Here is a 111,978-nt window from a genome sequence, read left to right as displayed (position 1 = left end):
TACCTATGTTTCTGTTGTTCTTAGTCATGAATACCTTTCCACCTCTGAAAGTGGTTTCTATTGCATTGTCTATGCTTAACTTTAGGGTTGCCAATATGTTATTTGGAATTTCGGGCACAAATAGTACCCCCTCTATTTTTCCTATACCTTTTATATGCGTGTCTCCTATTCCTCTCACTAGGACTCTATTTTGGTTTGCTACTTTAATATAATATTTCTTTTCAGTGAAGTTACTTAATATTTCTCTATTATGAGTTGTATGGCATGTGGCTCCTGAATCTATGAGCCAGGTGTTGAGTGAATCAGATATCAAAGTGTTATTATTTCTTATTCCATATAGTGATCCTTTCTTATTTTTTCTAGGGTTATTTCTGTATGTTTGTCTTTCTCTAGAGTGTGGTGATTCTCTTCTCTTATACCTGTAATCTGGGGAGGTTCTGTCTAAAAAGTGTATTCTTCTATCCTTGTGTTTATATGAGTCACTGTATCCTATATTCTTGGGACAGTCTCTACTCTGATGTCTTTCAGATCCACATGTGAGACATTCATGTGGGTATCTGTCTCTGGCCCTGAAATCAGTCCTTCTTTGATTTCTACCTTCTCTTTGTTGTGTATATCGCTCTCTTCTAAGTCTATCTTCAGTAATAAGCTTATTGGTAAGGTTTTCTAAAGTAATTTGCTCTATACTTAGGTTATCTATTAGTGTAATGTAGTTATCCCAGCTGTGATCTAGTGAGTTAATTATAATGCTTTTCATGGTGTTGTCAGAAATGGTTTCTCCCCTTTGAATAAGGTCTGCTCTTACAGCGTTTAAATTCAAGATATGCTCACTCATGGATGTATCATGTTTTAGTTTGGCAGAATAGAATTCCCTAGAGATTTTTGTGGTAGTGGCTACATTTTTGCTATAGAACAGTCTGAATAATTTTTGATATACTTCAAATACAGTTAAATTATGCTCTATACTGGGGAGTATACTTGGGGAAATAGAAACAATTAACATATAGTATGCTTTGTGGTGGAGGCAGTCTATTTCATAGGTCCAAGGCTTATTTGGTGGGTTATCAATAAAAAATAAAACATTTTCTTTCATATATACAATCTGTAAACACTGATCCCATTCCATTAAGTTGCTTCCATCTAATTTCAATTTTATAAAGTCTGGAGGTATTGTCCCTGAGTGTAGTGAGGTGTTATTCATGTTTAGTAGCTGTCCATGATTTAAGACCTTAGCATACTCACAATAAGGCCTGGGTATGGTAGATGTATGTCTGTATTTACTTATCTCTATGTTGCGCTGACTTGTATTTATGTTTCCTTCTTCTTTCTTTGCAGGCTCGTTCTGGGCATGCTCAGTCCTCATTTTTCTCCAGCAGTCGATGAGGGAGGTTCCTGTGTCTGCAGCTCCTGGGGTGAAGTCCCAGACGGCCTTCTGTTGCTCTGCTTTGTTTCCGGAGGGCCTCTGGTGACTGAAGAATGCCTGGGGTGCTGCTCTGCTCATCGGGGAGTCTTCTCTGAGGTCGTCAGTAAGTGGAGCTTGAGGCGGGCCGCCATTGCCAATGGAGCCGGGTTGTTCAGGGAGCTGCTCTTCAGTAGGTAAGTATGATTGCCAGCTTGTCTTTCTTCGGGTGGCTAGGCCTTTCTTTAGACAGTCTATTTCTTTTTGGCCTTTGGTAGATGGTAGTTTAGAATTTTCTATTTCATTTTCTGGTTGTTTGTTTGGTATTGTTAGTTTAGTCCCGAGTGCTGCAGTTAGCACCTGTATAGCATTGTCTATTTCTACTTCAGTAGGTTGAGCTTTGTTTTGTTTAAATAATTGTTTTTTATTTGTTTTTGGACTCGGGTAATCATCTTCTTGGTAGGTTTTGTTTTTTATTTCGTAGTTTGAGGTTTGGAATTCTTTTAGTAATTGGTCAGGCATTTTAGAGGTATTAGGTGGGTAAGATGGCTGCCATGAAAAAGGCGGGAAGCTGTCGCCATCTTTGGTGTCATTTTTGAAGTCAGGGGTTGAATTTCTTACCTTGCAGTTTTCTTGTTTGTTATTTTCGTTATCTGCTGCTGTTCCGTGGTCGTTTATTATGCTGCGGATTTTCACAAGCAGATTTGATTCAGCTGTAGTTGTTTCTATTAATTCTAGTATTTTACTTTTTACCTCATCTTCTTTGTTTGGTGTTAGCAGTTCATTTTCTTGTAATTGCGTTTGTTTCTTAATATTTTCAAGTGGTGTATATTTGTCAGGAGTTAGTTGAGCTGCCATTCTTTTCGTTATGTATCTGGTGGCAGGTCTTCTTTTGTCGTTATGTGAGTCTTGCATCTTTATGTTCGGTTGGGCCTACCAAACCATCCTCTTGCTACCAATTTGTTGCTAGTTTGGTTATCCTGGTTAGGCCCATATATAAGAGACTGTAGGCTTTCTTGTAATAGTAATATTTATTTCTTTTCTTCCTCAGGAACACAATTAGACAGGCACTAATCTGGGAGGAGCAAGAACTTATATACAGAGAAGGCGGGGCTAATGGTAAGTACTAACCAATGGTAAGTGACACAATGACATCACACAATGACATATAAACAAGCACACATATTTACAGATATCAGGTTAGGTATTTTCATCTGTAACATATACCCCTTCCCATTGTCATCTATTTTTATATCCATCCTCACATTGGTTAATTATGTAATATTAGTTGTTTAATATAAATTCAACATTTTAATATAAATCAATTAGTTATATAACTACCTTTTTTGTATATTAATCAATATGAACATGAATATTCCAATTATTTCCATGCAATCCAATTTCTTACAAATCAATTAATTATATTTACCAATAATAATAAACCAAATAATTTCCCCCATATATTCCTCCAAACCACAACTTAACCATTTCTGCTTTCAGAAATATACAATTAATAGTATCTCGATTATTACAATTCCCTAGTTAAATAGAGCTTTTTTTCTTTTGTGTTTTAAAATCCTGAACTTTCCTCTTTTTCCCTAAATTTCCCATTGTTTGCACGTACCTTTTTTGGTGAGGAAAAAGAAAAGAATTCTGCCTGCCTAATTTTCCAACCTTGCAGCAACAGCAAAGCAGTTTCACTTTCGTTTCTCAGTATAGCTAGGGGGAAAAAAATCAGCACTCTTTGCAAGGAAGCAAAACAGCGGAGACAAATCAGCGGAGAGCCGGGAGGCCAATTAGCCTATGCTGAAGCTCCGGGGGCCAATAAAATTACAAAAAAAACACCGAACCCTTTGTTAAATTGCTGGCTCCCCCGCCCCTCGCCCACCACTATTTATTGGCAATAAATAGTGGTGCGGAGGGGCGGGGCAAGCCAGCAATTTAACAAAGGGTTCGGCTGCACCACTGGCTCTAGGGCGGCCCTTTGAAGCCATCGGAGGCAGCAATAGATTGGGAGTGGGCGGGGTGGACAGCCAAGCTGTCTCAGGAATTCTGGAAGTTGAAGTCCACAGGTTGTAAAAGAGCCACAATTGCCTACCCCTGGCTACGGTAGGCTGGCGCCGCGCGGATGGGAGGCGAGGGGCAGGCGAGACAGCAATTTAACAAAGGGTTCAGCTGAACCCCCTAGAACCCCCAGAATCCCACCACTGTGTAGGCCCCTCTTGATCTTGAGGCCCTAGGCTGAAGCCTAGTTAGCCTATAGGAAAATCCGGCCCTGGTTTCACTATCTCCTCTTCCATTTTATATCGCAATAAGAATTTATAAACCTTACTAATTAACTTCTCATCTGTCCCTAGTATAATTTTATCTAATTCATGTTGTTCTCTTTGTATTTCATATGTTTTTGTATCTTCTTTATATTTAAATTGCATCTGTGTGTATGTCCACCAGTCAATATCTCTATTTAGATCTGTGACTGATTTCTAGGATCTTACCCAATAACTCCAAACACAGGATGCAGTGAACCAATGCTCTTTATTGATCAATGTTTCTATTACAGGTATTTAGCTGGAAGTGGCCCCTGGACTCCTGGACCATGTCTTAAGTACCTGGGAGGCGGAGCTAAGGTAAGGAGGAGTCAGGGGAGGATCTAGGTGGATGTAGAGTTAACCCTTATCATACCTGGGATGGAGAATGGTGGGCATTTATACATAACAAATCCCCCTCTAAATGCCCAACAGTTGGACCTGCTTGTATGTTCTGTACCCGTACCCCTAATTTAGACGTAAGGTAGGCATGTTGTTTGCTGGGTAGAGGTTTGGTCAGGATGTCTGCGGCTTGCTCGGTGGTCTCACAATGTACAGCTTTAATAAAACCAATGTTCATTAATTCTCTGACATGTTTGTGCTTAATGCCTATATGTCTGGACCTTTGGCCTACTGCTTCTGCCATGGATATGTCTATGGCTGCTTTGTTGTCCTCATGTATTACTTTCGGGTAGGCCGGTTCGGTCCATATGCTGGTAAGCAGATCGTCAAACCATGTCAGATTATTGGCTGCTTTGGAGAGGCAGATGTACTCTGCCTCAGCTGTGGAGGTGGCTACCAGGTTTTGTTTTCCGGTGTACCAGTGTACTGGGCAGCCGTTAATGAGGAATACATAGCCGGATGTGCTCTTTCTACTTTTTGTGTCGCCTGCCCAGTCAGCGTCTGCATAGGAGGTTAGTATGGGTTCTTTGGACATCTCTGGTTCTAGGTTCAGGCATGCGTCCATGCTGTGTTTTAGATATCTGAGCACACGTTTTATCCCCTCCCAGTGATACATCTTTGGATCGCTGACATGTCTGGATAGCAGGTTGACAGCCAGGAGGATGTCTGGTCTAGTCCAATTAGCTATATACAGTAGTGACCCAACAACAGACCTATAGAGGGTATTGTCCTTGAAGGTCTCGCTTTTCTCATTCATGTGTTTCAGGAAGTCAATATGTATTGGCGTGTCACATGGCTTGGCTTCCTTCATGTTGCATTTAATTAACAGATCCAGTATTTTCTCCTTTTGAGAGATCTTGAATCCCTTTGGGTCGGGAAGCCTGGTGGAGGCCGCATGGCTGGTGAATTGTTGTTTCTTCTCCTCATTCCGCGGCCTAGGGAAGTTGGTGCGGCGGGTGGCGAGTGCGAATCCTGCGGGTATTCAGTCCTGCAGGCGGCCGGGTCTTGGGTGTAGTTTTTGGGGTGCGTTGTCCCGCGTGGTGTCTGCTGGCGTGTTGCAAGGGTTCCGGTGGCTACCCTGCTGCTCTTTTGGGGGTGCTGAGCGTCGGTTTGTTTCTTCCTGGCTCCTGGGGGCTTGAGTGCTGAGCCGAGTGCTGCAGCCAGGTTTTCTATCGTTTCGTCTGCTTCGGGCTCAATGGGTGAGCCCCCGCAGGCTTCTGATCTTGCTTGGGTGCTGTTTTGGGGGTCTTCCCCAGCGAAGTTGGGGTTCTCGCTGTTTCCCGCCATTCGATTTGAATCTTGGCTTCCCATTGGCTGTTGGCCATTCCAAGATGGCCGCCGAGAGCATGGCGCGGAAATGAAATCCTCTACGTCCGGAGCTTCAGCTTGGGGATACCTCCCTCTTGCCGGGCTGAGGATTTCTTCTCTCTGTTGCTGGGTGCTCATCGCTGCTCCATTGCTTTCGAGTAGGCTTTGGAGTTTCGCGATGAGCTCCTCTTTGCTGGCAGTCGTTTCCATCATCCCCAGGATAGTGGATCGGAATTCTTCGTTGCTTGGTGGCTCTGCCCTTTCGCAGTAGTAGGTTTCTTCTCTTGGCCCTTCGTCCCTGAGTTGTGGACTCGGGTTGGAGTCTCCATCACCTTCAGTTGTGGTGGTCCTTGCTGTGGCACCTTCGAGAACCTGCAGTTCTTTCATCTGTTTGATGTAGGCTCTGGTGGCCATTCTTTTCTCTGCCTCTGTCTGGGTTCTTGATTCTGCCATCTCTGTGAGTTGTGGGTAAACCATCCTCTGCTACCAACCTGTGACTGATTTCTAGGATCTTACCCAATAACTCCAAACACAGGATGCAGTGAACCAATGCTCTTTATTGATCAATGTTTCTATTACAGGTATTTAGCTGGAAGTGGCCCCTGGACTCCTGGACCATGTCAGGGGAGGATCTAGGTGGATGTAGAGTTTACCCTTATCATACCTGGGATGGTGAATGGTGGACATTTATACATAACAAGATCCAATTCCAATTCTTGTTTTGATTTCAATTGGAAAATTGTTGTTCTATTACATCTCTGTATCTTATTATTTTATTTAATTCGGTTAAATTTGGATGTTTTACTGCTTCTATCGGTGAAAGCCAAATTGGTATTTTTTTATAATGATGTTTTTAATTTTCAACCAAATTTGCAACAAAGCATTCCTTACTATATCTCTTTTGAAATAACTGCATTTTGTATTTTCCATCCCATAGGAATGCGTGCCAACCCACTTGTAACTCGTGTCCTTCTATTGCTAATATTCTTTTGTCCCTTAGTTCTATCCATTCTTTCAGCCCGGTTATTCCAGCAGCTTGATAATATAATTCCCATTCTGGGAGTGCTACTCCCCCTCTTTCCTTTGTATCCTATAAGAGTTTATGTTTAATTCTTGGTCGCTTTCCCTGCCATATAAATTTGGATGTTAATTTATTTAGTGTTTCAAAGAACTTTTTTTCCAGTTTTATTGGTATGACCTGAAATAGGAATAACAGTTTTGGCAGAATATTCATTTTAATGGTGGCGATCCTTCCCAATAATGATATCTGTAAATTTTTCCAATTATCCAAATCTTTCTTAATCTGTGTATCATAATTACCCTCCTTGATTGAGGAGCATCTTGCCGATAGCCAAATCCCTAGATATTTTATTTTCTTGGTTACTTGAATTTGTATGTTGTTTTCCAAATCTTTTTCCTGATTCTTTTTAAGATTTTTAGTTATCAATTTTGATTTATTTTTATTTATCTTAAATCCCACTACTTCTCCAAATTCTTCTAATTTCTTAATTAATTTTGGTCCTGATTCTAGCGGTTCTTCTACTGTAAACACCAAATCGTCGGCAAAGGCCTGAATCTTATATTCTTCTTTCTTTATCCTTAGACCCTTTATTTCTTGATCTTCTCTGACATTCTTCAAAAGCATCTCCAACATTAATATATACAAAAGTGGAGAAAGTAGGCATCCCTGTCTTACCCCTTTTGTTATGCTAAATTGTTCTGTGGTGTCATCAATAATTACTCTTGCCATTTGTTTTGTATAGATTTTCCCTATCATTTTTTCAAATTTTGTCCCGAATTGCATAAATTTTAGTTGCCCCATTAAAAATTCCCAATTCAAATTATCAAATGCCTTTTGGGCATCAAGGAAAACCAATGAAACTTGTTATTCCAGGTGTGATTCGTAAAATTCTAATGTGTTTATTATTATTCTCAAATTATTTTTGATTTGTCGGCCTGGCAAGAATCCATTTTGATCTGGGTGTATATAGCTATTCAGAACTTTTTTGATTCTTTCCGTTATAATTGCTGCGAATATCTTATAATCAGTATTACTAAATACTGATTATAAGATATTCGCAGCAATTATAGTAAGCAATTATTAGTAAGGAGATTGGTCTGTAATTTTGTATTAAGTGGTGATCCATATCTTCTTTGGGGATAATAGTAATTATTGCCTCTGTCCAGGTTATCGGGATTTTTGCATTTTCCAGAGCATCATTGTATAGTTCTAACATTGTTTCTCCCAATATTTCCAGTTGATCTTATATATTTCCACTGGTAGCTCATCTGGACCAGGTGTTTTGTTGTTTTTTTGTTTTTTCAATGCCAATTCAAATTCAAGTTTAGTTATTGGGCTATTTAATATTTCTTTTTGTTCTTCTATAATTTTATTCATTTCGGATCTTTCTATATATTATTTAACTTTTCTTCCTCTTATTATATAAATTTGAAAAAAATGTTTGGATAATTTTTTTTTTTTTTTTTGGCTTCTCTTCTGTACTGCATTACCCCCTTCTCATTTTTGAGTTGGTGTATCATTCTTTTATCTTTTTCTTTTTTCAGTTTGTATGCCAGCCATCTATCTGTTTTATTCGCAAATTCAAAATAATTTTGCTTTGCCATTTTTATTTTCTGGGCTACTTTCTTTTGAGTTATCAAATTTATTTGGTTATCTTCCATTCCTCTCTTAGTTTTTTATTTTGAGGATCTTCCTGTAATTTATATTCTGCTTTTTTAAATTCTTCATATAATTTTTCTTGCTGCTGTCTCCTTTCCTTATTTTTCTTCCCTATATACGCAATTGTCAATCCGCGTATATATGCTTTTGTCGTATCCCAGATATTTTGTAAAGAGGTATCTTCTGTTTTATTTATTGTAAAAAATGATTCCAATTCCTTTTCTAGCATTTGTTTATACTCTTTATCTTTGCATATGTTTTGGTTCATTGTCCATCTCCTAAATCTTTTTTGTCCCTTCCATTTTATGATTATAGGATTGTGATTTGCCGATTCATTTACCCCTATTTCTATTGTTTCTAAACCTGCCGGATATCTGCAGTCATCCAGGCCATGTTGATTCTGGACCAAGATTGGTGTGGGTGGGAGTACAATGTGTATTGGTTCTCGTCTTCATGTATTTCCCTCCATACATCCCTCAATTTTAGTTCTGCTGTCATATTAAAGAATTCTTTTGGTAATATTTCTTTCCTTTTTTTATTTTTCTTGTTACTCTTATAGTCTTTTTTAATGTCTACTATGGCGTTATAGTCTCCAATTAGACAAATATTTTACTGTGTATTTCTATTCCTATTGATTTTTGTTGGGGGCATATATTACTATTAATAATGACTTTTTTTCTTCTATTTCTAATTCGACCATTACAATTCTCCCCTCCTCATCCGCATAGATTAGCTTTGATTTTATCCTTTCTTTTACATAGACCGCCACTCCTCTTTTTTTTTTGTATCAATGATATATATAGTTTTCCTAATTTTGGATTTTCTAGTAATTTTTGATATCCTTTTTTGATATGTACAGTACCTCTTGAAAACATATCACATCTGCTTCCAGTTTTCGTAATTTTATGAATGTTTGTGTTCTCTTCTTTGGTGCATTTAATCCATTTATGTTTACTGAGAGAAGTTTAATTGCCTCTTCCATTGCCTACTGTTGTTTTTTGTATTTCTTGTCTCCATCTGTATTCTAGCTTTTGGCCCTTCTCTTCCCTCTCGTTCCTTTTCCTGGCTCTTTCTTATTTCTCTTTCTCGCTCCATTTCTTCTATTTGCTCTTCTTCCTGGCTTTTGCTCTCTGTTTCTTCTTTGCTTTCCTGTTCCTCTTCCTGTGTGAAATGTAGATTATAAAATTCTCTTGCTTTCTTTTTTTTTTCTTAAGAAAAAAGATTTTTATTTTATGAACAAACAAATATACAATATATAATCAATCATTCATTGTATCGTCTAAGTACATCTTTTCATTTCATTTAATGTAACATTTCCCTCACATTTACTTATCTGTTGATACAATTATCTGTCTCTCCGTTTTATATCCTAATCCAACCTTCAACCCCCCCTCCCCACCCCCCACCCCCGACTTCCCAGAGCAAAAACAGGGTATAACATTTAACAAACATATGCTAAAATATTCTAACTTACTGCAAGATTCAAAACTCCCTCACACACTTTAACTTCCTTTTTACAAATTATTCATCAACCTTCCCTTTATAAATTCTGAAAATCAATTAAATTAAATTCTTTCTTCCTAAGTATAAAAGCCTTTTTCTTAGCATATAATCCAATAACTTTTAGAGTTTTAGAAACATTAACAAACACTGATAAATTTCATTCAAACCCTCAAACACCATTCTATTTCAACATTTAAAATACTAAAATCTCATATTAAACATTCTAAAAATCTCTTAATACCAATAAAGTATTCTTACTTTGTTTCTCAAAATATAAATTCACAACCTTCAGGAAACTATCCATTAAATTTTAATTAACCATTTTACTCTTCTTCCTTTCTTCCTCCTGCTTTTATTCTCAAGATTCAAGCATTTTAAAATCTTAATACATCAATAAAACATTCTTCATTCCTTTCTTTCTATATTTTTTCCAGTCCTTCTTCTTCCCCTCTGCTTTTATTTTGGAGAGTTTTTGAATTTTAATTTGACATTGATGTATCTTTAAAGTCTTTAAAACCCGTTCCCTTCTTAGATTTATTTCCTCTGGTTTGAAACCCCCACATTGACTCTTCTTGCTTGTATGGTCGATCAATCCATTCCTTTGTCTGTAGAACCAAAAATTGTCACGATAAGATTTATCAGTTAGCAATAAAGAATCTACTTGTTGCTTTTCAATTAGTTGTATGGAAACCTCTGCCAAGTCCTTTGTTTCACCGTCAACCTCCATCTTAAGGTTCTTTGTCTTAACGACTTCTTTGTCTTCCAAAATAGGCTGGATAATTTCTACCTCTTTCCCGACCAGCAAATCCCTGTTATGCTGCAAATTATATTTTTGAAAAGTTCTATCAATTGATTCCAAAAGAGCAGAAGTAAAGAAGTTTAAAAGTTCTTGAAAGCCCTTTACAGTCACAGCTTGTGAGTTTGCTGACTCACCCAGCAGTAATCTTCCAGCCCTCGTCTCCATACCCTCAGGCGCCATTTCTTCTCCTTTTAAACGGAGTTTCAAAATACTTGCATTTTTTTGTTCTCCTGAGTTTGCTCTGCCAGCATCCATAGTCAAAATTTTTGTAATCCTTAAAGTTGCATTGCTGGTGTGGTCACGAACGCCTTGGTCTGCATAAAGCAGACTCGTCCCGGATCCGGAGCAACTGATGGGCTTTCAGGGAGCTCTCACCCTGCAAACCCCAGGCTTAGAAAGAAAAACCTGGGGGTCTAGGGGAGCTCTACCCAGACCCTTCTGCTCTTCTCTCCCCCTTCTTCCCCTGCTCGGGGGTCGGGGGAGAGTTTTAAGCCGCTAGACAGCAGATTTTCGCTGTTCTAGCGGCTAACAGAGTCACGGGGCTGGAGCTCTCGAAGGAGCGTCCATCGGCGTTCGCGGAGCACAGGAAGTCCAAAATTCTCTTGCTTTCTCTAGTGTGTCTATTTTATATTTTTTATCTTGCCATGTAATTAAAATCCCATCTGGTGTCAGCCATCTAAACATTACTTTTTACCTGATCAGTTGGGTTGTTAAAAATTGGTATTGTTAAGATTAAAAACAACAGTATTTGAAAATTCCAGTCTGGGTATCAATGATTGAAGCATTTTCATATTCAGTAGTATTTAGAAGGGAATAAATTGTTAGATATAGTGAATTAATGGATGAAAAGGGTGAACTTAAATTGAAGCAAGAACTGGAAGAACAAGGCTTTAAGATGGATTGGTTTTCTTATTTGCAAATACATTCTAGATATGAAGATGGCCCAGTGCCTGGAGGCTGTACGGATCTGGATGGGGAGGAACAAGCTCAAGCTCAACTCTTCCAAGACTGAGTGGCTGTGGTTCCCGACATCCCGATATAGTCAGCTGACTCCATCGCTGACTATCGGGGGCGAGTCTTTGGCCCCTGTGGAGAGGGCACGCAATCTGGGTGTCCTCCTGGATACGCAGCTGTCCTTGGAGGAACATCTGACGGCTGTTGCCAGGGGGCCTTTTGTCAGGTTCGCCTGATTCGCCAGTTGCGCCCCTTTCTTGATTGGGATTCTGTGCGCACAGTCACTCATGCCCTCGTCACCTCTCGCCTGGACTACTGCAACGCTCTCTACATGGGGCTCCCCTTGAGGAGCACCCGGAGGCTCCAACTGGTCCAGAATGCAGCCGCGCGGGTAATTATGGGAGCTGCATGGCACTCCCGCATAACACTGCTCCTGCACAAGCTGCACTGGCTCCCAGTGGTCTTCCGGGTCCACTTCAAGGTGTTAGTTACCACCTTTAAAGCGCTCCATGGCATAGGACCTAGTTATCTTCGAGACCGCCTTCTGCCACCGACGACCTCCCATCGACCCGTGCGCTCCCACAGAGAGGGCCTCCTCGGGGTGCCATCAGCCAAGCAATGCAGGCTGGTGACCCCCAGGGGAAGGGCCTTCTCTGTGGGGGCTCCCACCCTCTGGAATCAGCTGCCCCCAGAGATAAGGAGAATCCATGACCTCCGTGCCTTCCGCCGTGCCCTTAAAACTTACCTTTTCCAACAAGCCAGGCTGGCCTAACAAATCCTTTAAATGATTTTAAATTTGTTTGTCTTTTTAAATTTTGGGCCAAATTGAGATATTTCCTTTTAATCTATTCTTAATGTATTTATTATGTGTTTTTATTTGGCTGTACACCGCCCTGAGTCCCTAGGGAGAAGGGCGGTATATAAATTTGAAGTAAAATAATAATTAAAAAAAGATCTTAAACAAGAAGGTTTTTATAATGTTTTGACCAATTTAGATAAGATTTTAATGGGTTATGATGACTATGTAATCAAAAAATTATATGGTTACTTATTAGAGGTAAAATTGGAAGAAGAACAAGTTAAAGAAACAACGATAGCATGGGGGAAAAATTTTGGTCATGGGATTTAGAGAAATGGCATAAATTGTGGTTGCAAAACTATAAAATGACAATGTCTACAGCATATAAGGAGAATTTGTATAAGATGTTTTACAGGTGGCATCTACCCCCAACGAGAATAGCCAGAATGTTTAAGAATAAATCGGAGAAATGCTGGAAATGTCATCAGACTCCAGGATCATATTACCATATGTGGTGGACATGTGCAGAAGCTAAAAGATATTGGACCAAAATTTATTTATTTATTTATTGGTTCGATTTATATGCCACCCTTTCCCAGAGACTCAGGGCAGTTTACAATGGGTTAAGCAATAGCCTTCATACTTTTGTATATACTTGCTTAGTAGGGCTTTCGGGGGGTGTTAGTAGGGCTTAAGCGGTGTTCTTTTTTATACAAAGTAAGTTTATTGCCCCCACAAACCAGGTCCTCATTTTACCTACCTCGAAAGGATTGAAGGCTGAGTCAACCTTGAGCCTGGTGAGATTTGAACTTGCAGTAATTGCAGGCAGCTGGTGTTACTTAACAGTGCTTTAGTCTGCTGCACCACCAAGGCTCTTAAAATCCACACATGATTGGAAAAAATGACAAAAAAAACACATTGACTTTAAACCAGAGATATTTTTATTAGGGATTTTACCAGAAATGTATAGTAGAGAATTGAGATATTTGATTGTGAATGTTTTGACAACGGCTAGAATTGTATTTGCTAAAAATTGGAAAGGAGAGAAGATACCTACTGATGATGAAGTTATTAAAAAAATTATGGAATGTGCTGAAATGAGTAAATTGACATTTGAAATTAGAGAACAGGAAGATAAACAATACTATTCAATATGGGATTTGTTTTACCAATGGCTAGATAAAGCATGGAGATGAAGTATGAAATATGAAATTAAGGTAATGACAAAATATATGAAATGTTTTCTTATGGGAGTTAAGCCTTTGTTAAATAATTGTTAAATGAGAATAATAATATAAAGGGATATATAAAGTTGTCAAATAAGAGAAATTAAATAATTTGTAATTTTGGTTATGGGATTATGCACAAAAGAATCTTAACCGATCGACACACACTCTGTGATTGTATTGAATGATGGTGTTTTTATGTTTAAAAATAAAATAATTTTTTTAAAAAATTGGTATTGGCGTTGGTTTCTAATCCTTCGTGGTATTTGTTTTAAAATTATTATTTCTTTGCCCTTGTAGGTCAATGTTTCTTCTCATGATTTCTTGTATACTTCATCTCTGATTGTCCGCTTTGTAAATCTGATATGTACTTCCCTCGCCAATCGGTGTCTTCTTGTATAATTTGTATGTACCTGATAAATTTCGTCTATCTGTCCTCTTATTTCTATCTTGTCTCTGTATTATTTCTGACACTATTTCCACCATTTTTTTCCCCAGATCTTCATCTTTTTCTTCTACTATGTTCTGAAAGCACAGGAAATAGGAGCTTTCTCCATTTCCAACGTTGCTATTGAATCTGATAGTTCCTTATTTAATTAGAGAGATTTCTGCTCCATGGTCTCCATTTTTGTCTCTACTTGATCTATTTTTGTTTCCATTTTTTTGATTCTTTGTTCGTTTTCTGTTATTGTTTGTTGAATGTCCCCAATTTTATCGTTCATGTTCTTGATATTCTCTTTTATTCTCCTATTTAATTTTTAATTTCTGTATGAAACATTTTCATTTCTTCGTGATTATCCGCCATTTTCCCTTGTGTTTTTAATAGGGTTTCTTGAATCATCTGGAACATATTTTGCATGGTATTTAGTGTCATTTCCGGTTTTTCTTTTTCCTTTCCTATCATATTATCTATTGTTCTCTGATGTAGTGGTGACGCCACTGTAGGTATAGGATTTGTAGTTGGCTTTTTTCCGGTTTTGGCTATTGTTGTTGTTTAAGCTTGTGTAAAGTTTTTCCACATTATAATATAATTAATGATCAAAAACAATTTTGAGTACACCCACCTTTGCTTTATATTCTGTATAAACTTCAACTTAATCTGAATTCATCTATTATACAATATAATCAATATAATCAAGTATTGCTTTGCAGTGTATTTAATCAGTACAATTAATTTAATTTGCTTATCTTCTGCTACCTCCCTTTTTCCCCCTCTATATATTTCTATAAATCACTTAATGTCTTATTCATTCATTCAATAATTCCTCTATTTCAAACTCAGTGAGATAACAATAATTAACTATAAATTAATACAATATTTTTCCTTACTTTACTGTTTATGTATATATATTTATATTTAAAAAATGTATATTTTATTCTTCTTTTGTACTTCTTTATCACTCTTTCCCTTCTCTGCTTTTACTTCTGGTTGTAATTTTCTGTTGTGCTATTGCATCAGTCTCTTTCCGTCTCTTTCAAATCTCTGTCTCCACCCTCAAGTCAATCTATATAATTCTCGTCTTTCCTTCTTTTTAGTTTTTATATCTCTGTTTTACAGTTACCAGTCACAATTTAAGTTCCTCGGATTTTCCAAAATTAAGTTTTTTAACTTCTTCTTTGCCTCAGGAAGTAGTTTTGTTTCTCCTGTGTTTTCACCCTCTCCGCTTCCATCCGTCTCAGGGGTCTTATCTCCGCCATTAGTCCTCCTCTCGTTCAGCTGTTTCATTCTCTGGGATCCTACTACTAACCTCTTTTTCCGTTTCGTGCAGCGCTCCCCTCTGAGTTCGTTGCCGCTTTGTTGGACTAGTCTTGTCCGTCCCTTTTGTGTCTTCCTCACTCCGCTTTCCCACTTCTCCGAGTTTTTTCCCGATGTCCTTCTTCTGGGTTCTTTTCATCTGCCACTAGAAACTGTTCCTCCACTCTTTGCTTCCATTCTATATGGCCGCCATCGCTCCTAGTCTGCCTTGCTGGCCAACTTCCTCTCCACCAGTTTTAAGGGTATATATCCCTTGTCCTCTCGGACAATTGCATGTTGACCGGGGACTTCGGATCTTCCCCTTTTGTTTCCTGATCTCTAAGGGATTGGAATGCCCTGTAGGGGCTCCTGATACAGAGTTTTTGGGTTTCGGATACAGCGCCCCGTTTCCTCACCCCATTCATTCTTTATAAAGTGACTGAATTACTAGACCAGTGAAATGCTGTGGATTTAGTATATTTAGACTTCAGCAAGGCATTCGACAAAACAGTCCACAACCTGCTACTTGTAGGTTGAAAAAGGTAAAAAAATGTGAGGTAGACAGCATCACCTCCAGAGGGATTTGTAACTGGCTGACAAACTGTACTCAATGAGCAGCCCCTAAGGGTACTGCATCTAGATGTAGATGTACTGGGAAGTAAGTAAGCAGTGGGGTACCACAAGATTCCATCTTAGGCCCAGTACTCTTCAATATCTGCATAAATAACTTAGATGAGGGAATAGAAGGGGAATGCATCAAATTTGCAGATGACACTAAACTGGCAGGAATAGCCAACACCCCAGAAGATAAGCTCAGGATCCAAAAAGACTTGAACACTGGGCTCTATCCAACAACATGAAATTTAATGTGGAGAACAGCAAGGTTTTACACCTGGGCAGAAAAAACCAAAGGTACAAGTACAGATTAGGCAAAACCTGTCTCAAAAACAGTAACTGTGAAAGGGACCTTGGAGTCCTAGTGGACGATCGCTTAAACATGAGCCAGCCGTGTGCGGCAGAAGCCAAAAAAGCTAATACAATCCTGGGTTGTATAAACAGAGGCATAGAATCAAAATCACCTGGAGTATTAGTACCACTTTATAAAGCCTTAGTAAGGCCTTTGGAATACTGCATCCAGTTTGCTCTGTCTTCCTGGGGAGTCAAAGAAGTTCCATTTGAAGGAATCGCTGTGGCTGGGAGTGGGGTGGAAGTGGAGGGTGCACTTGAAAACATGGTGAGGATCCTGTGATCCCATAAACCGGCCAGAGTAGGTCTTAAGCTAAGTACCTGCAGTTTCCCAGAAAATGATGAGTATCCCCCTTTCTGAAAACTAGGGATGTGTTTGCTTCACACCGAGATGGTGAGGTGTCCACCTCTTTATCGGTAATCTGGAACTCTCCTCCAGGCTCTCAATTGAAATGGGCTGTGCTAGATATGCAAAAACTCTCCCTTCCCACCCACTTTCTGTTTTTCCTTTTAAAACTTGGCTCTCTAGCCCCACTGGCTGGTCTGTACACATGTCCAAAACCAAGGTTCACCCTGAGATAGAATAAATTTATTAGCAAGAGGTAATCAGGAAACATAGATTTTTACAAAAAATGGAAATTTTCTTTTCCAAATAAGCTGCAGGTTGAAATATTTCAGGTCTTGAAAGACAATTCTCATACCAGAGGGTATTGCTTACAGCAAAAGGTTTCTGAATTCAGTTCCCATAGAGCATGCCTGCTAGTCAAAAATTCACTTGGGTTTATACACTGTACACTGTAAAAAATACATGATAATATTCACAGAATAAGCACTACATTACTATATTCCTGCTAGCAAGTGGTTAGACAGGATTACAGTATATGTAATAAAAACACCTGGCCATTTCCCCCTTTAATTGTACATCATGTTACTAAGACATGTCACTATGTCTACAACGAAGCATACAGACAGAAGCGCCAAAGTGGGAGATGCAGCAGAATTGCTCAAAGGGATAGAGGGTCTCTCCCTTTCAGGGCCTCAGGCAGGAAGTCCAAATGACCTTTAACCCCTGCCACCCCCCAGCCCTGCCACATGAGGCCCAGAGCCCCACGGGGATGTCCCGACCTCTCTTTGCACAAGCCAACCAGCTCCAGGAACTTTGGAGGGGCTCTGTGCCGCCAAAGAGGTGTCTTCCCAATATGGATGGGAGGTGTGGACCAGCTGCTCCTGCCAAGCCAACCATGGGCACCTTCTGCTGGGCCGGCTGGCCTCCCTGCCTGCCTTGGGCGGGGAAGAGAACCCAACAATCCTGGCAAAATGGATACCATCAAAGCTGCTCTGGAAAAGCCGAAGAACGTCCAGAGTAGCTCAGTTGGGGGCCGCGTTTTCTGGCCACACTACAGGAGGGGCCAGAGTACAGAAGCCAAGAAAACTGGGGCTCCAGGGCAAATGCGGCAACTCGGTGCCCCAGTCCTGAGTCCCTCCAGTCCAGTTGCTCCCAAGAGTCAACAAAGGAAAAAATAGGCTTGATCAAAACCAAGCCTGCCTGTTGACAGTGCAAGGATGGAGGGGTGTGGGGAGGAAAGGCCATGGGAGGAAGTCAAGAAACAGAGAGGAGAGGCAAGACACATCCCCGTGTCCTGGGCTGGTGGGTGCAGCTGCTCTGTTCTTAGGTGGGGAGTTTTGGCTCTATCTTCAGAGAGGCATCATAGAGACCCTCTTCATCCATCACAAACGACTGATCTAGGAGGTACTGAGTGACCTGGAAGAGAGAAAAGAGCAGGGGCAGAAGAGGAGGCTGGGGACTCCAGGGAGCATCTGCCCCAGTGCCAGTCAGTGGGGAGAGAGGACAAGGCGGGGTCAAGAGGGCCTCTCCCAGAGCATCTGTCCAAGGTGCCAGTTGGCAGCAGCTCTTCAGGACTGAGCGGCAGGAAATGGGAGCCTGAGAAAGGGGTCCCTTGGGCATGTTGGGAGAGGAGAAGTAGCCCAACTGGGGAGGCAACATGTTCACCCCACTCTTTTCAGGAAAGAGACTGAAGGAAGAAAGTTGAGACTTCGCTGGCAGCTGGCTGGGCTGGGGGCTTGTCTGCTGTATGTCACTGAAGGAACCATATGCCTAAAGCAGGACTCTGCTCCCCCACCCCCCGGTAGTTTCTCTTCCAGGACATGCTACCCCAAGAGTTCAGGGAGAGCCTGTGCCCCAGTAACACCAAGGCCTGCCTCTTCCCCGTGGCCAAGTGGTTCCCCCCCAATGGCGGTTCTTTCCCCCACCCAGACCCTCTCCTTGAGCAGAGAGCTGAGCAGCCGCAGGTTCCTACCTTGGCCTGATGCTCGATCTTATAGGCCGTCTGCTGAAACTGCCGGATCTCTCGGATGATGTGGGAGATCTACGGGGAGAGAGGAAATAGGCCCCTGTGCCCAAAGGTTGCCAAAAAGCAGGCGGTGGTCCCAGGGAGAAGGGCCAGGTCAGGAGAGCATTGGCATCATGCCAGGGGAGTTATAGCAAAGTCAGGCAGGCAGCTGGCTGAGGTGGGAGGGCGATTCAGTGCCCCTGCCAGGGAGCTCACCATCCTCATTTTGGAGAAGTTCACCAGGCCATCCTCAGTGTAATTGGGAGTGCCCTCTTCAATGAACGCCAGATCCGTGAGATACATGCCCAGGTAAGGGACGCAAGGTGGGTCACAACTGCGAGAGGCAGAAAAGAGAAATTCAGCTGGCAAGACAAAGGCAACAGGGCTGCTTCCCAAAGATAAACAGCCTCCGTCTCCTGAAAAACTGTCTCTTTGGTCCCGTTTACATACTATCACCTTCACATTTTCTCTGAGTCAGGAGAATTGGCCCCAGGAAGAGGTTTGCCCTACATTATCCTGGTACTTTTGGTCACATCTAAGCTGCAAATCAAGTCACAGGATTTGCTTGTCTGCAGAATTTTGCTTTAGTCCCTGAGACTGAAATAATTTTTAGGAGTTCTGGAATCTCCAGGCAGATGTCACTCACTGCTGCTGCTGCTGCCTTCCAGCACAGGGATGAGGTCCATGCAGCCCCTCCAGCTACCCCCACATTCCTGGGCATCCCCCCAAACTTGCTCCAAGCATTGCTGCAAAAAGCTGAAGACCTACAGGGCTCCCCCACCTTTTGAAGTGGGAAACTCTGAAACTGTCACTTAAAATCCTAACTTAGTTTTTACAAGCTTTTGCCAAACAAAGTCTCTCTCCCCAAACTCCTTCTGGGAATGAGGCAAATGAACTTTGACTCCCACCCAAAGCTATGAGAAAGCCCCCCCACCCTTCCTCTGCTGTTTGGGATGGAGCTGGACCCTCCCAGGTGGCCTGCTCTGCCTCAGCGGCCGCCACCGCAGCATTGGACCCTGCTCCCTTGGCCAAGGGGGTGGGGGCATGACGCAGGGGGAGCTCCCCTACCTGCCACCCCTCAGCCTCCTGCTGGCCCCTTGCCTGGCTCTTGCCATGGCACCATCTATGTGGGCAGGCCTGGGTACAACCTGCCCCTTTGCTTTCTTCTCCTGGAGTCTGCCTGGCCTCCCGCCCTCTGACCCACACGTGTGAGCAGCAGAGGAAACTTACTTTTTCAGCGCTTCCCTCAAGTTTTTAAATCGTCCTTCCGAAGACACCAGCCGTTGTAGCTTATCGATCACAGCTTTGGTCTGGGAAGAAAGGAAAAGGTTAGAGGAGCAAAAGGGGGAAGGGAGCCTGGGCCAAAGGGGCTTTCCAAGGAGGTCTCAGAACTGCTAGTTGGACATGCTGATGACTCATTGGGGGGCCCTTTGAGCCCATGGGGCCTGCAGAGCCTGATGATCAAACAACATCCGATGCTACCTAGCATTGATGTGCACTGATGAGGTTACCTAGTCAGGTAAGGAAACGTCTCCAAGCAACCAACCAGCTCAGACAGCACCAAGGACCCACAATCAAATAATAAGTCCAGGAAGTGGAAGAATTAAGGGGGGAAATGCAATGGCTACCAGATTCATTAGAGATCAAAGAAACAGTCCCCTCCTCTGGGGTACGGGCTTTGTGGGCAGATGCTGCTGGCATGAACAACGTGGGGCTTTTGCAACTCTCAGGGGCAGGGCAATTGAAGGCAGGCTGAGGAAGATGGATCTTGGCTGAATGGATCTTGGAGAGCTGAAGAAGGAAAGCCATCCCTGTGTACACAACTGCTTCCTGCTTGCAACCTCTCTCTTTGGGACCACAATTTTGAAGTCAGGAAGCCACCCCAGCTGGTAAACAGCACCTTTAAAAACGTGTCCAGTGGGGTAAACAGTGCTGCTCTGTCAAGAAGGACACAATAGCCCGAAGCTGCAAAGGGGCTCAGAATACAGCCAGCAAGGCTTCCTGAAGTGTGTAAACACAAGATTAGGATCTCATTTCCAGAAAAACAGGAGAACAAGTATGTATAGAAAGGCCTCTGTGGCATAAGCCCCTTCCCAACACCCCTGTCCCAATTGTGCAGCTTTGGCAGTGGGGCTCCTGAGGCACTCACCGGCTTTGACACCTTCATCCAAGTCTTCTTGAGGCGGAAGATGGCACTGCGGTTGAAGGCCGAGGTGATATCCAGAACGGCATTGTAGTTGTGCAGGCACCGGCAAATGTCAGCCACGGCCACCCACTTCTCGATCGTGCTCACCCGGGCAGCCATGTCCTCATTGCGGAGGATCTCGGAGGCGATCAGGTTGCTGATCTGCAGGGGTCATCAGGATGGGTGGGTGGACATTACAGCCCCTGGAAGAGTTTGTGTGCAGCCCCGAATGATAAGAAAAGCCCCTTGCCTCCAAAGAGAAAGGGGGAGACCGAGGCGGAGGGAAGCTCAAACACACGCTAGTGGGCAAGGCTGCCCCTCATCTTCCCTACCCACAGCAGAAGGAAGACCCTGTTCCGGGCACAACCATGCACCTGCCTGCCACCTGGCCTGCATGGAAATTGCTGAATAGATTATGCACTAGGTTAGGAAGATCAAAGGAAATGGGGCTTCCCTAGAGAAGAGCCTGTGTCTGAATGCGGAGAAGAGCAATCCATCTCTGCTGCTGCACAGACGAGATCCTTCAACGCAGATGGAAGAAGACGTCATGCTGACAAGAGAAAGTGCTTTTGACATGGCCCCATACTGGGTGAATGGCATTTAGATTTAATCCAATTTATTTATATAGATTTAATCCAATTTATGTATACTTTTTACATGCGCTATATTTCTATGATCTATTCTAAAACTTGTTTTATTTGATCAGTGTTGAATGTTGCATGTCCGTAAGTTGTAGGTGCTTCTGACATGAATAAAGAAAGATCTGTGAAAATCTTCTTTTTCATACCTATCCTGGACTAACAGGGAAGACTTTTGGGACTAGAATCTGAATGAGGAGTGAAGGCACTTTTGCCCAAGCAGCACCTCCAGTTAGAGAAGGAAGGAAGTTCTTCTGGATGGGGAGGGGGGCTGCAGAGCCAGGGCAGAGGGGAGGGGAGCAGCAGGGAAGGGCCAACAATCCACCTGGTCAAAGGCAGCTTCTGACTCACAGGGAGCAGTGGCCTTGGAGAGGAGCATATCTGTGGGGAAAGGCTGGTTTTGGCAGGGGGGGAGGCATACAAAGAGTCTATGAGTGACTTCCGGTTGGAGCCATTGTCGCTGTTAGACGGTCCTTTTAAGACCGCCAGCCCCGTTGCTCGTAAAGAGCCGCCTCTACAGCTGAGAGGTGGCTTGGAAAACTCCACGATCCAGAGGAATCGGGAGAAGAGCCGGCGCGACAAGGTAGAGCCCCTTTTGAAGTCCCCAGATCGTTTTTTTTAGCGTCTGGGGAGGAAGCAGGGTGAGGCTCCCTATACAGCGCGCCGAGGCTCTGGGCTCCGAGGACGACTCTGTAATTAGCAGAGCCAGACGATGCGACCAACGAAATGAGAGAAAGCCAAGAAAATTGTCAAAAATAAGCAGGGTGGAATCTGGACTTCAAATTTAGACTGCAAGTATTTTTCTTAGCCCTGTGAATGAATTTAGTAACTGAGAAGAAGTGAAAGTTCTTTTAAAATGGCGCCCGGCTTTAGCAATAAGGAATGCTGAAAGCGAAAGTGGAATTGTTTGAGCTTATCTGTGCTACAAAGTAACAAAAAGTAACAGTGCTGGCCAGAAGAAAGAGGAAAAGTTCTTTTAAAAGTGATTTGACTGGTTCCCTCTCCCTTGGGACTTGACTAAAGCTGGGGAAATTCTTGAAAGTTTTTTGTGGTGGAAAGGGAAAGAGGATATCCTTTTTAGAAAGAATCAGGCTGCGTGGAAGGATGGCTTCAAAGCAGACAAAGCCAGCTAAAGCTGCTGGGGGGGGGGCTCCCCCACTCACAAGCCACAAGAGCAGCCTTTAAGCTTGCAGACACAGACTCAAACACAAGAATCTGGATTTAAAGATCTGAAGGAATTTATTGCTGTGGCTTTGAAGAATCAAAATGAAGTTTTAGACCAGAAATTTGAAAAATCTCAGCAGGAATTTAAGGAGGTGATTCAAGAAAAGTATGACAAGGTGAAACGGGACATATTGACAGCTATGACTGGTTTGTCAAAGGTTGTGGTCCAGATTGATAAGAAAGTGGAACATCTTAGCTCAGAAGTAGAATCCAAAATGAAGGAAACTGATCAGAAAATTTCCAATGTTGATAATAAAATGCAGAGGCTTGAAAATGAAGTGACAATGATGCAATTATGGAGTATGCTGTAAGACTTAGAGGCATAAAAGAGAATAATAGAGAAGATCTGAGAAGGGTCTGCGCTGATGCTCTGGCTGTCATGCTAGGGGTTGATCCTGAGGAGATTTTTTGCAAAATTGATAAGGTCTATAGAATGAATTCTTGGGTGGCAAGGCAAAGGCAATTGCCTAGAGATGTGGTGATATATTTCACAGATAGAAGAATAAGAAATGATATTTTACAAAAGTCATTTGTTTCTACTATTCAAGTGGATGGAAGAGAGATTGGGATCTACAAAGAGTTGCCACCTAAGATGTTAAGAGATAGAAAAGATTTTGGGTTCTTGGTGACTGAATTAAAGAAACAACAAATTCCATTTAGATGGGACACTCCAGTTGGCATAACATTGAGGTATCAAGGAGAGAGATATCGATTAAACACTCTTCAAAAAGCGGAAGAATTTTATTTTAGTGTCTTTAAACCTGGTGCAGCATCTCCACGTACCTCTTCGGTGTTAGCCATAGTGGAAGGTGAGAAAGAGAAGGAATTTGAACAAGAGCTTGAAGAGCAGAGGAAGCAGATGGAGATGGAGGCAATGGAGACCCAAGGAGCAACAGGTTTTTTTTTTAGACAAACCCTTGTTGGATTCCCTTAGAGGCTTTAGCTGAACCACCTAAAAATACAAGAGAAGTGGCAGCAGATCTTGACCTGATGTTGCACAGTGCTAAAGACCAGCGTATAACTCGAGCAGCTTACAAGCAATTTCTAGAGAAACAACAACATCAGAGTTCTAAGCTACCACAAGATACACAGGGAGTCAAGGGTAAAGCACAAAAATCCGAAGCCATGGGAAGAGCCAAGCCGAAGACTACTAGTCTGGAACAGCAACTTCAGCAAATGCTCTTATCGCTTCAGGAGACCACAAATGACAATTAAGTTTTTATCTTGGAATGTGAACGGATTGAATTCACCACAGAAAAGGAGGAAGATATTTCATTATTTGAGACAATTTAATAATGATGTTATTTGCTTACAGGAAACTCATATTAGAATACAAGATCAAAAATATTTGATAAATTCTAGATTAGGAACACAGTTTATAGCTTCAAATTCGGAGAAAAAGAATGGTGTAGTGATTTATACAAATAAAAGACTGCCAACAAAAATTATAGAAGCAGATGATTGTGGAAGATATATAGCAATAGAACTTCTTACAGATAATGGCCCAATCTTGGTGATTGGAATTTATGCTCCTAATCAGCAACAAGAAAATTTTTATAAATTATTGCATTCTAAAATACTACAATGGGACTATAGATCTATCTTACTTATGGGAGATTGGAATGGAGTAATAGATCTTAAAATAGATAAGAAGAGCTTGGCAAAATCATGTGTCAAACTACCACAGGCTTTTTTTGATATGAAAGAAGACTTGGAATTGAAAGATATTTGGAGAGTGCATAACCCAAAAGAACTGGACTTTACTTTTTTTTTCAGATAGACACAGATCCTTCTCTAGGATTGATTTTATTTTACTTACAGTTGATTTGCTCTCAAAAACAAAGAAAACAAAGATATTTCCGAGAACTTTATCAGACCACAGCCCGGTATGGATAGAAATAGAAATGGGAAAGAATGAGAGAAGATCTTGGAGAGTAAATTAAAATTTGTTTAGATATGAAAAGAATGTGAATGAACTTAAGAAACAAATGAAAGAATTTTTTGTAATGAACTTGAATAAGGGTACCCCTATTGAAATTGTTTGGGATGCAAGTAAGGCGTATATGCGGGGGGTACTGATTTATATGAACTCTAAACATAAATCAAATCGACAAAGAAAAAGATTAGAATTGGAAGGAGAGATAAAGAAAAAAGAGCAGTTGCTTATAAAAAATCCAACAGATGAAAAATTACAAGGAGTTATAAAACTTTTGAAAGATCAATTTCATATGCTTACAGTGGAACAAGCAGCAACTAATTTACAATTTGCAAAACATAATACATTTTGTAATGCCAATAAACTGGGCAGGTGGTTGGCTTACACATTGAGGAAACAGCAGAGTACTCGGACTATTGGGAGTATTGAGTATAGAGGAAAGGAAGTATTTCAACAAAGATTAATTAAAGAAGCCTTTTTAGATTATTATACCAAACTATATGCTAAAGATGATATACAGAATGGACTTATAAATAAATACCTAGAAGAAAAGAGAGTTATAAAAATTTCTAATGTTCAAAAGGAAAGAACGAGCATACCAATAACAGCTGAGGAGTTTATTGTTGCTATTAAACAACTGAAAACAGCTAAAGCTCCAGGAACGGATGGTTTAACTGCGGTGTATTATAAAACTTTACAAGCAGAAATGATTGAACATCTTAAAGACTTATTTTGTAGTATACAACAAGGGGGAAAAATACCCCCTTCGTGGAAAGCAGCTTTTGTTTCTTTGATACCGAAAGAGGAGGCAGGTTCTACAAAACCGGAAAATTTTAGACCAATATCTCTCCTGAATACGGATTATAAAATTTTTGCGAAAGTATTAGCCAACAGATTAATGCCAGTTATTCAAGAGGTGATTCATCATGATCAAGCAGGATTTATAGAAGGCAGATATATGAAGGATAATGTGAGGCAAATTATAGACTTATTGGAATATCTTGAGAAGAATAAACAGATCTCTGCAGTGCTGGTGTTTTTGGATGCGGAGAAGGCCTTTGATCGAGTGAATTGGAACTTTCTATTAAAGACTTTAAAAAAGATGGACTTTGGGGATCAGTTTGTACAGGCGGTTGCAGCAATTTATCAAGAACAAACAGCACAAATTATTATTAATGGAAGTTTAACTACAAATTTTAGTATAGAAAAAGGCACAAGACAAGGTTGTCCATTATCCCCGTTGTTGTTTATTCTAACTTTAGAAGTCTTGTTGAATACAATACGGGACTCGAGCACTTTGAAGGGAATAGTGATAAGGCAAGAGGATTACAGAACAAGGGCATTTGCAGATGATCTGGTTGTTATCCTAACGCAGCCGATGGAATCAATAATCCAGATGAAAGACATTATAGAAGAATATGGTATGGTATCAGGATTTAGACTGAATCAGAAAAAAACCAAGATGATAGTTAAAAATATGACAGTTGATTAAAAGAAGGAACTGGAAAGGAAGGCAGGCTTTGAAATAGTATCAAAGCTGAGATATCTAGGAGTTCAAGTTGCAGATTCAAATATAAAACTGTTTCAAAATAACTATGAGGTGTTGTGGCGAAAGGTACAAAAGGATATGGAAACCTGGAAAAAACTGCAGCTGTCTCTACTTGGTAGAATAGCAGCAGTTAAAATGAATGTTCTACCTAGATTTTTATTTTTGTTTCAAATGATTCCAGTGCTTAAAAGTGACAAATACTTGATGGAATGGCAAAAAGGAGTGAATAAGTTTGTTTGGAATGAGAAAAAGCCAAGAGTTAAATTGAAAATTATGCAAGATGTTCGTGAAAGGGGTGGTCTTAAACTTCCAAACCTGCGACTGTATTATGAAGCTGCAGTGTTTACACAAGCAAGTGACTGGTTTGGAAGGACAAAGACTGGAATATAGAAAGTCATGATCTTGAATTTGGTTGGCATGCATATTTATTTTATGAAAACAAGGTGGATAAAGTATTCAATAGCCATATACTTAGAAGCTCCTTGATGAGAGTATGGAAGAAGCACTGACTCAAATGGGATTATAAAATACCGTTGTGGTTGGATCTTGGTCACATTATATGGAATATAAAGTCACTCGGGGGGGGGGGGGTTATATAAAGAAGTACTTTTTAATGATGGGGGCAGATGGCAACTAAAGACACTGAACACACTGTTGGAAGAAGGGATTAATTTAACTTGGTTACAGTATAATCAACTTCAATTGAGATGGAGAGAAGATCAAAAAACTGGTTTAATGTTGCATGAAGAAGAATTGGTTAGACAGATAAAAGAGAAAGGCCCAATGCATATTAAGAGGGTTTATAATGTTTTGTTAGAAACAGATTCAGAAAATGAATTGGTTAAAGATTGTATGATAAAATGGGCGCAAAATTTTGGAGAACCAGTTATGATGGAAACTTGGAAAAAATATGGGTTCAGAATGTTGTTTACACAGTCGCAGAATTTAAGGGAAAATTTTTATAAAATGTTTTATAGGTGGCATTTAGATCCTAAGAAATTGTCATGCATGTATCCTAATGTTCAACCGAAATGTTGGAGATGTGATTGCTTAGATGCTACATATTATCATATATGGTGGACATGCAAGAAAGCCAAGGCTTTTTGGATAAAAATTTGGTGGGTTATGCAAAATGTTTTAAAGAAAAAAAATCAATTTTCTCCTCATTTGTTTTTACTGGGTATAGTTAAGGGTTTTTCAGTGGGAGAAACAAAATTGATATTGTATATGGTGACAGCAGCTAGGTTGTTGATTGGTGAATATTGGAAAAGGGTTGATATGCCTACAATTCAAGAATGGACTTTGAAGATGGCCAGTTTTGCAGAAATGGCGAAGATATCAGCATACTTAAAAGACTTGACTCAAGAGACTTATGTATGGGAGTGGAAGAAATGGATAGACTATGTGCAGAATAAATATCAAACTAGGAAGTATCAAATAGCTTTTAGCTAAATGTTGTGTAGAAATGTATAGTTTATAGGGGGCAAAATAGTTTATTGCTATGTAGAAATGTATAGTGCACAGGGGGGAGAATAGAGGGATGGTAAAGTATGATATAATACAATGTGGATGGATTTCACCTTGGGGAAGTCATGGGGAGGGAGGGTTTGGGGGGGCTAGGGAGGGATGGGGGGGGGAAATGGGGGAAAAATTGATGTATGTAAAACTTTTTCAATAAAAAAAAAAAAGAGTCTATGAGCAACATTTCCTGAACTTGCATTCCAGTAAGAGTTATGTAAAAACTGTGTTTGACTTGCCTTTGAAGGTGCTTTGCGTTACAAAGGGGCTTAAAAGACTTCAAATACACAAAAGTATAATTAAAATTTCAATATCAGAATTTTTCTTTTTTTTAGAAATGGCAGCTAAATATTGTTATTCTTGATGATATTGCAAATCCCAACCCAACTCAATGAATGTCATGCCCAGGAGCAGACCGCTTTCCTGGAGAAAGGAGTGTGGGGCATTGAGAAGATGCCAGTCCTGGTCCTCCAAGGGCTCCAGCAAAGAGTGGTGCGCAAAGCTTCTCCTGGGTCAGCAGCGCATTCTGATCGGTCTTTCAAGGTCCATGCCCCAGCCCTAGCCAGAACCCTAAAGAAGCCTCCTCCTCAACAACAGTCATGATCTTACAGACCAACCAACCAAACAATGGAAATAGACAAAGGTTTTGCTAATTAGTTAGCTAAAATGTGCAGGAAGCACACTACAATAGTAATCGGGGGGGGGGGGACTTTAACTAACCTGACATCAACTGGGAAACAAACTCTGCATCAAGTGGGAGATCAAACAGGTTCCTGAGAAGCCTAGTAGATGATTCTGTCACCCAAAAGGTTGAGGAGGGAATTAGAGGGACAGCTATACTGGACTTAATTCTTGCTGACAGAGATGAAATGATAGAGGGGATTGAATTTTGAGGGAGACTGACCATATTGGAATTCAATATAATGCAGGTATAACTCAAAGAGTTTAAATCACCAGGACCAGATGGATTACATCTGAAGGAGCTGGCAGACATGATCTAGGAAGCACCGAACCGTATCTTTCAAAGATCCTGCAGCACAGGAGAACAGCAAGAGGGGACAGAATAGATGGTGCCTGGCTCAAGAGCAGCAACAATGAGAGGGAACTAGAAGTCGGGGGGGGGGGCTCCATCACTGGAGGTTTTCAAGAAGAGACTGGACACCTATTTGTCCAGGATGGTAGGGCCTCCTGCTTAAGCAGGGGATTGGATTACAAGACCTCCTAGCTCCTTTCAATTATTCTGTCTTCTGAAACTTCTGAACTCTCTTCAGAGGCCTCTAGCAAAGAGAGTTTTGTGGTTTTCTAACCTGGGTCAGGAAAGTGTGGTCACTTGGGAAGCATGGGCCAGAGTGACCAACTAGCTTAAGCTGGTAATAGAGTAAATGCCTTAAAATGAAGCACAGACAAGGTGTTTCTTCAGTCAATGTCAACTGTCCAAACTGTCACCCAGCATATTCACAAAAGAGCTCTTGAACTGCAATGTTTCTAAATTCATTGGGGCCTTTTGAGGATCACCGCAAAAGGAAAGGTTGCTTTTTGTAGCACTGTCCTCTCCAAAGGAAGCAAGAATTCTCTGGCCAGGAAAGGACCAGCCCTTTCATGCCTCTTCTACATCCTCAGAAATGAGGGAGATTTTTGGGGTGACATCACGGTGGTGCGGTACAGGAGAACGGGGCTCCGTTCTTTCTGTCTGAATTTTTGCGTCTGGAGGCCTGTAGAGGCGAAGTTAGCCTCTGGAGGGGTTGGTGTTATTGAGGGGATAGTCCAGAGGCGACAGGGAGAAGAGCGATCCCCCGTTTCAGCAGGAGGAACCCCTTGAATCCAGCGCGAAAGAGACCGGCTGTAATGGTTGGGTCCGGAGGGGTGACAGCCTGATTGAATGGTGGAGGAAGCAAAGAGTGGGAAGCAATGAGAAGTATTGGCGGAGAGTGATAAGACAGAGTGAGATACCAGGTCGCTTTTCTAAGTTGTTGAAATCTACAAGCTGATAGACAAGTGAGTCTCCAAGGTGGGAAAAGCAGCACTTTAGTGGTGGGAGCAAAATTTTGAGAAGATAGAATCAGTAAGCATGGCAGAAGGAGAGGAGGGTGCGATCTGACAATTCGAATGGGTGCTGTGCCGGAAAATTGTACAATTAGACTGACCATCGAGACTGAATTTGTGGCTATCTATTTTGAGAGACTAGCTATTGCAGTGAGCAGTTCAGGAAAGGAATATGCACAAAAAGTTTTTTGATAGAGATGGAGACGTTAAGGTTCTGGGAGTGAAGAGAAGTGACAGTGCAAATTAGAGGGAAGCTGACATCTTGGATTCGGAAAACGGAGAAGTTGCAGATGAAATAGTGAGACTTAGGAGCAAAGAACTCTGGTGAAGTTTGGGAAGGACTTTGGATTGGATGCACCCGCAATCAGCTGTGTATATATACTATATTTAATATTCAATTTATTAATTATATTGATTGTATAACTGAATATACATATATACATGTATACATATTAGATATATTTTTGTATAGAAACCTGTTTTATATAAACATTTTATATATACTTAATATATATAGTTCTGCATATTTAAAACATGATACAATTTCCAATTACTATAATTTATGTATTTAGATTAGAATTGATACTGTTATTGGTAAACAGAACTGTTGGATTATGATATTAACTATTAACTAATTAATTAACTATTAATTTTAGAATATAATTGTATTATACTAAAGAGTAATTTATGAGGTGATTATTGCTATAGGTTTAAGAGAGGATAATATAGTGTATTACATTTACCTTTTTTTAAATTATAATGGACATACAACGAGTGTGTAGAGTAGGAGGAATTTTTACTAGAGAAGAGGATTCCGGAGAAAATAAAGAATAGGCAATTTATGTTACTGTGGAAGAAGTTCTTTAAGAGTTTAAGTATGACAAGCACGATGACGATCATGAAAACTGCAAAGAAAACTGCACAAATGATAGCTTCCCCATCGGGACAGAGATCAATAGGAGACATGCTGGGTGTTGAGAAATCAGGACCCTCACTAAGTTTACAGAGCATGTAGTCAACATTGAATATGATCCAAGAAGTGATGCCAAAAATGTAAGAGTCAATAGGTAAGAACCATGAGGAAATGAAGAGTGATATGGGTGAAGTGAAAGAAGATATATGGAAATTAGATGACAGAATGGGGAAAATACAGGAGACAATTGCCAAAAATGAACAGAGAATAAAGACACTGGTGGCAAGAACAGAGCAAACGGAGAAGAAATTGGAAGCAATGGAAGAAAGACTGATGGCAGTGAATCAGAACCTGGAGGAGGCAATAATACATCTTGAATTGGAAAAATCTGCCTTCTATCTGAGATTTCAAAATATAACAGAAAATAAAGAAGATATTGTGAACCTCATTACAGAAATGCTGGCAGACACTTTGCAGATGAATAAACTTGAAATGCAGAATGGCATTGATGAAATATACAGAGTCCATACTAATTATGCACAACACCATAAACTACCATGGGAAGTGCATGCGCGGTTCGCAAAAAAACAAAAACAAAAAACAATCAGGAATGAAATCTATAGAAGGACATGAGATGTCTTATAAGGGGAAAGAAGTTTTAACTCTTAAGCAGGTACCCAGAAGAATTAGAGAACAAAGGCTATAACTTTCTCTCTTCACAATTTGTTAAGTATAAGATAATATTTCAGTGGCTTATCCCTGAGGGTATGTTGGTATCTTGGTAGGATAAAAAATCAGAATCGATACCCTGGACAAAGCCCAAGAGTTTTACGAACATTATATAGCAATAGATGAGGAACAGGATAGTATAGAAGAGATAGAGGGTAAAAGCCAGGAAGAACAACAAGTAGAAGAAAAGGAGTTGGACAAAGAAGTAAGAGAGAAGACTGAAAGAGAACAACAGGAAAGGGAGGGGACGAAGATGAGGACGCAATGGGAGATAAGACCAAGGAGAGGAACGAGGACTACCAATAAACAATAATATGGAAGAAGAAATTAAGTTAATATCAATTAATATAAATGGACTGAATTCTCCGGTTAATAGAAAGCAAGAATTCTCTAAACTCCAAAAGCAAAATATGGATATTACATGTTTACAAGAAGTCCATATCAAAAAACAGCAAAGTGGCATCCTAGAATCTTCTAAAATAGGGAAACTCCATTTGGCTCTGGCACAAAAAAAAAAAAGAGAGAGAGAGAGAGAGAGAGAGGCAGTATACATAAAAGAATGGTTAAAACTGAGACAGATATACGCAGATGATGAAGGAAGAACACTATTAATTGAAGTAACAATAAGGCAAAAACTAACACTATTGGCAGTTATTTACGCACCAAACACTAATCAGAGGGAATATTATCAGAAACTACATAGGAAAATAGTAGAATTAGACCTGGAGAATATATGTTTATTAGGAGATTACAATGCTGTAGTGGATCCCAAAATAGTGGTAAAAAAATAAGAAGAAGAGGAAAACATTGCCGAACACCTTCTTTGAAATGATGCAAGAGCTGAATTTAAAGGACATATGGAGATAACTAAATCCACAGTAAAGACAGTACATCTTTTTTTCCAACTTGCATAATTCACGGTCTAGGATAGATATGGTGTGGATGGATTTGGAATTAGCGGAGGTAGAGATAATATCAAATACATTGGTGGACCATAATCCTTTAATAATGAAATGGAAGGGAAGAACAAAAAAGAGAGGGAGATGGACAAAAATCAGAGAGTGCTAAAAGAAAAAAAATCTGTCCAATGGATAGAAAAAGAGCTGGATTTCTTTTTGAAGGAAAACTTAAATGAACACACAACACTACAAAATCTATGGGACACAACTAAAGCTTACATTAGGGTTTAACAATAGCCTATGTGGTGTTAAGGAATAAAGAAAAAAAGGAACAACAAACAGAACTACAGGAGAAACTTGAAGAATTGGAATTTAGGATGCAAGAATCCCCATATGAGAAAATTAGTGGAGAAAAAGAAATGATTAAGCACAAAATAAATTTAATTTCACAAGAAGAAATGGTCCAAAAAGTTAGATTGACGAGACAGAATTTTTTTGAACATGTTAACAATCCAGGGAGATGGCTGGCCTATAAATTGAAGAAGGAAAAAGAAAAAAAATAATACACCAATTACAGGATGAAGAGGGGAATACATATTACCAGATGGAAGAGAAAATGAGTATTGCCCAAAAATTCTTTAAAACTCTGTATAGTCAGGAGAAGATAGAGAAAGAAGATATCAAACTGTATCTAAACGAGAGGAGCCTCCCTATATTACCATATGTAACAAATGAAATGTTAAATGAACGATAAAACTCCGGGACCAGAGTTCTATAAAGAAATACAAAAGCCATTGGAGATATTACTATTGGATGTATACAACAAAACTTTAGAACAGGCAAAACTACCAAAGTCTTGGACAGAGGCATTAATAACGCTCATTCCAAAAGATAACACAGACAAACAGCAAATTAAAAATTATAGGCCAACCTTGCTGCTAAATGCTGACTACAAAATATTTGTTACAATAATGGCTGACAGAGTCAAAAAAATATTAAATGAAATTATTCATTCTGACCAAAATGGGTTTCTACCCAACAGGCATTTAAGAAATAACACATGGATTATAATGATTATATTGGAATATTATGAGGCTCACTTGGAAAAGCAAGTGGCACTGATATTCGTAGATGCTCAAAAAGCCTTTGATAATTTAAATTGGAATTTTCTTATTAATCAATTAAAAATTATGAATTTTGGGGAAAAAATCACGGGAATGATAAGGGCAATTTACTCCAACCAATCGGCAAAAATAATATTAAATGGGGAAACAATAGAGGATTTTTGTATAACCAAAGGGGTTATACTAAAGATGTCCCCTATCCCCCCTTTTATTTATTCTATCGTTGGAAACATTATTGATACAAATTAGGCAAAAACAGGAAATAAAAGGATTGAGAATTAAAAAGGAAGAATATAAAGTACAAGCCTTTGCAGATGATTTGGCCTTTATCATAGAAGATCCCCTAGAGACGGGAACCATATTCTTATAGGAAATAGAAGAATTTGGTAAAGTAGCAGGGCTTAAAATAAATAAAGAAAAAACTAAAATACTAACTAAGAAATTTACTAACAGGCAAAATGAGGAATTGGAAAAGAAATTGGGATCCAAACTGCCAAAAAAGTGAAATACCTGGGAATTTGGTTAACGGCGAAATGCTCTTCGATAAAAGAGGACAATTACAATAAATTAGTACAACAGATACAAAAACATTTGGATAATTGGGCAAAATTACAAATATCGTTAATTGGCAGAATTGCCACAATAAAAATGAATATATTACCTAAATTTTTATATCTCTTCCAAAAGGTACCAATAAAATTGGGGAATTTTTTTTGAACAATTAAATAAAATAATAACAGAATTTATTTAGTTGGGGAAAAAAGCCTGAAATAAAACTCAAACTTTTGCAAGAAGGGGGTTTTGGCCTCCCTGATTGGGAACTATATTATCATGCGGCAGCCATGACATGGTTTAAAGATTGGATTCAATTGAACAATAAAAGGATATTAACATTAAAGGGCCACAACCTCCAACTTGGCTGGCACACATTCCTTTGGGAAGGGAAAAACAAAACCCACGCCTATTTTCAGAGACATTTAGTGAGAGATGCCTTGATAAGTATCTGGAAAAAAATTAAGAAAAATCATTTCCTGAAAATTCCAATTTGGCTATCAACAATGGAAGTGATGATTTACCCAAATGTATTAGATTTAAATAAGGTGGTGAGATATTCAGAACTATTAGATGAACAAGGAGAATTAAAATCTGATCAGGAATTAAAGAATCAAGGAATAGTTTAGTTTTAGTTTTATTAAATTTGTATACCGCCCTACTCCCGAAGAACTCAGGGCGGTGAACAGGCACAAGATAAAATACAGAAATACAAAAGTTAAAACAATTTAAAATCAAATTAAATAATATTGGCCCACGACAATTAAAATCCCAATAAATTTAAAACTGTCACATGTAAATGCCTTATTTTCTAATGTGTAAATAGTATATGAACGGGGTATCAGGGGTTAACTTATTCTTCACTTCTTAATGTATTCATAATTCACCACTCCCACACCTAGCTCCACCCATTGTATATATAAGGAGCTGTATGCATCCATTTCCTCGCTTCTATCTGTGAATATTCAGTGAATATAGAATGCCTTGTGTAAATAAAGAGAGATATATTTGAACTCTTAACTCTTACTAGATTTATTGAGTCTGATCCTGAAAATATTGCAACAAGCTGGTAGCAGAGGATGGTTAATTGACTCAATAAAAAATTTAAAAAGAATGTCTAAGAGAGATAGGCCCAACACCAGGGCATACAGCAAAGAAATGGAAACGGATCAAGAAATAATCGACGAATCAACAAACGCGATTTCGAGAGAATCCGAAGAATACACCACTGAAGACGAAGAAATAATAGATGAAAATGATGATCAGGAGGAAATCAAAATAGAAAACAACGAACTCAGGTCAGAGATATTAAAACTATTAAAGAGCCAGAAAAATGATGAAAGTCTCATCGCGAACCTCCAAGATATGCTGAAAAACAGCGGAGCAGCGAGAGAGAAGCACATCACTACTGGAAAAACAAAAGACCCAAAAATAGTGAGTGATATGATTGCAGAAAAAATTACTATGAAGAAGAAAAACGGTGATCCCGCGCAAAATTTTGAATGGCAGCCATCTTGGTTTCAACAGACCTCCAGGGTGAGCGAAGCAGAGCCAATCAGAAAACTCGATTCAAAATTTCTGGCGCGAAAAACATTACCAGACAACGAAAACGAAAAAGAAAATTCAAACACCTCAGAAGAATCAGAATCGGAAAGTGAAGGTGATTCAACAAATAATCAGATAAAATCAGCAATGAAAACGCTTTTTGCTGCATTTGGACCAAAACTAAAAATTACCAAAAAGCTAACTAAGAAACAAGCGAGCAAGCCAATGCCTCAAAATCTACCCGCTCCCATCCTGACTACGAGAGCGCCGACGCCAGAACCCAGAGAGCCCTGCCGATACCGCCCCACGCCACAGACCGATGCAAGCACCAACGCTCTCAAAAGAAGAAAAAGAACAGCCAACATCGTCAGGACTCCCAAGATCGAGCCAGATACCGATTCGTCTGAGGAGGAGCAGAACGAGCGAGCTGCAACGACGAGAACCTCTCACGACAACTTCAGGGACGAAATGGACAACGCGCATGCGCAAGACTACGCAGACGGCCCAGGAAGACATGAATTGCTGAGAAGACCGTGCAGGCTCGTTGCGAGCATCCCCACGCCGTTTTGTAACTTTCTGCATTTACGAGACCACGGACTACCTCAGGTTGTAAGTAATGGACCTAATAATGTCGGAAATTTGCCTAGTGACTTCCCAAAGCTGAGGATAGATGGCATTAATTTACAAGAATGGTATCAGCAGCTCCAGGTTGTCTTTATGAAAGAAAACTTACTGTTTTTTATCACTAGTCCCCCAAAAAGACCTTGGACTCTAAAATTAGACTGTTTACACCATAGAGCATTTTTCTTATTAATTTCTAGTGTATCTCCTGCTATGTATCACAGCATTAAGCAAAATCTGACTGTTTCAGAAATTATTCAATGCATGTTCAATCTATTTCACAGTGACAGTGTAGCTACTACCACAAGGATGTCTAAAGATTTCTTTTCATCTAGGATAAAACCAGGGGTTTCCATAAGTGAGCACTTGATATCTTTAAACAAAATAAGAGCTGAACTGCATTTAAGGGGGGAGGTGATTTCAGATCAAACAATGAAAAGTGTTATCATCAACTCACTTGACCCATCATGGGATAATTATATGTCACATTTAGACACAATCAATCTAGGATACTTATCCATAGAAAGTCTATCCAATAAGTTAATAGCTGAAGACAATTCAAGGAGGAGTCGCTCTAACAATCACATAGAACACAAACCATATAGAAAAGTAGCTTTTCAAGAAAAATATAATGAAGCATTTAGATGCCACAACTGTGGATCTAGGGAACACAATAGAAGAGATTGCCCCAAAATTTCAAAGGAAAGACATAGGTCAGAATACAGAAACAAATACAACTATAGACAGTCTTCCATTGATAGACATAGATATAGAAGCCCGCCAAATTACAAAGAGAATAGAGGGGGCAGAGATAATTCAAAGGATAAAAAATCTGGTTCACTGAATGGATTAAATAAACAAGACAACACTAACATACAGCAAACAGAGAACAATAATTGGCTTATTGATTCTGGAGCAACTAATCACACCACCAATAACAAAAATATACTATCTTCATTTGTAGAAGATAAATTTGTAATAAAGGTAGCTAACCAAGAAAAGGTTCAAGTATTAGGTAGAGGGAATGTAACCTTACCTGGCCTAGGAAAAATAGAGGGGGTATTACTAATACCCGAAATACCTCATAACATACTAAGTGCCATAAAACTAAGCAGGGATTCCGATATTAACATTGTCTTTTCAAAAGGAAAAGCGACCTTGGAGAAAAATAAAATAGATATAGGTACAGTGATGATTAAAGGGGGCCTACCTTATTTAATAACAAAAGAAAAATGTTTGCATAACATTGATTCAAATATGGAAGATTGTATTGAAGTAGATGATGAAAACATTAGCAATAGTGACAATGATGAATGTAAAATAGCTCATGATCACAAAGATGCACATAATGAAAAAAAACCAAAAATAGGTAAGCCAATTCATGATGAGTGTGCTCATATTTTACATAGGAAGTTAGGACATGCCAGTTTTCCTGTAGTACAAAAAATGACTGAACACGCAGAAGGTGTTAAAATAAAAAATTGTGAAAACTATTTGGAATGCTCAGTATGTAAATCTACAAAACTAAAAACTAGCCCCAGGCCAAGGAAATCAACTAGGTCAACCAACAAAATTTTTGATTTAGTACACATGGACTTAGTTGGTCCACTAACTCCATCAATCACTTATAGAAAACGTTACTTCTTGACCATAGTGGACGATTACAGTCGCTATGGATTTGTTTATACATTAAAACACAAAGATGAAACTTTTCAGAAATTTAAAGAATTTTATAAGCGCGTAGAAACACAACACAATACCAAAATAAAACAAATCATGACAGATAGGGGATGTGAATTCATGTCTAAAGAATTCTCCCAATGGCTGAAGGACAAAGGAATGTTACATTACACATCTAGCCCATTTTCTGCGTTTCAGAACGGAACAGAATTAGCACACATGCACATATTTGGAGTCACTGCAGACGTACACATACCTAAACAATTAAGAAGAAAGGGAGAAAATGTGTCCAGAAGACTCAGATTTATGGGATATGAGACAGGCACTAAAGGATACAGATTCATTGATAATAATAACAAATTTATAGTTTCCAGAACAGCTGTGTTCCATGAGCAGGCCAACTGGTCTAAAATACATCTTAATGAAATATTTCCAAGTAACAACAAAGATACAAAATCCCAAGAAAAAGGAATTATAGAAAAGCAAAATGACAACAAACATAGAAACAAAACCAAAACATGGACAAATAGCCAACACAAAATAAAGACAGATACACTAACAAAAAAGGAAGCAAGATATTTGCATGATAATAATAGTAAACCTGAAAAAACAATTAGAAACACCAGAAATCAAATGCCAAATAAATACAAGGATTACATAATGCATATGGATAGTGAATCAATGACACCTAATACATATGAAGAAGTGTTAAAACTTCCTCGTAAAGAAAAAGAAAAATGGGAATTAGCAATGAAAAAAGAGATGGAAAGTTTACAAGGATTAAACGTATTTACACCTGCAATTGCACCAAAAGACAAAACAATTATTGGTACTAGGTGGATATATAAAATTAAAAACTTAGAGGGAGGCAATACTTTATACAAAGCCAGACTAGTCGCACAAGGTTATGCACAGAAATATCCGGAGGACTATACTGACACATATTCCCCCACAGTAAGAACTGAGAGTGTCAAAACAGCTCTAGTAGTAGCATCAGCACTCAATCTCGATGTATTCCAATATGACATACAGACTGCGTATCTACACGCAAAACTAGATAAGGGCACCTGTAAGAGCACCTCACAGTCAATACACAAACAAGAATGAGACTTGGTTGTTAAACAAGAGTTTATACGGGTTAAAACAATCTGGTAAACGATGGTATGATTGTTTAGTAAAAGTACTTAAAACTATGGATTTCAATGCTACTACTGCTGATAACTGTTTCTTTGTGAAAAAAGGTGATGATTATATAGAATTTGTATTGATCTATGTGGATGACATTTTATACATAGGTAAACATAAAGAGAGAAGAGAAACATTTGTAACTAAGCTAAATGAACATTTCTCATTGAAATCTTTAGGCAAAGTAAATAAGTATCTTGGTGTTCAAATTAATAAGACTAAAAGAGGATTCAAACTTACTCAGAGAGATAAGATCATAGAACTCTTAAACAAATGTAATCTAAGTGATGCCAAGCCTTGTGACACTCCTATGCAGACTGACTTCCTAAGAAATGCTGATGAATCATCCCCTGAATTCAAAGATAACACGTTTTATAGATCAGTCATAGGTTCACTTCTTTATATTTCCAATTGGACAAGACCTGATATCGCTTTACCCCTCAATTTATTATCCAGACATGTCAGCAAACCAACAATGTACCATTGGGAAGCTGTTAAAAGGATATTAAGATATTTGAAAAATACATTAGACTTTTGTTTGATGTTAGAACCTAATAATATTAAGGAACCAAACCTCACATGTTACGCAGATGCGGATTGGGCTGGAGACACCTCATGTAGAAAAAGTACATCCGGTTATGTATTCCTCCTAAATGATTGTCCAGTTTACTGGTACACTGGCAAACAAGAATTAGTGGCCACTTCAACGACAGAAGCAGAATATGTTTGTTTATCTAAAGCTGCAAATAACCTTGTATGGTTTAATGATTTAATTTCAGATGTTTGGAAAAAACCTGCTTTACCTTTTGTTATGCATGAAGACAATAAAGCAGCTATTGAAATATCTAGATCTGACGCCATTGGACAAAGGTCCAGACATATAGATATAAAATTTAAGCATGTGAGGCAATTATCTCAGGATGGATTTATCAGAGCAGTACATTGTGAAACATCAGAACAATTAGCTGACATACTGACAAAGCCTCTACCTTCTAAGCAGCATAAGTACTTGACTTCCAAGTTATATGTCTTGTATTGTCCTGAATCTGAATGTAATTGGTGTAGCTTAACGAATCGGCATTTAGAGGGGGATTTGTCACATGTAAATGCCTTATTCTCTAATGTGTAAATAGTATATGAACGGGGTATCAGGGGTTAACTTATTCTTCACTACTTAATGTATTCATAATTCACCACTCCCACACCTAGCTCCACCCATTGTATATATAAGGAGCTGTATGCATCCATTTCTTCGCTTCTATCTGTGAATATTCAGTGAATATAGAATGCCTTGTGTAAATAAAGAGAGATATATTTGAACTCTTAACTCTTACTAGATTTATTGAGTCTGATCCTGAAAATATTGCAACAAAAACCAATTAAAATTTCAATTTAAAATTTTAAAAAGGGGAGAAAAATTAGGCCAGGCCGGCTTGCTGAAATAAGAGGGTTTTAAGAGCACGGCGGAAGGTGCACAGATCCGGGATCCTCTGTATCTCCGGGGGGAGCTCGTTCCAGATAGTGGGTGTAGTGGGTGAATAAAGATTGATTGGTGGCCCTATCTCCAAATTAGGACAAGATATAAAAAAGATTTAGAATAGTATGGCATCTATGGAAAACAATTGGAACTAGATAAAATATTAGGGACAGGGGAAAAAATGATTACCAAAACATATAATCTCTTCCTAAGATTTAAAATGGAAGAAGAAAATGTGAAGGAGACAATGATAAACTGGGCTAGAAATTTTGGATACAGTATTGAATTAGATCATTGGGATAAATTATGGGAGAAAAATTATAAATTAACGATGTCAGCAGCCTATAAGGAAAACCTCTACAAAATGTTCTACCGTTGGAATTTACCACCAGCCAGATTGGCCAAAATGTTTCCAAACCACTCACCCGAATGCTGGAGATGTAGCTATAAACAGGGAACTTTCTACCACATGTGGTGGACCTGCCCCAAAGCCAGAATTGGCATAAAATAAGGGAATGGCTGGAAGAAATTACTGAACAAAAGATCAAACTGAAGTCAGAACTATTTTTATTGGGCATTAGAGATGGGAAAATGGCTAAAAAATTTCAATATATAATATTACATATACTAACTGCAACCAGAATTGTTTTCACTCAAAATTGGAAACAGACTAATATTCCTTCAGAGGCAATGATAATAAGAAAAGTATATGAATGTGCAGAGATGGGTAGGCTCTCAATAGAATTGAAAGAGAGAAGAATCAGAGTACTACCAAGTTTGGAGTAGATGGTATATATGGCTAGAGAATAGAAGTAAAATTACTGTATAAGAACTATATAATATTGATGATAATATGATTGTATCATAGTTATGTGTAAATATAACTATAACTAGTTGAATACCTGTGCTCCGCTATGAAACGATGTGATCGGGCTTGATAAATAGACACTTAGAGTTTGAAAATTAATGAGTAGTTATGATTGGCCACTCCTCTCCCCTTCTCTCCCTCAGGCTGGCCCCGTAGATTCTCTCCTATCCCCTTCTCTCCCTCAGAGTGACCCCATAGATCCTCTCCTCTCCCCATTCTCTCCTTCAGGCTTGCCCCACAGAAGCCTGTCCTATGCTATCCTATTCTCTCCAAAGTTATTTTCATGTTGAGGGGGGAGTAGAATATCTAACTAATTAGCATCAGAGCATGTTATAATAATATAGGAAATACTAATGCTCTGATGGTTATTTCGAAAAATCCTTTCTTAGTGAGCACCTAGAAACAAGAGGAACATACGTGGCAAATTTCAAGTTTGTAGGCTTTACAGTTCTGGAGATTTTGTGATTAATGTGTGAGTGGTTTTTGCTTTTATCTACAGTATATAGATTCAAATGGCTGTATAATATAGGATAGTGACACTGGTGGGATTCAGCCATTTTGCACCACTTCGGGAGAACCAGTTGTTAACTTTTTGAGCAGTTTGGCAAACTGGTTGTTGGAAGAAATTATTCCTGAATTCTGAGCTGCTCCCTGCAAAACCCCACTGAGACTTGGACCCACAGCAGTGGCACTCACGTCATTGAAGTGTTTTGTGTTCATCAGGATATAGGGTGTTCGTTCATTCTTTTCCACCTTCATCCATCCTTGTCCAAAGAATTCTCTGAAAACAAGAGGTCTCGGGATGAGCTGGGCCCTCTCCAGAATTTCTCCCTGCCTGGCCCACCTTGTCCTGCACAGGAAGTTCTTGAGGAAATGGGGGTCTCCCAGAGGTGGGTTTCAGCAGATTCTGACCAGTTCTAAAGAACTGATAGAGGAAATTTTGAGTAGTTCAGAGAACCGGTAGTAAAAATTCTGACTGGTCCCGCCCCCATCTATTCTCTGCCTCCCAGGTCCCAGCTGATCAGGAGGAAATGGGGATTTTGCAGTAACCCTCCCCTGGAGTGGGGTGGGAATGGAGATTTGACAGTATCCTTCCCCTGCCACGCCCACCAAGCCATGCCACACCCACTAAGCCACACCCACAGAACTGGTAGTAAAAATTTTGAAACCCACCACTGGGGTCTCCTCCTAAGGTCTTTGCAAGTGGATGCGGGGAGAGGCAGACTTACTCCCACAAGCCCCATGGATATGATAGGGGTGACAGATGTCTATGACACATTCATCTTCATCTTTGTTTGGACCTGTATTTGCAAAATCACCCACAGGAACACCCTTCCCCCAGCTGAATGCAATTTTGCAACCTTCATCGTGACTGCAATCCCAAATGTGTGGCAAAGGGCTCAGTACTCACTCGTAGGGTATTGTCTTGAAGACCAGGTGATCCAATAAGGTAAGCTGCTCAGCTATTTCTAAAGCTGAGTGATTTTCAAAGGGTTCTGCCTTGACCCCCATAGCCTGAAAGGGAAAAAGAAGGGGCTGCTTGGATGGGGTCCCCAAATGAAGGTGAAGCAAAAGAAGCTGCTCAGATATGTTGAGCCAGAGTGAGCCGGATCCTGACGGACTCAGCCTCTTCCCGTTCTTGTGGAGGGAAGGGGGTCATGCCAAGGCCAGGAACCCCAAAGGGCTGGGACTTTGTGGTAGGACACTCCAGTCCACAGGCAGCAACTCCAACCACACCTCCCAGAACACCCCAGACCATATATGAAGGAAGCAGCACCAGATACTCAGTGGGGGGCAAGCATGGGGGGGAGTGGATTCAGGTGAAGTGAATGCTGTGGCCAGGAGAACTTTCCACTCCACTTCCCAGCAGCCTTGAACCTGGCAGACTAGCAGGGGTATATGGGGGCAGGAAGGAGGGGGAGGAAAGTGCCCATCTGACCTGCCCCCTGATCCCTCCCTGACAGCTGACACCCATGCCCAGTCAGGGGACCTTGGAGGGGGATCAAGAAGGCCACACCAAGGGCCTGGTGGTGAAGGAGAAGTGGAGGAGGGAATCCAGGCCCTTCCCTTGCATTTGAGCCCCAGAAGCTGCTGATTCAGAGCAAGGCCTTAGTCTGCAAACCCTCCTGCTCCATCAGGCCCAAGCAAGGCAGGACAATGGCACTTCCAGTTCCTCGTCTTCTGAAAAAGGCCAGGAAATCAACAGAACCACTGAGCTCCAGAAAAGAGACACACCTTGCTTGAGGTTCATGTTTCCTATGATGGAACCCTGGCTGTTCACATAGGACAAACCCAGGAAGTCAGAAAGGTTTAAAACCCTCCTGAGTCTGGATAGATTCTTGCTCCCATTAACTCAGCCCATCGACACAGATATTGCACAACAGTCATTCTTTGGAGGCAGAGGAGGTTAATCCAAAGAGGCAAATGCCGCTCAGCCCAGGAGAGATGCCAGGCTCTCCGGCACTCTTCCTCCAGCGCTTGGCAGACAGGATTCATAGGGTGGGCAAGAGGAGCACACGCATGGCAGAAAGTCTCTGCTTCTTATCCCGGCTCACAGGCAGGCACGAAGAACCCAGTCCTCTTCTTAAGAACATCTCCAAATAGGCTGACATGCAGAGAAGCCTTAAAGCACCCATTATGCTCCTTAATCTTCTCAACTCCACCCTTCCATAGGAATGGATCAAAATAGATGCCCCCTCAAGTTGGGTGTTATAAACAAATGGCCCCCTTGAGGCCCTGAGATGCTCCCCCAAAGAACCTCTGTCCCTCCCATGCTGGGGCCAATGCAGGTCACCAGTCTAGTCTAGTGGTTAAGGCGCCAGGCTAGAAAGCGGGAGACCATGAGTGCTGGTCCCGCCTTAGCCATGAAAGCCCACGGAGCGACCTTTGGCCAATCACCGGGAGACAATGAGTTCTAGTTCGCCTTAGGCATAAAAGCCAGCTGGGTGACCCTAGGCCAATCATTCTCTCTCAGCCCAACCCACCTCACAGGATTGTTGTTGTGCGGAAAAGAGGAAGCAAGGTATAGTGCAGGGCTGTGGGCTGGCCACGCCCATGCCCAGTTTAGCGAAGGGGAAAAAAGTCTAGATATGTCACGTGATGACGACGTGAGTTTGACACCCCTGGCATAGTGAATATGCCTTGAGTAACTTGCAAAAATAATAAAGGCAGGACATAAATAAATAAATAACTGTCTGCTGAAGTTAGAATTAGAAAGAAGAGCCAGGGTAGTGCTGCCCAGTTTAGACTGAATTGAGTTCAAATTCCCACTCAGATGTGCTTCTGCTCAAATCTCTGACCTACTTATATGGTTGCTATCATGAAGCAGCCTAAAGCTGAGGCTCAAGAGGTCGCAGATTGGTCTAAGCCTAACTCAAAGGGTACCAAGAAGGGAAGATCGGGCAGATCTCATCAGACCTCTTGGGGCCTCAATGGGGCTCAGGCAGTGGTGAAATCCACTTACCTTGGCTACCAATTCAGGAATGCATAGTGCGTGTACCTCTTCTGCGCATGCGCAGAGGGTCAAAAATGGGATGTAATGACATCCCAGCGGGTTGGTCGAGCCTCCCACCACTGGCGCTACCAGTTCGTGCGAGCCGGATAGATCCAGTCGGATTTCACCGCTGGGCTCAGGCCACGCCAAGGCCTCTCTTGCTGGTATTCTGACTTTACCTTCCCTTTTGAGGTGACTAGAAGACACCTCAACAACCTCCCCAACAATCCATAACTATTCAACTTTATGCCAATCTTCACAATTACATTGTTACACAGGTAATACTAGACTCGCTTTGTGGACTATTGAGCCCAGTGTTGGCTCCTAGTTTAGGAAACGAACCAAACTAGCACAGGCTTCTTTGTGACCTGCTTGGGGACCCCAGAAGACATTACCATTTGCAGAATCTCTTCCAGGGTGATCTGGTTGTCTCCAGGGTCATCCTGGGTCAGGGTCCTGGCAGGCAAGTAGAAATGGAGAATTGCAGCAGTGAGCTTCCAGTGACAAAAACTGGGAGGCTTCAGCTTATTTTGGGGAGGGCCTGGGTTTCTCTGGCTCTGAGCTTCTCCATCCAGAGCCTCTCCCTTGTATCAGAAAGTCAAGCCACGTGACCAGCCGCTTGCCCTGAGCTGACGGTCCAATGAAGTGCAGCATTTGGGGCAACCAGGACTCGGGGGCCAGGCAGGGTCCCACACAGTCTCCTCCCTGCCTTGCATTAGGACCCCCATCTGTGGTGAGAGTGAGAGGAAAACTCTGCCTTTGGGACCTGCATGACCTGCCTTATGATATTGCCAGCGGCTTTTCTCTCTTGAGTCAGGAGTTCTGGGTCATGCATCACTTCCTCCAGAAAGCTGATCACTTTATACTTCAGCTCCTCCTTGGTTTCAAAGTCCTGTCAAAGGGATATTTGCCATAAGCCCCAGTGAGGCCCAGCTGGTCAGGCAAGCACAGCCCACTTCAGCCCGGGGTCTCCGATCACGTACCTGGGCATGCTTGGAGACCCAGTGCCTCAGGACGTTGAGCACCCGGTTGGTCGCTGCCCTCCTGATCACAAACTCTTTGTCGCTGTTCCTTTGGTCAGAAGGGAAGCCTGCAGGGCAAGAGAGAGTCAGCCTGGAAACCCACCCAGGACTAGGGCTCTGTGGGGCCCAAGCAGGATCAGCAAGACACCTGGAGGAGACTTGGTGGCCTGTCCTGGAAGATGGCTCCAGCCATTGCCTGGTCTCCTCCCACAGGCAGCAGTCCTTCCAAGGCTCGCCGGAAGGATTGCGGGGCCTGAGAAAGAGAGGAACCACCCAGCCCAGAGGTCCCTTCCTCTTCTCCCACCTGCGCTGGCCAACGACATTCTGCGGTACTTCTCTTTGGTCGGGGTACCCTCGTTGGCTCCGGCGGTGGCAATGGCGAATGCAGAGGCAGCTGAGAGAGAGCTGCTGCGGCTGTTCTCCAAATCTCGGCAAGAAGGCATCACCACTCCATTGTTATAGGAGAACAAAGGGAACTCTGCACAGGGGGAGGCAATTGGGATCTGAATCCAGATTCCATCTGGCACATCTCTCCAATGGGCTTCCTGGGTGGATCAGAAACCCTGCCCACTTGGGAAAAGCAGCCCCCAGAGGCTGACCCTGACCCTTTGCGGCTCCACGGGGGCCAGAATCAGCCTCACCCACAGAGGCTCCCTGTTAGAAAGCCCCAGAGTGGCCGCCTGCCAAGAGTGAAGATGGCTTCTCTGGGGCCCCTCCCCCTCCCCCACAGCCAGCTTACCTGAAGAGTTCTTGCCTCTGACCAGTTTAGGGGTTGTTGGAGACTTGGTGGGCGATGCCTCTGGGTCTGCGTCCTCACTCTGGGCTGCTTCAAAGGCAGAATCTTCTCGGGGAGACTCTTCAGAGCCTGGCAGAAGAAGCAGCAACAGCTTTAGACATTTCTCCCAAATGTTCCTGATGGACAAGTTGTGGGAGGAGCAGGAGCAGGAAGGAGGAGAGGTGGAGGAGGAAGAAGAGGAAGAGGAGGAGGAAGAAGGAGGAGGAAGGAACAGGAGGAAGAAGGAGGAGGAGGAAAAGGAGGCTTTGAAGGCAAGGTGGCTGAAGGTTCCATGCTTGTCAGCCCCTCTCTGCTTTCAGCAGATTCACCCAGGTATTTGGGAGAGAAGCCATTGGGTCTGTCCGATCTCTTCATCCGAATTTTTTTTTTTTAATTTATATGCCGCCCTTCTCCGGAGACTCAGGGCGGCTTACAATGTGCTCAGCAATAGCCTTCATTCTTTTGTATATTTATACAAAGTCAGCTTATTGCCCCCACAAACTGGGTCCTCATTTCACCTACCTTAGAAAGGATGGAAGCCTGAGTCAACCTTGAGCCTGGGGAGATTTGAACTTGCAGTAATTGCAGGCAGCTGATGTTAATAACAGTGCTTTAGTCTGCTGCGCCACTAGCATTAACTCAATGCAGAAAGCAGCACCAGGAATCCAAAGCCCTGCGATGCCCAGGAGAAGGTGGTCCCAAACCTCTTCCCAGGTTGGCCTGTCTCCTGAGATTTGGGGGGGGTATGAATTCTCACTGCCACATCTACCCGCCCACCTGGCACCTTTCCACTGAGCCTGGCGTGTGAGAAAAGAGAGAGCTCCACCCCCGGAGCTGCTGTCTGGCTCCTGGACGGTCAGAGAGCAGAAGCTGAAACCGTCCCTTTTGGGCTCCTCCTGACCACCTTTTGCTCCTCCCCCCCAAAAGGCAGTCACCTGTCTTGCTCAGAAGCGCTTCCTCTGCCTTTTCAGTGCTCCCTTCTCCCTCGTCGGATATCTTATTGGAGTAGCTGCCGGAGACGTAAAGCTTGTTGATGTCCACGGTGGTTTTGCTGAAGGGCGACATGGCGGAGGAATACATGCTTGCATAACCATTGGAAGAGCAGCTCAGGGCCGCCAGCTCCAGGGCCTTCCCTCCTGTGATGATGGGAATGTTCAAGGACAGCTTCCTCCTCCGGCTTGGTGAGGATGACTTGGTGATGGACAGAGGGGGAGGGGAGGAAAACTTCCGGTTGGCACGTGGAGACTTGGGGGGCTCTCCATAGAGGAGTTTGGTGTTCTGGCTGCTGGCAAACAAAAGCTCCAGGGACCTGGCGGAAGACATCCAGGGACAAAGCTTTCACCAGGGCGTCTCTTTCCTCCTCTACGTTGCATCCCTTAATGACACAACTGCCTGAATTCCTCAAACACCGCATGACTTTACATAATCTCCCAAGAGAAGAGTGTGAGCCCCAAATCCCATTAGAAGAAAATTCAACTAGTATGAGCTAGTTCAAAAAGGTGAGGTCCAGGGCCCCCTTTCCCCAGGCCTCTTCTTTTACCGTGAGATGCAGGTGAATTAACAGAATGGATGGAGAAGATCAGGAGCTGAGGAGTGGCGGTTCATCCCCCCACCTCGAATGGTGAGACTCAATCAGGCCAAAACCCCTCCAGAGATCTGCAATTGGATGCAGCACCGATCCTTGGAGCAGTGGTGAAATCTAAAATCTGTTACTACCGGTTCTGTGAGCGTGGCTTGGTGGTGGTGGTGGGTAATGTGACTAGGTGGGCGTGGCCAACTTTTTAAAAAAAAACTTTTAAAACCATTTTTTCTACAACCTCTTCAAAGAGGTTGTAAAAAATGCTTTTAAAAGGCTCTGATGATCCCAGCTGAGTTGCCTGATCAGCAGAGGCTTTTTTTCTTTTAAAAATGTTTTTTTTAAAAAAATGTTTTTAAAAGAAACAAAGCCTCTGTCGGTCAGACAACTCAGTTGGGATACTCAGAAGCTTTTAAAAGCATTTTTTCTACAACCTCTTTGGCTGAAGAGGTTGTGGAAAAAATGCTTTTAAAAATAATTTTTAAAAAGCCTCTGATGATCGCGCGGCTCAGCTGGGCTTGGGGGGGGGCAGGGATTTTTGCTACCAGTTCTCCGAAACACCTACCGCCATCGTTACCGGATCAGGCGATCCGGTCCGAACTGGGAGCATTTCACCCCTGCCTTGGAGGATTCATAAGCCGAGTGCAGGCAGTCTATTTGTTCAGTGACCAGTCAAAGATATAGAGGCACTGAATGGACGGATTCACAACCAGTCCCCAAAGTTATGGCTGCTACAAGCACCCTCTGTGGTCACATGATCAAAATTCAGGCACTTGGCAGCCCACCCGCAATTTATGACCACAGGAGCGCTTCGGCTCCTTCCACCAGCCTCTCCCCCATCTATGCCCTTTCGGCCCCCCACACACCAGGGTCCCTGTTGGCCCAGTTGACCTTTGCCATCTTGGTGCTTCTGCTGCTGACCAAGCAGGCCGGCGGCTGGAGGAAGCTGAGGCAGCCCCTGCCTTCCTGAAGCTCAGGCTGAGGAGGACCAAGGCCAGGATGCCAAGGAGGGTCCAAGACCAGGTAGTATTCAATTAACAACACAAACCAGGAGGTCCCAGGATTGCCACCACTAGACGGTGGCCTGCTTTATGAGTGCATTGTTTGGTGATAGAAGTTCCAGTCTGGTTTTAAATGGAGAACTACTTGTAGCTTTTATGATGCAGGCAGGTTCCATGTTTCCCCAGGCCAGAGGGAGCAGGCCACTGCCAGCCACACAGTGAAAAGCTTCGCATGCTAATGGGGGCTGTAATGCTGGATGCTGCTGAAAAAGTGGGATTGATCCATGAAGAAGCCCCCAGGTCGAACTCTAACTCTCCTGCCAAACCGAGCTGGGGGCTTAGGACACTGGGCTGCCTCTCTCAGGCTTGGGAGGAATTTTTCTGCCAAAGGTTGTCTCTAGATTTCTGAATATTGTCTTACTTATTCCTTCTGTCTTTCTATTAAGCATGCATGGTGTTGTAAACACAATCAAATCAGTGAAACAAAGAAGCATCTGAAAAGGCCCGGATGGCCCCAGCTGAATTTCCACCCCCAGGAGGTTTGGGTAACGTTTTTGGAGAAGTCCTGGGCTTGGATGGAAAGAGGGCTTCCCAGGACCTTAGGTAGGAACCAAGGGTATAGTGAGGCTCCACTCTATATCTCTGCCCCATCTGAAGTGGGGAGGACTGATGAGATACTTTCAGTTGCAGCTTCATCAAGCAGCCCCAATCCTTGGGGGTGGGGGGAAATCAGCCTTGGGCGCTTCCATTTCTCTAAGCAAACCTGCACTAATCTGAGTGGCTTTTCATGACTTTTGGGATCCTGTTGGTCTATTTCATATGGGATTTGACCTGCCTTTCTTTGGGAAATTATCTTACCCGGCATTTTAGATGGCATGCCCCAGCTTGATATATTTCAAGAATCACAGTAGGCAGGAGGCTCCTTGGTAGCTCTCATCTCACTAAAGCAAGACGCCCCAGATATCCTATCAAATGTCCCTCAGACCAGAAGGAAGCTGATCTCAATCTTTCAGTCTCTCTCCTTCTCTCTCTCTCTCCTCTCTCTCTCTTTCTCTCTCTTTCTCTCTCCCCCATATTTTGAGCTTCACCCATGTGGCTGCCAAAGACTCACCTAGCAGGAATTGCACTGATTGGTTTCTTGTAGATGGTGATCAGCTTGTCCAACACAGTCATTGCCGTGGTGAAGACCCGGTATGAGTGCAGGAAGGTGTTGAGAAAGTCAATGCTGAGGAATCTCAGGTCTGTCAGTCTTTCCAGGAGACGCCCCACACTGGCATAGCGGATCTGGAGAACTTTGCAGGAGTTCATGGTCTTGCTGAATCGAATGTCCACGTCGTCACAGTACAGGCTAGTGTCTGACCTGGAGAACAGAGAGAGAGGAAGCACAGCCAATCGGCCTCGTCTGTGGTGACTGTAGCTTTCCAGGCACCAGAGATGCTCACTGGCCTGAACCTCCAAGGGCTGGAGAGGAAGCTGGCTGGGATGCTGGGGCTTGCAGTCTGGGTGCAGACCCACCATTCTGAAATGAGTTCATGCTACTTCTTATTACAGAAAATCCCAAAATGGTTTACAACATTATTAAATAATAGATAACAATCCAGCTATAGTTAATTCATTTCTTCCATTTAAATTGCATTTACTTGCTAGAGAAATTGATATAATTTCAAGTAATTTCCAGGTCTGTTATTCTGTTATTCTAAAAGACTTTTGGCTCCAGCCAAAAAAAACCAGTTTTCTCTCCATCTCTCAGGTTCAGGCCAGTAAGACACTGGTGGCATCTCTGTTGCCTGAAAAGATACACGTGCCACAGTTTTTGCCCTGTCCTCACATAGTTCTGGAGCACAGTCCACACTTTGCTATTCAAAATAGAGCAATTAACCCAGAAGAACTTCTGGTACCAACTCCCTGTGTTATTGATGGCTTTGTTGGCAGGAAGCCTTTATAAATTAGGGGTTGCATCAAAAATACCCCCAACAATTCTAGACAAAGGCAACTGCATTCCTTACTTGATCATCTGCGGAACAGAAACTTTTGAATTTTCTTCAAAGGCGTTCATCATGAGGCCATTACATCGGATGTTGTCTACACACTGAAACAGGGAAAAGAGATTTCAGGAAGCAGGAAGGAGGGGGGTTGGGAAGCGGTTGTGCTCTGCTGGTTTTCCCAATGGATCTTTGGGAGATGTGTGTGTCACTTGTAAGCATTGGCTCATTCGGCAACTACTTCCTCTTCCAAATGTCATTCTTCATCTTTGATTTAGTCCAGAGGATGCCTTGCATGTTGAAAAACAGTGAAGGATTCTCCTACAGCCCCAGGTCCTAACATCCCTAACCCTGCCTGGAAAGAAAGTGTTGGTTCTTCATGGTGTAACTGTTCTTTCCTCACCTGGCTGATGTCGCTGGTCCATGCAGCCTTTTCTTGCCTGGATGATGCCACCAGGATTATGGTATAAGGTGCGCTGTCTTTAGGTTCCACCATGATCTTGAAGTCAAGGTGCTCCGTATCTTGCCCAGATCCTTTATGTTGTTATTTTGAGGAAGGAGAGAAACAATTTAAGAAGATGATCACGGGAAGAGAAAGCATGGGGGTAAGTGAAAGGAAGGGAATAAGCTGGGCTGGGCCTTTAGCCTCCAACTTGTGTGGCAGGACATTCATTTTGGTGCAAAATTCCTTTTCCTTAAAGACTGAAAGGGCAGCTCCTTCATTGTGCACCAGCCACCCTTTCACTGCTAGTGCAAGAGTGTGACAGCAGTAACTGAGGGGATCTTAGGGTCCCAGTGGACAATCACTTAAATATGAGCCAACATTGTGCAGCTGCCGCCATCAAAAAGCCAATGCAATCTTAGCCTGTATTAACAGAGGGGTTGAATCAAGATCACATGAAGTGTTAATACCACTTTATAAAAAGTGTGGTAATCCCACACTTGGAATATTGCTTCTATTTTGGTCACCATAATATAAAAAAGATGTTGAAACTCTGGAAAGAGTGCAGAGAGGAGCAACAAAAATGATTAGGGGGCTGGAGGCTAAAATATATGAAGAAAGTTGCAGGAATTGGGTACAGCTAGGCTTGTGAAAGGTAAGATGGATATGGTGGCTCAGTGGCTAAGACACTGAGTTTTTCGATTGAAAGGTCGGCAGTTCAGTGGTTTGAATCCTTAGTGCTGCGTAATGGGGTGAGCTCCCGTTACTTGTCCCAGCTTCTGCCAACCTAGCAGTTTGAAAGCAGGTAAAAAATGCAAGTGGAAAAATAGGGACCACCTTTGGTGGGAAGGGAACAACGTTCCGTGCACCTTTGGCGTTTAGTCATGCCGGCCACATGACCACGGAGACGTCTTCAGACAGCGCTGGCCCTTCAGTTTTGAAATGGAGATGAGCACCGCCCCTTAGAGTCGGGAACGACTAGCACATATGTGCGAGGGAAACCTTTACCTTTAGGCTTTTGAAAAGAAGGACTAGGGGTGACATGATAGCAGTATTTCAGTATTTGGGGGGCTGCCACAAAGAAGAGGGGATTGACCTATTTTCCAAAGCACCAGAAGGCAAGATAAAAAACAATGGATGGAAACTAACCAAGGAGAGAAGCAACCTGGAATTAAGGAGAAATTTCCTGACAGTGAGAACAATTAACTAGTGGAACGACTTCTCTCCAGAAGTTGCAGGTGCTCCATCACTGGAGGCTTTCAAGTCAAGATTGAACAGCTACTTGTCTGAAATGGTATAGGGTCTCCTGCTTGAGCAGGGGATTGGACTAGAAGACCTCCAAGGTCCCTTCCAGCTCTGTTATTCTGAGAGGGACAGATGAGGCAGCTGGCGCTTGGAGGAAGGGAGCAGGAGAGAAATGTTCCCCTCCTCCCCACAGCAGCTCCAGGCTTGTGCTGTGCTTGTGAGATCAGCTCCCAGGGTCATGAACTGAGGCTTTCTTTGAAGTGGGAAACCCCATTAAAAACCTTCGTTTAGCAGTGGGAAACGCCAGTGAAGGCTGTGGTTCTTCTCCTAGAGCTACCTGCTGCACTCTCCCTGGCTTCCTGCCTTATAGATATGTGGGAATGGCAGCCAGACAGTCTCTCCTGAGGCAGACTCTCTCTGGACTCCCTACTCCCAGTATGCTCATGTCAAGCGTCAACGGAGGAGGAGAGGCTGTGTAAGTGCATAGGGCTTATGTGGGGACAGGAGACCCCAGTGCTGCTAAGGCTGCAGAGGACAGCAGGGAACCAGGAAAGAGCTTAAGGGTGGGGTGGGGGGGCTTGGGTCAAATGTAAGCTGGGCTGGGTGGAAGAGCGGCGGGTGGGAGGGTGGGGTTGCTCCAGGGATACATACGGTCCTCATCCGTGCTTTCCGTATCTTCCACCAGCGTGCAGTCAATGAGTGAAATCACACCGCCATTCTGGAGAAAGCACAGGGGAGGCCTTACGTGAGAGCCTCTCGTATCCCCACTGCTCCCTGACCCTCCTGCTACGTCTCCTCCACACCACGAGAAATGCTCAGTTACTGTCTGTCATATGCACTTGGCATCCTGCTGCCATGTGCAGCCTCCAGTCATGACCGGGGGTGTGTGTGTCTCCCTCACTGTACAGTAGCTTCTGTAAGGATTGTGTGGCCTTCTGTATGGGAGGCTGGAGACCAATGCACACACACCCCAAATATATTCTAGAGTAACCTGCTGCTCGACGTTCTGCCTCTCTCACCTTCGTCAAGTGCAGCTTCCCTCCAGAGCCCCGGGTGCAAATGATCAGGTGCTTGGAGAAGAGGAAGCACTGCCTTTCCCCCTCCTTCCTCAGGGACAGGGAGCCCAGCCGTCCACGCGTCACTTTCCCCTTCTCAGACATTGGCACTTGAATGAGGGACCCTGCGGGAGAAGAGGCACTGCCGTCACAGCCCTCGGCCCTGGGGACACCAGCTCCTCCCTAGTAGCACCTAAAGACAGCAGGTCAGGTGGCAGCCCATGGGGGGACCCTGTGCAGCCCAAACCTATGCCCAAGGCTTTCAGAGCAGGTCTGGGTGGACAGAGGGGGAACCTGAAAAGAACAGGACTGAAAACTTCCTGCAATGGTCTGACCGGTCAAACGTGCAAGTGTACTGATCCTCCCAGCCATTGACATTTAGCAGGACCAGCAGCAGGAAAGCTATAGAACCCCTCATGTTCTAAATTGGGGAGCCTTTCCCCAGTGGATTCATCTGTGGGCATGGTGACAGGCAGCCCATGAAAGGAATCGGTCTATTCCTTGATGGCCGTCAGGCCTTCCGATAGAAGCAGATTTTTTGCTTAAATAACTCTTGTCCTGAACTTCCCAGCCTTGAACTTCTCCGGACAAGCCCCTGGGCTGCCTGAGAAAGAGGAACTGCTGAGCCTCCTCAGGGCTCCCTCTGGGACTGCCCTTTCCTGGAGTATCTCCAGCTCTTTCTGGAGCTCTGGTGGCCAGAAGACTCATGGGCTACCTTGTCTCACAAAAGTCTGGCTGGTGTCCAGGAGGATTTCACAGCCTTCCGTAATCATCCGCTCGATCGCCAAGTTCTTCCGAATGTTTTCTGTTTCACTGACTTCATCGTGCATTATCCTGCATGGGAAGAGATCAGTCAGCCTGAAACCAGGGTTTTTCTTGCTGGACAGTGGCTTTATACATGGCAGCTGCAGCGAGATTATTTGTTCCAAGATAGAAAGACTCTGAAATGCCCCTAAGGGAAGTAGGGTGGTGAAGATGGCAGAATGGCAGAGATTGCAAAATTTACTTGTTTTGATCAGGGAAAAGACAACAATGACAACATTTGGAAATCTTTTATGGAACACTTTTTGCTGAAAGCAGAGAGAATGAACCTGTGATTTGGGGATTTCATGATCAGAAGGGGTAGAAAATGGAAAGAAGGGATTATTTTAGAGTGAGAGGACAAAATATAAATGCATTAACTGCTGTAAAGAAGATCAGAAACCTCTTTTGTATCTTTTTTCTGTTTCTTTTTTCCCCATTTACTTATCATCTTTGACTTTGCTTTTTTCTTTAAATCTGTATTATTTTTAGTTAGCAAAAATATTTAATAAAATTTATTAATGATTCATCTTTAATAAATATTTAATAAAATGTAATTGTTTGAAAAAGGAAGAGGGTCAGCTAAACAACAATAATTCCCACCATCATAGATTTGCCGGCTGTCCCTAGCTGAGAGAGCTGAGGGCTGAGAGAGTGCAGCTGGAGGACAGGAGGGAGAGAGCCAGAGATTCCCCCGGCCCAGAGTCCTTGGGGGCAAAGCTGGCAGTTCATCTGGGCATTCGCCTCAAAGGGAAACCTGGGAGCCACAGGGCCCGCTCGGGGTGGGGGGTGGGGGGACCGAAGATGAAGGGCAAGCAGGAGCTATCAGCTGTTTGAGGGAGCTGAGCTTTTTTTCTCCCTGAAAGGCATTTTGGAAGAAAAGTCTCTGCATTTCTAAAATAACATATGTTGCCTTGTCATTATCTGCTTCACACATCCTGTACTCTGTGTCTCTGCTTAAGTGCAGATGGCTGCTTATTTTTCCCAAAGTGATAATTATACAAAAATGTGAGAAATTCAGAATTCTTTAAAGGTGATGGAGATCTTTGTATTGTGGGCTTCAGAGTCGGAGGGAGGACTCAGAGCACCGACTGGAAACCCAAATGGCTCTTCATGCCGTAAAAGCCTCATGGAGAGGCTGCTTCATCAAGCAGAATCTCTTGCCGGTTTCCTTGTGAGAAAAGGGTGGCCGATGAGGAAATAGATGAGAGGACCCACCTCAGTGGTGGATGCCGAGGGGGCCCTGGGTGCAAGAGGGCCTGCTGCCCGCATTCTGCCAGCCCCTCCCCACAAGGCAGCCCTTAGCCCCTCTGACCTGGAGAGTTCCTCCAACTTGGACTTGGCGTAGTCCAGGCTGTTCCTCTCGACGTGCTCGTGGGGCGTGTGGGCCAGCAGCTCGTGCAGGGTCAGGATGTACCTGGGGATCTGGTGGAGACACAAGAGAGAAGAGAACCAGGGACTGGGTTGGTGCTTTGGCTTGCCCAGACAAGACCACCCCCCAGACTTCAGAGGACTGTGCTGAAGCATCTGTGTCCAGCCTTCAGGGTGGCATTTCCAGGACACCATACAAGGACCCCGAATGGGGCTTTATGTCAGTGCCCAAGCTGACCTGGTGCCCCACAACCTCACCTGAAACATGGGGTAGGTCAGGAAAGTCTCCAGCGTCCGCTCCTCACAGTCAGGCTTGGCCTCGTAATGCTTCAAGAGCTTATCAAAATCCCGGTTCTGCTTGCAGTGGGCCAGGATCTGCAGGCTGTACTGGTGGTTCCGAACAAACTCCTGATAGATGTTGAGCATTGGCAGGAGGATGTCAAAGAGGTCCGCTGCGGGCAAAGGCAGGCAGGCAGGCAGTGAGTGGCTGGGGGAGGGGGGAAGGCCGGCCTGGGCAGGCAGCAGAGTCTCTCTCTGCTGGGGGAAACTCCTTGGTAGGGCAAAGGGCTTGGCCATTGCATTTTGGGGGGGAGGGGCAGACTCTGAGTGAGAATGCAGGGTAATGCCACATCCCATTTGTGTCCTTTCACATCTTTTAAACGTTAAATGGGGTTGTGGCAGTGTCAATCAAAGATCTCATCCCCTCCCAGCTGCCCTCTGGGCTTGTTCTCCCTGGGATCAGAGCTCGGGTGGAGGAAGTGAAGCTCCACTCCAGACATGTCCCAATCCAGATCCCTCTTTCTCGGTGCTGGGAGAGATGGCACGGGCGGCGTCCCTGAGCCAGCCTCACGCAAGAGGCGCCTGTAGACTGGGATTGCTGGGGCAGATCATTTTCTAGAGGGGGTGTTTACAGTGTCCTGAGAACCATGAAAACCCCTTCCTATTTTGGCACTAATAATGTACTACTGAAGAATGCCCCTTTCCCAACCAGCCATGCTGAATTTGGAAGCAGCAAAGGAAGGAAAGGAAAGGAAGGGAGAGGAGTCTGAAAGAAAAGGGGCTCTCAGAACATGAATCCCATCTCTCTCTGAAGCCTTTTTTGAGCCCTGGAACAGTGGGTGGGGGTGGGGGAGAAGACCTGCAAAAGAGCCTTGAGGTGCTCCTCTGGGCTCCCCTGCCCCCACACATACCCTCCTGCTGATATAGTGTGATGGGCAGGAAAATTGTGGGGAGTGGGCAGCCACTTTGCTTATCACATGCAACATATTCAAAATCTGGATGTGCCATTTGGCAAGGACGGGCTCAGGCGCAGTCCAGGCAGCACCATGAAGCTCAGCCAGAAGAGCAGTGAACATGCCAGCATCACTTTCTCCTGTCGAGGGCGGATGGACTCAACTCAGTAGTGGCAAACAGTTGTGTGTGTGTGTAGATTCTTATAGCCCATCTACATAAAAAGGGCAGGAAGCCCCAAGTTTGGAGGGAAATCCGAGATGAAAAGAGCAACAGATCTTGGCTGCAGAAGAATCTCCCTTCCCAAATCTGGGGGTGCTCAGAATATTCAGTTTGCTTGGATTGGGAGCCTGGCCATGAGGAGGGGAGATGGAAATGGAATGGTGAAACCAGGCCCCGTGCACTTTGCTGAAGGTCCTTCGGGTTTGGTTTAATCTCGAACAGGGTAAACAGCAAGTTTCTTGACACTCACCAAGCACCAAGGTTGGCCAGCTAGAGATGCGTGCTTTTAAGCCCTGGTAGAAGATCTGGTGTAAAAACATGATGGTTTCACTAAAAGAGAAAGAAATGTGGGCCAGGAAGTTAGGAACTGAAAACTGGTGGGGGGGGGGACGTTTGGCTTATCACCTATGAAAACTCATTTTGCTGGGAAGAAAATGTTAATTGCCCCCAGGCTGCTGGATAGTGCATAATAGAGGAGGATAAGATGCGTGCTGAGTTTTTCCTCACTCAGCTCTCTGCACTGGTCTGAATCAAAGGAAAATTGTCCCCAAATCTGAAAGTCTGGGAGAGCAGCCAATCACACGGGAGCATCACCCATGTATGATTTTGGAGAGTAGCAAAGTGTTGCCAACAGACTCCGAGTGTCACAGATTAGCTGATCCTTTCCCACCCCACTTACAATCCCCCATAGGATCACAGAATTGTAGTCTTGGAAGGAGCAATCAAAGCCATTGGTCCAACTTTGTGCAGGAATCCAGATTAATGATCAATTTCAGAAGCAGCCAACGCTCCCCTTAAGTACACCCCTCTCCATCATGAATTCCTCTATCAAACTGCTTATTTGTTTAGGAAGCACAACTGGAATGTGCCTTTCCTGAACTCAAATCCATGATTTCACATCCTGTCACCTTGGAAATGAGAGAGTAGAAGCCCAGACCTTCTTAAGGGAAAACTCCTTGGAGATCCTCAAAAGAGAATTATGTGGCTATTTCCTCCCTCCCTCCCAAAGAGACTTGGAAGACACCAGTTGGATTCCATCCCTTTTCTGCTCAATCTTGATTCCTGAGAAAGACACTATCTCCCTTAGTCCCTGACGCAGCTGCACAGGAGTGGGTCATATCTGGCCAAGCCCTCCCACTCCCCAGGTTCATCTGGGCCAGGATCTGCAGGCTGTACTGGTGGTTCCGAACAAACTCCTGATAGATGTTGAGCATTGGCAGGAGGATGTCAAAAAGGTCCGGGACGTGTTGGAATGGGCCCCCCCACACACCCACAAACAACTACAGTTTCCTGGGGTTTGCTAACTTCTATCAACAATTCATCCCCTCGTTCGCAAAAATTGCACTACCTATTACTAATCTTCTGAAAACGAAAGGAGAAGAGAGGCCAAAGCCCTCTCGGCCTCTCGAGTGGACTATGGACTGTCAGGCAGCGTTTGAGAAACTAAAATGACTGTTTGCTGCCGAACCAGTCCTTAAACATCCTGACATGGAAGCCCCTTTTGTTGTACAGGCTGATGCCAGCGATGTAGCCGTTGGGGCGGTGTTACTTCAAGCAAACACAGAAGGAAAGCTGCAACCCTGTGCCTATACCTCTCGGAAATTATCAGAGACTGAGAGGAGATGGGCCATATGGGAGAAAGAAGCTTTTGCTGTTTGTTGGGCATTGTTAATGTGGAGACATTTCCTTGAAGGGGCTAAGCAACCATTTGAGGTGTGGACTGACCACAAGAACTTAGAAGCTTTGAAAATGCCACGAAAGCTGTCCCCAAAACAAGTCCGCTGGGCTCAGCACTTCAAACGATTCAATTTTTCCCTGCGCTACCTTCCTGGAGGGAAGAACTTCATGGCAGATGCCCTTTCGAGACTGCCACAATACAATAGTGTTAGAGAGGAAGTGATTCATCCAATTATCTCCTCAAAACAACTGGCGGCACCAGTAGTTACTAGAGCCCAGGCGAAAGCAGATCCAACTTTGTCGGGCGACTTGAGCAAACAGCTAAGGGACGCTTTAAAAACCGACAAGTGGTTTTTGGCCCATTCAAATGAGTGTATGCTTCGAGAAGGACTTGCCTGGGTGGGAGCTAAGCTTTATGTTCCCGCCAGTCTAAGAGTGACAGTATTACAACACGCCCATGATGCCAAAGTTGCCAGCCATTTTGGGTTCGTGAAGACATTACATTTAGTTAAATGACAGTTCTGGTGGCCTGCACTAAAGAAGGACATAGAAGCATACGTAGCAAGTTGTCCCGTATGTGCTTCTGCAAAGACACCTCCTGGGAAGCCACCTGGATTGCTTCAGAGTGTTGCCAGACCAGGAGCCCCATGGAAGGAAATTTCCATGGATTTTATTGTTGAGTTACCTGAAAGTGGGGGGGGGGGAATACAGTTATTTGGGTGGTTACTGATTTGTTCTCTAAACAAGTGCATTTTATCCCATGTCCCAAGATCCCTTCCACTAAAACGCTTGCAAACTTGTTTGTCCAACATGTATACTAATTACATGGGGCTCCAGAGCGGATAATCTCGGACAGAGGTGTTCAGTTCACCTCCCACTTTGGAAAGAGTTCATAGAATTGTTAGGCTCTGCCCAAGGGTTAAGCTCTGCCCACCACCCTCAGACCAATGGGGCTTGTGAGAGAATCAATTCCATGTTAGAACAATACCTGAGATGTTACATAAATTATCAACAAGATAACTGGACAGATTTGCTGCCATTTGCAGAGGTGGCCTATAAGAACTCCATACATAGCAGTATCGGGTTTACTCCTTTTAAGGTGGCCTCTGGCCAAGATTTTGTACCCATTCCGGAGTTGCCTCAGGAGAACCCACAGATACCCTCCTTGGTTGAGTGGATTGAACAGTTACATGACACTTGGTCAGTAACATGTAAGGCTCTGGATGAAGCACATCAAGCTCATAAAATCCAAGCCAATAAGAAAAGGATTCAGGGTTGGAATTATAAAGTTGGTGATATGGTTTTCCTTTCCACCAAGTACTTGCAAACTACCCAAAAGTCGAAAAAACTTGGACCCAAGTATGTGGGTCCTTTTCTGATAGTCCGTATCGTTAACCCAGTCACAGTGCAATTGGAATTACCCAAAAACTTGTGGAGGATTCATCCGGTGTTTCATATCAGTTTGCTAAAACCAGAGTGTTCATCCCCTTTATGTCTGGACCAAGAACTTCCCCCTGTCCCCATACTAATTGAGGGGGAACAGCATTTTGAGATCAAGGAAATATTGGACTCTAGAAAGCATTGTGGTAGTGGCCTGAAAACATTTTCCGTTATCTAAAGCTGAATGGGCTCCAAAACAACTGCAATTGTTTCACTCCAAATATCCTGATAAACCTTAATCTATTTCTTATTGTCATACTTTTAATTCTATAATTATCTGTTTTCTGTCATTTTGGTTTTCTTGTAGGAATAATGTCTCTTCTGCAGGAGGGCCAAATGTCAGCCTCCGCTTTTTCATTGCTTGCTCAGCTGCCATGAAACGGGGGGAGGGGGGAGCTATTGGAATTCTTGGGAGGGGGGAAGTGAGCTGGTGGAGAAGAAGAGAGAAACTTTGCTTCAGCGTTTCTTTGAAGCTGATAACAAGTCAAGGTCAACTACTGTGACATAGCAGGAGGATGGCACCACCAGACGTCGCACCCACATGACCTCTGGGGTATTGTGGTTTGGATGATTTATGCTGGACAGTTGGGGGAAGGCTTTGGGGATGTTTTCTATATGTAATTTTCGCGCCTTTTGCTTCAGATCTTGCTTTTCTTTGGTTGCATTCAGTTCATACTCAGTAAAAGTACCTTTCTCTATGAAAATGGAGTCGGGGTTTTTCTTTCTTGAGTTTTGAAAGGAGGCATGCCTGACATTCCTTCTGACTCACCTGTTCAGGAAGATGCTGCTGACATCATCATGGGTGATGGGGGGCTTTTTAGAACTGGCCGCCATCCTCAGTGGGCGCAGGAAGTTGTTGACAAGGATGTGCAGCTGCTGCACGTACTCGGCTTCAGCTTCCAACATGCTGAAGACCACCTGATTCCTCTTCCGCATGCTGTCAGCGTGAGGGGAGCGGATGTAATCCTGGATGATGGTCTTCCACTTCCTTCTGCACAGCCATCCCCGGAGAAAACTCTGGACCTGTTTCCAGAGAGGGGATTCCAGATTATTGCCTGTCAAATGCAATCCCAGGTCCTTCCCTGAATCAATTATGTGACAGATAGATCCTTCCACAGGAAATCTTCTTGTGTTCAGTGTCATGAAATTATGTTTGGCTTTTGAACATTGATTCTCCCAAGCCTTGCATTATTTTCATCAACTGTCTTAATGCAGTTTATGGTTCTGCGATGGTTAATGCTCCATCATCTGAACCACATTTAAGCTTATACAGGTAGTCCTCAACAGTTCATTTAGTGATTGTTCAAGATGACAAGGACACCGAAAAAAATGATTTATATCTGTTTTCACATTTACAACCATTGCAGCATCCCCATGGTCACATGATCAGAATTCAGACGTGTGGCAACTGGCTCATATTTATGACAATCATGTGATCTCCTTTTGCAATCTTTTAATAAGCAAAGTCAATGGGGAAGCCAGATTCACTTAACAACCTTGTTACTAATTTAACAACTGCAGTGACTCACTTAACTGTGGCAACAGATTGTGAAATGCGGCAAAACACATTTAACAAATGTCTCACTTAGCAACAGAAATTTTGGGCTCAATTGTGGTGGTAAGTTGAGAATTACCTGTATTCCTCTCCATAGAATTTGTTGCCTCCAATTTTTTCTGCCAATATTTCTAAGGCAATGATCAATAATAAGGGAGAGACTGGGACTCCTTACATGGCACCTTTTCTTATTGGAAAGTCTATGGAAAATATACACCAGAATTTTTGCCATTTGCCATTGAGACAGACTTTCAGTCCAGAACTGCCCAGGATTTCTTTTCTTGGATACCGCAAGTAAAAAGGGCCACTGCAGGTTATCAAAAGCTTTTTCTTTATCTAGGAAGATTTGTGCTGTCTTTTTCATTGTTGTTGTTGTTGATATTATTAGTAATATTATTAATTAATAATGTTCTGTATTAATTACAATTACTGCAATTAATTAATTACTGCTGTTGTCCTTAATATTCCTCTTACATTCCTCTCTGGAAAATAACCTGTTTGGTTGATATGATATGAAACATTTTTGCCAATCAAAATGATACCAGAGGCCAGCACTTAGTTAGGCTGCATAGCAGGCCAGTTTCTGTTTATTGGTTTCTTATCAGAAAGGCCTTAAGTAGAAAATTAAGTCAGGTGGCACAGCAAATGTGGTGCTCACCCCAGGTGAAATGCTGGAGGCCACAGCTCCCAGGGCTCCGCCAACGACAGGGATAACTGTCTGAAGCAGGCCAGCCCAATCTCCCAAAATCAAGAGTTGCACCAGAGGACTATGTCCCGAAAGGGCTGAGGAAAAGCATTCCTCCAAGATGAGATTCTAGTAGAGAAAATGGCCAAAGGTGGGCTGCCGCTGAATGGATGCAGAGCAAGGTGAATCGTTGAACCTAACAAATGCTCTTGACTGAGGTTCATTTGGGGACTGTGTGCCTGGTGGCTCAGTCCCTGGAAAATAGTGTGATTGACCAGGAGAGGCTGGGGGGGGGGGCTCATGTCTTATGCAATGAGCACTTTATCTGAAGAGAAACCAGAGTCTTCCAGCAATATGCTGGGGGTCCCCTCTGGCCCTGAGGAGAGGAAAGAGGCCATCTGAAGTGGGCAAGGAGACTTCTTCTCATGGGTCTAAACATGGGCTTTTCCTACACACACACCCCTCATCATTTTGTGCTGAAGCTGGGGGCAAAAGGGGCTCCTCACCTTCTTGATCTTCTTGATGTCAATGTCATCATCGTTTGGCATGTTGGCCTGGTTGGACTGAATGCGCTCATGGTCCTTAAGTAAGGCGGCAATCTGGTGGGACAGAGAAAAGCAGAAACAGGCTTTATATTTTAATTTATAAAATAGTTTTGAAAGAATGAGTTCCCTCCAATCAGCTATTAAAAGGGTGTTAATAACTTAGGGATGTGTGATTTAATGATACATTACATGAGGAATTGTGAGCCCAAATCCAGGAAAGGGGAAGGATAAATAGCAAGAGCACTTAGACGTATATACCACTTCACAGTGCTTTACAACCCTCTCTAAGCAGTTTACAGAGTCAGCCTATGGCCCCAACAATCTGGGTCCTCATTTTGCTGACCCCGGAAGGATTGATGGATGAGTCAACCTTGAGCTGGTCAGAACTGAACTGCTGGCAGGCAGCAGAATTAGCCTGCAATACTGCATTCCAACTACTGCATCACCATGGCTCTTTTAATAACTACTAGCTCAAATAACTAGTAACTACTATAGCAATAAAGAGTCCTGCTTACAAGATGCCAAAGGTTTTATTTCTCTGTGCAACAGATACCAAAGAGTTAGAATCCTTCAAGCAGCGAGGGAAATACTGGTTCAGGGAAAAATCAGAACTGGAGCAAAGCAGAGGAACTTGCTAGCTCAGCTGCTGCCATTCAGATCATGACTTCTGGGAGAGGAAATAAGGTTCATCAGGATGAGATTCCCAATCCCGGCCTTCACTGGGCAGTCAGTGGTCAGGCTGAAAAACCAGATGCGGAAAGGTTGCAAGAAACTGGCTTCGCCTAGGGTGCGACACAAAGTTGCACAGGTTGAGCTAAGGGACTTTCCTGAGCAGGAAGAGGCTCCTTATCGCTCTTGTAGCCTGGACTGGGCAGGGGAAGGAAACGGCATCAGTGAAGAATTTATTTACTATTAATATTTCTGCTTCTCCTGGAAGGGTCACCCAGAAAGTTAAATGTAAAAAGTAAGCCTAAACATAAAATCTGGTAATGTGAAAGCAGCACAGCACTTAAATAAACCAGAATAAAATCAGTAGCAGGAAGTAATGGGGTAGAGAAGTTGATTTAGCGCTGCCACTAAACCTCAGGGGCTGCTTGTGGCGCTGAGGCAATTCTGCTCTTTGACTTCCCTGCTTCGGAGTCCTTCTTCCACCCAGCAGCAAATGCTCAGATCTGCTCCTGAAGAAGGAGAAACCCGGTGCATGGAATAGCTTCCATAAACCTCTCCATGGCCTGGTGTTCCAGTTCGGATATGGGCTCAGTTCCTTGTTTACACAGAAAGAGAGAGAGAGCTTAAACAGGGGTCTTCTCCATCTCGCTAAAACTGCAGAGGTCGCCTCCATTTTGTCTTGGGTGCCTCTGACAGCCCACAATGCCCCCATCCCAGGGATGAGACAGACTGCCCAGGCCAACCGCGCCCAGAGCTCCCGTGCTTCCCAGCTTGGCCCCTGGAATGCCCACTTCCCTGGCCTTCTGCTCAGCCTCAGGAAAGAGCAAGAGGGGCCTTTTGGGGAGCACACAGGGCAGCCTATTTAGAGCTGTCTAAACAAATCGTCTTGGGAACAAAACAACACAACTCCTTACGCAATCAATGCAATCATCAGTATTTGCATATGCATACAAAGGGCCATTTGATCTGCTCTTCAAAGAGCACAAAGAGAAGCTCAACAAACATTTAAATGCAGAAGCTCCATAATCAATCAAAAGGTTGAGATTATGGTTTGCTTGGGCTTTTTAAATAACTGTCACACTTTCCTAGAGTCTCCTATTATGGACTTCTGGGCTTAAAGTGGCTTTACAATCAAAGCTATCAGAACAAAGGCAAAGGACATTTCCAGATATTATGGAGCCAGATTTTTCTAAAATCCTTTGATGCACAATTTTTGTCCTTCTGCCAGAATTGTTCTCTATTCTGCTCCAAATACTGCAGAGTTTTTGCTATCCACTGATACCATGTCTACCATTAGGTCTCAGGAGCTCCAGCGAGAGGGTTTTTTTAATCAAAGCCAATTGGGTCACAATGGCTTTCAACCCAGGAAGTCCCCTGCCCACGTCATGGAACCTGCATGCCCACGTCATGGAGTTTAGTGACCCACTAAATGTCTCCCGAGGTGCCTGTTCAGAATCTGCTCTCCATTTGCATCATCTGCATCAAGAACCAACTTGATGGCAGGAGTTTGGCCAAGGCCCCTGCACGTGAAGCAGGAGGGATGACGGAATGGCTCCCACAATAGCAAAATACCCAGTTCCTTAGCACTTTGAGCAGCTGGCAGCACGTTTTGAGGCTGGGCTCCATACCTCTGATTTCAAGCGCTCTGTCTCTATTTCTCCATCTTCAATTTGTTGCCTGAGTTGCTTGGCAACTGTTTTTTCGGTCTCCACAATCTGAAGTAAATGGAGGTACTTCTGCATTAAGCCTTCGTGCTCTGTGGCGAGAGTCCCATAACTGTGACAGAGACAGCAGAGATAGAGGAGCTGTTAAAAGTTGCTCTCATTCCTGCCAGCTCTGAAACCCCTTCAGAGGCCTGGCATTCATGATGCCCCCAGTCTCACTGCACAGCAACAGTGGGCTCCCGGGTCGAGTTGTTCCTGTAAAGCAAATTATTTTCAGTGTGCTAGTTCACTTCCAGCATGATGAACTGCTATCATTAAAAAGTTTTATGGAATCATATATATATATATATATATATATATATATATATATATATATATATATATATATATATATATATATATATATATATATATATATATATATATATATATATATATATATATATATATATATATATATATATATATATATATATATATATATATATATATATATATATATATATATATATATATATATATATATATATATATATATATATATATATGTTTTCTTTTCTTTTCGTAGGTCTTTACGTAAGAAGAACCTGGCTAAAGAGAAATACATATATATATTGCTCCTAGAAGCACGAAGCCGAAGACACCAGCCTGAAGATGACGAATGAGACTTCGTCGAAACGTCGCCAAGACACTTCCAATTTTACGCAGGAGAAAACCCGAATAACCAAAGACCTACATATATATATTTTTCTTACTTCTTCGTAGGATTTATGTGTGTTTTTCCTCTAGCCAGGTTTTTCCTACATAACCAAGGTTTTTCTGCAGCCCTAGTTCAGTGGAATCACATCCACTTGATTCTGGGCTTTTTTCTTTTTGGCAGCCAGCAAGCTCTTGCTGTCTCTTGAGTCTCACACCAGGCAGCAAGAGCTTGCTGGCTGCCAGAAAGAAAAAACCCCAGAATCGAGTGGATGTGATTCCACTGAGCTAGGGCTGCAGAAAAACCTTGGTTACGTAGGAAAAACCTGGCTAGAGGAAACACACACACACACACACACACACACACACACACACATGCTTTCTTCTCTTATTGTAGGTTTTTGTGTGTATTTTTCTTCAACCGGGTATTTTCCTACGTAAACCAAGTTTCATATATATATATATATATATGATCCCATAAGACTTATATATATATATCAGGAAAATTTATATTTTGCTGATAAAGAAATAAAGGGAGACTAGTATAGATCTATTTCAAGCTTTTTAGCTTTCATCAGCTAGCCATACCCTTACTCGGATTCGAACTTGGGCTTCCTGCATGTTAGGCAGTTGAATTAACCTTCTGAGCCACAAGTTTTTCTCCCTTCATCAGCTTGAGCTTAATCTTTCCCCTGGCTCAAGTTGATGAAGGGAGGAGAACTTGTGGCTCAGAAGGTTAATTCAACTGCCTAACATGCATAAGGTGACCAGATTTTAACATTGGTAAAGAGGGACATTGTGGGCGTGGCTTATTTTGTGGGCGTGGCTAGCTGGTCATGTGACTGGGTGGGCGTGGCTAGCTGGTCATGTGACCGGGTGGCCATGGCTATGTGTATAGGGTAAGGTGAACAGATTTTAACATTGGTAAGAAGGACACCATTGTGGGCGTGGCTTATTGTGTGGGCGTGGCTTGGAGGCCATGTGACTGGGTGGGCGTGGCTAGCTGGTCATGTGACCGGGTGGCCATGGCTATGTGTATAGGGACTACTCAGAGGGCTGAAAAGTCATTTCTGACAGGTCCTCACACTTTTGACTGGTCCTCACACTTATGACCATCCTCACATTTATGCCCGTGCAGCATTCTTAACAACCATGTCACTCATTTCACAACTGCTTCTCTTCACCATGGTGACAAGATAGGGCAAAAACGTAAAATTTGAGGACAGTCGTAAGTTCGAGGACTGGTCAAAAGTGCGAGGACCAGTCAAAAATAACTTTTTCAGCCCTCCGAGTAGTCCATATGCACAAAAGGACTAACCAGAGGGCTGAAAAAAGTCATTTCTGACAGGTCCTCGCACTTTTGACTGGTCCTCACACTTATGACCATCCTCATATTTATGCCTGTGCAGCATTCTTAACAACCATGTCACTCATTTCACAACAGCTTCTCTTCACCATGATGACAAGATAGGGCAAAAATGTAAAATTTGAGGACAGTCGTAAGTTCGAGGACTGGTCAAAAGTGCGAGGACCAGTCAAAAATAACTTTTTCAGCCCTCTGAGTAGTCCATATGCACAAAAGGACTAACCAGAGGGCTGAAAAAAGTCATTTCTGACAGGTCCTCGCACTTTTGACTGGTCCTCACACTTATGACCATCCTCACATTTATGCCCATGCAGCATTCTTAACAACCATGTCACTCATTTCACAACTGCTTCTCTTCACCATGATGACAAGATAGGGCAAAAATGTAAAATGTGAGGACAGTCGTAAGTTCGAGGACTGGTCAAAAGTGTGAGGACCAGTCAAAAATAACTTTTTCAGCCCTCTGAGTAGTCCATATGCATTAAAGGATACAGCAATAGAGAGGGATGAAGGAAGAGAAATTAGAGTAGGAGTGAGGGTAAGAGAGGGAGGAAGAGAGGAGGAGGAGGAGAAAGGAAGAGGAAGTAGGGAGGAGAAAAAGAGGGTGGGGGGAAGAGAAAGTAAGAAGGAAAGAAAAGAGAGAGGTGGTAGGTTTGAGGAGAAAGATTGCTGTACAATAAAAAAGATGAACGGGAAGAAAGCCAACCCCAAACAAATATAAAGATATTAAGATAAAGAATGAATTGTTAAACTTTAAAGAATAAAAGAGAACAAATATGAATAAATAGCAGTAATTAGAAACACACATACAAACATACAATGTATTTTCTTTGAACAGAATATTTGGCTGGTTCACAAATTTAAACAGCGTTTAGTTATTTCAATTAAATTTACAATTTCTATATTTCCTTTTTGCCATATTTATTCCTCATCTATTTTTAAAAAAAACCAATATTACCCTTCATCCTCATCTCTAATCTTAATCAAATTCAATTTTTCCCTTCTATTCTATATTTACCCCTTCCCATTGTCATCTATTTTTATATCCATCCTCACATTGGTTAATTATGTAATTATGTAATACAGTTGTTTAATACAAATTCAACATTTTAATATAAATCAATTAGTTATATAACTATCTTTTTTGTATATTAATCAATATGAACATGAATATTCCAATTATTTCCATGCAATCCAATTTCTTACAAATCAATTAATTATATCTATCAATAATAATAAACCAAATAATTTCCCCCATATATACCTCCAAACCACAACTTAATTGCTGGGTCGCCCGCCCCTCCTCCCATCCGCGCGGCATCAGCCTACCCTAGCCCAGGGCTGGGCAATTGTGGCTCTTTTACAACGTTTGGACTTCAACTCCCGCCGAGCCCATTCTGGGGAATTGTGGAGAATTCTGGGAGTTGAAGTCCACAAGTCTTAAAGCTGCCAAGGTGGGAGACATCAAGCATGAGGCTGGCCAAGTATCCTCCTTGAGAGACAACAGTTGAACATCAGGAGAGCTGTAAGAGGGCAGGGCTACATTTGGAAATTTTCGAATTTTTGCAGGTGGTGCATTACGATCTGGTGTCTGCAATGGAGAGCAAAATCCGGCTTCTTCTCTCCGCTGTAAGGGCGGCATCAGGATTCCACCTTGGTATATTTGCAGCACAAGGCAGCCCTCCTCTCCTGTCGCTTGGGACTCGGAGCGGTAAACAGCGTCTGGTTCGGGGAGCAGCCGGATTTTGCTCTCCATTGCTCTCTCGGCCCCCTGCAAGCTCTCGTCTCTCGAGGAACGCTCCCTGAAATGGCGCGGGAAACTTTGGTTGGGCTTCTCGAGAGATGAGAGCTTGCAGGGGACCGAGAGAGCAATGGAGAGCAAAATCCGGCTGCTCCCTGAACCAGACGCTGTTTACCGCTCCGAGTCGGCAGGAAACGAGGGCTGCCTTGCGCCGCAAATATACCAAGGTTTTTTTTTTTTAACACTGATCAGCTGTAGGTCGGCCCTTTGAAGCCCCGCGGCAAGAGTTCAAACAGTTTTTTTTCCCTCTAGCCATCAGCGGGGACTCAGGAGGCAGAATGAAAAATCGGGACTTTTTTAAAACGCCGCGGGACGCGGGACAAATTGCTCAAAAGCGGGACTGTCCCGCCAAAAGCGGGACGTCTGGTCACCTTAAACATGCAGGAAGCCCAAGTTCGAATCCGAGTAAGAGTATGCCTAGCTGATGAAAGCTAAAAAGCTTGAAATAGATCTATACTAGTCTCCCTTTATTTCTTTATCAGCAAAATATACATTTGTATAAAATGGTTTGTCGTGAATGTGACTGCTTGAGGGCTCCTGGATTGGAACTGAAAGGCGAAAGGGAGCAGAATGCCCCCTCCCACATGTTGGGGAAGACCAGGTGTCTCGATAGAAAAATACTATATATATATATATATATATGTTTTTGTTCTAGCCAGGTTTTCCCTACGTAGCCAAGGTTTTTTTGTAGCTCCAGCTCAGTAGAATCACATCTACTCGGTTCTGGGCTTTTTTCCTTTCTAACACCTAGCAAGCTCTAACTGCTAGGTGGGAGACCTAAATAGATCCATTTCTAGCTCGTTAGCTGTCATCAGTAGGCCACACCCATATCCTCCCTGTAAAGGCACAGTATCAATTTTCTTAAAGTCACTTTAAAGTCACTGGTAGGATTTTAGCTGAGGTTTTAAAGGACCTTGCAGAGTGCTCTGTAGGGAATTTTAGAAGATTTTAAGCTGGGATTTTAACTAGGATTTTAAATATTTTAACCAACTTATTTATAATGATGCGGGAAAACACCCGAGATTTTAATTTTTTGCATATATATATATATATATATATATATATATATATATATATATATATATATATATATGATATTTTTGTAATTTTTGTAATTTTTTTCCTATGTAGATAAAGTTGTTAAATGGCCATGGTGGGATGAAATCTCCAATCATCACTTTCAGGCCTGTCAGACATTTTGTGTTGTTTATTCTGAGACTTATGGGAGACTTATGTATATATATATATATACACACACACACATCTTATATATCTATATAAAGCTGTTCCTACTTGATAGCTATCTCTAAGAATCACATATTTATTATATGTATTATATATATTGTTTTTGTTTTTTTTCTGTCGAAGCACCTCGTCTACCCTAATATGGGGTAGCATACTGCTTCCCTTTTGCCTTTCAGCTCCAATCCAGGAGCCCTCAGGCAGTCGCTATCACGACAAACTATTTTGTATCAAATTTAAATTTGCTGATAAAGCAATAAAGGGACACTAGTATAGATCTATTTCAAGCTATTTAGCTCTCATCAGCTAGCCATACCCTTACTCGGATTCGATATACATAATTTTATTACATTTGATTGCTGCCCATTTCACCGCAAAGCTACTTTGGGCATCTTACAAGGCTAAAAGCAATACATCTGTATGGAGTCCACTACTGATCCATCAACCACCCCCAGCGTGAAAGTTCCCTGTTGGGCCCCCATTTTTCTCCTGCAAGTCTGTCTAGACAAGCCTGAATCTTGTAGACCTGTTTGGGTCAGTAATGCTGGGCTCAGAAGGGAAGGGCTGGTCTGGAATAATGACACTTCCGGTGTTTCATTTCAAAAGCCATTAGGGTAAGGGAGCCCAGCTGGTCTGGCTCATACAGGGTACACATCAGGAGGGGCTTCTGCTGTGGCCGAGAACTTGCTGCCATTCCTTTGAAATTTCTCATCCAATATGCAAGATTTAAGGGTAACCCACAACTATTTTTTCAACTTCATCACAAGGAAGGGAAAAGCCTTGTTAAAAGGATCTCAGAGATCAAGGAAAGAGAGGGAGGAGGAGAGATAGTGGTGAGCCTCAGTATAAGGCAGCTTTGTATGTTTAATTAGCATTCAAGAATTGTAGTGATTATTGAAGCTCCGCAGGGATCTGAAGGTGCAGATGGCTCTTTGTGCTCTACTGCATTTCTCCTGCAAATGCCACTTTCATACACCTAGAGGTTGAGCACATGCTGTGGTCCAGCTATGTTCCAGTTGTCCAAGACAATCTGCCTGTGGGCTGCTTAAGATGCTTGTACAGTCAGAAAGCCCTGGTGGGGAGAGCAACAGGAGGAGGAAGAGAGGAACAACCAGAAAAGCTGAATATTTTGAGCTGTTGCTCAGCTAGATGAGGTGAACAAGTCATTCCAAAGTAGCTGCTGTTTGCAAAGTGTGTCTTAAGAGCAGAATGGCTCAGTAAATAAGCAGATGCCGTACAAACCATGATAAGGCAACAAGCAGAAACAGAGGAAAACTGAGAAACCAGTGCAATTAATTGGTAGATTTCCAGGATAGACCCCTGACCCACCACTTTAAAGTGACAATATATTCTTGCCTAATCTAGGCATATTCTGGCATATTTTGAAGCATGTACAAAATTGTAGTAGTATCGACAGTGTGTACAATAACTTATCATTCTAGTCAGTCTGACAAAAATTGTTGTACCATTGTACACGCTGTTGCACTGTTGGCCAGAAGTTCTGCTCCTTTGAGGCATCTGATTTGTGAGCCTTGCTGATGGCAGCAGTTGAAGAAAAGTGGGATATTGGAGCAACGGGCGACCATCCTTAAGGTCAGACCAGAAGATTTATCAGACTGAAACAATGGAGGAAATAAGCTTTGAACTGCTAAGCAAGAGAGCGAAGAATGGATCCCTGAAGGACAGAAGGGAGGCAGCTTTGCGCTGCCAGGAGACAAGAGCCTGATGCTTGCTGAACCATTGCTACAATTTGGAATAGAGACAAACAGATGCACACCAAATCTGCATATCAGGACTTTCCAGAAATTGCCAAGGAATAGAAAATGCAGACAGTCCAAAACTGAAGGATTTGTGAAAGCTCAGAATGAAGTGATGGGAAAAGGTCTTTTTAAGATATAATCAGAATAAAGAACTATATGATAGCAAAATGATAGCAGGTAAGGGAAAAAGGAGAAATACTTAACTCCTATCCAAGGTGTGATAGCTCAGTGATTAACGAGGCTGAGCTTTCAACTAACAGCCAGGGTTCAAAACCCGAGCACCATGAGATGGGGTGAGTTCCCGTTCTTTGCCCCAGCTCCTGCCCACCTAGCAGTTCAAAAGCATGCAAATGCAAGTAGATAAATAGGTATCCACTTCCGTGGGAAGGTAACAGCATTCCGTGGGCCTCAGCCACATGACCACAGAAGGGTCTTCAGATAATGCTGGCTCCCTCGGCTAAGAAACAGAAATGAGCACCGCCCCATAGAGTCTGAAATGGGGAAACGTTATCGTTACTTTTACTGAACTCCTATTTCGGTTTAATCTTCCCCAACAGAAAAGGATTTGTCTGTAAACTGCCACTGTAAAAAGCAAGAGGAAGCATGAGACTGATAACAAGCTGGTGGAAATACTACTTCTTTTGAATTTAATATAATTTTTTAGGAGGAGATTAATTTCTTCCTAAGAAGTTCCTGGAAATTAGTGTTTGACTGAACCTTTGAGAAATTCTGGGAAATGGTTGAGGTGCCAGACAACCGGAGGTGGATGCCAGCCATAACTTCAAAAAGGAGACCTGGAGAACTAGATCCGACATCTGAGTACAGAAAGTCAAAGGATTAATTAGTAGACTATCAAATTCTATTATGTCTACTGCAAGTCCACAATATTTTGATCAGCGAATTATTAAATGGGTCTGGATAAAATTAGAATTTATGGAAAAGTGATTAACATTTCTTCATTAAACAGAAGAGAAGTATCAAGTTCTGCGTCAGCATTTTTATTAATCACCAGGATGAAGCCATTGAAGGTAACAGAAAATTGAGTGCAAGTATTTTGGAAAACAAATAAAGTTCAAACTGACCTTGAACAGTTGGAGAAATTGGATGGAAACAGAAAAATGAAATGTAACAGAGATAAGTTCAAAATTCTTCAGTTTTCTTCTCAGTTTTGCTGAGAAGCAAAACTCAAATGAAGAGGGATAAGAAGCAGGCCATGGCTTAGTAGTAGCTCTTGTGAAAAACACCTTTGAATAGTAGTGGTTAGAAAAGAGAAGGAAGCAGCAATGGGATGAGACCACTAAAAAGGCAAACACAATATACATTGCCAGAGGAAGTCCAGTTTATTTGCTTTGGACAAACCCCAATTAGGGCTCTACACTTTGAGAAGGACTCACTGAAATTTCTTCCATGTAAGGCAATGAGATAATCAGGGGTCTAAAAATGAAATCTTCAGAAGAAAACCTGATACACACACACTCTCCAATACCCAAAGGATGTCCCTGATCAGAAGGTTAACTCCAGTTCTTCATTGACTCAGACCGTCCAATATAGAAAAATGGATTTATATTGCATAGAATGGGTTCCAATAGGATGTTTCCAACAATCTCTTAACTTAGTGGAATCAATGAGCCAAGAAGAGGTGGGCTCATCTTTTCCTGAAGTTATCTAAGAAGAAACTGGACCATTTTCTGCTTAATTTGGATTCCACTACTTAACAGTGGTTTAGATTCATGCTTCAAAGAATCTTTAAGCTGTAGAATTCAGCATGCCTCATCCTAACCCTCACCAGGTTATATTCACAGTCCATGCCTGACTAAAGGCAACTTCCAAGAGTTTGCAGAGATAAGATAAAGTGTGGTTTGTGTAGCCTGCACCACACACACAGACACACACACACCTCCCCCATATAGATGTACAGTCATGGACATGCAGAGGGGAAAAAACTGCTTTGTGCTACATGCAGATAGGAAAGATCCTTCCTTTCCAGGAAAATGGGTTTGTTTTCACATTCCTTTCCCGGGAAAAGTGGGAGCTGTATTTGGCTGCACAACTTCAGGGAAGAAGGAAATGCAGGGATCCCAACGACTCTGCATGGGACGAAGGGGACGAAGAGGAGAATGAGAGACGCAGTTCAGCAGAACCTGGTTGCCCCCCCCCCCAGTGATGGACAGCCCTCTGTTGGATGTATTCAAGCAGAGATTGGCCAGGGATTGCTTGGTCTCAGTGGCCCTTTGGCGCTCCTGCATTTTTGTGATTCTCTACGACCATCATTTAGGATAAAAATCCTAAAGGGGAAAACAATTTAGTAGCATGGGAAACTCTGAAAAATATGATAATAAAAGCCCAGTTCAGCACAATACCACTGAAAAATAAAAACAAGAAATCCAAGAAGAAACAAGCATGGTTCCATGCACAAAGATCTCTGATAAACTGAAAGACAGAAAGGATAAGTACAAAAAATGGAAAGAGGGGCATATAACTACGGCAGAATATCAACAGATAGCCTGAATCTGCAAACATCAAATCAGGAAAGCAAAGGCTCAGGATGAATAAAGACTTGCAACAAAAGTAAAAAATAATACCAGTAATAGAAAAGTTTATTTCAACATATAAATAACAAGAAAAAAGTCAACTGTAAATTCACTAAAGAGAGAAGATGGCAAGGTAAGTAACAGGCATAAGAGAGAAAGAAGAGCTGCTTAACTCATTCTTTGCATCAGTCTTTACGCAGAAAGAAATTATAGCCCAAGTTACCAAAAACATAACTGTAAATGACAGATTAGAAATAAAAATTAAAACCAGCAAGAGAATGGTAGGAGAAGGCCTGTCTGATCTTGATGAATATTAACAGATTAACAGAGTTGGAAGGGACCTTATAGGTCATCCAATCCAACCTCCCACTCAAGCAGGAGATCCTACACCATTTCTGACAAATGGCGGTCCAGTCTCTTCTTGAAAGCCTCCAGGGATGAAGCTCCCACAACTTCCGAAGGTAACTTCTGTTCCATGGGTTGATTGTTCTCACTGTCGGAAAGTTCCTCCTCATTTCTAGGTTGAATCTCTCCTTGGTCAGTTTCCATCCATAGTTCCTTGTCTGGCCTTCAGATGCTTTGGAAAAGAGCTTTACCCCCCTCCTCTCTGTGGCAGCCCCTCAAGTATTGGAAGACAGCCATCATGTCTCCCCTGGTCTTCTCTTCACTAGACTAGCCAGGCCCAGTTCATGTAACTGTTCTTCATATGTTTTAGTCTCCAGTCCCCTAATCATTTTGGTTGCTCTTCTCTGCACTTTTTCTAAAGTCTCAACATCTTTTTTATGATGTGGTGACCAAAACTGGATGCAGTACTCTAGGTGTGGCCTTACTAGGGCTTTATAGAGTTGTATTAGTACCTCCCTTGATCGTATCCCTCTGTTAATGCAATTTAGGATTGTGTTGGCTTTTTTAGCTGCCGCCACACTGCTGGCTCATATTTAGCTGATTGTCCACTTGGACTCCAAGATCCCTCTCACCATTACTGCTATTAAGCCTGGTTTCCCCCAGTTTATACGTGTGCTTTTGGTTTTTCTGGCCTAAGTGTAAGACTTTACTTTCCCTACATTGAATTTCATTTTGTTAGATAGGCCCCGGGGTTCAAGCCTGTCAAGATCCACCTGGATCTTGAGCCTATCTTCTAGAGTGTTGGCCATTCCTGCCAGCTTTGTATCATCTGCAGATTTGGTGAGTTCCCCTTCTATTCCCTCATCTAAGTCGTTTATGAAGATATTGAAGAGTACTGGGCCTAAGACAGAACCTTGTGGCACCCCACTGCTTACTTCTCTCCATGTAGACTTAGACCCATTAAGGACTACTTGTTGAGTACGGTTTGTCAGCCAGTTGTGAATCCATCTGGTGGTGAAGCTATCTATCCCACTTTTTTCTAGCTTACGAAGAAGTAGGTTGTGGTCTACTTTGTCTAATGCCTTGCTGAAGTCTAAGTATATTATGTCCACAGTATTTCGCTGATCTACTAATTTAGTCACTATGTTGACGAATGAAATAAGATTGGTCTGGCATGATCTGTTTTTAACAAGCCCATGCTGACTGCTAGTTATTACTTTGCTCGTTTCTAACTAACTAAGTTTCTAACTAACTAGACTAACAAAATGCTGTGGACATAGTATACTTAGGTTTCCACAAAGCATTCGACAAAGTAGACCACAACCTACTTCTTAGTAAGCTAGAAAAATGTGAGATAGAAAGCATCACCACCAGATGGATTTGTAACTGGCTGACACACCGTACTCAAAGAATCATCCTTAATGGTACTACAACTATATGGAGGGAATTCCGTAAGCAGTGGGGGTACCACAAGGTTCCGTCTTTGGCCCAGTACTCCTTAATATCTTCATAAATGACTTAGATGATGGAATAGAAGGGAAACGCATCAAATTTGTAGATGACACTAATCTAGCAGGAATAGCCAACACCCCAGAAGACAAGCTCAGGATCCAAAAAGGTCTTGACAGACTTGAACAATGGGCTCTATCCAACAACATGAAATTTAATGTGGAGAAAAGCAAAGTTTTACACATGGACAGGAAAAACCAAAGGTACAAGTACAGATTACCATATTTTTCAGACTATAAAACGCACTGGTATATAAGACGCACCAGGATTTTGAAGAGGTAAGCAAGAAAAAACGTTTTTGCCCTCCCCAGCCCACAGGAGCACTCTGCAGCCCTCCCAAAGCCTCTGCGTGCCCTGTTTTTGTGAAAAATGGGCCTGTTTTTTGCAAAAACGGGACAAGAAGCAGGACTTCAGGAGGCCATAAATGGCTGTATTTGGTGTATAAGATGCCGCAACATTTCCACTCTCTTTTAGGGGTGGGAAAAGTGCGTCTTATACTCCAAAAAGTACGGTAGGCGAAACCTGGTGCAAAAACAGTAACTGTGAAAGGGACCTTGGAGTCCTAGTGGACGATCACTTAAACCTGAGCCAGCCGTGTGCGGCAGCAGCCAAAAAAGCTAATATAATCCTGGGTTGTATAAACAGAAATATAGAATCAAAATCATGTGAAGCATTAGTACCACTTTATAAAGCCCTAGTAAGGGCACACCTGGAATACTGCATCCAATTTTGGTCACCACATTACAAAAAGGAGGTTGAGACTTTGGAAAAAGTGCAAAGAAGAGCAACTAAGACGATTAAGGGCCTGGAGACAAAAACATATGAAGAATTGTTGCAGGAATTGAGTATGGCCAGTCTAGAGAAAAGAAGGACTAGGGGTGACATGATAGCAGTATTCCAGGGTATACTGAGGGGCTGCTACAAAGAAGTGGGGAGCAATTTATTTTCCAAAGCACCAGAGGGCAGGACAAGAAACAACGGATGGAAACTAATCAAGGAGAGAAGCAACCTGGAATTAAGGAGAAACTTCCCAACAGGGAGGACAATAAACCAGTGGAACAGCTTCTCTCCAGAAGTTGTAGGTGCTTCATCACTGGAGGTTTTTAAGAAAAGACTGGACAGCCACCTATCTGAAATGGTACAGGGTCTCCTGCTTGAGCAGGGGGTTGGACTAGAGGCCCTCCAATGTCCCTTCCAGCTCTATTCTGATTGAAATAAATCATTGATCTGGCTTCAAGGTGGAGGAACTGGTTAGTTGCCTTGCAGGGGAACTTCCTGTGGTTCTCTCCCATTTTCTCTGTTCTCTGGTGGTTTTGGATGTCAAGGCTCAACCTTCTGGTGAACCAAACCAACAGGAAGTTCTGTAAAACCTCAAGAAACAAAGATTGGGAGGAGGTCCAGAAGGCAAAGGCCGAGTTCTTCTGTCATCAAGGTTGATCTACTTGATCAGACTTTTCGCTTTGGTTCCATCTGCCTGGGACCTTGGCCCTCATGCGTGCAAAGCTGCATTGTGTGATGCCTTTTTATTGTTTTCTTCAGCCTCCATGGCTAGTGTGCAGCAACATTACAGAAGGGGATGCAGGACAGATTCTGGCCTAGTTCCCCTTATTTTCAAACTGGATGTTAATTAAGCTTGTTACTGATTTAAATACTCAAAGTCACATTAATTTTATTTGGTATTTTGGCACTGAATTCCTGCCTGTGATGACACTGAGGACTCAGCAAAGCACAGGACTGTTGTGGGGTAATAGGCATCAGTGGTGGGTTGCTACTGGTTTGCCACAGATCGGGCAAACCGGTAGTGGCGGCGGCAGGAGGCTCCGCCCACCCGCCCAGATGTCTCTGCGCATGCACAGACGCATCGCCTGTGAGCGTGAGTGTGAGTGCACCCACGAGTGAACCGGTAGCAACGGGATTTGAAACCCACTTCTGATAGGTATGTGCCGCAGAGATGATTGGCTCAGCTAATCTGACAAGAATAAGGCTGGATTATGCATCACACAAAGCCAGTACAGGAACATGGTTTTACTTAGTGTGGTATGTGCATTCAGCCAGGATGTGGCTTACTCAGTTAACCATAACCAAGGAAACCACAGCATAGTGCAATCCACAAGCTCACTAGAAAGTGAAGTGATTAAAGCTGCATTACAGCAAACTAAGAAATTGAGCCTCGGGGGTTGATCTGACGACTGGTCCATCCAGGTGCTACCCCACTCTGCTCCCGCCCCCCCTGGACAGCCAGTTTCCGGTGGGAGCATGGCACTTACACACCATCTGGTGACAGAGATAATCTATGGCCAAAATAGGGACTATTAATAGCCTGGACTGCCTGAGGAGGCCAAACATTACATTATTATTTTTCTTTCATTTGGAATGTTTTTGCTTTTTATTGATCTATGCTGTTTAGATTCATAAATGGTGAGCTGGGCAGCCTTCCCGATTTGTAGCTCCCTGGTTCCTCTGATTTCCCCCTTTTGAAGCTCCTTCAGTTGCCTGGCTTCACTTCTGCTCTCCAGGATTTTTCAAAGAAAACGTGTTCAGCCAGACCGTCAGATGGCTCCTTCAGCTGCACTCTATGGAGGTATTTAACTGGCCCCCAAATTTAAAGTAAATAGTTATCCCCAGACAATATTTTTATCTGGCTTCAGTCCTGCTCCTTCATGCTGTTTTTATCATTACAATTTGCCAGGAAGAGGTGAATTTTAGGAGGAACATTCTTTTTTCTTACATTTTAGAAGAGATTGAGACAGAATATACTTTTCATGGGTGGGATCGGGTTTAATCTGAGGTCAAAGGAATTTTCAGGATATTTGTCGAAGGAGGCAAGTTGTTCGTTGTAATAGTCAAAGATTCCACAGCATCAAACTTTCTTTGTGAGACAGAAGTGGCATTATTCCCTCTTTATTTTAAGCTGGCCACCATTCAGTGGTCTGCCATTTGAGAAGTTAAAGGATTGCTCCCAGTGGTGCCTCGGTCACCCTGGTATCTGAAGAAGTAAGTGTAACTCCTGCTTCTCCTTCCCTTCCCAAGGAAAGCCTACCAGGCCCTTCTCAGGAGTCAGGCTCCAAAACCCAAGAAAGACACTCTAAGTCAGGGGTACCCAAACCTGGGCCGAGGCCTGGTACTGAGCTGCGGCCCATTCGGAAGCTCTTGGATAAAGGGAAACAGCAAGGCAGCTCTTCCCTCCATCTACTCTTCCTCCCTTGGGCTCAGCCTGCCAGGAGCCATCCTAGGGAGGCATTTCTGACAGAGATCCTTACCTGGCATGACTGATAGCTGCTACCCATTCGTCACAATCCTTGGCATCCTCAGTTCTCAGCTCCAGAGTTTTCTGGTTCTCATGATTGAAGTTAACCGTAAAATAATGCTGTAAAAATAAAGAGAAACGGTCTTATTGTTATTTATTTATTAGCAATAGCAATAGATTTATATACCGCTTCACAGTCCTTTTTACAGCCCTCTCTAAGCAGTTTACAGAGTCAGCATATTGCACCCAACAATCTGGGTCCTCATTTTACCAACCTCAGAAATATGGAAGGTTGAGTTAAGCTTGAGCCAGTGAGAATCGAACTGCCGTCATCCGTCAGTCAGCAGAGGTAGCCTGGAGTACTGCATTCTAACCACTGTGCCACTGCAGCTCTATTATTACATTTATACTGCCCCATCTTTTTCTTCATAAAAACTCAAGATGGTTTAAAATAATAAAATGTATAGAACATAACATTAAAATAAATGCACTCAAAATCAGAATATAATCAGCTTCATGGGAATATACAAGACTGGCACAATAAGCGGAGCCTTTAGTCTCAGGCCCACCAGCTCCCTCAACTGGAGCCACCAGGCATCCCAAGGTCATGTTTGGTCTGCCAAGAGAGCTGTTGGCAGTGATATCCCCATTTATTCTTATCTGAAAGATACAGCTGGATCAATAGGAAAATATGTGGTTAAAAGGATTTAAATTTAATTTTTTATAAAATAATGTATCGTAAGTACATGATGCCAAGGAAATGATCTAGAATGTATAAAGGTGCTTCAAATGTAGGTTGGAAATGCAAACATGAAGGGACATTTTATCATGCCGTGTAAAAAAGCTAAAAAGATTTGAATTCAAATACATACTTTGATACAGAGGATTCTAAAAATCAAAATTCAATTGGGACTAGATTTTTTTATTTTAGGATTAATGGATAAAGCTGGAAAAAAGCCACGAAGATTATTTCAGAAGATGGTTATTGCAATGGGGCTTCTATATGCACAGAGAAGGAAACATTCAACACTTGCCCACGATGGAGGAATGTTGGTAAAATTGGCCAATTTTGCTGAAATGGCTAAATTGACTTCTTTTATTAGAGAAAAGACAAAATCTGCATTTATTTGAGACATATTAACATCTCAAACATATTAAAATATTTGAGACCAGAAGCCTCTTATGGACTTTTAATGCATAACTGGAAAAAATGATTTTGTGGTTTATGGTTTTGAGGATCAGACAGAATAGATTATAGAAAAAAAGAGTACGAGGATGTAATTTTAGAGAGAAAGGTTAAAATATAATTGTACTTATAACTGCTGTGAAGAATATCTGGTGCCACTTTTTATATCTTTCTTCTATTTTTCTTCATTTTTTTCTTTTTTTTGCACTTTTTCCTTTTCTTTCTTTTTCTTTTTTCTTCCTCACTTTATATTAGTTTGTGTTAGTTTTTATCTTCTTGTTTAAAAGTTTTAATAAAAATTATTTTAAAAAATATTTGCTCTGCCAAGCTGGAGCTCCCTCCTGCCACTTTAGGGACCAAGCCCCCATTGTGGAGCTCCCCACCTGAGGCCACTAGAGGTCCTAATTACAGCCCTGCTTCTTTACCCCTCCTCCTCTTTGTAGCTGGGGGGGGGTCATTCTGGGCTTTTGTGGAGTGACATTGTGGTGACATTGGCAGGGCACCATCAAGATTGAGTGGAATCTTGAAAGCTACAACAATGGTTAGAAACCAACAAGATGTCAGGGTTCCAAGTAACACCCCCAACGAAAGAAGACTCCAAGGCTTGAAGTTCCTCAAAGTTCCATTTTATTAGAGATGTATTGGCACATCTGGGAAAACCCGAATCTGAAAGCTTCCAGGTTTTCCCCACCCAAAGGAAAGTCCAAGTCTCTTCCCAGCACCCACATGTCCATCACACGGTCCAATCAAAGCACTGTCCCAACTGGAGATGCCTCCCAGTTCCAGCCCTCCAGGTGCAGGGCAAGATGTCCTTGACTCTCTGAGAAAGGAATGTTGTTATGACTTTATATTACCTGTGCTCCATACAATCCCCCCTCCCAGTTTCCCATAGTAGTAAATGTGGCTGGCCTGAAGATCCAATGCAAAAGGTGGCTTCCAGGTCTGACACAAGATGAATTTTAGTTCAGATCAAATCAGATTAACAGAGTTGGAAGGAACTTTGTAGGTCATCTAGTCCAACACTCTGCCCAAGCAGGAGACCCTACACCATTTCTGACACATGGCAGTCCAGTCTCTTCTTGAAAGCTTCCAGTGATGAAGCTCCCACAACTTCTGAAGGCAACTTCTGTTCCATTGGTTGAAAACTTCTCTTTATTTCTAGGTTGAATCTCTCCTTGATTAGTTTCCATCCATTATTCCTTGTTTGGCCTTTGGGTACCTTGGAAAATAGCTTGATCCCTTCCTCTCTGTGGCAGCCCCCCAAATGTTGGAAGACTGCTATCATGTCTCCCCTGCTACCACTCTTCACTAGACTAGCCGTGCCCAGTTCTGGCTTTGGGGGTAAAGGAAGCCATGGCTCTTCTGAAATTATGATGGTTTCTACAAAATTGCTTTTCCTCTTAAGGAGGAGTCATGTTGGCCCTTTGAGGTGAGTAAACAATCACCACCTGAAGATGATGGCATCTGCATCTGGGGAAAGAGTGGGGACTCTCAGCTGGGAGCATCTGTCACTCTGTCAGGCATCCTGACCTGAAGCAGCCTCCAATACCGTCCCTTGGATCCTGAAGGCTTTGAGCCTCTGGCTCACCAGTGAGGTGCCAGGCAGCGTTTGTGATTTTCTAAGCCTTCCTAATTGCAACCCCACCCTCACCTTTAGCTCAGAGCCATCATCAGGAAATGGGGGGGAAAGGGGGGGAACCAAGGGTCTGGGTATAGGTTAGGGAAAATCACAGTAGGCAACAATATATAGAGAAAAGATCTTGTGCCTTGATGAATCTTAAACTGAATATGAGCTAACAGTTTGATGTACTTGGGAAAACCACCCAATCAACCGCCAAAAGCAGTCCTGAGCTACATCAACAAAAACAGGGCATGCCAATCAAGAGAAGTCATAATTTTTTTCTACACGCCATATTGGTCATGAAGGATTTTCGCTGGATTAAAGTAACCAAGATGACCAGGGACTTGGAAGGCGCCACCTATGAGGAATGATTGAAGGGCTCGCCTGCAGGATGGAGGGGAGAGACATATCTGAAGGGATATCATACAAAGGACCCCAGATGGAGCACAAAGCTGTTCTCAGTGAGAGGACCAGAAACTACAAGGAAAAAGATTTTTGGTGGCACATGAGCAAGAATATCCTGATGTTAAGAACTTTTGCACCACAAAAGAGGCTGCCCTGGAGTCTCTGCAGTGCAGAGCAGATTCCTGCATGGGCATCAGGGACCACAGAATGGAAGGTCTGGAAGGGAACTTAGAGGCGGCTGCTTTGGATCTCCAGGACACCTTTTAGCCTGTTCTCTTCTTCGGTGTATGACTGGGTAATGCCCAGTGCCATTAAAATGCATTAGTTGAAGAGCTGTTGACCTGTTTTGCCACTGAATATCAAATGATTACATGATTGCATCACATGCTGTGAGCCTTTAATAGTTTTGAATAAATAGGTTTGATTGGATATTAATTATTGTTTTAATTCTAGACTTCATGGATGTGTCAGCCTGTTGAATAAACCCTGGTGTTCAGTCTCAGCCCAATGGAGGGGGCAGGCCCCGGTTTGTTTCAGGCTGCCGAGTTGAGAAGCTGAGCAGACTCAGGACAGGCTATTTTTAGCTTCCTTTGGCATTTATTCTTGTTGTGTTAATTTTCATCAGGGAAGCTTCTAGCCCAGTAAAAGAGTTCTTGCAGTTCATTTGCTCTCCTTTCTACAGTCTCCTAGGAAACGGAATATTCTGCATGGCCACAGATCCAATCGATTAAGTGGGGAAACAAGTAAGGAAGCACTTAGCTCTCCCCTTCTGATTCCACTGCTCTAATCAGAGGGGACCCCAAAATGCAACCTGGGAGAAGGTCTTGACAGGCAGAGATTGACCCCTGACTCCCATGGTGGTCAGGGCTGCCAGGTGGTGAGCAGAGGGGCCTCTCTTGCCTTGTTGTGGCTGCTCTGGGCAATTGTTCACCTGGCACTGCTCACCCTACATTCCTGAGCTCCTAAATATGCAGAATAGGGGTGGTGGCATCTTTGTCAAAAACAGTCAAGGGGCTGCTTGGAAGGATGATGGCTGCATTATAACTGAGCACAGCTCACTGCTCTTGCCTTGCTGACATCACAGAGGGGTCCCAGAGCTGCATTTCCACCCAATTTACCTGGACTTTGCTCTGCCTGATTAATGGCTTGGGACCACTTTCTTTTTCCATAATGCGTCTCTGCCTTTCCCCTCTCCAGGTCTTTGTGTTCTGTGCTGAGAAAGGAGGTGCAACAGAAAAAGGGAAGAGCAGATTGTGGCTCCCTTTGCTGATCCCAGAAGGGCTTCCTAGATCAACCCAAGGGAGGCTGGGGCTTTACGTGGCCTGTTCTCACTGACCCTGCCTGCTATCAGACACAGCACTGAGCAGTTTGGGGGTAACCAAGGGGTAGAGCTATGCTAAAGGATGGCAGAGCTACCTGCAAGTGTGCCAGGTCATGCCAATGGTTCTCATGATGCTGATCAGCCAGCCTGATTCTTGGCCAGGCTTTTGCACTGGGGAGCTTCTAATCCCCCCCCCCAAAAAATCTGGCTTGCCTTCTTCAAGGGCATCCTGCTGGATATAGTTTCGGCAGCACCCTGGAAACATTGCGGATGAGGCCAAGCAGATGAGGGTTTTCTCATCTAAATATAGCTCTTCTCACTGGTATTGCTGGTTATGTGAAGGACAACAAATCACAGCATGCATCTATGCTAATGTGTGCAGGGCCTCATCCTGCAAAAGTTCTGTCGTTCTTTCTGATCTTAAATTCCAAAATGATGGAATATGGACCATTACAGAGGACTGCATGTTTCTGCTCACTTCCAAATGTCTCCATGCTTGCACAGGGGACCACTTCCCAAACAAGGATCCACAGGACTAGCACCTTAACCTACTTGGTAAAGCTTCAGGCCAGCAGTCATGCCTGTACCGGAGGATACATAAGCTTTATACCTATGCAGGATACTGCATAGATCCTTTGGAGTTGGGGGGAAGGAGGGCTGTGGGAAGCATGAGCTAGAGCCAGGGGGAGGAAATGGTGTTCCTCTTGCGTTCCCAGAGGAGGGATAGGCCATGCCCTGAGAAAACCCTTATTTCCTCAGCCCAAGAGAAAACAGAGGAAGGACACTCCCCATGGGAACTTGGAAGACTGATGTTGTGCATCTCCAACTGCTAAGCACAATTAAGGAGTCCTCTGCAGCAAATGCAGGCTCTGGTGCCTGAAGGAGAAGACAGCTGGGAGCAGTGAGTGACTTCAGAATCAAATTCCAACCCTCATCCAAAAAAAGAGGTTCTCAATCTTCAGTTGAGGAAAGAGACCCCAGAAAGGAAGTCAGGAGAGTGGACCTCTGAAGGGCAGAGGGAGTCCAGCTTCATCCTAAAAAAAGGCATCCTTGGAAGTAGCTGATTCCCTTCAATGTGGAATAAAAATGAGAGATGACAATAAACCCAACGACTCATGAAACAAGTTTGTCTCTCTGGAGCCCAGATTAGCAATGTGACAGAACAATTTCCAAGATTTATCAAGCTGTCAGTTTTCTCTTTCTGCTATTCTGTATGGGGACAGATGATACTGCAATAATAGTTATAACTGCATCATTGTGGATTCTGGAAGGAAATCAATATTCTGGAGTTTCAGGTGGTTTCTCATCCACTCATCAAGCCTGGAAAGGACAAGGGAAATTGCCAGTTAAACTGACCAGTTAGACAAATGCTATGGAGTGGGAGATGTTTGTTTTCAGGAGCCACTGTCTTGAATGATTGGCTGCGTGGCACAAGTAGTTAAAAATGTGTGGCGAAGTGTGGTGACCCTAATCAGGAGAACTTTCAATTTCAGCTTTTGAGGTACAACTCCAACTAAAAACCTTGGATAAATACTTATGGGCTGTAGAAAGAAGAGGAAGAGGAGGAGTGGAGGGCTGGGGAGAAAGGATGAGCAGAGAGGGAAGGGAACAAAGAAGCTTTTCCACCAAAGCATGTTGATAAAGAAGCTTTTACACTGAATCCTAGAACATACAATAGGGAGGGACCTTGAAGATCATCTAGTCCAAGCCCCTACTCAAGCAGGAGACCCTATACCATTCTGGACAAATGGCTGTCCAACCTCTTTTTTAAAACATCCAGTGATGGAATATCCAAAATCTTGGTTGTCCTATTAAGATTGGAGATAAAACTAGAAGAATTTGAAATAAGGATTTGTATCCTGTAGAAATAAAGGAGACAGAATAATTATATAACTATATCTTGATATTACACAATGAAAATCAAGAATATTCGCTCAGCTCATGGCATTATCCATCACAATATGGGAAATATGATCAAATGAGATCTTATTTGGAGACCTGATAGGATGGCTGTCATGACTGAGAAGGAAGAAATGAAACTTCAAAAAACGTTTTAGAAAAAGAGAGGAAGAGTTGAACTATAAAATCTACAGTACAATTCAAGGGAAAGCACTTGTTGGTGCTGTTGAGTGTACATTGTTTAAAGTATGCGGAACAGTGAATAAAAACAGTGCTTATAAATGTTATCTATTGCTGACAATTCAACTATGGAAAAAGTATGGAAGTGATTACCAAAAGCAAAGATCTTTCCATACATGGAGTGGTAATGATGGGAGACTTTAACAGCCCTGACATATGTTAGCAGGCAAATTCTGCCAAGCATGGCCCTTTGAGGAAATCCCCAACTTACTATTTTTCTGGCACTTTTATTTTTCAGAAAGTAGAAGAAAGCACAGGAACTCCAACTGCCCTTGTTTAATGAATCAATCAGAAAATCTTACTAGGCCCAATGAATGCAGCAGTAATAGTGGGGTATGGAACCAAGGAAATCAAACTCATCTTGAAAGCATATCTACAAGAAAGTGGTTTTAATGAGAAGATGAGCACAAGGTGGACAGAAATTATTTAAAAAGGAGGTGCTAAAAGTACAGACAATCCAAATGAGAACAAAGGGAAAACAGCCAAAGAAGCAGAATAGAAAAGGACACGTTCTGGAGAAAGAATCACAAGTACAGGAGAAAGGTCCAGATTTTTAGAGAGGTTGTCAGAAAATTCTGGTGTTCAGAATGAGCTAAGGGAGCAGAGGATGCTTAGAAGAAGAAAAGGGGCTTCTTCGGGGTTCGCTGACAAGGCAAGAAGAAGCAGAATCAAAATCAATGAAGCCCAGACAATGCTAACAGAGAGCAAAGAAAAGGCAGAATATTCGGCCCCTTTAGTGAGCCTATTGTGTGAGAAGAGGATGGCATTTCTAGGTTGAAGAAACAGGGTTGCAAATTCAGATTAGATTGATAGAAATCTAATCAGGAAATCTCGAAATGCTTTAAAACTCCAGGGCCTGCTGAGTTGCGCCTTAGAGCACTGAAGGAAACACCTCATCATTGGGCTGGTGGTCTATGAAAATTCTGGCAAATGTGATGATAGATATCCTAACTCTAATCTCAAACATTCAAAAAAGGAGAAAGAAATTCATCAATATCTGATAAAGCAATTGATCTATTGAATATTTAAAACCATACATGGAATTATTGAGTCTAGCTTGATAAACCTTACCTCATATTTATAAAAATACAGGTAGTCCTTGACTTACCAACACAATTGACCCCAAAATTTGTTTCTAAACAAGATAATTGCTAAATGAGCTTTGCCCCATTTTACGACCTTTCTTGCCACAATTGTTAAGTGAATCACTGCAGTGTTCAGTTAGTAACATACTAACACAGTTACTAACATAAGTGAGTCTGGCTTCCCCATTGACTTTGCTTGGTCAGAAGGATGCAAAAAGTGATCATATGATCCTGGGACACTGCAACCGCCAGTTGCCAAGCATCCAAGTTTTGATCATATGACCATGGGGATGCTGCAACAGTCATGAATGTAAAAAAATGGTCAAGTCGTTTTTTTCATTGACATTGTAATTTTAAATGGTCACTGAATGAATGATTATAAATTGTAGACTACCTTTAAAATGTCTACTGGGAAATTTGCAAATAGCTTGATGGAGGAAAACAGAGGTCAAAGGTGCAAGAACAGAATAGACAAATATTGTTCACATAAAAAAAGATATAATTGTACTGATCACAGTGACATGACTGGCAAAAATAAAATGTTAATCTGCATCAACAAAAATATAATTTCCAACCTTCACCAAATAAAAAGACCACTATAGACAGGTGAACACCCCCCACACTTGATTGTATGAATTTTAGAGGGTCCCCCTCCAAGGAGGAGAGGGGCAAATGGCCAGCAGGCAGAGAAAGGGGAGAGTAGCAAAGTAAAGTGGAGCTGGAAACTAAGTAGAGCCAGAGGGACTGTCCAGCCTAGGGGAGAAAGGCCAGAAGTACCTGAAGAGGTCACGAGGCCAAAGCCTGCCCACTCCTGTTCCAGAGTCTGGGCTTTAAGGCAAATCCCAAGGGGATGTTAGCCACAATCACCTTGAAGCCATTTGAAAGTGGAAGGGATGACCCAGCAGGCAGAATCCCTGCTCTGAGCAGCCAATGGATTGCCTGGTGGTGCTGATCCTTTGAAAGCCTGCAATTCTTGCCACCAAGAGAAAGCAAAGCTCTTTTTCTGTTGGGAGGTTTTGCTTTCAAACTGGAGTGGAAGTGAAATGATTGAATTTGTGGTGCTGCAGAAACCCCATTTGGTTGGTGGCTATTGAGAGGCAAAGTGTTTGATATCTGAATGTGTTCCTGATTTTGGAATGGGCAGTGAAAAACAAAGCTCTGACTCCAGGAATGCCTCATGAGTCCATCAGCTCTTGTAGACTGGACAAGCCATGAGGCCATTTCAAGCTTCCCAGCCTTCTTCTCAGTGCGACTAGATAGCTCACGGTGTTCAGAATTGAACCGAGCTCCCTCCCAGCTCTCCCAGCCCCTCCCTCTGGTGCTGCTGCCTAATAGATTGGCAGAGACATGCACACAAATTCATGGATGCATATATGGATAGGGTACCCACATCAGAAGAGCCAAAGTGAGGTGAGAGGGAGGCTTTCTAAAGAATAAGAGATAGGAAGAAACTGTAATGCATTTTCAGGGAATTAGAAGTCACCTAGAGTGTTTCTCTCTGCATCTGGTTTGCCTCTGCAGCAAGAAAACGGAGGGCCAGAGGTTGCTGAGTCCTTCCTGCCTATTCAGCTGGCAGCAATTCTTTGGCTTTTAACAGAACAACAGAGTTGGAAGGGACCTCAGAGGTCTTCTAGTCCAACCCCCCTCTCAAGCCAGGAGACCCTATACCATTTCAGACAAATGGTTGTCCAATCTTTTCCTAAAAACCTCCAGTATTGGAGCACCCATTCTTGGGTGGAGATCCTCTGGCTTTGGAAAGCACTTAAAAGGTAGCAATGCTTTCCTACTCATGACTTACCCTCAAGCAGAGCTGAGATGATGACCCATCATGAAGACTCAGAAATGGTCCCCAGAATATGTGCATATACATGGAGCAGAAATAAGGCTGATTGGAATAAGATCCTGTAATAGTAAATCAATTGCAGGGAGCCCTTTAACTGTAATTTAATGCCATTGTTTTGGTGTTGAACTGAGACAGGAAAAATGCTTTGAATAACCAAGATGTGGAAAACTATTGTGTCTATAGAAATCCTGAGTAACAGATAGTCCATTGTAATCATCTGCAGCAAAGGATGATCTAGGACTCACAGTTGAGTTGATTTACTCAAAGCACCCCTGAGGAAGAAGGTGCTAAGAAAGCAGTGAGCTTTCTTGAGAACCTCACTGGCCTAGACATCTCCTGCCCTGTGGTCTGACAGCTGGCCACTTGGGCCAGAATGGGCAAATACTAGAAATTGGCCCAGGCCAGGTCCTTCTCCGCCCATTTTTTTCCTCTTGGTTTCTAAAATGAGGACCCGGATTGTAGGGGCAATAAACTGACTTTGTATAAAAATATACAAAAGTATGAAGGCTATTGCTTAACGCATTGTAAGCCGCCCTGAGTCTCCGGAGTAAGGCAGACATGCAGCAGGGGATGGATGCCCTGGTGTTCCTCTCAAGGCAAGCTGTGTGAGCAGCAGATCAAGTGACCCAGTCTTCACCTGACTCTAGAAGGTGCAGATGTGGTTCTTTTCCTGACCATGTTAAGAACTAGATTTACCTGACTTTGGAAGTCTGGAATCTCAACTATCTCACTCCTTTATAGGATCAGTTCTTCAAGGAGCTTCACAAGCCTTTTCCAAATTGCAGGGCTGGGAACAGAGTCTGGGAGTGCATTTCTTGCATGGAGCTGAGATATCTCTCACTCTGCAGCGCAGCTCAGGGGACAGTTTGGAACTCCTGAGCGACTGGGATGAGCCTGACTGGCTCTGGGCCCAGGAAATCCATCAAGGCTGGGCTGCTTGCCAGCTTTTTGCCACTTCAGGCCTGTGGGCTGGCCTCCAGCCTCCCCAAGAGAGAGAGAAGTCAATGGGGAATTGGCTTGAGGGAGGGAGAGAGGATGGTGGGGCTGGGGGAGGCAGATTTGAAAGAAGGTGAGTGTGAATGGCTGCAGATGAGCACAATCTCCCCTCCAGAAAATCAAGAGAAGTCTGGTAGCACTTTTTCCAGTTAACCAATTTTATTAAAAGGCATAAGCTTTTATTGAAGCTTTTAATCTGAAAAGATATTACTAGACTCTTTCTTTCATTAATTTTTATACCACAAAGACTAACAGAGCTTTCCTCCTGCAACATCTTCCACTTGGAGCATTATATTTTAGTATGCTGACTAATTAATTGGATAGGTTAATACTTAATTTTATAAAGAAACATGCAATTTCATTTATGGTAACTAATTTTCTGGGTGGAGAGGGAAGCTCCCGTCCTTTGAGTCTGGGGTGCTGAAGTGGGGAAGACCAGCTTATCATGCTGCTTATTAGGCTGGGGGCAGGCAGGGAGGTGGGGCAAATGCACCTGGCAGCTGCTGAGAGACTCCCCAACATGATCTCCCTGATGCAGAGGAGGACCCCCAAAGAGGCTGGCCGGGTCAGAGTTCCCCAGCCTCTCTCTGCTTCTCCATCCGAGTGCTCCCTCCCCCTCCCCCCCAAGATGCTCCCATCCCACCTGCTTCTCCAGCGCATCCTTGGGCTTGGGCGAAGGTGCTCTGTCGCACAGGCACCCTTCCAACAGGTAGAGGCCAGCTGGCCGGGAACTGGAGTCGTTCTCGAAGTAGAAAAGCATGTTCTGGAGGAGGGCGAACCACTTGGGGTGCCATTTGGTGTTGTCAGAGCTCCTCTTGCTGAGGTAGCCCCGCCGGGCCCCGTCCTTCTTGGCCAGCAGCCCCAGGTAGACGGCGTGCCCGTCGTTCAGGCGCAGCGCCTTCTGCATAGTGCGGGCACAGGGGAGCTCACAGCCGCAGCAACCGCAACGTCGTTCGGCTCAGCAGGGTCCCAGCAGGCCGGAGCCCCTCGCGCCGTCGGCCCGCCTCTCGCATGCCCGCCGCCGCCTGGCTCAGCGCGGGCACCTGAGCGGCAGGTTGGACGGCCAGCACCGGGGCCAGCGCCGCCGCGCTCCGACCAGCCCTCAGCACCGCGGACAGCGGCAAACTGCGGCAGCGCCGCGGCGCTCGGAGGCTGCGCGCGCCCCGCCGGCCAGCCCGGCTGAGAAGGAGCGCCGCCGCTGCCCTCCTCGCTCCCGGCCTGCGCCGCCGCAAGAGGGGCTCGGGGGTCCCGGGCGGGGCGGTGGCAGCCGAGCAGCCCGGAGACCGGCGCTCTCCCGACCGGGGCCGGCGCACCAAGCCCGTCCTGGCAACCGCGGCGGCGCGCCTGAGCCGAGGTTTATTTTTAGCTTCCCTCTGGCGCCTCCCCACGCCAAGGAGTCGGTCGGGAGGACCCTGCCCTTCCTCGCGCCTTTGGCGGGGCGGGACTCTTCGATCAGCCGCAGCTGCCGGGAACGCCGATGCCCCCAGCAGGGGAAGTTCGCCGTCCTCGCCTGGGTCCCGCGAAGCCCGGGCCAGCTAGTCCCAGCCCAGCGGGCGCCCTCGTCCGCGGGTGGCCCCGTGCGTCAAGCCAGCGTGAAAAGGAAGGGCCCGGGGAGTAAAGCGCCGTCCACCTGCCGGGCTCCCTTATCCAAGGCTCAGGCAAGAAGACTCCAGGAACAGCCGCTGAGCTCAGTCCAGTTCAGTCTCCCAGGACGGGAAGGAGCGGCCTCTTTCCTTCCCGCCGGCATCGAGGCCACTTCTGAGGACGTTATGTTCCTAAGCCCCCATCCCCCATTGAAGTCAGCCAAACTACCAGGCTCCCTTCGGCCTCTTTTAGAAAGTTTCCATGCCCACTTAGGGTCCCCACTTTCTAGCATCACCTCGCCATTGGCAAAGCAGAAGGCAGCCAACCTTGCGACTGACCCATTGGCAGAACCTGGGAAACGCTGAATGTCCTGCCAGAGAGAGGCGTCCTCTTTCCCCAGTTGGCTCCTTTCTTCTGCCTCTGGTCATAAAGACCATAAGGGCCTTTGCTTTTGGCCCTTCTTGCAGCAGGGGATCTGAGTCGGATGGGATGCCCAGTTGGGCAAGAGGACATGGGAGTGGGTGAATTTTCCACCCAGAACACTAGCCAGATTCCGCCAAGAGGATCTGCTTCACTAGATCTCTTAAAGACCACATGGCTACGTTTGGACAACATGTTCAACTTGGTTTGTGTGATGCTGGCAAAATTGGGTGCTAATGAGAAAAGGGAGTTATGGGAGTTGGAGAAATGCAGCCTGGTCAGTTGATGGTTCTGTGCATTGTCCCAGACTTCAGAATGGCTAAGTCAAGAGTCAGGTTGGGTACATTGTGAGAATCTCTTCAGACATCATAAAGACTATAAAAATAATCATAGCAGCTGCTTTGGAGCACCTCAGGAGAACTGTGTATTCCCATCCCATTAATAGGTTGGATTATAAAAATAAAATTATCGTGAGAACATAATTTTAAAACTATATGCAATCTTAGCATCCACATATCTACCATTAAACCATGAACACATTAAAAGACTGGTATGTTTTGGCTAATTCCTAAACAGTAATGCAGAGGCTCCAATTGCAGTTTGTTTCTTAATGGGGACTTTACTGAAGAAAAACAGATTTAACTTGTTGAATGAAACTGCAAGAGGATTCACAACAGATGCTTTCTGACCATCCAAGAGTTGGGATTAGGTGAGTTTTGAAAATAAAACACAGAATGTGCTTGAAGTATTGAATGGGACCTTGGAGACCATCTAGTCCTACCTCTCTACCCAGTGCAGAAATCCACAATATTGTTAACCCCGAAAAAGGGCCATCTAGATTCATTTGAAACACCTCCAGCAAAAAAGAGTCTGTCATCTCTTGAGGCAGCCTATCCTGCTAGGCACCAAGGAAGAGGTGCATCAGCTCAGCAGGACTACATGAAAATTTGTCAGGGAATTGCACAGCAGGTGCCCAAATTAAGTCAGAGACACTGACACGAACTTTTAGTTTTATATAAATAAATATATTTAACATCTCTATTTACATTAGACAACATAGTCAGGCACATCGCTACATCATGAGGTAAACCTAATTTTAGGTTCTATTTAATTGGGCCAAACTATGTTATAATAATAATAATTTTAATTAGCAATTTTATGATGTTTGTGTATCTATATTTTTCTTGACTGTACGCCGCCTTGAGTCCTACGGGAGAAAGGCGGTATAGAAATATAATAAATAAATAAATAAAATCATCAGGTAAATCACAGAACAGCATTCAGAGCACACACAGAAGAAAAAAAGGCGGGGAAAAAGGGAAACTCCCTCTTTACACCCAGCATCCAATCATAACTTAGATTGCCTCATGCAGGAGTCTGCACTCTCCAACCGATCAACTGCCACTCTGTTCTGGCCCATTATCCACTTTACTGTTCCAGCTATTAAATTAAACATCTTAACAAAATTGCCAGATCTGCTCATCTCTATGGTACATTATCCTACACACAACACAATCCTTTATTTCTATTCTGCATGGAGAATAATGTCCAATCACTAGAAAGCTCCTATGCACCATTAAATACACGATTCAAATTCCATGGAGGTAGCTATATACCTTAACATGGTTTTAACAAGGCAACACAGACAATGTATCCCTGTTATAGGCATCTTGGTACTGTTGAGCTGCACAGAGAGGAATTATCTCAAAAGAACCCCCAGAGGTCATGAGGGCACTCTCGGGAATGGTAAGGCAGCCAGATTGAAAATGGGGGGGGTGTGCCTGGGATTCCACTTGATGTTGATATCTTGATAGTAAACTATCTAAGCAAGATAAATGAACATCAAACTGAGTTGTGACCTCTTAGCCCTTGGTCTATTTGAAAAGGGTGTGTGTGTGTGTGCGCGCGCGTGTGTGTGTGTGTGTGCACTCAGGCCGATGATAGTAAATGCCTCCCATTTCTTACCACTGACCCAGATTGTGACTTCTTTAAATAGGCTGGAAGAATGTTGGAGAGATGATGTGAATTTGATGGGAAGATGTGGGTACCACTCCAGTGACTTTAATTAGGTCATGAATCACCATGGTAACATCCAGGAATTGTCTAGAAACCAGGAAGGTTGCTGGGATTGGAAGCATGTTAGCAGAAGGACTGGAAGGACCATGATGACAGAAGGCCTGGAAAAGAAAGGACTTCTCTGGACCCAACAGATCTCTCAAACACCCGTGCAGGGAAAAGAGCCAGAACTGATCAGATGCTTTCAGGTTTTCTCACTCTGCTATCACAGGCTTACAGTATGAAATAACATTAAAAAGAAAAAACCAGTTTCTTTCCTCCTAATTCTCAGAGTTAATTAGAGGAGAAGAACTGATAATCTTTCTAAAACTGAATATTTAGTAAACCATGATAGAGAAAATAGTAAAAAAAAAAAAAGAACTCTGGAAAAATGCTATATAAATAAATAAATGGAATTCCTGAAAATACATAAATAAATATTGGATATAGTATGCAGTGATAAATATGAACAATAGAATTAGCAAATGAATAAACAATATGATAAAAAATTTCAGCTAATGATTACAGAACAAATCTTTAATATATCTGTCAGAGCTGCCAATCGCTTTTTTGGCTAATGTTTTCCTCTTCATTAAACAAAAATAATACTTAAAACAGAAAAAGGTTGAATACATGTATCATGAATAAATCCGAAAACCTGACTAGGAGAATCCAGAATCTTCTCCCTTGTCCTTCTGTCCTAGAAATACTATGTGAAACAGGCAGCCAGGGGAGCAAATGGGGTGTGCCCCAGACCACCAACCCCAAAGAATATTGCCATGTTCAGACAATATCTGTGCATAGGAGGAGCTTCTTTTGCCTCCGCAGCCATGCGCCACTGCACAAACATCTTTCTATGGCTGCCAGTCCCACAGCAGCGACTCTGAGTGGATTGAAGAACCAACAATTTCATACTCCAACCCCCGAAGTCCCAGGTTAAAGCAGTAGTCCCAACCTGGAAAAGCAACATTTAGCCGGCAAGGTTCCCCTAAGCCCTTGGCCTGAATGCCAGTTGAACAGCCAGGCCTTTGGTGCCTTATGGGAGGATGCCAGCGTCAGGACCACACAGACGTGGGGCAAGCGCAGGCACAGAGAAAGCATGGCAACAAGTTGTATGCCGGAAGGGACCCACAGTATGCCCTCCCACCAGCTCTGGGGGACAGGGCTGAAGTGATGGGAGAGGCAGTCCTGCAACAGCCTGGCTGGCTTTATGGGAGATAAGCAGCCCCTTGAATCCCACCAGCAGCCAGAGCAGCTCAAGGAGGCATGGGGTTGCTGCCCAAACATTGCTTCTGGGCCAGCTGAGCCCCGACCAGGCTTATGACTGGCTGATTGAGTGTAATTCTTTGAGAAACTCTTTCAGGCACCCAGGGGCTTCCCAGTGTAGCTGTCTATATAAAACTATATTTATTATAAAAACTGATCACAATCTATCATCTTCAATTTTTTGGAGGAAGGTTATCTGCTTTCCACAAGATCAAAAGTGAGACTTTTGCAACCACTTAGTGTGTGCGATCAAAAAGAAAATTGGATTCTCCCCCCCACCCCCAGTGTTTTGAGCTATTTGGATTATAATCAAGCAAAGGGTGCCTTAAAACAAAACCATTAGAAAGAGCTTGGTGTCCAACCCATAAAGACGTCTCAGGCAACCCTATTTGCCACTTTAAGCACCAAGGTCTCTGGGACATTTATTTTCTCCAAACGCCAGATTTCCTTGATGGCACATTCCTTTCTCAGCGGACTTGGAAGGCCAACTCAGGATGATTCCCAAGAGGAGGATTCAGTGGGAAAGGCAGGCTTTGGGACATGTGAAGACTGAAGCTGGCCCTTGACTGACTTTGTTCACAAGGCTGTAGGGAGAAATAGGAATGGCTTGCCTTCAGAAGTTGTGGATGCTCCATCACCGGAGGGTTTTAAGCAGAGATGGACAACCATTTGTCTGGAAGGTTGCAGGGGGTTGGACTTCACTAGACCTCCAATGCCCCTTCGAACTCTATTATTTGTTATTCTGATTTGTAATAATCTTCACTTCTACAGACTTGGAAACAAGGAGAATGCCCAGGAACAACATGAGCCAATCAATACTCCCCTCCAGTTGACCAATAGGAGTGCTAGAAAATGTCATCCAATCAGTGTCCAACCACTAGCTGCTGCAAATCCAAGGCAATTTTCTCATTTCCAATTTGTACAGAGGCAAAGTAAAATGAATTGCAGCACTGGAAATCTTGTTTTAGGAGCCACATGTACCACATTTGTCTCAGCATGATCATCAGGCCAGAGTTCCCAAACAGGATATTGCTCCAGTTTCAAATCATGGAACCAGAAATAAGATGACAGCTCCTGAATCTTGCTCATATCATGAGATCAGAGAGGTCCGGGACTGTTGCAAATCTCCTATACTGAAGTGCCTGAATATAGCATAAAAAGGATTTCCAGAAGTTGAACATTTTTCTTACTGGAAAATGTGGCTGTGCCAGAGATTTATCCATTGTGTGACTTTTGCCTTTGTGTTTAGTTAGTTAATTAATGTTAACAAATTGGGCTTGGCTCCTGGATGATGATTATATGGACAAAAGCCATCTCAATTGGCCAAGGGCCATAATCCCTGATATGTCCATCTAAATACTTGTTGTCTTCCCCTTCTATTGAACTCTCTTCACTCTTGCCAAACATCATTGTCCCTCTCTTCCATCACATGCCTAAAGCAGGTTAAAGCTTGTTAATCAAGGAAGCCCCGATCAACCTCAGTTTGGTCCAGGAGTGATTTCCAGCATTGGGTTGTGCTGCACTCAGAATAACCTTCTCCAAAGCTCATAATTCTGTCATCAACATTTTCCTCTCAGCCTCCACTTTTCAGAGCCATAGTTTTCACTGGATGGACCATGGTTTAAGCTATTCTAACCATTGTTCTGGTTGGAGATGGAGGATGGAGCCTGTTGTTGCCTTCCTCTTTAAGACCAGTCTTCTTAACTTCTCCATCCACCTTCGTTCTTGACTCCTCACCTTTTGCCATCACCTGTCAGTATGTTCACAGGCCAGGCCAGTTAACATTACCTTTGCCTTCTTAGTATTTAATAGTTCACTTGACATTTTCCAATGAGTGATTCTAGGTCTTCTTAAATTTCTGCTAACAAAGTGGGGTTGTCTCCATATGGCAAATTGTTAGTGATTTGGCCTCCAATTTTGATTCCAGCTGTCATTTCTTTCAGTCTAATTATCCTTTGAATGTGTTTGCTGCACACTTTGACGTAGGAAAGAGGGGCGCTTTCCTCTCGCCCCCTTTCCTTCGTTGCTCTTCCTTTCAAAAGTGCTGCATAGCAGGCTCTGGACTAGAGAAGTTATATTTAAACTTATCAAGAGAATGTGATTTTGGGAGGAAAGCAGCTTGACTTTCTCTTGCATATGCAAAACTGCTATAAATATTCTCCCAATATGATTTGCTGCTAATGCCAACTTCTAGTGTGCGTCTATGCAGTTCCTGTGTATTCTGTAGCTTTTCTAGTTAAGACAAGTTGATGGGCCTGTTTTATATATATTAAAACATGAAGATTACTTCTATTCAGAGATGGAAATGGTGTCTATACATTCCTCATGTTGATAGTTCAAAAGGGGCCTTGCTAGGAGTGAGGGCAGATTAGCATCAGCACTTATGGAAAGAGGTTTCTCCTTGACAAGTATGGCTAACAGTCAGAATGATGAAGTCCATTGTTACCTATTCTATTGTGCAAACCACAAACAAAGTAGAAGCCAGATCCTTATTTTATCCTTGCACAGACTATGTTTATGGAACCCAGTAGACTGCATCATAAAGGTGTCTTGGCACTAAGAGGCTCCATTTCTCCCTGAATAAGAGACTTCCTGTTGTGTCAAACCAAGAGGCTTCCTGCCCACGATTCTTTTCTGGGCCAAAATTGAGAGAACAGAAAGAGGATGGCAGATTGCTAGTACAGTGTTGGAGCAGATGAAGGAAATGTTCCTGCTTTCAGATTATTAGAGGTGCTACCTTGGACTTCCAGATGGACTGACCTGGGGCATCAATTTAGTCCACGTCTGGCTGAGTGCATGATCTGCATTTGCAGGGTTGCTGATGGTCTTCCCTCTTTCCATCCTTCTGCCAAACTGTCAAACGGCTTCTGCTGATGGATGTTTCCTCTCATCTGACCTTGAGGTTTGCTATACTGTGGTTCCATTGCCAGTCCTGCACAATACATGCCACATATATTGGCATGTATTGTTGCCACTGAACAACTGTGGGAGGAGAGGCCAGGCGTGCAAGAGTTTGTCTTCCCAGGGGAAGTCTCTTTTCCTTTCTCCCTCAGCTGCAGGGCCTGTCTTCCTGCACCTGTGGCCCAGTGGGTAGAGCTGGGCACCTAGATGGACCAAATTCATTTTTTTTGCTGGAAGTATTCACATATCTTGCCTCCCAATGTCTAACCTTAGCTTGGTTTGCCTCCCAGGTATCAAGTGCAACTGCAAGACATATCATAGTTGTAGATGAATTTTTTCCAGAAAAAAGTGGACATCTGTGCAAACTATTATTTAGTGAGGAGTTCTTAAGTCAAAGGTTGGTAAATTAGAGGCCAGAGCATCATAACTACATCTCATTAGTTTATATGAAGTCTTCCTGAACAGTAGTTTGGATGCTGTTATTCTCTGTAGGCATCAGAGCAATGTGAACTTTACAATTTCTCCAGAGAATGAGAATAAAGATGGTGGTAACACGTTGCCATCAGCAGCAAAATCATCACAAAATAAACTATACCCCAACCAATTCTAGCTTCTGAGGAAGATGCTACCAACAAGGGTCAACTACAGAAGACCTCAGACTTGTAGCTCTCTCATTGATCCAAGTGGAAGTGATACATCCCAAATCACTAAGAAGAAGAAAAGTCAGGTTGTGATTGTAGGTAACTTCCTCCTGAGGAGCACAGAAACTCACATTTGTTGCCCTGGTCATTCATCTCAGGCTGTATGCTGTCCCTGGTGCCTGAATCCATTCTCCTTGTCCATGTTCACATTGCTTTGGTGTCCTTCAGTATGTCAAGAAGCCTTTTATGGCTTTTGGGAAGAGCCTGAAGGACTTGAGGGCCCGGAAGGTCTTAGCAATAGAAGCAAACACTGAGCAAGGGAAAGGAAAACATGTGCTTGGTGGAGATGGAATTCATCTCTCAGAAGAAAAAGTACATATATGGAAATAATTATTGAACAAAGAAAGAAATGAAATAATGGGAAAGGATGATGTGAACCCAGAGAGTTCCTTCCATTATCTTCAATGCTGATGCACATCAATGCATGTGATCAGACAGTAAACTGGGCAGGTGGATGGCAGGAAGCAGAAACGCAGGCATAATATAAAAGGGACTACAGAAACAGTGGAGCTTCCAGCTTGATGGGGATACTGGTTTCAGGGAAACAGGCTTTGCAGGGGGAAATGGTGCACTGTTGAATACCAGGAATGAGGATACCTGTACAGAGGTCCCCTGGATTGACAATAACAGGTGTGTGGAAGTCTAAGGTAAGGTAAGAGGGCAAGCCAATGTAAAAGATATGTTGCTGGGGAATCGGCTACAGATCACCAGAGGGGCAGGTTACATTACCAAAGCCTCAAAAAACAGGATGGGAGACTTTAACACTCCAGACATCTGTTAAAGTGATGAAGCTCCCACAACTTCCAAAGGCAACTTCTGTTCCATTGGTTGAATTGTTCTGTCAGAAAACTTCTCTTTATTTCTAGGTTGAATCTCTCCTTGATTAGTTTCCATCCATTATTCCTTGTCTGGCCTTCGGGTGCCTTGGAAAACAGGTTGACCCCCTCCTCTCTGTGACAGCCCCTCAAGTATTGGAACGTTTCTATTATTTCTCCCCTGGTCCTTCTCTTCACTAGACTAGCCATGCCCAGTTCCTGCAACTGTTCATTGTAGGTTTTAGCCTCCAGCCCCCTTATCCTCTTGGTTGCCCTTCTCTGCCCTCTTTCTAGGGTCTCAACATCTTTTTTAAAGTGTGGTGACCAGTGGTGGTATTCAGCCGGTTCTATCTTGTTCGGGCGAACTGGTAGCAGTGGTTGCGGGAGGCTCCGCCCACTCGCTCGGACGTAATCACATCCCATTTATCCACATTTTTGATGCTATACACGTGCGCGGAAGGCCCTGCGCATGCACAGAGGTGGTGCGTGTGAGTGAAGTGTGCGCGCGCACACTCACATTTGCAAACCAGTAGCTAAGGTAAGTGAATACCACCCCTGGTGGTGACCAAAATTGGATGCAGTAGTCTAGATGTGGTCTTACTAAGGCTTTAAAGAGTGGTATTAGGACCTCCCTTGATCTTGAGTGTATCTCTCTGTTAATGCAATTTAGGATTGCACTGGCTTTTTTGGCTGCCGCTGCACATGGCTGGCTCATATTTAGTTGGTTGTCCACTAAGACTCCAAGATCCCTCTCACAGTTACTGCTATACTGCTGCCTCTCCGTTCCCTAGGACGTTTTAGACTATTCTATGGAACCTCAGCCAGATGATATTTCACACCTCTCCCGGTTTTTGGATGCACTCAGCTGCCGAACTTCTTGCGCTGCAAGACTCCCCCCTCTCGCAGGCCTGGCCCTCCACGTTATCGAGGGCCTACCTTGATGACAGATTTTGGAATCCCGAGAGATGGCATGCAGCAAAGAGGGGGTTGAGGGTTTTTTTTATTTAAATTTTTAAAGAAAATTTTAAGGGGATCCAGGAGGAAGGGAGGGGGTTGTAAAAGTGGACCTGGGGGGGTCCAGATAGCTACTGAGTGGGGTGATAGGTTGATTGGCTGCAGCAGAGGGGTCGGGAAAGAAAATTTATCCGGGGAGCGGGGGGGCGACAAGAAGGGCAATGCAATTGAAATAATGAGTGGGAGGAGCAGGTATGACGGGTGCAGGGGGCCATATCATGTGCCGGGGGTGCGCATACGCTGTTTACGAGCAATTGCGCACTCTGGCCCCCAATGCGCGACTCATGGTCTGGGTTGTGCAGAGTCTCAGGCCCAGGATCCGCGGCTGATGTTGTGTAATGCCAGGTCGGTTGTTAATAAAGCCCCCCTCATCTGTGATCTTATATTGGAGGGGGGTGCGGACCTGGCAGGTATTACGGAGACCTGGTTGGGCCAAGAGGGGGGTGTCCCCCTCGTTGAAATGTGCCCACCAGGTTTCCGTGCATTTCACCAGCCAAGGGCTGATGGGGAGGGGTGGGGGAGTGGCGGTGATTATTAGGGAGAGTCTTTGTCCGAGGGAGACCACTGTTCCTCAGATAGCCAGATGTGAGTCCCTCTTTGTGAAGTGGGGCCGTGGGGTGCAGATGGGTTTGCTGACTGCGTACCTGGCTCCCTGCCACGTGGCGGCGACCCTGCCCGAGCTACTCGACATCAGGCTCAGGCTCAACCCATCCAAGACCGAGTGGCTGTGGTTTCCGACATCCCGATATAGTCAGCTGGCGCCATCGCTGGCTATTGGGGGCGAATCATTGGCCCCCACGGAAAGGGCTCGTAACTTGGGCGTCCTCCTGGATTCACCCCTGTCTTTAGAAGAGCACTTGACGGCCGTGACCGGGAGGATTTTTCATCAGGTTCGCCTGATTCGCCAGTTACGTCCCTTTCTAGATCAGGACTCGTTACGCACAGTCACTCATGCCCTCGTCACCTCTCGTCTGGACTATTGTAATGCTCTCTACATGGGGCTCCCCTTGAGGTGCACCCGGAGGCTCCAACTGGCGCAGAGTGCGTCCAGTTGGAGTGTGGTTATGGGAGCAACATGGAGCTCCCATGTAACACCTCTCCTGCGCGAGCTGCACTGGCTCCCGGTGGTCTTCCGGGTGCGCTTCAAGGTTCTGGTTCTGGTTCCCACCTTTAAAGCACTCCATGGCTTAGGATCCGGGTACCTTCGAGACCGACTTGTTTCATTCCAACTCCATTGTGGTGGTGTATAGAGCCAAAGATGTTAGAATTGTGTCGATGTCCCAATATTTCTGGACCTGACTGTAGCTGCTGAGGGAAGGTAAAACCAGTCTAGGGTGTGAATACATGGAAGCAGTGGGCTCTGCGTGCCTCTGGTCCAGAGGGAAGCCTTTGGTGATTATCTGGATGTTACAATTTTTGCAAAACCAGAACCTCCCATGTACAGCTATTTCCTCTTATTTTTTCCAGATATGAGAGATCAAGTCCCATGGGTCTCCCAAAAGGGTGAGTTGTATGTGTCAGCTTTCTCCCCCATTATGCACAAGCATTTGGCTAAGGCATGTCTCTTCTTCATGGAGCTGGAAATCATTTTTTAAAAAAAAGCCCTACAAGCAGTGGTAGATTCAGGTGAACTGATAGTTTACTTTCTGAGCAGTTCGGCAAATTGACTGTTGGAAGAAATCTCCTTCCAACAGCCTTTTGTTTTTCCTACCTTACAGGGTTAATCCTGTCAGGAAGGCAGGAAGGAGGCGTTCCGGTGTGCCTGTGTGTGTTGTTTCTAGCCTGCTTAAGTGTTTTCCAAAACTGCCTCTGGGTTAAGCCTTGTTACATTGTAACAGCAGTTAAAGGTTCTTTGCAGTACGCCCAGACTTTCTATAGCCTGAGCGGCTTCTCTGGAGTCCCCCCCCCCCACTTTGCTGGTACTTTTATTCTGGGGCTTGGGAGAAGGGACTGGTTGGATTAAGAGCTATTTACATAAGGATTGGCATAGCCATAGAAGAAATGGCTGAGAGGCAAGATGCAAGCTTGGCACTCTGATTTTTTTACTGCCTTTCTGGGGGCATGTGATCTTTCCTTAAATCTGGATGATTTCCTTAGGATATCTTGTGAGGCGAGTGAGACCAGCTGATAGCTTTAAGTGATGCAAATGGATCTAAGGATTGCTTCTCCTGGGTGGGAAAGGGTGCTTTGTCAGTTCACTGAGCACAGGAGTCTCTTGACTATGGGGATTCTACAATCATCCAGTTCATGGTTGTCTCAAAGGTGCTTTTTTCAAGAGGCAACTGGACTTTCTTGGTTTCCAGAAAGTCCAGTTGCCTCTTGAAAAAGCACCTTTGGGACAGGAGTCTCTTGCATTGCTTCTGAGTGGCCAAGGCACATGCTTGCTCACTGATAGTGGCTCCTCCTTCCAATTCGTTTTAATTTTCTCTCATAAGTAGGCTTAACATGGCACCAATTGTAGAAAGTTAACATCCCCCCACCCCCACCCCATTCCTAGAAGAATGAAATATTTTGAGGAATATTAAAAAGGAAGAATATATTTCCCTGAATAAAAAAAATGGAGAAACATTTTCTTAGAGGGAGAAAGCAGCCCCCACATTCCTTAATAGCCTACAGCAGATATCAGCATTTAAGAGATTAAGAGATTCAATTTTTTCAGGCAAAAATTCCCTGCAGCAAGGTCTGAACAAAGGAGCTTGAGCCCTCACTCAAGCTCCAAAACAGGAGGAAAGACATTAAAACACAATAAGACTTGCCCAACACCCTTTCAGGACACAAACCTCTTCATTACATTATCTCAGAGAGATGTGGTTCTGCTTCATCATTAAACCATCTTTCCAATCAGCCTCCATGTTTCCAGTGTCTTTCTCCCAGCTTGGAATTGAACCAGATGGATATTTCTTCCAACAAAGGCTTGAAGTTTATTTAGATATCTGTAGCATGTACTAATTTTATTGTGATCCTGACAAGCTTGGGTGGGCAGAGACTTGAACCTGGGTCCCCTATATACTTTGTTAATTTGTCTTTTTAGCTTGGCTTTTTGTAGCCTAAGTACGCCCACCCACTCACTTGCTGGAGAGCTTAAATAACTTCTCTTTCCACACTTACGACCGTTGCAGCATCCCTACAGTCAGAAGAGGCTGGGCGAGGCGAAGCGCATCTCGACATAAGTGATGTCAAGTTGGCCATGCCCACCCAGTCACATGATCATCCAGTCGCATGATCAGTCAGCCACGCCTACCCAGCCGGTCATTAGGGCAGAGAACTGGTTGTTAACTTATTTGAATCCCACCACTGCCTACGAATGATTGGTGTGGATAGACTTTTAAAAAATCAAGATGTGATTTCAGATCCAGGAAAATAGGAGCAGTTCCTCCAAGGACAGGTCTTCTGGAGCTGCTTTCTCCCAGCCCTGGAAGAGAAGAGACACACGGGGCTTGCAGGCTCCCCAGGGAAAAAGCGGCTCCTGTCCGTTCAGAGGCTGCAAGTTCCTGGAGAAGCCCTGCAGTTCCACTTAGCTCCCTTCCTTTCTGGCTGCCTGTCCATGGTCTGCAATTGCAGGCATCTGATCCCAGAGCAGAGGAGCTGGATTCTCTCAGGGGATCGGAAGGAAAGGCAGGAAGCCTTGGATCTTGTTTCACTCAACTAGATACCACTGGGACAACCCAGAGCTTCCAAATCTCAATCCAGACTCTCTTGTTCAGGTGCCATGGTTGGACCACAGGAGGTCCAATCTGGAAAGAGAAAGGACAATCTGGGCAACCTTAAGTTTAATGAGCTGTGGAACACACACAAATACACACATGTTATTTGGGGGAAACGCCTAGCTCAGGGGCAGCAAAGTGGCAGGCTTCTTCCCAGTTCCTTCTAGCTACAGTCACCCAGCCGAGGGGGTGATCTACTCTCGGGGGTGGGGGGAGACACTGTCTTCCTGCTGCCAGCATAAACTTGTAGCAAATTGATTAAAAGTAATGAAAACGCTGCCAACCTCATCCCACCACGCAGTCACGTGAGAAAATGGTGGTTGGGTTTCCACCATGGTGGATTGGTGGATGATGGTGGCAGGGAAGGGGGAGGCGAGCGGAGAATGTTGTGGCCCTGAAAACAATGCAGAGGTTGTGACATCCAACCGGTGGGTAAAACCTGTTCTTTCTTTTTACAGAAAGAATTATGAAGTATCTAGAAGGATTGTAGGGAAAACAACTTCAATAGGCCAGTTCAACAGCGAAAGAAATGTTGTTGGTAGAGTCTCCTTCATTGCTTGTGTTGAAGCAGAAAGAAGACATTTGTCTGCTGGGCGTTCTTCACTGATATGTTAAGTATCGAATAAATTAAAATAAAACATGATTTATATTTATTTGGATTTTTATGCTGAGCAGGCGGTTGGACTGGATGTCCTAAAATGTCTCTTTCAATTCTAGGATTCTATTAACTCTGTTCATCGCTAGAAGCTCCCAGGACCTTTAGCTTACCAATTTTGGATGTCTCTGGGTGTGTTATGCGGGGAGTGAGCCAGTCCTGTGGGTGGCCTGAGTATGGCATTCATCAAGGACTTCCCTGCCCCCCCCACCTCACTGGAGGATCGACTTCTGCTCCTGCTGCTGGGGAGGTTGCCAGAAATAGCAACCAATCACTGGCAGCCTGAAAGAGATCACAGAAGACCTGCTAGGAAGCTGTGCAAAATTATTCCAGCAGCCCTTTGAACAGCTAAACTACTTTTTGGGAGTGTTAGCACTTGGGCGATAGGTGATAATTTATGCCAAGGAGGCGCTTAAGCCTGCTCTGATCCAAGTGAATATCTGAATTATAGGTAGTCCTTGACTGACGACCACAATTGAGCCCAAGCTTTCTATTGCAAACTGTTGTTAAGTGAGCCATGCCTCATTTTATGTCCTTTTTGCCATAATTGTTACGTGAATTATGTGGCTGTTAAGTGAATCCAGCTTTCTCCATTGACTTTGCTTGTTGGAAGCCAGTTGGGAAGGTCACAACCAATGATCACACGACTCTGGGAGGCTGCAACCGTCATAAATACATGTCAGTTGCCAAGCGTCCAAATGTGGAGCATGTGACTGCAGGGATGTTGCAATAGTTGTAAGTGTGAAAAACAGTCATGTCACTTTTTTCAATGCCGTTGTAAGTTCAAATGGTCACTAAACGAATACTGTAAGTCAAGGACCACCTGTATAAATCGTGGAGCTGGAAGGGCCAAGAACATCTAGTCCAATATTCTGATTGTGCAAAAAACAAATTAAACTATCTTCAAGTAATGGCTATCCACCCTCTTCTTAGAAATCTCCAGAGGTTAAGAAATCCACCATTGATGCAGTTCTCACTGTTGGGAAGTTTTTCTTGCTGTTCAATTGACGTTAAGTGAGCTGCAATTCTTCCTCACAGGACCTGCCTCAAGTCCCTATCATCATCTTTGCACCCTTCTCCAAACTCTCTCCAAAATGTCAGTCACCTTCTGGAAATGGGGCACCCAGAATTGTACACGTGTATATTCTCACCAGGCTTCCTGATTTCTTTCCTGCATTTCTAGGCTGAAATTTGTATTTAAAATTTAAAAATAATAATAATAATAGTAATTTAATAGTGTAACAATTACAATGCCACAACAACAAAAACCCATTGGTATAGGGTGAGAGAAGAGGCTACATAGTGTGGTGGCGCTGATTAAAGTGAACCAAAAATAATGAAAACAAAAGGGAAAAACTAGTTAATAAAAAGAAAATGTTCCTTATTCTCTTTGTAGCAATGTAGAATTAATTCAGTCTTTAAGCTTTTTATTCAATCCAGACCATATGGAAATGTATTGCCTTCTCTTCTCATTTTTAGAACAGAAAGACATTTTGTAAAACAGATGACAGACTCGGCTGCTTCTGATCACCTTCCGTTTCCCTCTTCCGTTTCCCTTCTGGCTCCCTCACCAGCTGCTCCATCCACAGCAGCTTTTTCACAGGGCTCGAGTTTTCTTCCCAGCTGGAAAGTGGTTGTCCTCTGTAAAGTTTTCAAGGAAGCCCAGTCGGCTCGAGGCTTTTGCCCTGTAGGATTTTCTGTCTCTTTGTTATTTCTTTTAGCTATTTAAAATCGGCCTTTCAATTTATGAAGATATATGATTGAACTTGTTTGTTTTTAACCAAACGTTTTGTTAAAATTAAGAACTATAAGAATGTATGTTCTCTTGCATCAAAGTTCCCACGTTTTTAATATGGATGGACTTTGACACACTTGAACACTGGGCTCTATTTAACAAAATGAAATTCAATGTAGATAAAAGTAAAATCCTACACTTAGACAAAAAAAGCCAAAAGTACATATATAGACTGGGTGAAACCAGGCTAATAATAATAATAATAATAATAATAATAATAATAATAATAATAATAATAATAATAATAATAATAATAGTCCAAATTGAGTGGAGGAAACATCATAAAAGCCATAAATACCTGGGCTATACCTGTGATTAGATACTCTGCAGGAATAATTGACTGGACCCAGATGGAGTTAGACAATTTGGACAGAAAAACAAGGAAGCTTATGACAATGAATCATGCCTTGCACCCTAAAAGTGATGTTGACCGATTATATTTACCAAGAGCAGAGGGTGGTCGAGGACTCCTACAAGTAAAGCAGACTGTGGAAGAAGAAAAATGCAGCTTGAATGATTACATCCAGAAAAGTGAAGAACCAATGATTAAGGAAGTAAATAAAGGAAGCCTTTTAAAGACAACTAAAACAAAAGCAGAATATAAGAAAGAAGTAATTGAGCAGCGAGCTGAAAATTGGAAACACAAAGCTCTGCATGGCCAATACTTGAAAAATATTGAAGGCAAAGCTGACCAGAAACTAACTTGGAACTGGTTAAGATCAGGAGTACTGAAAAAAGAAACAGAAAGCTTTATTTTGGCAGCTCAAGAACAAGCCCTAGCCACAAACTGCATGAAGGCAAAAATTCAACATCACCAACAGCAAATGCCGCCTATGCAATGAGAAAGATGAGACAGTCGACCACCTGATCAGTGGGTGCAGCAAAATTTCACAAACTGACTACCTACAACGCCATGACCGTGTTGCTAAGATCATTCACTGGAAATTGTGCCAGAAGTTTGGATTTGAGTACAGCAAAAACCACTGGGAACATCAGATTGAGAAAGTTTTAGAGAATGAGAAACTCAAGATCTTGTGGAACTTTAGGATTCAGACTGACAGGCACTTGGTCCACCACACACCTGACATAACAATAGTTGAAAAGAAAAAAGTATGGTTCATTGACATTGCAATACCTGGTGATGCACGAATTGAAGATAAGCAGCAAGAAAAAATCACAAAGTACCGGGACTTACAAATTGAAGTTGAGCGACTGTGGAAAAAGAAATCGTGTGTTGTCCCGATTGTAATTGGAGCCCTTGGAGCAATACCCAAAGGGCTACCCCGCTATTTAGAAATTCTAAAATTGCCGGACTTGAACATTTTGACTCTACAAAAAACCACCTTACTCGGAACAGCTTACATCCTCCGACGATACATTAACAGTTCCTAGGTCCTTGGTTAGGACTTGAGCTGCTGAGCTATTAACCAGCCTCAAAGGCTGTGAATCTCACTAAAGATTAAATAATAATAATAATAATAATAATAATAATAATAATAATAATAATAATAATAATAATAATAATAATAATAATAATTTTATTTCTATACCGCCCTTCTCCCGAAGGACTCAGGGCGATGTACATCCAATTTAAAAACACAAGACAAAACAATAGTTAAAAATTAAAATAATTAAATAGATTTGGCCCGATTTAAAACCCCGAAAATTTAAAATACCCCAATTTAAAATTATTATGTTGATAGCCCAGCCTGGCGGAATAACAGGGTCTTCAGTGCGCAGCAAAACACCCGGAGGTCAGAGATCTTACGTATTTCCGGGGACAGTTCATTCCACAGGGCTGGGGCTCCCACAGAGAAGGCCCTCCCCCTGGGTATCGCCAGCCGACATAACTTGGCTGATGGCACCCTGAGGAGACCCTCTCTGTGGGAGCGAACTGGCCGGTGGGAGGCTATTGGTGGCAGAAGTCGGTCTCGAAGGTACCCGGATCCTGTGCCATGGAGTGCTTTAAAGGTGATGACCAACACCTTGATGGTCCGCATTCTGGACCAGTTGGAGCCTCCGAGTGCTCTTCAAGGGGAGCCCCATGTAGAGAGCATTACAATAGTCCAGCCGGGAAGTGACAAGGGCGTGAGTGACCGTGCGCAAGGCGTCCCGGTCCAGAAAGGGCTGCAACTGGCGAATCAGGCGAACCTGATAAAAGCCCCCCCTGGCCACGGCCGTCATATGCTCTTCTAAAGATAGCCGTGCATCCAGGAGGACACCCAGATTGCGAGCCCTCTCTGTGGGGGGCAAAGATTCACCCCCAATAGTCAGCGATGGCACCTGCTGACTATATCGGGACACCGGCAGCCACAGCCACTCGGTCTTGGACGGGTTGAGTCTGAGCCTGTTCCTCCCCATCCAGATCCACACGGCCTCCAGGCAGCAAGACATCACATCAAGGGCATCGTTGGAGTGGTCTGGGGTGGAGATGTACAGCTAAGTATCATCAGCGTACAGATGACACTTCACCCCAAAACCATGGATGATCTCACCCAGCGGCTTTACATAAATGTTGAACAGAAGGGGAGAGAGGACCGACCCTTGTGGCACTCCCTATGCGAGGTGCCTCAAGGTCGACCTCTGCCCCCCTGCCAACACAAACTGTGAGTGGTCGGAGAGGAAGGAGGAGAACCACCGTAGAACAGTGCCCCCTATTCCTAACCCTCTCAACTGCTGCAGCATGATACCATGGTCGATGGTATCAAAAGCCGCTGAGAGATCTAATAGGACTAGGACAGAGGAGCAACCCCTGTCCCGAGGCCTCCAGAGATCATCCACCAATGCGACCAATGCAGTTTCTGTGCTGTAACCCTGTCTGAAACCCGACTGGTACGGGTCTAGATAGATAGCTTCATCCAGGTGCCTGGGCAGTTGTCGTGCCACCACACTCTCAACAACCTTCGCCACACAATGAAGGTTGGAGACCGGACGGTAGTTGGCTAATTCAGCTGGGTCCAGGGAAGGCTTCTTGAGGAGGGGCCTCACCACCGCTTCTTTCAAGGCGGCGGGAAAGGCACCCGCACTCAGAGAAGAAGTTATAATCCCCTGGAGCCAGCCTCATGTAACCTCCCAGGAGGCCAGTACCAACCAGGAGGGACACGGGTCCAATAAACATGTGGCGGCACTAATCCTACCCAGAACCCTGTCCACATCTTCGGGAGCCACAGGATCAAACTCCTCCCAGGTAATATTCTCAAGACCTACCCTCGTCTCCTCCCCCGGACTCACCCAGTCGGAGTCCAAGCCTTCCCGAATCCGAGCGACTTTATCATGCAGGAATTGCACAAAATCCTCAGCTCGACCCTGCAAGGGATCTTCCCGCACTCCCCCCGAAGAAGGGAGTGGGTCACCCTAAACAGGGCGGCTGGGCGGTTCTCTGCAGATGCGATAAGAGCGCAAAAATGGTTAGATTTCGCCGCTTTTATCGCCACTAGGTAGGTCTTGATATAAGACCTCACCTGTGTCCAGTTGGAATCGGAATGACTAGTCCTCCAAATGCTCTCTAGGCGTCTTTTCCGATGCTTCATCTCTCTCAGCTCCTCAGAGAACCAAGGAGCCAATTGAGATCGGCATCGGGTCAGAGGCCGCAAAGGCACGATGCGATCCAAAGCTCCGGCGGCCACACTCTCCCAGGCGGCCACCAGCTCTTCAGTTGAGTCGTGTGTCAGAGTCTCAGGAAACGGCCCAAGCTCCGTCAGGAAACTTTCGGGATCCATCAGGTGCCTGGGACGGAACCATCTGGTCGGTTCCGTCTCCCTGCGGCAGGGGGAAGTGGTAGGAAAGTCCAAGTGAAGGAGCGAATGATCTGTCCATGACAAGGGTTTAATATCTAAGTCCCCTCTACCAGGATCATTCAACCACTGACCAGAGACGAAAATCAAGTCCAGAGTGTGTCCCCCTATGTGAGTGGGGCCTTGAACTAACTGGGTCAGGTCCATGGCCATCATGGAAGCCATGAACTCCCGAGCCACCTCCGACGCCTCACCCGCAGATGGAAGGTTGAAATCCCCCATGACAATAAGTCTGGGGGTGTCCACCGCCACCCCGGTGATTTATTTATTTATTTATTTATTTATTGAATTTCTATACCGCCCTACTCCCGAAGGACTCAGGGCGGTGTACAGCCATGAAATAAAACACATAAATATACAAAATTTAAAATCGAATAAAATGAATTAAATAAATTTGGCTGAATTAATACCCATAATTTAAAATACCCATAATTTTAAAATACATTAAAAATTTAAAATTTACACTTAAAAGGGAGAAGATTTAGGCGAGGCCCGCTTGATGAAATAAAAGCGTCTTCAACTCGCGGCGGAAGGTGCGCAGATCCGGGATCCTCCGTATCTCTGGGGGGAGCTCATTCCAGATCGTCGGTGCCCCCACCGACGATGCGTGCGTTAAC

The 111,978-nt window shown here is 43.5% G+C and overlaps 1 protein-coding gene and 1 long non-coding RNA gene across 3 annotated transcripts; one reads left to right on the top strand and one right to left on the bottom strand.

Annotated features, from left to right (window-relative positions):
- The first annotated feature begins 2,631 nt into the window (after positions 1-2,631).
- LOC148112136 (uncharacterized) lies at positions 2,632-13,610 on the top strand. The gene is made up of 2 exons (XR_015729815.1): positions 2,632-4,026; positions 11,328-13,610. It is a non-coding gene; the product is annotated as an uncharacterized LOC148112136 (long non-coding RNA).
- A 3,034-nt stretch (positions 13,611-16,644) lies between these two features.
- RASGRF1 (Ras protein specific guanine nucleotide releasing factor 1) lies at positions 16,645-92,048 on the bottom strand. 2 transcript variants are annotated; one of them, XM_034435533.3, is made up of 27 exons: positions 91,301-92,048; positions 80,075-80,181; positions 65,529-65,676; positions 63,193-63,285; positions 61,216-61,469; positions 57,580-57,659; positions 56,136-56,329; positions 55,822-55,931; positions 54,421-54,539; positions 53,670-53,830; positions 53,302-53,368; positions 51,367-51,497; positions 50,988-51,070; positions 50,093-50,341; positions 47,340-47,713; positions 46,369-46,494; positions 45,934-46,107; positions 45,591-45,697; positions 45,387-45,499; positions 45,003-45,063; positions 42,526-42,629; positions 41,811-41,895; positions 20,578-20,775; positions 19,659-19,738; positions 18,645-18,762; positions 18,396-18,464; positions 16,645-17,839 (listed from the first exon to the last, which is right to left on the bottom strand). In XM_034435533.3, the coding sequence occupies exons 1-27, from the start codon at positions 91,562-91,564 to the stop codon at positions 17,747-17,749; spliced, it is 3,762 nt and encodes a 1,253-aa protein (XP_034291424.2). In that variant the 5' UTR covers positions 91,565-92,048; the 3' UTR covers positions 16,645-17,746. The 2 variants fall into 2 exon arrangements, with proteins under 2 accessions (XP_034291424.2, XP_034291425.2); XM_034435534.3 differs by having other exon boundaries at positions 47,340-47,455.
- Between the last annotated feature and the right edge of the window lie 19,930 nt (positions 92,049-111,978).

The sequence above is a fragment of the Pantherophis guttatus genome, chromosome 13, assembly GCF_059756535.1.
Source record: "Pantherophis guttatus breed Tessera chromosome 13, ASM5975653v1, whole genome shotgun sequence".
Taxonomy (NCBI): Eukaryota; Metazoa; Chordata; class Lepidosauria; order Squamata; family Colubridae; genus Pantherophis; species Pantherophis guttatus.
Note: the sequence above shows the minus strand (reverse complement) of the source record. Positions and strands in the feature narration are given on the sequence as shown.

What these genes read in the sequence shown, in the direction of transcription:
- RASGRF1 (XM_034435533.3), bottom strand. Translation starts at nt 91,564, where the DNA reads ATGCAGAAGGCGCTGCGCCTGAACGACGGGCACGCCGTCTACCTGGGG. An exon ending in TCTGTTCCGCAGATGATCAA is followed by an intron (nt 50,342 to 50,987) that starts GTAAGGAATGCA and finishes TCTGTTCTCCAG; the next exon opens with GTCAGACACTAGCCTGTACT. An exon ending in ATCAGTGCAATTCCTGCTAG is followed by an intron (nt 47,714 to 50,092) that starts GTGAGTCTTTGG and finishes GTCTTCCGCCAG; the next exon opens with GTCCCTGGAGCTTTTGTTTG.